The sequence below is a fragment of the Botrytis deweyae genome, assembly GCF_014898535.1.
Source record: "Botrytis deweyae strain B1 chromosome Unknown BDEW_033, whole genome shotgun sequence".
Lineage (NCBI taxonomy): Eukaryota > Fungi > Ascomycota > Leotiomycetes > Helotiales > Sclerotiniaceae > Botrytis > Botrytis deweyae.
The window spans coordinates 7426-145756 of record NW_024066240.1 but is presented as its reverse complement, the minus strand read 5'-3'; the positions used below and the strand labels follow the sequence as shown (position 1 = coordinate 145756).

Genomic DNA, 138331 nt, shown 5'->3' with positions numbered 1-138331 from the left:
GGAGTGAGAGGAAATGATAGGTGATATTCTATGGTGTTGATTTTCTTTCGTCTAGTTCAGATAACATTTCCCCTATTGTATCGATTTGAAAATAAAGTCATCCTCTTTCTAACTTCTCTACTATTTCCCCCTAACTTTTCACAAATTCATTCCATGAAGAAGAAGAAAATATATAATATCGTGGCTTAGGAATATAAATTAAGGTTATATCATCCCTCAACAAACCACATCTTCATCCCTCCAACCAATATCCCAAAAGATCATTGGGACATCGCCAAGACCATTCCTAGTCATTGTGCTACCGATGGGATGGAAACTTCAATTAGCCGAGCAGTAATGTTCGGATGGGGAACTGAACAATCCACCTGAGAAGAGTGAGGGACCAATGAGAACATCAATAAGAGAAACCCCAAATAGAATTCGTTCCAAGACCTCAAACCTGCATACATGTGTGTATATGCACATGCGTACATATGCATGCATGCTGTACACAACCATTTGATCTGTTGAAGAAGAAACTTCATTTCCTTCGGGACAAATGCCAAGATAAGCCAATGTAGCACCAAGGCGATGGGAAATTTCTAATCGTATTCCTTCACTTTGCCGGAATGGGCTATTGGATGAGAATCCGTGTTTGAGTATTGTGGCGGCGATGCTTGAAGAAGTCAAGATCTGAGATGTGTATGGTACGTCGGGTCTCATGGTACCTGGTATGGGATATTGGTGATACAAATGTGATGGGAGAAGACACCCAAGTCGATAACTTGATTGGATTTTCGGGGTACGGATTTGGTTGTGAGATGGTGGTTTGAGGTGGGGTTTAAATGTTCTATTTGTATTGATATATGTATATATATTGTTAATTCATGATTCTGATATGTGTTGTTTCAGACGCCTTTTGATTTGATGGTTGTCGGTTGTGTTTGCTTCGCTCTTACCCTTTTTCGTGAATATGATGTGGGTGAGGTTTCAATATTGCTGGTATTATATTGCTTTATATCTTTACCATCACTTTCTCTGGGTGAACAATGATGAAGATATATAGACGCCGAAGTTGAAGTGGTGTTCTTTGAGACGAGATATATTTCTGAGTGAATATGACTGAAGAAATGTCTTTTGTTTATTGACAATAACTTGGTGGTCAGGTAGAATCGTTGGTTGACCAACAATCGAGCGAAGAAAGTGAATACTGCAATTTCTATTCGACATTGCCAACTCATACGCCTCGGTTATATATACGTCTTCCTCGCTCAAGTTCAAAGTATGGACTCACTCTTCTCGGCAGTGAGGTTTCGTCCTTCTCAGATGACTTCAATTTTATATTGGGGGTGCCTCAATTTTCTCTTGAGGTTGGAGGATTTTACTGCCATGGCAACAGTAATAGGAAGTCCTTCATCTTTAAGTATATCAAGATCATCAACATCTTCAATACATACAACAGACACAGAGGTGAAGAGAACCTTATATCTTCAAACAATGAGAATTCTACAACCATTCATGGAGCATTCGCTCTTGATTCTCATCACGACTTTCCTAGTATGTCAGGTCACATTGGTGGTTTATCGACTTTACTTTAGTCCTCTGGCTAAGTTTCCAGGTCCTAAATTGGCGGCGGCAAGTCTCTGGTATGTTGATGTTTTTGATATCTCAAGACTGAAGATTCATAGAATGGAACTGGGAGTAGCAAGAGGAAGTTCCTCGAGGAAGAGAAAGATTGCCTCATTGTGGTGTCTTTGCAAGAGATGAGGTATGAGGGTTCGGGTCTTTGAAATTTACTAATACACGTGTTGATACAGGTATGAGTTCTACTATGATGTTTGGCGTGATGGACAATTTACTTTTAAGATCAGAGAGTTGCATAAGGTTTATGGTATGTGTTTTTGATTTTCTTATGGGGTTTTTCGTGTTTGATGAGCAGATTGTTTCTTTTTATATCTTCTGGGTGTTGTGTATTGCCTTTTCACACTTTTGGCGTTATGATGTTGGATTCTCCTTTTCTTCATTCTCACATCTTCATGTTACTTCTCTTTTGTTTCCACTTCCACTTCCACTATCTTTCAATGTGCTTTTATATTCTTATATCAATCACAGCCTCTACACTTCTCATAATCTCTCCTTTGACACCATCACTCTATCCCACATACTAACATCCCAGGTCCCATCATCCGCATCTCTCCTCATCAACTTCACGTCTACGACCCCGCTTTCTATGAAGAATTGTATTCTCAACACAAAGTCCGTCACAAGTATGCCTACTTCCTCGATCGTTTCCAACTTCCAGGTTCAGCTTTCGGAAGTGTCGATCATAAACTTCATCGAGAAAGACGCGCTGCTCTCAATAAATATCTCTCAAAGCAAACGATCAAGAAATTGGAACCTATGTTACTTGATATGCTTGATAAATTATGTAGAAGAATTGAAGAGTTTAAGGAAAAGGGTGAGAAGTTGGATATGAGAGTTGTTTATCAGTGTTTTATAACTGATGTTATTACTTTGGTTCGTTTACTTGCTTTCTATTGCTATACTGCCACAAATCTTCCTTTTGGTTCTGATTATGAACTTGACTATTCAAAAAAACACAAATTACCTCATGAAACTAACCGTCATACTCAGTACGCACTAAATCGTTCCTGGAATCATCTTGATTCTCCCAATTTCTCACCCCTCTGGGTCGAAACCATAGCCGAAACCGTCAAATTAGGCCATCTCCTAACACAATTTCCTATCCTCCTACCTATTTCTCTAGGACTTCCCAGATGGTTTTTAAAGATCACCAAACCTGGTTTTGCCATGCTCATGGATTTTCGCAAGGTTTGTATTCTTTGACACGTTCCCCTTTTCCGCTTCCACTTTTCTTTCACAACCGAGAATCGAGAGGAAATCCATATCTAATGCATCATGTTTTTCTAGGCAATTGAAGTAGACACCCAGAATATCCTTGATGGTAACTACAAATTTGATCCCGATAAAGGTAATGGAATTGAAGGAACAATCGTACATGCAATTCTGGAATCAGATGAAATCCCTCCTTCGGAAAAAGAGTTTCAAAGATTATTTGAAGAAGCATTTGTACTAATTGGAGCTGGGAGCGATACGGTGTCGAACATGTTGACTGTAAGTGATTTCACATTCTCCTAGATTTCGAGAAAAGGAAAGAAGGGAGTAGGGAAAGAAAGAAAAGAATCTATTGGACAGAATATAAATGTCCAATTTACTAACATGTCGAATTTCAGAACACACATTTCCATCTTCTCGATAATCCACAACATCTGAAAACGTTGAGAGATGAATTAAAATCAGTTATGCAGGATCGATACGCAAGAGCTTGTCTGAAAGATCTTGAAGGCCTTCCCTTTTTAAATGCTGTTACTAATGAAGGTTTGAGGTATATATTCACTTCCTTGTCCTTTTCCTCTTCCTCTTCTCTCAGCACATCCTCTATACTTTGGGGACTCGCTCTAACTGACATACTCGAATAGACTTTCTTATGGTGTATCAACTCGTCTTCCTCGTATATCTCCTTATGAAGTTATGATGTATAAAGATTGGGAGATTCCTGCTGGTGTACGTATTCTCGCAATTCCTCCCCTTCCACCCCTTTAGTTTCGAAGGGAAACCCTCTAGATTACATCATCATGCTTGAATTGAATTTCAGCCTCAAACGAAACAAAATAGAAAGCTAATATCACACAGACACCCGTCTCCATGACCTCCGTCCATATGCACCAAAACCCCGATATCTTCCCCGACCCACTGACATTCAACCCCTACCGCTGGCTCACCACTTCCTCTCCCACCAATAATTCTTCCACCACTGCACCCCTTCAAACCCTTACCCCTGACAAAACTCTCGAAAAATATCTCGTCGCTTTTGGCAAAGGATCGCGCTCCTGCGCAGGCATCAATCTGGCCAAAACCGAAATCTTACTCACGCTCGCGACCATCTTTAGAAGATATGAAGTACAGGAGTTGGTGGAGACGGATAGGAGAGATGTGGAGATGAAGAGGGATTTGTTTTTGCCGTTTCCGGAGGTGGGGAGGGGAGGTGTAAGGGTTAGGTATGGATAGAGATGGGAAAGGGGCAGGGAAGGAAAGGGGAAGAGGGAGAGGAAGGTGGTGGAATGGAGATGAGAAATGGAGGGAAATGTTTGGCATTACATTGGAATCTGTAAATGAATATACAGCATCCAAAGTTTCGACACGAACAAACAACAAGATAACTACCTACGCAAGGAACTTCTAGGAAAGCGATACAGGTGAGGTGAAGCGAGAAATACACATATATACATGAAGGCTACAAAACAAAGACCTCACTATCTTGAAAAGTCACTTGTGGGATTGTGTAGCATGGATGGATGGATAGATGAATAGATGTATGTATTCCGATACCAAGTTGGAAGTTTAGAGATTGAATGGAGTCTGAAGTCTCAGATTGAGTCTGGAGTCTAGGATTTTTGAGGATTATGGAAAGGGGAGGGGAAGAATATTTCAGAGTTGAGGGTTATATTATAGTTGTAGTTGTAGTTATAGCTTTGAGTTGGTAATCTTATGTACATCCAGGAAGATGTAATCAGATTGCTCATTCCTGAATACCTACCTACCTATCTACCTATCTACATATATACCATCCATCCACTGATGCATCAACATATATGCGAGTTATATCTTGAAATCCCACCTGAAACGAAGAAATATTATGATAGGATAATTAGGCAAAAATTCGAATCTGAGAGATATATAAATGAGGATGCAAATGTAAACTCCCTTCCCCCCAAAAACCAAACAACACTTAACCATAAAGGCATAAAGTTACATTTTCATCTTTTTATCAATTCTCTTCAGCATATGTCACCATATGAAATGAGAGTCGAAAGCTGATGATCTCATGAAGAATTAATTAAATTTATTTAATCAATAAATAAATAAATGTACATCTAAGTCATGAACTTAATTTCTCGTAACCCTCACTATCTTGCCTTTCCTTCTCCCTCTCTCTCTTCCTCTCTCCCCTCTTTTCCCTCTCTCTCCCTCTTTTCCCTCTCTCTCTCTCTCCCCTCTCTCCCCTCTCTCCCCTCTCTCCCCTCTCTCCCCTCTCTCCCCTCTCTCCCCTCTCTTCCCTCTCTCTCCCTTTCTCTCCCTCTCTCTCCCTCTCTCCCACTCTACTAATCACCTACCCGTGTAATCCCAGAACTATAATCATATATAACACATAACATATAACACATATGTGATATATCCAACTACATAGACATCCACTATCCACAGCCTATCCACAGCCTATCCATGGGCTATAAATTCAAAATCCCATCCTCACCACTCCCATTCACCCCCCATGAATCAGAGATGAGATAGGATACTAATATTACACCACATCACATCACATCACACCACATACCTAGATACACACTCTCTAGAAAAATAGAAAAATAGAAAAATAGAAAAATAGAAAAATAATTCGGAAAACATCTTCTTCAATCTCTTTTCTCAACTTTTAATTCCAAACAAGAACGAGAACGCAAACGCTTAGATGTAATCAAATGTAATCAATCAATCGAAGTAACAAACAAATTTAGTATATTTGATAAGTATTCGTATAGGCACATCTTGTCTCTCATACAAACAAACAACTAGATCTCATGCCAGATGCAAATCACTCAATAGCATCTATACAAATCTATCTAAATAATCTACAATTCTTCATGTTTAACCTCTTCTTCCTTCTTATCATCCTTCGCCTTTCTAACTGCCTCCAAAATTTGTTCTTCGCTAGGCATCTCATCATTCTCCCCCACCTTGAAGATAGGCTTTCCTTCGGTTCCTTCATCACCCTTTCCAGCCTTTCCATCTGGTCCTCCAAAGCCCAAATCAATTGTCGCATCTGCTTCATCAGCAGTTGAAGTTCCAGTCTTCTTACTCTTCTTCGTCTTGGACTTCGATTTTGTGGCCTTCTTCTTCTCAGGTTTGCTAGTTGGCTTCCGAGAAGTCTTGTATGGTTGTTTCATACTCTTCATGATAAGTTCTACACCAATATCTTGAAGTTGTTTGGTCTTTTCGGCGAGATCCTTGATAAGAAGAACAGGATCAGCTGTAGCAGCGAGTTTTTCTTGTTGGTCGACAAGCTCGGAGAGCCACTTGGAGATATCATCGTAAAGAGCTTGAGGAGCTGCGAGATCAGCTTCGTTGTAGACTGGTGGATCCATTGTTTCTTCTTCGGGAGGAGCAGTTACTGTTGATGAAGCGGAACCGGCATTCTCTTCATCTTCGAGATCGGCGAAATCATCAACAGTGGCTGTGGATGTTGTTTCGGAATTGGCTGAAGCGCTGGATTTAGATGCGCTGAAGGAAGAATGGGCCTCTGTTTCATTTTTGATTTGCTCTCTTACACCGGCAATGAATGATTTAGTTTGCTCCAGTGCTTCTTTAAGAGACTTCAAATGTTCAGGTCGGCCAGCGGCTTCTTCTCTTCGCTTTTGAATTGGGGCAACGATGTCTTTCATTTCCTTGAGTTTGGCTTTGAGTTCGTCACGAGATGCATCAGCACCCCCAGAATAAATCCATTCACTAGCTGCCTTAGATTTGCTCTCTAGATCTGAACGTTCTGTTTCGGTAGATGCGGCGATAAATTCTTCATTATCAAGGAAGTCTCTCGCCTTGTATGTAAATCCTTCCAATTGGTTCAAGGCTTCTTCGCGTAGACGACGGGATCGGTCGGAATCATCAAACGCAGCAATTCGATCTTTCATTCTAGTGATTTCGGAAGCTGGAACTTCTGGAAGACCTTTGAGTTCTAGTTCATATTTCAATGGAATGACAATCAAAGTTTTCTTGCTCTTGGCGGCTTCTTTGTCCTTGGCTGATGCGGAGGCGGATTTTGAGGCAGATTTAGAGCTGGACGATGAGGTGGCTTTTTTAGATGTAGTCGAACTTTCGGTGGTGCTAGAGCTGTCGGTGGATTCCTTACCATCCTCTAATGGTGCTTGATCTTTCTTTCCAAATCCGAAAAGTCCCTTGACACTATCGACCATACTCTCCTTCTCTATCTCTTCAACCTCACAGTCAACGACGAATTTTACGATATCCATTTCACCGTTGACAGGACTAACACGAGTGCTTAAATGGACTCTGATATCCTTGTTGTCGCAATTGTGTTTCTCTTTCAAAAGAGCTACAGACTCTGTCAAATTTTGTGTAGTGATGGCTTTCAATTCCTTTTCTGCGGATCCTGGCGATACTTTCTCGGATGATGCAACGTGTTGATAGAAATCAATAGTGAATTCCTCATGATTTTCAAAAGTAAATTGCTTCTCCGCGTTGACATTAGTGGTCGGTTCGTACAATCTCATGTGCCTTGGCTTCTTGTGAATATCAATGTATTTAATACCAGCGGCATAAGAAGCACCATCGTAACTTCGAATTTCCTTGACCCTGAACGAAGGACTGAGTCCGGCCCCTCTAAATCCAGCACCAAAAACGGCGGCTTCATCGGCATTGACATTGGTGCGGATCTTGTCGGAACCTCCAACAATCTTCTCAAGCTCCTTCTGAACGAATGGAGTTCTGATCGCACCTCCATGGAGAATGATAGAATCAAGATCCTTAATCTCAAGATTGGCAAGATCTAAAGCCTTCTCAATGACTGTACCAACTCGAGCAGCATGATCCTCGGCGAGTTTTTCGAACTCAGCTCGGCTAATCTTGTATTTGAAGTCAACATCTTCGTAAAGGCCTTCGAAACTAGCTTGAGTATTGGCATTGGCACTGAGAATTTGTCGTAAACGTTCGGCTTCCTTCCACAACTTCGCGGCAGCTCTTCCATGAGCCTGGACCTTCTCGGCAGTTGCTGATACCTTTTGTGCCTTGGGAGATTCGACAAATTGTGCAATCATATCATCGACGATGACAGCGTTGAGAGCATCACCTCCAAGTGTTCTATCCCATCCACTGCTGACGACTTTGACTTCTTGAATGGTCTTGTTAAACTTTCCAACGTCCTTTACGGTTCGTCCTTGGAACTTCAAGATTGAAGCCTTTGTGGATCCGGCGCCCATATCAAAAATCATGTGGTGTTCGGCTTTTCCTCCTTCGTTGATGCTTGGGAAAGTTCGGGAGGTAGCGTAATTGAGACCGACAGCCAATCCATCACTGATCAATTCCAAAACTCGAAGACCTGCCAAATCTGCCGCCAAAAGAACAGCTCTCTTCTCCTCCGTGGTGTAAAAGACTGGGACGGTAATGACTAAATCATTGACTTTGCTACCTGCTAGAGCCTCGGCGTTCTTTTGAATGCTCTGCAATTCCATGGCTAAGATTTCCTCAACAGACCATGGCTGCTCATCTGCAGCAAATGCACCGCTTCGGAAAGCTGCTGTGCCTCGTGTCTTGTCCGCCTCCAATTGTAAAGCCGGGTGTCGAATTCCATATTGTTTAATGAGATCATTCTCCGTCTTCAATCCCAGGAGGGGCTTGAGGTTAGGATAGACATCTCCAGGAAATCGTGCAGCCAAAGCGACCGCATCTGAACCGTAAACTCGTTCTGGGAACGATCCGCTGGCTGGGTTTTTCGAAGGCTTAAAAGCTACGGCGGATGTTTCCTTTCGACGAGAGTCTTTCGTGAGAACGATTTCGAGTGGAATACCGGGTTTTACCAAAGCTGCCTTGATATATTCTGTCCCAAGATCAACACCTAAAACTGCCGATGCAGCCAATGCTGTGGAAGTGAAGATGTAAAATAAACATAATATGGACAAGATTGGAGAAGAAAAGATCTTCCCCGAAGGATTCCTCGAAAGAGCCATTATATGTTGTGGTGTAGCAAGCTTAATTGCTAAAGAAATGAATGAGGTGAAATAATATTCAGGAGGGGGGAAGAGGGAGGAGAAGGTTAAAGAAATACTCTCACGAGTTTCAACTACTCGAGTATCAAAGTGCGCCCTGCCTCAAATATTCGACATAGAATCTGTCCACAAGAATTCCCAGTCAAATATTCTTGAGGACAACAATACAATTGTAAATATAACAACAAGACCTCTTCTATTTGATTTTTAATATAATCAATTTACTTATGGACAAGTATTCTTTTCTGGATACTTCTCCAAGGTGTTCCCCAAGATTGACGTTGATAATCCTTGTAAGGACCAAAGAGGACAGCTTTACAATTATCAGTCCTCTAAGGCTGAGGGTTCTCGGGGAAGGGGGAGCTCAGAGGTTTCAATCGATAAGATGTCTTATCTGAGGTCCGATAAGAGAAAGGTGGAACCCACGGAGCAAACGGTACCCGAATCTCCGACCTTCCGACCAACATTTGAGTGAGGCTCGAGTGAGGGAAGCAAGCTTGAGGCAAGGATTCCAACTTTTCCCCTCCATTCCTCTGCCCCTCCCTCCCCCCTCCTCTCTTCCCCTCCATTACTATTCCTTGACATTAATACAAATGCCGGCAAATGATCTCATCCATTCGTGTGGCAAAGAATTTACGAGGTATTTGAAACACAACTCTACAACTAATTACATCTTATGAAAGAAGTATTACTATCACATCTTCGCAAGCTATCACGTCTCGCCGTCGGTTCACGCGTTGATGCATTTAAACATTGTCGATCATTCAGCTAATCTACAGCTTCACAACAAAGCAACAATTCTACAAAATACGACAACAACTTGATGACGAAAGATCCTGCGGTTTCTCTACGTATACGACATCTACCGGTACCTTGGCTTCTCAACCTGTCCTCTCAGCCACCGGTCTACAAGTCAATCATCCATCTGTCTGTCTCCTTTCCTTCCATAGGTAACCTTATGACAGTCATATAAAGCCACAAGTCACGCTAGTCATCATTGTGCATAATTTTAGGCTTTTTATAAAAACGGCGCACTACAACCACAGAAATACGAGTAGATTTGATCGATAATCAGAGTCCTCTTAATCTTCTTTAAAATTATCATTTGCTACTCGTCCAAAAATTTCTAACACTCACAAAACTACACATTCACACAACCACCTACCAAAGAGACAATTACTCTTCCCGCATCACAATGTCTGCCACTCCTTTCATCCAATTCTTAGGTCCAACGAACCTAGATGGGTATGATCGCAAACTTCCCGCGTCAGAGCAACCCGATCATATCCCCAAAACCTTCCTAGACGCTATGGAAGTTCGAGAAGCTGTCTTTGTCCAAGAGCAAGGGGTTCCCCTCGAAAATGAATTCGACTCCGATGACCCTCGAGCTTGCCACTGGGTCATTTATGCTTCAGTCAACGAAACAACTGATCCTGAAGTCAAGGATGACGATGGCAATATATTACAGAGAAAGAAGAGTAGGACTACATCTCAACCTATTGGCACAATTCGCCTGGTACCATTTCCGCATCCACCACATCCTGAACCAGGTTCCAGCTATCATGCGGATGCGCTTGAAACGGCTCCGATTCCCGATGGCACAGTTCCACCTCCTTACATTGTCGATCGAGAAACTACATATCATGACGGAGTCGAGCCATATATAAAACTGGGTAGAATTGCAGTTATCAAAGATTGCAGGGGTGCTGGCGTCTCCAAATTACTGGCGGGCGCAGCTATGTCGTGGGCGCAGCAGAACCCTACATTCTTTAATCCATCTGTTGCCACAATGGGAATGGAAAATGTTGGAGCTTCGAGCACAGAAGAAATACCTGTGTGGAAAGGTCTGATGTGTGTTCACGCACAGGAACAGGTTGCGCCAGCTTGGGCTAAATGGGGATTCAAGATTGATGAGAAAATGGGAACGTGGGATGAAGAAGGAATCAAGCATGTTGGAATGTTCCAAAGAGTGAAGACGGTCAGCATTGCACCTACAATATAGGCAACTGTGCTGCGGTAGAAGCCTCTTTCCCTTCAGAATTATGGGAGAAATCTGGAAAATGGGATACTTTGGGAGATTTGTTACACGAGAGATACCCGGTTGATGGTTTGATAAAAGACGAAAATAATGATTTTAATGATAAATGAGGCCGGTAATTTGCAACAATGAAAATTATGATTCAATATAGCGATCGCTTCCAGGTCTTACAATCTTCTCTTTTTTATTCTTTAATATGAAGCTTTGATGTGCTATCATCGTCAGACATAGTTGTCTTCAAGTTTTCAATCTCAATTACTTTGCAGCAGCGTCGCTTGTCCCAAAAACATCTGACAAGTAATTGGGCCTGAAGGACACCCATTTTTTCTTCGTCATTTCTTCCTACTGCGAGTTCATCGTGCAGAGCCTGTCACGATGATATGTCGGGGTAATCAATATAACTATTCACCTGGTTTGAGATTGACTGACCTGCCGACTGGGTAAATTGACTTGATTACCTAGTCACAACACAGGTTTGAACCCAGGTTCTCTTCACTCAATTTTCTGCCTTCCTTTTTTCATTGATTTATGAGGTGAGGCGGTGTTTTCGATTTCGAAGGAGAATGTCGTGCTCTGTAAGCAGCCCTGCCCCTACCCCTACTCAATCGATTCAATCTGTATACTTCTTAATTTTACGATTCTGCTCCCAGTGCCTCGTCTGGAGCCGCATGATAGTTGTTTGATTACCTGTCAACTATCTTGCCGGTTTGATTGATATGAAACGCATAATGTCCAAGATGTAAGGAATTGGCAGATTTCTTCAGGAGATCTAATCCTAATCACAGTACCTAGTAAAAGAGATAACCTCGATTCAAACATGTCAATTACTTACGGACCGACCAGTTCCTAGGATTGGTAGTAATATCAGATTGAGAATTTCGCTTCCAAAAACTCGGCGCTCTTACTCTCGCACATGCATTCGATGTTACACTGTCTGCAGCTTAGAAAATAACGCACATATTCTATTGGTCACTGGATATGACGAGCATTGAAGGATGGTCCGATTAATGCACGTCAGACACAGTTTATTGAGACAGCATCCTGTTGTTGGAAACAAAACCCATAGGGTCTCGCAAGCCAAATTCTATCTGAAAGCAGCGCTATAACTGCATTGAATGACGCGCTCCTTTGAAGTTGTCTCGTTTGTCATTATCCTCACGCCTGGGACGCATGTTTTTACGTCTCCTCGTGCAGTTTCTCAAACACGGTGATGTAACTCGCATTATTTATCTGCATGGTCGCGGGGAAGTGCAGGTGTCTGGCAAGTTCATAGGCTGTGGGGATTGCTTACTGGTTTCTTGGAAATGTGTAGAAGTGCTGCCTTGCGTGAGGCAAAAAGTAACGTACTCGGCGGCGCAGCGTCGTGAGGGGAGATGGATATATAATTCTATGGGTTTCTTCATTTCTGGTATTCATCTTGAATTCTATGGACTGAAAAGGCTGCAACTCGATTTTCACATTCAAAATAATTCAGATACTTGAAAATGTAAGTCGGAGTGCTTTCCCCTTTGAAGATCGAAGTGAAGAGCATCAATGAACTAATCAGGAGTAGGGTCAGTTTTCACAGAGAAGTTTTTGACGGCTGGACAAGTCAGCATGCAGCTCATACTACATCCATTCCACTCAAGCTTTTCGAGCGTCTCAAGGAATACTATATATTTTCTCAAGTCGTACAAACTAGTTTTGACCAATGCGATCTCATAGGTTACGCTGATTCTGGCTTTGCTAAGCGCAACGATAAAGATGACGATGAATGAGGATCTTGAAGATTCCGCAGATGATGAAGACGCTAAATGGACCATCCGCAAATACCATGCATCCGGATCTCGTCTTGACAACAAGCCAAAGACGGTTGTCGAACAGGTCAAGTTCCGCAGGTGGTTTTACACGTGGGAGAATATGAAATACATTGTTTATCGAGCACAATACGACGATCCTAAGGGGTTCAGCACTTTGAAGTTGCAGTTTATCCTTTCAGATAAAGAAGATGACCCCTCTGCCCGGGGCATCGATGCTTTGATTCTAGCCGCCAGTGCCTGGACCATTGAACTCCACGAAGAAATATACGTCTTTGATAGTCAACAATGGGTCAAAGACAAGAATCTTTACGAATCTGTCCAAGGCTCCTCGTGGGACGAAGTCATTCTCAACAAAGCGTTGAAAGCCAATCTTATCGCTGACGTGGAGAGCTTCTTTGATAATCAGGCTTTGTATAAGAAGCTTACTGTGCCTTGGAAACGTGGGATCATTTTGCATGGTGTACCAGGTAAGAATTGCCAGGATCGTCTACTGAATCATGAACATGCACTCCACTAGGACTTGTATCGATTTATATCTCTCCGATCCAAATACTTCTTTTTATTCCTTATATCTAACTTTGAATTATTTCTCTTTCACATCCTAAACTTTTCCCTCCCATTTCCCTCCTTACTAAAACCTTCCATTAGGAAATGGCAAAACCATCTCCATCAAAGCCCTCATGTCAACTCTCTCCTCTCGTCCATCCCCGATCCCCTCCCTCTATGTCAAATCCTTTGACGGCGAATGCCACGGCCCAAAATGGGCCATCTCATCTATCTTCCAAAAAGCCCGCAAAATGGCTCCCTGTCTCATCTTTGAAGATCTCGATTCCCTCGTCACCGAGAAAACTCGTTCGTACTTTCTAAACGAAGTAGATGGACTAGAGTCCAATGATGGAATCCTAATGATCGGCAGCACGAATCATTTGGGAAAATTAGATTCGAGTATTAGCAAGAGACCAAGCAGATTTGATCGGAAGTACTGTTTTAGGGTTCCGAATGAAGAAGAGCGGAGAGCGTATGTGGAATTTTGGAGGGGAAAGTTGGGAGGGGATGGAGGGGATATGGTGGAATTTGGAGAGGAGTTATATTCGCTTGTTGTCAAGATGACGGAGGGAATCACTTTTGCTTATTTGAAAGAGCTGTTTATTGTTACGCTGTTGAGTATTGCGAGGAGTGCTACGGGAGCACATGATGATGGTGCTGAGGAGGAGGAAAGCGGGAGTTACACGACTGCTTCTACATCTACACCTACGAATGATAAGGTAGTAATTGAGAGAGACGATAGCATGGAAGGCGTTCTTCGCGATTCCCAACCCACTAGTAACACCGAGGAAACAGCTGAGCAGACCAAGCCTCAGAAGACTCTCCCAACAGTGGATATTCCTGCGCATCTCACAGATAACGTTTTTCTCAAAGCACTCATGGTGCAAGCGAAGATGCTCGTAGAGGAAATGGATAATACGGATGAGCTTATGGGGGCGGAGAAGGTTCCTGCTTCGAATGGGATGGCTGGTCCGATGTCCATAGGGATGGCAAGGGCGAGGATGGGGATGGGTATGTGTTGATTAGATTTTTGGGAGAGCAGTGAAGTAAGTGGTGGGGTTGGATAGTTGAATGGGGTCAGACTGTGTTTGTTCACTCTTGAATATGGAATGGGTAACTTGCGAGGAACTTTTCTTTTTGGCTTTTCAGATTACTGCATTACGTTCGCTTAGAAAATGGATGTCCAGAAGAAATATTTGGATATCGATTTGCGTATTTGTGCAGGTATCTTCTTAATTTGGTGTAGATAGCTGTGATTGCTTTTGATTTATTTGATAGTGGATGAGCTCATACAATGTAAGTAAGATTCTAGACTTATATCCTTTTTTCTCCAATTATACAGTCTCATTGTGTTCATGTAAATCGTTGAAAAGACCATTAGACTCATCTCCTCATGCTCTTTACTCCAGATGTTTCAACTGGTAGCAACGGACGGATTCATGAGAAATTGTCATGCTCGAACACTCTTTACTTTTTTCCCCAATACACACAGCCCCTCTCATCAATATCTCATACTATCGCAGCAGAAATTACTCGCAAAAAAATCATTTCCTGATTCAAAAAGTCGATGCATACCCGCAAATTGAATCCTCTTGAATACACCAATAAAGTTCCGTCAATACTCACCATCCTCACTTTCCTCACTTCATCTTCTTCAAATCATTCCCCTTTCTCCCCCTCGAGCGACCCGGTCCCCAAAACCTAAAATTGACATTCTAATCCATCGATCCCTTCTCCAAATTATCTTGAAATGCAGTAAAAAGTTTAACCGCTTGATGTCGAGCATATGGCGAGCCTTGAATGAAGACCAACGCGGTGTCTGAAACTCTTCCATCCTGAGCACGATATGGATCGAAAATGAGAATGCGAGCTTGGCACAGTTGTTCGAGGTTTCAGAGCTCATGGTAGCGGTTGCTTTTGAGAGTGTGTTGGGCGTGCGAAGATATTTGGAGTTTGGTGGTTGAGAAGCCGAGGAGTTGGGTGTCGGGAGCGGGTGCTAGAAGTACGGTTCCTAGTTCGGTATTCCATGTTGATCTTGCCTTGGGACGCGTGTATGGGACTGAAGTACCCTGTAAATGCGCAGGGAAGTTCTCTCGTGTATCCCAAGCTCCAGTGTCAATCTCATCTGTAGGATCTGCTCTTAGCCCTTCATACTTAAGTGGCGTTTCATTTCGGTCTTTGGATCTGCTATTTATTGTTTTAGTCGGAGAAGGAGACGATGGAGAGTCATGATTTCTATGAGATTCTATGTCGGATGAAGCTTGAACGGCCGAAGATAACGACTGAATATCTTGTTTTGAGAGCTGCATATGTCTCAAATCATAAGCAGTCGAGAAACCAGGATCGATAGGAGAACAATCCCTGATAAAGATCCAGTCTTCGAGGCAAAAATCTGGAAGTTCGTCATCATTTCTCACTGGGTGAAAACCCATGGGTGTTCTACAACGCAAGTCCAAGCCCTCAAGATGGGTGAAGTATACTTCGAAATCCTCCCAGCCACTTTCCTCACTAGCTATCTTGTCGACATGAGCATATGTTTCGAACCAACCGTATTTCTGTCCGAGCCGTTTTTGCGTCTCGTTGTTGCCCCAAATACCCACTCTTATTATCTCGCCATCTCCATCCAGCCCTACTGCAAGCTGTTCGAGTATCTCAATATCATGTCTGTCGAATCTCTCGAAATATAAGTCTTCCACCGCGAAAGCAATAAAGGATGGATCAAAGGCCCAATCATCAGGGGTCCACATGCAAATTGCTGGGCCAAATCCCTCGGCATATGGTTCTTCGCCTTTACGTGGTGGGATACCACCATTCCATGGCACACGATGTGTTTTTTCTACATGATGTTAGTAGAAACCATAGCTGAATAACGAATAAATGGGCTCTTACCGTGTTTATACCAGGACACATATTGTGCTAACCATTTCATAGCATTTAGTGATGCACCACTAGACTTATAAAAGAATGTGGCTACGAATTCGAGATATCGATAGGAGTTCCATGACTGACGATATGAATACCTCTCTTCTTAACTGGACAATAGCAACTTATCTCGATTGACAACTTAAGCAGCTCAGATTGTGCATGAGTTGATGGTGTGTTACTTGCAGTTTGAGGCTTCAAGGAGTCTCATCGAAGTTCATGCTCTGCCTAAGGTTACCAACAAAATGCACTTTCCTGATGGGGCTATGACCTCGAGGAGACTTCACCAACCCAAGCATATTCTATATATTTCACGATAAACAGGTTTCCCCTGAGCCTACGTATCTGCCTGAAAACTTCGTCGACGTTTCCTTTACATCCCACTTGTGCTGACATATAACCTACAGCAATCACATGATTAGTCCCGAACTCCAACTTCATGTCCAATCATGAGATGAGTAGCACCCACGACACCGTCGGCAAGATACTTGTTACTAGAGTGTAAAGCAGTGAGCAGAAACCAAATATCCCATCTTCGAATATAAAAATCATTGTGACTTGGGAAATTTTCCGGTCCATCCAAGTTTTCGGAGATCGGAGTTCGGTGTAAGCAATTTTGAACGTGTCAGTCATCCGGCGTGATGTATTGATTGCACTATATATATAGTTGCCTAGTAAGAATTTTCGAGTGCTTGAGTGAATATCAAAACTGCTAACAATCATCGTCCATCATTTCTACGCATCCCATAATCCAGTCGTTGTCATCTAGACTCACACATCCAAAATGCCCTCCCAACCCTTCATTCTTCGCCCCGCGACCCTGCTCGATATCCCTCAAATGACACACATTGTCATCGCAGCCTATGGTTCCAGCCCCGTAAGCGAATTCTTAGATCCTCACGCAAAACAGTATCCGCGCGATCAACAAATATCCGTTGGACAAGGCGTCACAAAATCCTACCTGAACCCTCAGACTCTGACTCTGGTAGTCTGTTCTCCCGAGTCGCCTGATGTTCTTTTGGCCTATGGGATGTATAGTCGTAAAGGTCTAGATTCCGGAGTCGAGAAATTTGTAAACGAGAGGAGCGGCATGGAAAGAATTGGGAGATGGATGTTAAGTTCCATCTTAATAGTTTTGTTCGGATTATATAATTACCTCCGGCCAGACCGTGCTACATCAAAACCCAACAGGGCCGTTTTCAATCACTCAATCAAAATGGATCAAGAGCGTTATTGGTCTCCGGAAGCTTTCCCAAGGAGGCAAAATCGCTGGCATGTAAACAGTATCGTTGTACTTCCTGAGTACCAAGGGAAAGGCATCGGCAGATTGTTAATGGGATATATTTTAGAGAGAGCGGGGAAAGAGAATGTTCCTGCAGGATTGACTGCTAGTATCGAAGGTGAGAAATTGTATAGAAAATTGGGCTTCAGAATGTTAGGAGATTTCTATACGAGAGTTGGGAGGCAGCATGCAGATGGAGGCGGGCATATGATTTGGTGGCCGGAGGGTGTCGAGAAGGATGGAGACTACTGAGCAATGCTGTCGAGGTACTAAATGCCATGATTACATAGATGGGAAAGCCTATTGAGATTGTAAAGCCATCGTAATCAATCGTATTCATCGTTGAAAGTATATTATAGAAAATGACATCCAAGTCCTTCCCGCCTAAATCGACCGTATTGCACACAAAACATCGTCCCCCACAATCTCAAACGATAGCTTCATAATTGACACTAAATCTCCTATTTCCCTCCAGTTCCGGCTCCAAAACCACTCTTTCCCACTTCATACTCAGACCACAAATTGCACACACCACACCCGCTACAACAACCAACCAATAGACATTCCCCACAGTCGCCACTACTGCATCTAATGCACTCTTCATAATATACCCATCAATAGTCCCCATATCTCCTAGCCCCTCCCCCTTCAAACCACCCAAGGCTTCCCTGATAATCTCCACCGGAACCTCATCCCCAAAAACTTCTTGAAGCTTCTTCACTCCCAAGTTTTGGTATATGCATCCCGCAATACTAAGTGCAATACCCGCACAGCCCACTTGTGCGACATTTATATACGCAATAAGTTTTTGTTCGTCGCCGCCTGATTCTTCGGTGGCTGTGGTATCCTGTGCACCCATCGATGCCACTTTGCTCATACCAATATCGTAGGCTATTTGGAAGATCATTCCTACTCCTATACCTATCAGGATAGAATAAAGATAAATTGTTCTATTGGACGTATTGATAGTGACTCGACTCATGAATATTCCACGACAATCATGAAAACTGAGGCGAGAATATAAATAGCTTTGTAATAACCAATTCGCGGGAGTAATGCACCTGTGCATAAAAGGATGATGAAAAAGGCCGCGATTGCAGGAATCAAATTGAGTGCTGATGCCATAGGAGAAGAGCCATGCGCAAATTGATAAAGAAGAGGAATATAGAAGATAGGTGTGACGAGTGCTGTCATGGTCGCAGCAGTAGCGATGAAGAGAAGAATGAGTGTTCGAGAACGGAGGAAATGAACTGGGAAAATGCGATGGCAGGAAGTGGTAAGAAGGCAAAGAGATTGTTGGATGATATAGCAGAAAAGAGATATTCCGAAGAGTGTCCAGACTGCGATGGAAGAAATGGATGACCAGGACCAAGTTGAGCCGCCCATTGTGACACCAACGAGAAAAGAAGCCCATACGATAACATGTAAGACGAAACCGAGGAAATCAATGAGTTTCAGCTTCTGTGATATTGAGATGGAAGGCATAGGGTTGTGTTTCGGCAAAAGAAGGAGGAACAGGGGAGTCATGATTGCGGCGAGAGGAAGGTTGATATAGAAAGACCAACGCCACCCGAGAGCCGGAGTGTTCGCGAAAGCACCGCCAATTACTGGACCAAGAATGTTGCCGAGTCCAAAGGAGATTCCAAGGATTGCGTTGTAGATGGGCCTGGTACGTGGAGGTGTGAATTTAGATAGGTAGTTAAGAGCTCTAACAATATGGTCAGTCCATACAGCATGACTGCCAATCACCTCAGCTCCCTCAATGTGTTTCAATATTCAATATTTCCAAGTGATTAGAGGAACTTTCCATACAACAAGCAAGGAACCCAAAGAGATAGAAGAGGCAACTTACCCTAGATCAATTCCCGCTCCTCCAATACCCACCATAACCCGTCCAACTATCATAACGTTCATTGAATTCGAAGCTCCACAAATTGCACTCCCTACCTCAAAAAGCAACATACTAAACATGTACATGTATTTGATCTGGAAGATCCCATAGCAAGAACCGATAAGTAGGATAGTAGCTCCAGATCCAAGTGGATCAGCCACACCGATCCAAGCAACCTTTTCAATTTCTCCCAGACTTTGGAGAATGGGTCCTTGAGCGTCGGCAACTATGGTAGCATCAAGCCCTAAATTTTGTCAACTAGGAACAAACAATGAATGCCCTTGAGCTTCAACAACGACATATGCGAATCTTACCTGCTAGAAATGCCCCTATAGATAATCCGCAGAAGACTAGAATCCATTTCCAAGTCGAGATGGTTTTACTTTCTGACACCAACGGTACCTGAAGATCGCTGAACTGTCTTTCATGTTGCAGGAGCCGTTCTCTCGAGCCTTTCTCATCTGGTACATATTTATCCAATGGAAATATAGAGTTTGGTCTTGGAAAAGTAATAACAGATGGAGGTGATTCAATGAAACCCAGGAAAGTTTCCGTCGACTCAGATGAGGATTTACTTGATTCATCAAATACTCTGCTTGAAAGTCTGGGATGTGTGTGTTTGAACTCCATGGTGTACATAATTGATAAATATGGTTTCCCGACGACTATAAAATTGGAAGGGACTTGAAGTGTCATTAAACCAGACACAGCCCTCCATCAATATATCGTCGATTCTACGTTGTAGAGCCTTCATGGCTATATGGATAATGTATTGATACCAAAAATACATCAACACCTTACTTATACGCAATGAAGTTGCATTTTAATTTTTATTAAGTTGTAGAAATGATATGGTGGGGTGGGGGCTGAATATTGAATATAGATGTATGTAATTATATCAATACGTGCGTCAGATCAGAAGATGTACCTGCCGATGGTTATATCGATTTTCTGCATCAAACGCGGAAGTTTGACTGCATACGGGTATGATGCGACATTTCGCCGAGCAAATATTATTGAGAACGCGATTCAGTGGTGTTAGTTTTGGCCCCCATTGTATACTGACTGCATAGATCACATAGTTGAAGATATCTGGAGGGGGCAGGTGAGATGCACAAAATCAATCATTTGGGCAAAGGATGATGTTGAAGCGGGGTAAAATGCCATTGACAGATCTCTTTTATCCATAGCTATGATTAGACGATGGAAGTGTGAACACCCAACTTGGGCTTACCCAATACCAACGCGTACCCATACTTTGGGATCAATCGTATGTGACGGAAAAGGAAGCTGGAATGGAGGGTACACATGGAGGACGCAATGGAAATGGTTCCTAGACCATACATCACCATACATGCAAAGAGATTTCCATGCAACTCCGAATAAACTCATGATATCAAAGATATTGATTTGCTAGACGTATTTAGATACCAACTTCGAAGAAGGTAAGAGTGGAAACATCGATCGAATCTAGTGACGACCTCCGAAATCACAATCCGAACACCGCGACGCATGTATATGTCGGGAGGGTGCTTTCATCAAAATAGAAATAGTAGATGACTACTTGAAATAATATAACTGTATCTTCCGATAGATGTACTTACGGAGTACTTTTAGAAGGTAGTTGAACACAAGCAGAAAAGACAAACGCAGAAGGGTGGCATGGTGGCTGACTAATATCCGGGATCAGAGCCCGCTTTGATGCCTGAGGCATCATCGAATATTTTATAATGTTTATCAACATCCAGTTAACCTGGTGACCTTAAGCAACTGAGACAACTCACATAATCACGACTCATTTTGTATCAAAAGTACCTTCGTTTTGTGCGTTCTTCTGCGCAACATTATATACAAGCTCTCTTGAACATAATGGCTGACCCTAAACTCCAATTTTATAACCTCCTGGCATCAATGTCTGGAAAAGTCTGGTTGGGTCATATTTTCTCGAAATAGACAAAAGCTTGGCTTCATTCGTTGCTCCATATCCAGGGAAAATGCTCTGAAACCCAGCTGCATCGCCCATGTAGTTGAATGGATCGTATAGCCCGGCCGCCTCCGTAGCATTGTTGATCGCATGAGTTGTTTTCTCGACCCAGGCGGCAACAATTTCATCATAAGATGATCCGATCCACTCTACAACTTCCGCCCAGCAAAGGTATGTGCCCTTCGAAGAATCAAGACCTAGCGTATTACCCCCATTTGCCTCAGAGGCACTCAACCAAAGTGAACCGATTGGCTGCCAGTCAAGCTCGATGATGGAAATGTTCTCTGCCGGTAGCTGAGCATACAGCTCAGGAAGTGCTGAATAAAATGTGTCGTTGATGATTTTTATTCCTTGAAGAAGCTCGGCATATGTTTTGCCCACGATCGTTCCCGCAACGAACACGTCATTAATATTAGGTGTTACAGCGGTATTTGTCTCGAGGGAAAATTCTGTGAGGGTCTTAAAGTCCAAAGTGTTACTAATACTCGGGATAGAAGTGAAAGGCTCAAAACAAGCAGGGTAGCTGATATCAGTGCTATCATAGAAGAGGATGACGGCGCCAACAGAGGTGGTTGAGTCAACAGGGATGACTGCAGGAACAATGTGAGAAAGTGGATCGACGATATTCGTGGAGTAGTTTGCAATGGCCTTTGATTCTTAGCATATCTCTGTCAAACGGTAAGAAAGAACATGCTTACCGCATAAAATTCCGGGATATACTCCTGTGCAACGGTGTATATACCAGCCCAAATTCCTTCCGATGGAACTGTTCTCAAATCAAATCTTGTAACAATACCAAAGTTGCTGCTGCCTCCCTTCAACGCCCAGAAGAGATCGGCGTAGGAGCTGGAGGTTGCGTATACAATCGTGCCATTTGCCAGGACCACCTCATACCCAATGACCATATCAGCAGAGAATCCATGCTGGTTGCCATAAAAGTTTACGCCACCAGCAAGAAGGAGCCCTGGTACACCGACTGAAGCTAAGCGACCCCCGAGAACAGCGCGATTGTAGGTCTGAAGATAACTATATACTTCCCCCCACCTATGAGATGGCCCTACAGAGAGAGTGCTATAATCATCAGATATCGACAGTGTCGTCAGGTTTGACATGACCATCAATACGCCGTTGTCAATATTGTTTGACCCCTTGATTGCCATATGGCCACCGCCTCTTACAGCAAACTTTCCTTCTGCCGTCCCCAAGAGTGCAACTGCGGCAGCAACATCTCTAGCAGTCGTAGGTCGGAAGACACATTCAGGGCTCAAATATTCCGTCTGAGACCAAAAATTCTTGTTTTCGTACTGGTAAATGGTACTATTGGAGTAAAAGACTTTGTCCGGGAAGATGGCTTCAACTGTAGCACACCCTACTACATCGCTCGCGACATCGCGGATGAAGTTGTCGGCTGAAACCCAGTTGCCGAAAAACAGCGGACTAAGAATGAGACCAAGGATAGCTCCCGCCATAATTTTTACTTGATTACCAGAATGGCAAGCAATCGACAACCGACCAACAATGATGATTGCACGGAAAGGTGTATTTACATACCTTCTTGAAGAAAACTAACCTTGGCGGTAAAATAAATTATCGAAACTTTTCTACACACGTTGTTACCGAAATCACCTAGGTGCGAGGGAGTTCATCCTCCATCTAATGGCTTATTGCCGCCATTCCAGATTAATATGTACACCCCTACTTTATCGTAGCATTGTATTTCGGATTTGCCTATCGGTACGTGAGGAAACGCGGGGATTAATTGCGGTGAAGACAATCTCGGTGCAGATTGCCGTTCACTACTTTTGCCACTGAACTATTGATAAGCTCCACATCGCGTCTTTCTGCTTTTCAAGCTACGAAAACCCACCACGCTACCGAAAACGTGGTGTGCGGGTTACCAGTCGCACATGATAAGTTTGGGCTAGCAGATACCGGGTCTGTTCTGTTTTCTTTACTTCGTACATACCAAGAGCTCCTAACTTTTCCTATCACTCCCTGGATTCGATTTTGATTATGACCGTCAATTGTCAATCTGCAAGGCTTACTGCTGCCGCTGGATTATGCTTGTGAATGGATGAATCCTGACCAGAGATATTATCGGAGCGCTATAACCTGCCCTCAAGTGAAGGGCCTGGTGGGCTTGTTTATTCATTTATTCAGCTCCAGCCGCCAACACGAATCCAATCAAGTAGCGGAGAGCTATCTGACGGCGGGATGTTATCCAATGATCGAGGCTATTAAGCCCTTCAGCAGAATCTCTTTCGAATATATCATCAATACACATAATTGATTGGGCCATGTCCTCGAATAGAAGCAACTCTGTGGTACATCTTTGGATATTCAGTATAAAAAAAATGGGAATGATTTTCGAGTGGGACAGCCCCCATGTGCTCCCACTATAAAACCCCTGTATTATAGTGGACAGACAATCCTCTTTGAGGAGTGATCTTTATACAGATGAACCTGGATATACGGGCACGGGCCATACGGGAATCCCCTTTATATGGGCATATTTTTCAACCTCAAAAAATTTTATATGGTGAAATCGATCTATACGGGTATACTCTTATATAAGAGTATACGGTTCTATTTATGGTGATGCCCTTATATAAAATTTTATTAATCTAAAATGGAATTTTTTGAAAGTGTTGAAAATATCCCTATAGTATTGTTATTGTTATTTAAAAAGTCTATAAAACGCTATGGTTATATTGTTTTTCGAATTTTTTATACGAATCAATAATACAAAGCTTTAAGAACTTAATAGTAGGATTCTAAATATGGTAAAAGGACTTATGGAGATGCTATCATATAATGGAGAGCTATGTATAGTAATAATCTTCTAAAACAAATCTTAAGCTGTATATTGAGCTTTGAATATATATAGTTTGATTTACAAGATCTTTCGAAATATCAATTAATCTCTTTAAAAAACTGAAAACCTCTTTATTCTACTCTCGAAGAAGCCCTACTTAAATAGCAGATATAATACAATTATTGTTTTGATGTAGAATCTATTATAGGCAATATATTATGAATAAAAGCTATAAAGCTCTAACAAAAGCTTTTTGAATATAAAGGGTTACCTTTGCCTTTTAAGGAAAATAAGATATAATCAAATGGGTTTTTATATAGCTTTAAAATGTATGCAAGTATGTAGGAAAAGCATTAATTCGAAGAAGCTTTATCAATTTAAATAAATGTGGAATTAGAGATTAGAATAAAAGAAATTCGATATATATATATACGATATTATATAAACGATATCTACAATTGCAACGAAATAGTTACTTTCTGGAAATCCAGGTTGGAATGTATTCTTATTATTTTCGATATACTAAGCAAAAAGCAGGATAAAGTTAGAATTATATTCAATTTTATTATAAATATTTCTGGAACTGATAAGCTCCTCTTTTGGATAATAAATATAACTAAAATGCTTAATATATTTAAAATGGCTAGGTTTACAAATCTTAATAATTTAGAAGTTAAATATCGATTTAATAAAAAGACTTAAATAAGAAATAAGATCTTTCTTGAATACTTTATATGGTTTGATAATTTAATGAGAGCTCAAAAAAAGAAAGTGCTCTTATTAATAAACAACTTCTCAGTTTATATACTAGTATTAAAGGAAATTAATATTATTTAATGTCTCATTAATATTAGAATCGAATTTCTATTATTTAATTTTATGGTAAAGCATTAATTTTTTGATTAAGGTATTATAGTTAATTGGAAGCTTTATTTGTGATATTACTCAGTATACTATATAGTTAAATATTTTGATTAAGATTTCAATTATTCTTAGGAGTTTAATATACTGAAATTCATTTGATAGGGAATACAAGTTTGGAATAATGTCAAAGCTAATATTATATCGAATTATTAGAATAAATCAGAGTATATCGATTTGGGCTTATACCCTAAAACGCTATATAATATATGGAAAGGATTAGAGGAAGGATTAAAGGTATTATAATCGACTTTAGTATGGCTATGTACACTGAATATTATTACTAGTGTACCCAACATCAAGGAGTATGTATTATTATATTCAGAGTGTGTAGTTGATAGAGAAAACGATTTGGATTTACTTGTTAATACGATTATAGCAGAAAGAAAAACAATAGAGTAGAACAAAAAGGATATAGGTGAAATTGTTTAAGAAAAGGTTATTAGTAATATTGAAGCTCTTAAAACTATTAGGATTTTAATCTCATTTTAGAAATAGCAAGGTATTGAAAATCTATATTTTAAAAGATCATTAGAGTAAAAAAAACAGGATTTAGTATTAAAAACAACTATAAATCAACAGCAGAATTTATTATTAGAATATTTTAATAAAAAAAATTGAAGCTATTCAGAGTTGATACCTTGTTGCCTAACCTTACTATACAGGAAACCCCTATATACGGGCATTTAGGCCTCGAAATTTTTAGGCCCGTATATCCAGGTTCATCTGTAGTGTGTTCCACCATATTTATGTGCCGAGATGGTTTATGAGGATCATTTCAGATGTGTGATGTTACACAGATTAATCAGCTTCTTTTTGTAGAGGGCAAATGCTTCAATTCTGATAATATCGCAAACTATTACGAGAGTTCTAATTTTTGGACATTCAGCCACTAGGTCTCGGCCTATTTCTTTCTCCATATTCCCTAGGCTACCGGTTTCTGGCTCGGCTCGCCCCGGTATTACGTACTGTTGTGCTAGGAAAGACGCCCGCTAAACTATTGGTACTGACTCGAACACTCCTCATGACCGTCTAGGGTGTCGATTGTACATGGTAAAGTGAAGAAGGATGTTGTAGTATCGCAATCTCAATTCTATACTCAATCAGAGAGCTGGGTTAAAATGCCAAATCTAAGGTAACGATAGCTCATTTTACCGAAGATGCGCCTAGAAACGAGGGGAGCCTATCGATCTTAGAAAAAATCGCGAATATCATCATCAAGTCAATTACAATCACCCCTAAAACAGACAATTTGTACTCTGACTTACTGTAATTATGGAAGAGCCTTCCGATATTTTGTCGTTCCATTCAACAATGTCGATGCAATATGACCCAGCTACACGACTATCATGAGTAAGAAGAAAAGACCAGTTTCGCGATCGTCAGAAACAGACGAACATCAAAATTATCTGTTCTGAATTGGAATTTGACATCAAAACGATAAAGCAGTGCCTATTCTCAGAAGTTTCAGTAATAATATTCAGTAAATCAATCTCATTGTTCCATTTGAGAGAATTTACAGTATAGAATAAATTTTGGATTCAATTTTGGTAAAGAATTATTTTCAAAGTTTCTCTAATTATTGTGGTTTATGTGTTCGTTTTTTGTCTGACAATCGCGAGCCAGCAAAGACCAAAAACTACTTGGAAAAAGAAGGATAGAAGATATTCTAGATATTAAATTAGCAATGAATATTCATCCAGTACATCAATGGAAACTGCTACCGGGTACCCCTCCAACACAAAGCAAAGATGGTTAGTAGTTCAGCATACCAACGCCCTTGTTACTCCGGGCGTTTTCAGGAGTTCCTGCGGAGGCATCACCACGTGTACTCGTAGTGCGATTCAACGTCAACATAATAGTTAATGTTCCTTGGCGGTACTTTCCCATTCAAATACGTTCGTAAAATCCAACATAAAATGCTACGTTCCATGCCACGATTTACCAGCATATCCTAGAACTTTAAGCCGTCATCAGCGTTGGAGACTAGTGATGCACCAGGGGTCTTGGTCTTAGAACATCCGAAATGACCGCCCTATTCTCCTACATCAAATTGGAGATGAAAGAGAAGAAAACAATGACGGAAGTTCATACTTGCTTTTAAGTTTGAAGAAATTTTCAACGTGGTTTTATAAGGCTTTTTTTTGAAAGTCCCACAGGACATGTGATTCAAGATATTTCACGAGCTATGAGGACCCAGGACAGAATCTTGACGCTGGGTTAGGGATGATAAGTATCCAGAATACTAGAGTGTGAGTCGAAAATATAGCAAAGATATGAAGCACTTGTGTAAAAGATGATTGGAGCCATTCAACTGTGTTCCTTCTAGATGTATAGATACGGCAGTGGCCATATCTTGAACGCAAATTGAGGAGTCCCGGCAACCTTCGTCATTTCAAATTACTTTAAGCCGATCTCTTGATACTCTTCTGTCCCTAGAAGTTGAGTTCGATATAGCAGTGGTTCTCGCAAAGTCTATGGCAACAGTCTAGCAAGGGAGATGGAGTTGCATCTTGGCTTCTCAATCTTTCGTATGAGATTCCAGAATCCAAACGTATGTTAACCCCTTGTCGCTCCAGGGGATGTTTTACATGAAGAAATAAGATCATCCTTGCATCAAGTAAGTCACGTAGATCCTATGCTTGTTTACTGGGGAACACGCTCCCCAATAAATTTGCACATGCATGTTGGAAGGTAATATCGTTCCTTAATCCGCACATCCAGCTTGAACTGAGTAAACGGCTACTATGACACCTCGCAAGTATTGATGGAGTGAAACTACTGTACGAAGATCATAGCGCAAAAAGAATCTTGGTACTCATCGCGAAATCTGCTTGATATGAATATGAATAAGAGCAAGCATACGGAGAACCAGTCTTTCATTCCAATTCACAAACTCAGCTTTTGCCATTATGTCTTCATACGATGGTATCGTCTACTCCGTTCCCCCGCCTCCAGGAATTACCCCAAATTCGCAGGCCCCATATCATGCAGCCGGGCTCGTAGCGGTTATATGCGTCTTCGTTCCTCTGGCTATAATGGCGGTCTCCGTTCGGACTTTCACTAGATCTAGAATCGTTCGAATCTTTGCCGCTGATGATTGTAAGTTCTCATGACCGCATTTTCGTACAAGAATAGTTCTAACCTAGTGTTTATGAGTAGATGTTATGATATTTGCTCTGGTACTTCCAATGCCTCCCCCAGAGATAGAAGTTGAAACTGACGATGTGCTCCTCCATGAAGTTGACTTCAATTGCCTTAACGGGATGTATTCTGAATTGTGAGATCTCTTCCCAAATGCCCATCTATGTCTTACTAATGTACCCAGTACTCGACTATGGACTCGGAAAACATCTGTATGATGTGCCACTTGACGATTTGTATCCCAATTTTTTAAAAGTATGGTAAGCACTCCATAAATGTTGCTACATTCGGGAGCTGACCGGTATGAAATTCTAGATCAACGTCATTGCTGCCATGCTTTTCTGTGCTGCAACTGGTATGGCAAAGACGTCCGTTCTTCTCTTCTACCGACGCATATTTCCGTCTCGGAAGTTTCATTGTGTTATCTGGTGTCTGGTTACATTCACATTTTGCTATTCGTCTGCAAGTGTTCTGGCGAACCTATTTAGCTGCCGTCCTATATCTGCGTCCTGGGATATTCAATATGCAGGAACAGCAAGATGTATCAATAGGCCTGTGTTTTATTTCGCACAGGCCGGTTTAGGTATTGCAACGGACTTTGCAACCGTTATTGCACCTCTTCCAATGATGTGGAACTTACAGATCCCTATCAGACAGAAAATTGGAGTTGGGGGTATATTGATAATGGGAAGCTTGTACGTCTCCGAACTTCCACATAAAGATGGTTCTATGCTGACTTCTTCACCAGCGTTTGTGTCGTTAGTATCATCCGCCTAAAGTCTTTATACGTATTGCTCAAGGGCACTGATCTCACCCGTATGTTCCTCTTCAGCTTTGAAGTCTTGATTTGCACCTGCTGATACGTTTTATAGTTGACACAGTCGATGCCCTGCTCTGGTGTGTTATCGAGCTTAACCTTAGTATCGTCGGTGGATGTGCCCCGACCCTAAGACCTTTTATGCGAAAATATTGTCCCAAAGTATTGGGAAGTTCGGGGCGCATGTACGGTAGTGGAGATGCGCAACACGGAAAAGGCCATTCATATCCTCTTAAAAGCCATGATAAATCAACTCCGGCAACGAAGGATAACAAGTCGCGACTAGGAATTCCGGGAGGTAGTACAGTTACGGGCGAGAACGAAAGCGAGGAATTCATCATTGGACAAAAGAGCAATTCGCGAGAAGATTCAGAGTATGGAGGAATAGTTAGGACCGTGGACTTTGGATACGAAGAGGGAGTTGAACCAAAAGAGAGATAAGCATCTGGAGACAGTGACGTCTTAGCTCGAAGATAGTGGTATAAGCACTGCTAGTACCAAATTGCCACCCTGGAAATCTTTAGGGAGACTGCGATGCTGCGGAACAGCGGCATTAAATAGAATGCTCCGAGCCACATAGCTCATAGTACAGCCTAGCTGTAACTATCGATGCAGATCTAACGCTCTGAGCTTGTAACTGAATTTGGATGCGAGTGCTGCCGCCTATGTCAAGAATTTATCAACAACATTACAGATGATTCTCTTGTGCATTCAATATCAGCAGCTTTCAGTCAGATCGGTGAAAATTGATCTGGAACACTTATCAAAGTTCGAAAGAGGAAGATTCTTAAGGGATGAACACGATCTTCTTGTACAATTATGATGGGGGGAACATTAACAGCTGAAAAATTCATGTATACTTATGAGGTTCTTAATTAATTAATCAAATGATAGATTGTTTTAAGCCGGAAAAGGCCTTAAAATGAACAAACAAATAATTGCAATTTTTGCTCTACTTCATTTCCATGTCATGGCACAGTCTATTGAAGTTTGCCTAATCCTCCGCACCTAAGCAGATTCCCCAGCCTCGACATAAGGCTTCTGAAGGAGTAACTTCATCTGTATCGTCTTGTAGGAAGAGGTAGGGCCACATAACGTCCCACTCTTTCCCCGCGTCAGATTCCGCACATGTTGGTCTTAGCAAATTGACAAGATGCAAGTACTGCTCCCTCGGTACTGAACGGATTGCGTCCCTCGAAACCGCAAATTCATTACACGGAGCTGAAAACTTGTTTGGAACTTCTTTTTCTGGAAAGCTCTTATGAAATAATGAGATGATGGAATCATTGGTTTCCATGCTTGATGCATCCTGGAAGCAGAAGGGAAGGAAGCCCCGAGACTGAACAGTGGCGAGGTCAAGACGATTGATTAGATCCGTTTCAGATGCTGGGCAGCTAAGCTCTGTCGCTTCCCATTTGTTGAGAAAGATGGAGACAGAAGGTAGATTATCGTAAGATTGGTAGAGGTAGTTTAAATAGATGAGGGCTTCAGAACCTTTGGATGTAGACGCTGGAGAATCGTATTGGATGATTGCTAAGTTATCTTTCTTCAAGCTCTTTGTCCATTCTGACGAATCACTTTTCGATGTGAAAGAAGCGATTATGAGGTTAATTGTTGGAGCAGAGGAATTTGTGACTGTTGGTAGAGCAGAGGAAGAGGAGGATGGGGCATTAAGATATTCACGAAGAGCGGTGGGACCGGCCCAAAGAAAAGATGTGATAAAAGCGATGCCCGTTATTGAGTAGAGAATGAATCGAATGTATGAGAAAACATCTGATGGAGTCGATGTTTCCCTAGATGCTGAATGAGGGTGGGTATCAGCTTGCTCTTGTTGTGGCAACCGTGAGTATTGTGGTAAGCTTTCGCTTGGCTTTTCTGACCAAATGTTGAAGCCCATATTGAATCGAGAGGTGTTATCAGTGAACTTTTCCAGTCAAAAAATATCAGAGAGAAAAAAAGTATGTGATAGAATATATGAATGGAGTTCCTTCAGTTATTTCAACCCTTTGTACACATCTATTGTGTAGGTCGGAATACGAGCCAATACCTACTAAAAGTAGGTGGGTCTTCACGTAAAATTGAATTGACCTCCATGCCGATTACAAAGTCCAAGGGCCAGTGATGGCAATTGAAACAGACGGCGGCCTGTAAAAAGCGCTTGTCGTTTATTTCAAAGGTGGATAGCCAAGCTCTGCGATCCGCAATCAGCAGTTAGGGCCAAGCACAACAATAGGTATAAAGGTCGATGTAGCCCATCTTTAAGCGCCCATCGAGAAGTTGTCGCGGTACCTATCTTCATCATGAAGTTCCTCGAGAAAAGGTTGTGAGTAAAGACTGCTGTATCGGTATACCAGATCAAACTCCGTCTCTTCATCATTACGCCCCTTCAACCGTCGATTTAGCTTTTTGGCGAAAACCAATCGAGTCTGCGTACCGGTGTTACTGCTGCAGTCAAACACTATCGGACACACAATGTCATTTGCATTTACACCATGTGTTCTTCACGTAAAGGACTACGGATGGTTAGGATTCGATAACAACAATCAGATGATATGTTGTGGCCATTCGCGCCAGCCATGGCCATCGAACCTTACTTTTGTACTGCACAGCCGTGGCAGGAGCTATTCTATAACATTGCCATCGCTATTCTATCTCTGGTTACTGGCGCCAATGGTTGATATTCTAGTGATTCCCCACTGTTATTCCACTAATGTGTGTCTTAAGCCATTATTGTTGGTCTATGCTGTACCGTAGGAGGGTTTTAGTTGGTCTCCTTTTAGGTTTTAGCTATTTGATACTTCAATTCTTCTTGCTTTTCCATCTTCTTTGTTTCCAACAAGAACAACAACAATAATAACAATATCTATCAATTCTCACGACAATATCAGCTTTATGGTGAGTTGCCATTTCTTTCTCTACAACAAAATTATCTTGCTGAGAGCCTCTGAATGCATGCTTGAGGTCAAAATCCTATCTTGCCCCGCTCTTTGGTTTTGGGTACATACACGTAGCCTCTGTGCTACACTACCTGCGGCTGAAGCTTCAGGTGATATACGCAGCCTGAGCCCGTATATGAGGCCGTACACCATCAAGGGAAAAAATTGCGGCCATGTAAAGTTACGTGCCTGTTAAAGACCGAGTGAAGCTAGAGGGATCTTCGGGAGGGATCATCAGCCAGCGCGTTGTCGTGTGGTCTTTCTTGTTCAACATCAGTCACATTCCATTGAGTGTGACTATGAGGAAGATAATAAACCATGAATATCATCTCATCTTTCCTTCAGATACCCAATCTCAGATCCTTCGGTTCTCGATATCATCAATATTCAACATGTCTCGCGGCTGATCCCGAAGCCTGAAGATCTAGGAATTGTTGGACAATAAAATATTTGTGCCAAATTGAAGTATTTTCTGTTCAATCTCGGGACGGGCTTTTGGCCGTATAATCCGATCTTGACTTACCATTCTCTTGCTTCATGCACGCAAGCAGTTATTCGTATTTGTTGACGATACAAAGCTTTTACTAAACTGCAAAATTTTAGACCTCACACGAATACGGTGCTGTCAATCAGTTTCTGTCTCACTTTTGCCAGCGCGCGAACTAGCAATAGACCAGACCATTTTCTCGAATTCGCCGTTGCTCCATCTATAAGAGATTCGTCCTTTGGAAGCTCGATACATTCGCCCGTGGCTAAAAATCCTCGCAAAACCAAGAGTTGCATATTTTTGGCGTGAAGCTGTTGTTAATCCAACGTGATACTTGCCAAACGTTCACAAATTCGAAGATAATCACAGTAGACAGCCAACTTCGGCCCTTTCGGACGAACAGCAAAGCCCCCAATTTTGTACCACACTCTTGTTCTGACTCAAGTGAAACACGCCAAAATGTCATCATTCCCACAATTCAGGAGACTCCCAGTCGAACTTCAACTCAAAATCTTTTATTTTTCTCTTCAACCAGACAGCATTGTACCTCGGATTATCAAAGTTGCCTTCGCTCCAGAATCCCATACATACAGATATCAATCTCAGCCACCGCCACTTACCCAGGCATGTCAAGCTTCTCGTGAAGTTGCTCTGAAGAGTTACTCGGTCCTCAACCCCTCCATGCTAAACAGACGGGGCGCTATATATTTCCATCACGCTGTTGACATCCTACACTACCATCCTCACTGCGAGCACCACTATGAAAATGACGCACTTGATAAGACTGCATTGGACCCAGATCTTCCAACTCATCTCATACGGCATATAATGATCACGCAAACATACCTGACCCTTAGAGCAAGTGATTCGTTCAGCTGTCCAATCTTTGAGTTAAGATATTTCGGGAATTTAGAGACGTTGTATATAGGGTTGCCAAGTCATGCGGAACTAGAAGAACATAGTACGCGTTGGTACGCAGAGCTCATGAGGCTCACTCCAGGTCACAAAGATGCGCCGCCTTCACTACCTCATCACCTGATAGCTTCATATACTCGCGAAAAACTTGAGGAGGCTTCTGGGCGCCGAGATATTGTACCAGGATACACACTATTATCGGCTGACAAGGGAAGTCTGCGCAAACATCAGCTGTTAAGTTGTTTTGGATGGCAAGAAGGTGGTATAAGTGGTGTGTGGATTTGTGGTGATGGATCAGGAAGGGGCGATGGAAGGATTAGGAGAGGAGAGGGATGGCAAAGTAGAGAGTTGCCGGCACTGAAGTATGTAAGAGCGTGCTAGTGAAGTAGATGTCTATCTTGAGGATGTGTGGGTAATGTCTATGACTGGATATGTAGGCTGGTTCGAGATTTTCATGGTCTGTTTGGAAACAGATTATATGGGGACATCACTGTCTGGTATTGAGTTTGACACACATTCCTTAATTAAGAAAACAATACTGAAGAATACTCTACTTGGATTTCTGTCACATGGCTTGCGACGATTTTATACGTCACTTTAGATCAAACAACAAACATTCAAAAATTCTACCAATTGTGAAAACAACCAATCACAGCCATGTCTCAACTCGTAAGCTACACAACGCCAAGTCTTCCCAGCGGAAATGAACATCTTTTCCAGAAAAGGACTCACACAGAGGTGGATCCCGCTGGATGAGCTAACCCCCTGTATGGTACAGCGAGGATTGCACAGTTCACCATATGCGCCAGACCCTCGAAACTTGAAACAATTTCATATCGCATACGATTCATTATTGGGCAAAAGATGTTTTCGGCGAAAATCATATTGGAAAATATTGAAAAAGAGGCAGAGAAGGAATGGACGAGATATCCTTGTGATTATCATGTGGTTGTTGAACGGAACAGGGGTATTAGATATATTGAGATGAATAATGTGCATGCAAAAAATGAGCTCTGAGCACCAACTACACGGAAATGCACAAAAATGCAAGATGTGTGTGAGGTTATTCGTATAAAAGTCGAATATCTATAGCTTATCAAATTTGGTAATCTGACTGTCTGCTCATTCGCCGTCTACTCTCGCTCGCAGCTGTTGTTTTATAGAGCCATATTAAGTACTTCTCGATCGTGATTTCGTACATATCCTTCATTCTACGCCTGCCATTACCACTTCCTGTATAGTTTCCCGATCTGACCCTATTGTATCCTTCGTTTCTTCTTTTCGCAACTCCATTATTCCCTTTCTCCCTTCTACCTCCTCCTTCGTTATCTCCTTCTCACATCCACCAGATTTCCATCACACCCTCTTCATGCTCCATAAGACATCATAATCACCTCTCCGTCTTCCAACACAGTCCTACTTGCTACCACAAAATCTTTCTTCTCTCCTCCGGGTACCGTATAGCTAACACTCGAGCTCTCTTTCCCAACAACAGTCGTGGCAACGGCATTCAAATCACTGCATGGCATCACAATCGCAACCGCACTACTGAGATATCCATCTGAATCTGCGATGAGGAGGGAAGAAGTATCGTCGTAAGTGATGGTGCAAGTAATGTTATTGGGCGTGTCGGTCAGAGTTGCGTCCCAACGGGCAGCGCCGAGATTATATGTTGATATGTAGTCGAGGGCGAGGATTGGGCTGAGGAGAGATAGGAATGTGAGAGGGGTTGTGAGTTGCATTTTGAGTAATGGTGTTGCTTTTTTTTGTTTTGTTTTGGTGAAGACGATTCAGTGACTATTGATATCGTGTAGATGGAGATAAATATCTAGGAGAACGTCTGATAATGAGCAATGAAGTCAGGGTATCAGGAATCAAATAGCGCCGGCAGTCCAAAGATTGGTAGCGGGCGGGATCGTAAGATATATATCTCATCATCGACTCTACATACTCCATTCCATTATTAACCTGAACCCAAAAAAATCACCACCAAGAAAAACAATCTCCCAAACCCAGCAAACGTCCGCCCCACAAAAGCATGGCAAATCGCCAAACCCAACTGTTTCCCTCTCCCTTTCTGTTACCTATTTCCATAATAAAAACATATCTCCTGTTGATCCAATCAAAAGGCCCCAGAAAAATCGGTTCTTCAAATTGTTTAAGCATAAAGAGTACACAAGTGGATCACAAAGAACAAAATTTCCAAATTCGGTTGAGATGGGAAATGAAGGGGTATGCACGGATGTTTGGTGTTAGGGGTTGCCAAGATGGTATTGCGTTGATGAGATGAATTGTGACCGAAGATACATCTTTTACTTTTTTGCTTTGAAAAATCGTCTGGTCGTGGTGTTTCGAGTGAGTTCTTGGAACTTGGCGCTTATGTCTTTTTCTCGCGTCGTGGGTGAGGAGGGAAGGGTGCTTGATGTCAGCATTCGTGGTGAGGTTAAAATATGACGTTCCTTATTGTATTTGTGTATCTCCTCCTGGAATTTCGAACTTGGATTGGAATAACATCAATGATCTCGAGAATTATAGTTTCGGAGTGGAATACTCTATCTGATCTTGAAGTTTTGAAGCTGCGCCCGGAACTTGGCGCCGATGTTTCTAGTACTATGCGATCTAGAACTGAGAGGAATTTCTCACCTCATCTACATAGATTACAGGGCATTGGCTCTTGGCTCATAGACTATCATCTTTCTATCTGAAGATAGAGATGGCAACCTTCTTATCATAGATTCAGGAACTTTAAGACAGATCTGGCAAAAGGAACCTGTGATATGTGGCGAAGTCATTTCGCTCTTGTTAGACAAGAGTGATAATATACGTTTGATGTCCTGCTTTATTAACCCCTGATACTCCTTTATATAACGATAGCTTGTTCTCAAATGAAAGCTCGCCCTTATTTCTCAAGTTCTCGAAGCCTTGCAAAGTTCCACCATACGCTGGAACTTGATAAATCCCCACGCGTGTGAAGACTCCCTTCTTGCTAGCGACAGGAGCTATTATAAGCCCCTCTTCACAGTCGTGAGCTCCAGGAATTGGAGGGGAAAAAGGTGGAGGTCTACATTGAATGTTTGAGCTGCCTTCGTGAAAAGGTTTCGGATTTCCCAGCTTATTCCTCGAGAATATCTTCTGCAAATATATTGTATGATGATCTCTCCAGTCATCAAAATAATAATTGATGCTGAACGATCCTGCCCAATATGCACGGTTTTGCTGGATCTGCGTGGATATACTCCGCCAGAAGTTTCGGTTCCATTCAGTAGATTGACACACTCGATACGCATTGTTCTACCAAGGCAATGACCGTCTAAATCAGGTGTAGTTGTCCGAACCTGAACATCCAGAACTTTAAAGCCATCCGCCTCCCAAGGGCTCGGGCGGTCATCATAAGGTGTTGTGACAAAAGAGTATATCCTATCATGTTTTATAGGTCCATTTCTACTCGCCCAAGACCAACTTGGTCCCCGAAGTGGAAGTGGCCCTGTTCCATCTTTGTCATCTACTGACCATACTAGAGCGTGAGGCAAATGCTCCTTCCATATTCCTGCAAGATATTCAACCTTATATTTGTTAGCGAAATGTTTAGCAACACCTGACAATGCCACAAGCTTGTCACTGCTTATTGTCAGCTGGCTTTTGGAAGAGTTTTCAACTATGATTGACCAAGCACGGCGAAAAGTGCAATATTGAGATTCCACAGTATCTCCCTCTTCGAAATTAGTTGGCCTAGTCTCTGGAAACGTTTCATAGTTTATGCGTGTATGGCATCTAAGTATCATCTGAGGTTTTCCAAAATGTAGAGTGCGAGGGCTTAAAAAACGTTCTTGAAAGATTCACGCTCGTTGATATAATGGTGACTCGCGACATGCTCGCCTATACATCGATCCATCCACACAGACCCATGCAAGCCTTAAGTTGTCTCTCTTAGAGTCATTGGCCCCAAAGCAGTTCTTCTGGTCTTCCACTTGCGTCATCAAATCCACAGTCCGTACCAAATTCAGATCCCTCTTGAAGAATAACCCATCGTTACCATTTCGTGCTCCAGTGGCAGCTATGTTAAGACTAAAGCCGCCATAGACATTGCCCATAAGAGCAGACTCTTTCAACCAATCATCACCATCATCTTGAATAATATATAGGGAATCTATCCACAGGTAGTGGAATCCAAATCTCAGAGCCAGCTTAAATGCATCCTGAAAGGTTCTAGTCAGGCTGGATATTGGTATGTCTTTCTGAAAAGACGCGAAGTTGCTTTGAGCAGTTTAACGAAATCTACATTCCCCCATACATGACTTAGTGTTGCATATTTGGAATTTGGTGGTATATTTGCAATGCAAAGTCAAACGCAGTAACGATGTCTCGTTTTCGAAATTTTAATTTCAAGCAATCGTGATGGCAAGCTTGAAGCTAATTCTGTTGAAGGCTTACATCTTTCATGGCTGTTGATGCAATTTTGAACCCATTTGTTTGCCAGCGTGATAGTTGCGGTAGAACCAGACCACTGAGCAATCTGATGAGTTTGAATGGGTACATTTGAACCACGAATACCAGCTTCCTGAATATTAGTCAATTTCAAGACATTGATAACCTAAACTTCTTTCCGAACAACAAAATTTGCACTGGTTCTTCTTGCATTCTGCTTCTCTCAATATCATTTGCACTTCCCTCATATGCAGCAGCTCGCCCAAAAATAACAAAAAATTGTTTTGAACCTACCTAGTTCGGGCCGAAGAATGGTAATATCCGCATATTGATTCTCTGACCACGGGAATCTCTGTACATTTGATACCGCGCCGCCTCCTGAGCTGTTATTATTCATTGCCGAATAGCTGGGACTTTGGAATATTGCAAGTACGAGCTTGCCTTGCATAATGCTTAACCTCGCCTAGCAGAGTACTCGATAGCGCTATACGATCCGGAAGAAGCAAACCGTCGAAAACTGGGAAAATCCTTTGGCTTTGGTACTGCGACATCGATGATATCCTCGCAATCTGCACATATTGGAAACTTCAAAGTTTCGCCTACGGGATTTTTCGCTAGAGAGTAATATGGCATTTCGACGAAAAATAGTGGCCGAGGAGAAAAATTACAGAGACTCTGGACGAGTTTTTAAAGAAGGGTGTCGTCAAGCTGCCATGCACTGTCAGCATGCTTATCCACATTGATGCCCATCTCAGACCAATGATTGGTCAGATTTACACATCAACTGCAAATCAGACATTTATCATAACGTCGAAGATAATTCTTGATTTGCTTATACAAGATATAAAAACTATTTACAAAGAAGGCCCACGGCTGAACTATTCCTACTCAAATATCAATCCACATAAATCCATCGTCACATGACATTATTAATCATCCATCATAGTTAATAAGCCCCCTTCGCACCAGGGAACTGGGCAAATTGCGAAGTATCAATACTCTTCAACTGAGGACAACTGAGCCCACTCAATGCTGCAGAAACCGCCGCATTCAGCTGACTCAGAGCAGAGGCAGTATTAGACAATAGACCCTTAAGGATATCAGGAGCAGCCTGCTGAGCAACTTGGAATGCAAAGCAAATGGCGTTATTTCCTTCGGCCAACGTGGTAACATCAAATACGCCACCGGTCAAATTCTTAAGGTCGACGCCTGTGAATGAGTTAACCGTGCCGGTGTTTCCTCCAACGGAAAGGAACTCGGGGTGTTCAAGAGCTGCGATGTTGAGATCTAGTGCGAAAGGTACAAGACCGTATTCGTCACCAAGAGCACGTTTATACCAATTGTCAGGGATTTTCTCATGTCCTTCTGTCCATACAAAGCTACCTGGTTCTCCAGTAACAGAATAAAATGACTTCAAGACATCACCATTCAAGTAGCCCTCGGGATATTCAGAGGATTTGTTGGCCATGTATCGATAAATGAAAGTGTATGCTGCAGGCTGGACAGCGATTCCTGAAAAGGGTCCGTTAAAGAAATATGGATTATTGTCAATGGATTGTTGGAAACGAGTTGCTCGGAAGGGAGTCAGAACTGATAAATCGTACCCATTCGGACCCAGCGGCAAAGCGTACATCTCTTCAAATTGAGGCAAGATCACTTTGTAATTATTGCCACTAGTCACTGTTAATATCTTTATCCCTCCGACCCTAAGATATGGATGGTATAACTTACTATTCATAAAGATCCGGACGTGCAGGTGATACATCAGACTCATATTTATTATGTGATCCAATTAATCCTTGAGGTTTACCGAGAAGCCCAATTGAGCTCAGCAGGCCTGAAGATGGAGGTCCCCCGATAGACCAACTTGTCAAATCCCCGTCGAAGATAGCACCATATATAGAGAGGAATGCTCCAAGATCAGCACCCATGCCAAAAACTGTTTCTTACGTCAGTACGAGACATTCAGAATCACGACGATATATGACTCACCGTCATAGGTTCCTTGAACGAATTGTGAAATTGTCGCTACTCCATTGCGAGGAATGTAGTTGTGATTGGCCATGGCATTTAACCCTATATAGACGAGCATTAGCATTGGCCTATGAAGTCATTTTTCGAATCATTCATTTCAGACGAAGCGATCGATTCGAGGGGTTCCTTACCAGGACAGGGACCACGTAAATCATTGGGACCTGGAGCAACAAATGCATGATTGCCTGTGTTGGATACATACTGGTCGGATGCAGAGAATCCAACAGAGCGAGGACTTGATACACGCTTTTCAATTCCAGCTTCGATCTGGGCAGTAATTTTTTCAAGGGAACGCCTCTCTTCTGCGCTCATGGAGTGAGCATTATCAAACATACGGGAAGGGAAGGCGAGGGTCTTGGTGAAGCAGAGGGCGAGGCCTGTTATTGCAAAACTGTACTTCATCTTGAGAACCTTCTGAAAAATGGAGGGAAGAAGACAAAGTTGGAGTGAATGAGAGCTGTGAATGGTAGAAAATTCTGGGGAGATCACTCATGGTCATGGTCTACAGTTATATCGCCCAGAGTCTTGAGATCTGGAGCAAGCTTTTCTGGGATGCTTTCGGAGATTTCTTCTACTTCTTGGCAGGTTCGCCGCAACTTCGCTACCAGCCATGTCAACCGCGCGTGATTTGATTCCTTTTGTCCACGCTTGCCTTCCTCGTCCCATAACCCGGGACTTGGACAATGCAGGTGGTAATCTTCAGAATTTCTGTCTCGGTGGACCCGACTCTCAAGGGTCAGGGCTACCCACAATAAGAGGGAGGCATTTTTCCTACCCAATCATCAGACCGTCATTTCAAAAGCATGTATCTAAGATACTAGCGGCCTTAACTTTTCGAGCTGAAATCAGCGCAAAAGAACAGCGTGGTGACATCCGAGCCACTGAAAAGGCATCAAAATTGTTGATTATAGAATTCTCAGCTTAGTATTAACCCAGCCCACAACCTTAGTGGCACCGAAAGGGTCATAGCAAGCTGAGATGGGATATTATGTGGCTTATCAATAGGATGCCACTGGCGTCATTGGAATGCGCGCAGGACCGGTAGTTGACGCAACAGGAGGAATCTCCGACGATATTGAAGATTGAATTCGATCCACAGATCCTGAAACTTGGGATGGAAACCCTGAATGGCATTGTACATGGTGCGAGGTACAATCGCAGCCACTCTTATAGGCATAGTCGCAACACGGGTCATCAAGGCACGAGATGGCGTTTTGACCATTCAGGAGAGAAACCGATATCCCTGCTACGTGCACGCCCCTACTACATGCACGTTTTCTTTAATCAAAATAAAAATCAATTTAAAATTCAAAAATCATTAAAATAAAATAAAATTTAGTTCTAGAATTAAATAATATTATTCATTTTGATCCTTCAGAATTTCAAATTATTGAAATAAAAATCGATTGAATAATAAAATAAAATAAATATATAGTTTTAAGATATAAATTTTCAATAAAGAATATATTAAGGTCTATTTATAGAATTAGAAAATATTTAAATAGATTTTTTGTTATTAATATTTTTATAAAGAAATCAAAAAAATCAAAAAAGTAATAAGAATTGGTTTTAATATAGATTATTAGATTTTCTAATTATTTTTATTATCTTAAAATAAATTAAAAATGAATTTTAAAATGAATTGAAATTTTATATTAAATGTTAAAGTTTTGAATGTTATAATTTTTTTGAAATAAGTTATATTGAATATTAAAATATATTAATTTTAGGTTAATCGAAAGAAATTCTTTATATAAATCTTTTATTTTTAAAATTCTATTTTTGAAATTATTTAAATCTTGATTTTGCAATATATAATGAAATTCTAATTATAAAATTATTATATAATATAAAAAGTTTCAAGAAAAAGGTTTTCTTAATTCAAAATATTATTAAATCAATTTTTAAAAAAAGAAAATCTAAATAGATATCATTTTAATATTAATAAATCCTGAAAATTCAAATATTTAAATTGTTTATTAAATTAAAAATCGATTGATATAACTTTTTTCCTTAATATTAAAACGAAATATATAGAATTAAAGATTAAAAAAATCAAATTTTCAATAATAATCAATAAAAGCTTATATTATTATTAATATTGTATCAAATTAAATTCTTAGTATTTATTTTTAAATCTTTAATTAAATATAATATCAATAAATCATAAATTTTAATATATTTATATATATTTTAAAGATTGTTATTATTATATAACTCAAAATGAAAATTAAATATTATAAATTCATTATTTTATTAATAATTAATTCTTATAAATTTTCTTTTCAAAAACTATTAGAATTTAATACTGATATAATTTCAGAATTTCAAAGAAAAAGTTGAATTTTTTTAATTAATTTATATTGTAATATAAAAAATTTCATAATTTCCTTAAATAAAATTCATATTTTTAATTCTATTATAAAATATATCAATAAATAAATAATTTCTTATATGAAAATTTAATATCTTATTTATTAATATTATTATTATAAACTTTCAGAATTTTAGATTTTTATTTTGAAATATTATATTAGTTTATTCAAATTATCTTAGTTTTAAATTTCAAATAATTTCATTGCTTTTTTAATTTTTAATTTAATTTAATACAATGTTTTATATGAATAATGAGAGCGTGCACATAGTAGGGCCGTGCACATAGTAGGGATATCGGTAAAAGGTTGCTTATATTATGGATCTCGGGTAGATCTTGGGCACGTCCTCCCACGACTGTACGTAGAATAAAAAAGCGGCAAGGTTTGATCACGTTTTAATCTCGCAATCACCCAATTTCTTTCCTTTACGATTGAAGCAAAGTATGTCCTGTGATAGGATATAAGATAATAAGAAGGTCGACATCATCTCGATATTTTCAGATTCACTTGTTTTATTTGTGGTTGAATTATAGTTCAATTGATTGGAAGATTCTAATAAAGATCAAAATGGATAAATCCGGTCTCTTTTTCATCCTGCTATATAGAGTAGAGCACGTGCCATGCCGATTCGCGGGGCAAAGAGATCTAAGGTTTTTCTTTTTTTGGTTACGCACCTCGGCACTTCTGGGATGTCTGAGGTGACATGTTTACTTGGGACTTATTGGCTATTCACAAAATGCCCAACCACCCCAGGTGACAAGTACACATTGTCATCCTGCCCTGGACTGGGGTGCATTTGGAAAAGATAAAACCTTATTTGAAGCTTGAGTTGGCGTGGGTGGCTGGGTTTTCGTTGGGTTCACATCCAATCTTGTTTAGTGGGAGAAACTCACTCACAGCGGGAGTAGACCTACAGATGCAGAGTGTGGTTCGCGCCTGGGGACCCAAAAAAAAGAAGAGGTCATTACATGCCCTTGAAGCTGCAAATTATAAATGTGCGTAGAGTGCTGGCTCATTGCATCCTCCGCGTGTATTGCTGAGAAGCCATCAAAATCTTTGCCTGAGCAGGGTCTAATAGCTCTATGCAATCAATCCATACACCCCGCGATAATACTCGCTCCTATGAAGAAGCCAGTATCTGAACATCCAGGAACCGAAAGTCCAAGATTTAGCATCTCGAATGCTTTCAAAACGTACTCAATAGTGGAAGTTCGAAATGCTGATCTGAACTTCTTTCATGCTGGAATATTTTGCACAACGAGTGCCAAATGTCGATCACCTACTGACGCCTTACTCTTGCCCTCCAAGGGCGACTCTATCAGAGGTCATAGCGGCTGGCCTCCGGGCAACTGAGGTGGCTCATTACATAGAGCCGATACCAGTAATCACATCGCACACAAGGTTAATAAAGCTCGAGATGTTGATAGGTCGAGGAAAATTTGGTCTTTGGAGGGGTGCACCCTTACTTCATTTCCATTTGCGCACATCCAGACCAGACCTTACTCAATCCAAGCATCATCAACCACCACAGCTGATCATTCATCCGAAATTTGCTTAAATTATTAAACAGGCTCATATCGTAGTAAGCACTGTAATTAAGGACAATGTCTTTGCTGTGTTTGAATAGTATCGTGAAACCCCGAAGTCTAGATTGATCTTGGATCATATAGAGCTAGTGTCTAGGTATATGTTGATCATTGGTTTCTCAATGCTCCAATACCTCTATGGACAGTCCCCATGGGACAAAATCTGCTACCAACAAGAACATCCCAGGGCAGGAGTAAAAGTTGCCAATGTCGACGTGATTCGGATTTCATGGGCAAGCTGACGAGAGCTACCCAAACCCTTGGCTCATTGTAGGGTGTGATAGAATTGTAGATTCCTAACTTTTCATGATCAAACCTCCACAACGCATGGATGGAAGCGTCAATATTCAACTCTCTTTTTACTCATCAAACCGGCCTTGACTAGAAACATAGAGGGTGATGGCCTTTTGTCAGAAATGTACCTCGCAGGCCCATAATCAATCACGCGATGCTCTCCTACTTTCGCGATCTCTCCTTGAAGAATCTTGTGGTATCTTCTTCGGCCAACTCCTCGAAATGTCAATTTTATCTCTAGGGGCGACAACTTCGAGCAGCAAAAAAAGCAGATAATCGATGATCACACAGAGGCAAAAGAGTTTGCCTGCCCATATTCCACAACCATAGTATCTCTTTAGACGATCGATTAAAGCAAAGCTTTGTACGCCAGCTCTTCCTCTCGTGGCGCTCCAGCTAGCTGCATCAGCTGCGTCATATCCATAGAATTCCGCTTCGCTCAGAACACCAAAGATTCCATCATAAATCCTTTCTGTTCTCTCTGCCACATCTGTCCATGAATACATCAGCTTTACTTGATCATGAAACTTTTCGGTACGAACTTTGTTAGCTCTTAAAGACGCAATTGCTCGGCCGGTAGCAGCAACTAGATCATCTTCGTCTGGCTTGGCAAAAACTGTCATATGTGATGGAAGCACTTCTGGAATCCCTCCAACCTGCGTGCATACAACATATAACCCACAGCTAGCAGCTTCAACGATCACGGTTCCAAAAGCTTCGGTCAAACTCGGATGTAGATATATGTGCCCCCTAACCATAACATCTCGGACCTCTTCATGCCTGACAGGCCCTAGCATCTCAACTTTATCTTGTAACACGTTCTTTTCCAGCATTTGTTCAAGGTCTATGGCCTTTGGACCAGATCCTGCAATTATAAAATGTACATTGGGATGGTGGGCGAGAATTCGGGGAATTGCTGCAATCAATAGGTCGGTCCCTTTATTGTAAAAAAGTCTCGAAACCACGACAATTGTGATCACATCGTGCGGACCAAGTGGATACGGGGCTGGTGGAGGATGCTTTCCTGGGGGATCGGATGGATATGAAGGGTGTGATAGAGGTCGAAAGTTCTCTGCGACGACTGCGTTTGGAATGACAGAGACCATAAGAGGATCAAGGGAAGCGCGTAGGACCGTGTTTTCTTTACTATAATGTGTTAGGGAATTAGGGTCTTCCAAAAAATGAAATTGGACAATCCTACCATGTATGGCTGACACACACTACATGATCAACATCACTCAATGTAAATTTGAGAAGCTTGTTGATCAATATATTGCCGGCATCTGCGAACCCAAATAATGAGTGATCTGTAAATACAGTCCGCAGTCCCATCGTCCTTGCATGTAATATGGCTTCATGACACATGCTACTCATGCTTGCATGGCCATGAACGATCTCAATTTGTTCTCGTAGGACGATATTGCGGAAGATTGGGAAGAACGAGAAGACCGTGGGAAAGGTACAAGAACGAAACATAACGAGGAATGGGACATGGTAGACTTTGAGACCGTTTGTAAGATATCTGACACCGGTTCTATCCTCATATGCATGTGTAATGATTATGACTTTGTGTCCTCGGTCGATGAGCTTTGTAGAGAGTTGGTAGATGTGACTTTCGACACCTCCTGGTTGTGGAAAGAAGAAGTCGCTGACCATAGCTATATTGTACGGCATCTTGACAACAAATACAACAACTGTTGCTAGGTTGCTAGGATGAACCGATCAAGGGGAGAAAGTCAATTTGAGTTCAGGGAGGAATCACTTGTAGTTTTTGGTGCAAATTCATCATGATAATGACAATCAATATCATCAGTAGGAAGCTTCAAGAGCTTTGGCAGCTTTGGGGCCTAGACTTTCGGGAATTTCATCGCGCTCAATTAACTGCCACTTTGGTAGCTGAGGTCTCCGTAAATTTTTATTTTCCCTTTCTCAATTCTTTCTTATTCAACTGGGGAAAGTTTTGAAAATCGTCAATTGACATTGACAATCGTTGAATTATCAATTAAAAAACTCACAGATGTATTCAAGATATGTCCCCCCTTCTAAAAAGAAGGTAGCGACACAAGAGAAATCTATTGAGGCCCCTCCATCTCCCCCCAAATCATCCTCTCCTCCTCCTCCTCTCGCCCCACCTGCTACACGACCAGATGCCTCCTCAACTTATGCGCGTTATATACCACCTTCTAAATCTAAATCAAAACCAAATACGCAACTAGACGCCCCAATAACTGCACCCGAATCACCATCTCCAGCCTCCAAACGAAAGCACGAAGATGTCGTTCAGCCCACGCCAGAGCCCATTTCCAAGAAGGCAAGAAAAGAGAAGAAAGAGAAGTCTGTGACAGCACTCATGTCATCGGTTTCTGAGGAGTCGCATGAAGATACTATCTCGTCAGAAGAAGCGCAAGAAGTGACAAAGAAGGACAAGAAATCAAAAAAGTCGAAGTCGAAGGTCGAAACCATTCCGTCTCGGGATACTGCAGGAAGTAATGAGGATATAGATGATACAAGGCATAAAAGGGTATTAGAGAAGCGCGAGAAGTCTATCAAGAAGGCTGAGAGACGTGCGCGCAAAGCTGCTGAGGAGGGTGTAGCTGTTGAGAACGCCCAAGAGCCAGAGGAACCTGCGGAAATCCACGATTTAGTCCCACTGCCGCAACCAGAACCGATTCCCGAACTTCCGCCCCCATCGCTCGAATCTACTCTCCCTTCATGGCTTGCATCGCCTATTCTAGTCTCGCCCACGACTACTGCCGAATTTTCCGATTTAGGGGTCGAGGTTGAAGCTGCCAACGTTCTTCGGTCCAAAAGCTTTAACGAAGCATTCGCCGTTCAAGCCGCAGTACTCCCTCTCCTACTTCCTGGCTCTCAGCAAAAGCCTGGAGATGTATTGGTGTCAGCGGCAACCGGATCCGGAAAGACTCTATCATACGTTTTGCCCATGACCCAAGATATCAGTCGCAATACAGTCACTCGTCTACGTGGATTGATCGTTATGCCAACTCGAGAACTTGTATCTCAAGCGCGTGAAGTCTGTGAGGTATGTTCGAGTGCATTCTCTGCTGGTAGTAGAAAACGTGTAAAGATAGGCACAGCAGTAGGAAATGAAGCTTTCAAGGTAGAACAAGCAAACCTTATGGAAAATACGCATCGATATGATCCGATACTATACCACGAGCAAGAACAACGAAAAAATTCTCGATGGGAGAGTTCCGATGCTGGGACAGATGATGAAGGTGAACCGTTCTTCGATGATGAAATCGTTTCTCCTTTGCCTGACCATGTCATTGAGCCAGTATCAAAGGTTGATATTCTAATCTGCACGCCGGGAAGATTGGTGGAGCATCTGAAGTCTACCCCAGGGTTTACTCTACAGCACGTCAAATGGCTTGTTATAGACGAAGCAGATAAGCTTCTGGATCAAAGTTTCCAGCAGTGGTTGGATATTGTAATGAATTCCTTAGCGGCAGGGCAGAAATCACTTCCAAGTAATAAGGACAGAGTGAGGAAAATTGTTCTTAGTGCTACGATGACTAGAGATATTGGTCAGTTGACTAGTTTGAAGCTCTATCGACCAAAACTGGTAGTCCTAGAGGGTTCATCAGCTGGCGATGATGGCAAGGGGTCACAGGCGCATGTTCTTCCATCTGGACTTGCTGAATTTGCTGTCAAGGTAGATGACGAGAATCTGAAGCCATTGTATTTGATTGAAATATTGAAGGGAAATAACATGATAGACGAGAGCGAGATTAAATCTGACACAGACACGGATTCGGATTCGGATTCTTCTTCTGATTCCAGTTCAGACGAAGATAGCTCAGAAGACAGTTCGTCCTCGGATGACAGCTCAGAATCAGACAAAGATTCAGATTCAAAGCCGGATTCAAGACCATCGTCCAAGTCGAAATCAAAAATCAAAACTAATCCACTACCGATCAATCACGAACCTCATGGTGTACTCATATTCACCAAATCTAACGAATCCGCCATCCGTCTCGGTCGTTTACTTTCCTTGATCAACGATTCCTACACTAATATCATTGGAACCCTCACCTCCACCACCCGTTCCTCCGAGCGCAGGGCCTCGATTGCCTCATTCTCTCGAGGTAAACTCCAAATCCTCGTCGCTTCTGATCTCGTCTCTCGTGGTCTCGATCTTCCTGATCTTGCACATGTCATAAATTATGATGTTCCAACAAGCATTACAAATTATGTACATAGAGTAGGTAGAACGGCGAGAGCAGGGAGACAAGGTTCTGCATGGACGTTGGTTGGGAACACTGAGGCGAGATGGTTCTTCAACGAGGTTGCAAAGAGCGAAGAAATCAGGAGGAGAGACGGAGAGAAGGTCAAGAGGGTAGTCGTTGATGCAAGAAAATTTGGCGAGTACAAGAAGGAAACTTATGAGGATGCCTTGGAGGAGCTGGGTCAAGAAGCTATGGCTATCAGGAAAAAGAAGTCTAGCTAGAGGGTGTACTAGAGTATATGAATTGCTACATAAATATTAAAATTTAATGATCTGATGTTGAATGATATTTTACGTTTCATTCGCCCCGAACAAATCCTACGATTGAGATTTTTCAGACGATGCCTCAAAGTCATAAACGTTATCGGATCGAAACTTCTGGATTCCAATGAACACTGTCGGGGTAACAATCACACAAGTAACCTGTGGTAGTCGTTATTTAATTTTCTATCTCTTCTCACAATTGAAGAGACAAACAAACCTTTTCAATGTTAAGCTATGGTGTACACCTTTACAATGCAAATCAGGGATGAAATACGATCATATGCTGAATGTATTCTATTAGATCATTAGACACTCGGCCAGTAAACTGGTGGTTTTATCTAGACTTTTTACATTCCCCATTATTCCCCCTTTTCCTCAAAAGTTCTTCCCAAGATAAGGACTCTGCACACTCGCAAACCCTTGCGGACAAGCCCTCCCGATCGGCGCACTTCCACTCCTCATATAACACACCTTTGCCTGCGCACAAGCATCACTTGTACAATTCGGGCTCTTGATAGAACTTTTTCCTTGAAACGTATTAAACACCTCTACCAACGTTCTATTTTTCTCCATCGCTTCCGTAACACCATGCCAAAATGTTGCATTGAGCGGCGCATCTTCTGGCCAAGAAATCGAAGGTCCGTACGTAGTCCTTGTGGAGTATTCAAATTGGTAAGTAGGGCCAGTACCGTTAAGGGAAGAATAGGTGTTAACGTCAGAGTAGAATGTATATGCGTCCATGATTTCAAATGATCCGGAGTCTATTTCATACATGCGATAGCCGGAGTTCATGTTGGTCAATGGAGTTACGCTGGGTCCGATCCATCCGGTTGTTAAAGCGGTTGAGGAGTTCTGCATAGTTCCGTTGTTAGAGTAGTAAATAAGCACTTGATCTTCATGCGTATGGCCCCAAAAGACGTTGGCGATGACATGGGGTGAAAAGCGGTCGACGATTTGATAGAAAAGATTTGTTGGGTTTGGTAGTGGATTGGTTCCATCCCACCCTGACAACACGTGGCCAAGAATCCAGACCCTCTCGCCAGCATCTTCCGCCATCTGAAGCTCGTCTATCATGAATTTAAATGAGCCGGAAACATCAGGGTCTGTCGTGTTGATGAAGTTAAGATAATTAGATCTGTACCAAAAGTCGGTATTCAATGTGATAATCCGAAGTCCGAGATGCGTTTTCACGGAATAAGCAGCGTAGTGAATAGCAGCTTCCTCGGCATCTGCTTTGCTCAACCACCCTTCGTGCTGCCACAAGGAAGAAACATGATCGTAGTTCCAGCTAAACTGTTTACCCAGAGGACCAGGTAAGCTGTGGGGACTATCAATATTTTCCGGGGTTGAATCATGGTTTCCTAGTACGGGGAAGATAGGGTTCTTGATGTATGATTTCAGAATTGAGTAGATACTGGTCTCGGTGTACTCAACATATTCTCGTGACATTTGGTTTTGAGCATCATGGGAAACGAGATCACCTAGTGGGAAGTTAGTGAGAATGTATGGAAGAAGTTTTGATCAATCACCTGTATAGATTGTGAAAGCGGGTTCCGATCCATAGCCGTTGGTACCGGTCATAGCCCCGATGGATTGAAGAGCTGCTAGCGCAAGGAAATATGGGGTATCGCATCTACGAAATCAATTCTTTGATTATTCCAATTAAATAGGAGCATGAAACCTACTTGTAAGACCCATATAATGGTGCCGGAAATATTGCTTGGGAAGTGGGCGCATCTGTGTATCTACAACACAGACCGGAAGAGCAATTTGCCTCAGAAGCAACTTGATATCTAGGGTCAAGGTGAAAATCCGAAAGATGGAGGACTTTCTTTCGTTGTCCACTTGGTTTTGGAGCCGTTGCGTTAGCCGGCTTTGGCTTCCATAATCCGGTGGTATTTAATGGCGCTGCGCTGGGGAGTGGACAATAAGTAGTGCTCAAAGAACTACATATATATTGACCGTCTGATCCAGTAACATCGGCCAATGCTAGCACTTGTGTCCATATTGCGCCCCAACTTCCTGGTGCGTAGTTATTTCTGCACGTGGTGTTTGATGCAAAGCCCGTGACTTGACATAACAAAACCAAAGCATCAGGTACATATTCTGGAGCTTGCTGGGCGAGAGTTTTCCCTACGCTCAATGCAGCAATACATTTTGAACAATTGCTTGAGAGCCCAGTTTCATTATAAATGATATCCTTAACCTCGTTTAGCGCATTTTGGAGCAATGTTTCAGGCGGTGTATTGCTCGGGTTGCCGACAGCCTCTGGATAGTATACTGGATCATCAGTACCAGTTGGTATGGTTGTAGGGTCAGTAAGATTAAGAGGAAAGGTGATGTTTAGTATCGGATCGTACAAAGCTGGTTGGGGCTCGGCAGTTGCAGCAGGTTTGAGATAATAACTCGAAAACACTGAGGTTGGGAATGCCGACGGGACAACGAAGGATGGTGCCCCTGGCAATTGAGATCCTTCTCCTACTTCGGCTCCAGCCTGGGTAAGAGATACGAAGTATCCCGCTGAAATCAAGGTGACGAGGAAATGCTTGGCCATGTCTCCCTAATGCCACCGATACATGAACGTGAAAATCCCGTAAAATGACACCTATACTTGACAAGAAGCCGGTGATTGATAACGGAATCACACAAACTGAGAGAACTAGACCTTGGCCGAAGTTCCAGCTTTCTCACTTGGAGATTGAATGTGGACGAGGGACTTTTATACAGAAATACAACCAACTGCCTTCGCTGCCAGCCACACAATGTATATTTTGTTAAAATAAGAAAGACAGCGAATAGGAAAAGATTGAAAGCACTCGGTGGGATTTACTACCTAAAAGCTAAAATGTACCGGTACCGGTAACTACCTAGTGACGATGCGGAGTTACACTTCCAACGTGCTCGTGGGCTAACGATTGGCAACTGATGAAGGTGCCTGCATAATCTAAGGTAGGTGATTCCCCATCCTTATCAGATAGAGATAAAATGGGGTATAGCTCGCCCATCCTATTGGATTGATGCAGAGAAGCTTCCAAGAATCAATCCGCATTTCTTTTACTAGAAAGTTGTAAGATCTTACATAATGTCAGTCAATTTGATGTAAAACAGAAGTGCTCGCTCGAACAAAAATATGCGTAAGAAATTCTTTCGGTATCACTAGGTAGCTAGCGTTCAGATCAGCTGATCCTGCCAGTCTGAGTCTACGGCAGCCACTCGAGACACCGAACGCAACGGGAACAAGAACTTCGGATATGAACACAGAAATCCTTAGTTGTTTGAATTTATCATTCTCTGTCACTGGTAGCAATATTCACGCATTATTTACAAGTGAATCTTGTTAGTTCAAATGCGTTTTGGGCATTCGAGCTTTCTTGCACCTTTCAATAGCCTTTTCAAGTGAGAAGTGCTTCTGGACAACTTGTCAAATGCAACGACGAAAGGATGCGCCATCTTCCATCCATGTGGCCTGGTGGGCTGCATCTTGAACTGTGCGTTTGACCACATCGTTCACTTGTAGATAATGAACGATTGAATATATCTCGTGCTCACTTGCCCACCTGGGCAGGCATGTGCAGCATCAACATGAAAATCATGCTCTCATCCGGAGACAATCAGGTTTTCAATGGACCAACTACTAGCAGCGACTACCGCTAGGCATCAGGAATCATATTCACGATTCAGACAATTTCAGGATCATATTCTGCACATTTTAGATGCAAGTCTTTTATATACATATCCTCTACATGACAGACAACATGATTCACATTAGGCAATAGGACGAGATTCGGGTTTCCATCAACGCTGGTAGGATCAATGATGATATATAACTTGTCTGACATCCAGATCTCGGTTTGCAGCTTTCATAGCTGGATTTTTCTGTGTGTTATCGCATCAAACAAGAGCACGATATGCATAGTTATTGAAAGGTGGCTCCGGTTCTACCTCAGAAACAGTGTTTGGCGAACAGTCGAGTTGTCTCCATCTGATCCAATTACAAGATCGATTAGAGTATTAGAGTGTCCGATAGTTCGGACTGCAATTCCACAGTGCAGGTGAAGATTATCAAATCCCCAAATCATTTAGAATATTAAAACCATTAGAATCATGGAATTTGATTGGAACGTTGAACTCTTCTCAAATTTCTGATTGTTTTTAGACATTCAAAACTATATTGTTGGACCACGATCCGGACTATTAAATGCCCTGAGGTCGATGTCATACTACCCGCCACTCAAAAATGTGGCATCTACACGCTTGTCATTCTGCTTGTTGATCCTCACCGTTCCCAAGTTCACCATCAATTTAACGTCATGGCTTCCGATTGCTGTGTCCAGAGAAGCGTCGGCAGGACCTTTTCAATCATTCAAATCAAATAAGGACATCACCGAGTTAATGTCCGACTCGATTCAAGGTATAAATTATTTATAGTTTCAATAAATTGGCACATCGACGAGTCGTTGCTCTGATCTACATACTTGATGTCTTATTTCTGAATTCTAGCTAAATCACTACTGTACTGAAATTTTTGTGCAGGGATATACTGGTATACCAATTGTACTTCCCGCCATCCTTCATCGTCTGCTTAGGTGTACGATTTGCTTGGAAGAAAAGAGGGGGAGGTCTGTAGGGGCCCCTTACCCCTTATTGACCTGCAAATAAGACGAACAAATTTTGAATTGGGAACGCTGTTCCAAAGTTTTCCATCTTCAATGCTGGTTGGTTAAAATGTTCCATGTTAGAGGGGACTCACATCTTCAAAGAATCAAGAGGCATCAATGGCCTTTTTTTCAGACCCTGAGTGGAATACTCAGGTTTGGGCCAACTTTGGTAATCCAGGCCGGGATGAGAAAGCCATCTCTAGTTCTGTGGAATGATTTGTTCTAGCCACATTCACATCGGCCAAGAATTCACCAGAAGCCCTCTCCGCAGTTTCAAAAGAAAATAATGAATGACTGCGTGTATAGAGATGGAAGGGATACTTGCTGAGCTTAGATTTGCAGTTATGTAGGATATATCTTTTTCTGGCAGTATTCTTAGGAGCTTGATGGGAGGAGAAACGATTGTTATTGACAAGGAGAGAAGCTGTAGGGCTAAGGCGTGTTTGGAAGATACAGACCATTCAAGAAATGATCTTACAATTTGAACAAATGCTTTTTGGAAAATCCATTGCTATTTTTCTGTTAGAGTTGGCGATACTATCCACAACAATGAGACTAAGATTTTTAAGTTTATATCGGTAAACAAAGAAGCTATTCTGAGTGGCGGAGCGATGAATTTTCTATGTTTATTTGAGCTGTCAAGCGTCAATAATCTGTAAAATTCAGTTTTAATCGGTATACAGAAGGTCGACTTCATCTCACTTTGAAAATCTACACCACGTTGAATACAATTATTGGGCCGCTGTTCTATGAGTTATTTCAAGATCTCAAGGAGTTTCAAAAGTTTAAGTGAATAGTCATACTTCCCTAGGTATCGAATGTACGGCATTCGTTTCTAATACTGCCCATTGAGGCCACTTATTCAAAAATGCCACTTGCTATTCTTATAGATATACGGAATGATCTAATACTATTTGAGATTAGGGAGCTTACCAAGTCAAGCATATTTGTTCGAACTGATGGGATAGTGTTACTTCCATTGCCCTCGCAAAGTGTATGCAAGGTGTTGCGCAATCGAACAGATGTCGAACCCTCTTTCCAACTTTGATAGGTGGGAGAGGAGGAGAGAGTCTCCTTATTCTTGTAAGATTACAGGAAGTGGTTCATGACTGGCATTTAAAGTCAGGGAAAGACTTACACTAAAATGATATAGCACAACCACGTTACCTTGGATTTCTAATTACTCAAAGGATCACAAATGAACTTACAAGAGAAATACAATCGTTGCATCACTCGGAAGTTTTGATCCAAATCAAACAGCGATGTTTTCGATTATGGGGTCCAGCTCCGGAGTATTGGGTACGGTGTACAGTTATTCTCGTATTTTGTCAAGACTATAATATAAACTGAGGAATTAAACTGATACATCAATATAATACATATTGCAGGTTTCCTACATTTAATTTCATTCGACTCAAGCTTTGAAAAGGCTAGTCGTCGCATTCTAAACTGCTCACATGTTCATTGATGGCACTCTAATAGGTCTGATGCTGTCTTCTACTGGATAACTCGCCTGGGTCATCACAACTTGAACGCACATCACAAGATAGATCTCTTAGAAGTTTGTATCTTACTTTGAAAGCCAAACCCTCTTAGTTGCATCTAATCTTATCAGAGTTTGGAAAACCTTTCGACATTCAAAGTACTCGAGTATAGATTGTAGTTTGGACCGAGGAATTTGCAAACTTTCCGAAGGCTTATTTGCTCGAAGCTTGCCTACTTCTGCCCCTGGTGGAAATCTGCCAAGTCAAGAGATTCGTCACAACATGCGGAATGCTACGTGCAAGCCATTACCCGAAAGCTTACACTTGCCAAAGATTGTGAAATTTAAAACCTCGCTGGGCGGCGTGTAACGCCAAGAGCTACGGAATTCTGACATTCTTTTAAACTTCCTGAGCTGCCGGCTTCGGGTCATAAGCGGCCATAAGTATTACTCCAACGAGCAGAGTGGGATGATTATAATGCCGGGGTTACCAAGCCCAACCTTGACGGCTCAGCTACGGGTGATCGCATTCGCATATCATTGATATGAGCCGCAGGCTGACTTACGTTGTTTGGACGACGAATTCCAATTTTCCGGTGGTCGTGAAGATTGTGCCAATTTCCCTCGAATAAACTTCAACAACGACAAGAATTGCGCCTAAGTAAGCGCATCAAGAGCCTGCTTGAGACTATCCTTGCTGAACTATTGCATGTAGCAAATTACTAGCTACATGGTACTTTGTATCACTTGATGTATACTTTCGTACTCGCACAAGGATTTGATCATTCGGATAGTGGAAACTTGACCACATTCAACAATTCGCTTGGTAGAGTTGTGCGCATTCTCATCTACCTGCAAGCCCAGGCTTTGAGCCTCCCTCATCATCTTGACCCCTTTTTAGACCGACGGACATCCCTCATATCTTGCATGAATGCCACTCAGTTGTCCCTCTTATCTTGGTCCATGCGTCGGTCTATAGCCCATAATCAATTTCTGATGCCCACCAGCCCCATTCAAAATAACTCCACCAGCATCAAAGGTGTGGATAGAAATCAGGGCTGAAATGAAGCCACCAATTGAGGCTTTGCTTGAGTCTGGGGGCGTCTCCGACGCATTTTAGTGGCTATACCAGATCTGTTCGATTGCCGGTGGGATCAGACGTTATCGAGTCTGGCTCTGGGTAAAAGGCACCATCCTTCCGATGTCAGCGACGGGAGTGACGGATCTTCATATGGAGTGGCTCTCAATGTATCTGATTCGAGGAAGAGTAGTTGCAGCGTGTATTTCGTTTTGGTGCTTTGGGATTCTGATCTACACAGGACCATCTGCACCTGGTAATTACTCCAGACAAAATCCCCGAAATCCCCGAAATGTCACAGTCACCAGACGTTCCTCAAAAAGACCTTCCAGAAGGAGTTCATTGATCAACCAGCACCATTTCGTTTTGTCTACGTACCAGAGGAAGTGAAGGGGGGTGATTGCATTATTCCCGAGCAGTCCTATGGCGCGTCATGCGGACATTTTTGCTCAGAACGATTTCTTTTATTTAATATAATATTATCTGATTCTAAAATCAATTTTGTATATATTATTTAATAAGATTTTCAATCTAATAGATTTTATATTTTTATCTAATCTTTTAAATCTTTTAAATCTTTTAAATCTTTTAAATCTTTTAAATCTTTTAAATCTTTTAAATCTTTTAAATCTTTTAAATCTTTTAAATCTTTTAAATCTTTTAAATCTTTTAAATCTTTTAAATCTTTTAAATCTTTTAAATCTTTTAAATCTTTTAAATCTTTTAAATCTTTTAAATCTTTTAAATCTTTTAAATCTTTTAAATCTTTTAAATCTTTTAAATCTATTTTAAAATAATATATTTGAAAATTCATTAAATGAAAGTATAAATTAAATATATTAAGAAATCTAATTATTATTATCTGATATCGTTCTAAGCAAAAATGTCCGTATGACGCGCCATACAGTCCATTATACTTCCGAGATGTATGTTAGCTATTAGTTTACGGCAAAACTTTCCGTAAGTCACTCAGCCACTTAACAAATATATCCGTCACATGGATTGCCTTGGCGTTCGCACTTGGCATACCCACTCCTCGCACCACGTTTGACGGTTAGCCTGGGGGGCTACTCCGGCTAATTACAAAAAGACGAAATCTGAATGATAACACCTTCAATCATATAGAGTACAGCTCTATAAGGATCCCCCCTATAAGGATAACCTCTTTATAAGGATATATTTTTCGGTTCCAAAAAAATTTAGGCCTAAAAAGAGTCTATATCCTTAAAACCCTTCTATTAGGATATCCTTATATTTTTCGGTCCCAGGATCACATATATCCTTATTGGACCAGTAAGATTATCAGAATTTGAGCTATTATATGGAGAATTTAGTTATCTTTTATTGAAACCCTAAAAATGTCACGGAATATGACCCGATCGGGACTAATCGGAAGAAAATTACTACTATATCGGGATTAAGCGGAACCTCTCTATAAGAATACCTCTATATATCCTTAAAAAAGACTACAAAAACCGATATCCTTATAGAGAGGTTTTACTGTAATTATTTGAGTGGGAGATTGATAGGAGAGTAGAGTATGAGAATAGTTTTTTTTATTTAATTAATAGATTCATTCCCAAACTGAGTTCAAGACCCAGTGAAAATCAGTTCATGAATATGGTTCGGTTTCTCGGCGACGTAATGGATACAGCCGAAAGTAGGAGTCGTGACTCGTGGCACTCTTCTCCTGCTTTCTCTGTAATTTTGTGATATTGTGTAACCTCAGTCAGTATCTTGCCTCCTTTATAAGCGGAAAGCGGTTAACCAAATCAAGGGATCCGCCAACTTTATTGTGATAAAAATCATGAAACAAGGCCAAGCGTCTAAGCTCATCCCCTGAATTTACCACAAACTCCATAAACAACGACGGAAACAAAAAAAGAACAAAAATGTGTAATATTTCGAATATCGTTGCTGCTATTCCAGTGCTTTAGCAACAGCAATTGGCGACGACAGCGGGTACGCGCGTTGCCTAAGTTCTTGTGACCTTGGCTGATCAGGATTCCATCTAGGGCTGCATCTCTCTCTGCCGGCAATTGTTTGAACGGTATTTGGCGGAATATTAATGATACTATATTCCATCTTGGCATTGAACACGGAAAATTCTTGAAATGAAATTTGGGAGGGTTCAACATTTGGTACCGTCATACTATCGTGCCATCAACGACGTCCCGGTGTGTCGTCAATAACTCATCGACCCACCGTCCCAATCAAGATACCTGGCCTCGTGCGGATTCAGGGATAGAAAATGGAGATTGCATCCCAACTCATCCTATTCACCGCGATGAAACCCCCACAATTGGCACACGAACCTCCTCGATGCATGATTACAATCAGTTGTAATATATTTTCCAAATTTGAAGAATGTTCTTTGGAACTCTTCAGAGAACGGGATGCACAATGCTTGAAAATGTCATAGCAATTGCAGGAATTTCGTGTTACCATGACACAATGTAAATTCAACGGTAAACATAATTTCCCTCCAAACACGGCAGCGGACCATTTGGCCTTCTTAGAGCCATCGATAGAAGCAGGGTGCCTGGAAGAATCTAGAGGCCTTTTTTTCCTTATTCGGGAATTTGCTAACGTACAAGGTAAGACGTTAGCAAATTGACACCAGAAACGCTCTTTCTTTTTGTTAACTAGATGACCAAGGCTGACGTACATGGTTCGATACGTAGCCTTTGTTCCATTTCAGAATAGCTCTACACTGCGAGTGTACGGAGGCGATTTGAGCTTCAAAAGCGGGAGGCGGCAACAAACCCTTAGCTAATGTGCATTACAACCTTGCGCCTGTCTATACTTCGTAGACCAAAATTGTTCAGAATATTAAAACCTATTTGATATATCATGGGTTCAAATGAAGCATGACCACCTTGCGTGTGTACTGCACTTGACAACAAGTTCTTCCGCTGATGCGTACCACGTTGGATTGATTCCGAGAAGTATCCACCTATCTCCTGGAGAGTTTGGATCAAAGAACTTCCTCCTTCAAAAGGTGGGCATGTCACTCAATGTTCAATCCGTCATCCATGTTCAATCAGTAACAGGGGTCTTTTGTGATTAACCTCAACCCAGCATCCTCAGAGGTCCCATCAAATTCCCACCCTAGGTTCTTGGCTTACTATATTCTCTAATTGAGGGGGGCAACAGTCATTGTTAGTACAGTAAATGGCAAGTTGCCAAAAATTATATAAACAGAATGTAGATCCTGTGTCAAGTTTCTTTTCTCCTCATCCCGACGATCTCTCTTCACTTCTCAATACATATTACACATTCTTTGACTTCATTATGAAGTCGTTCACTCTTTTCAGCGCCGCGCTTGCCGCAGTCGCACAAATTGTTTCTGCTGCTGTCACAGTCAACGGAGCTGCAGAAGGTTTTGCTAAGGGCGTTACTGGTGGTGGTTCCGTAGCTGCTGTCTACCCAAAAACAACCGCCGAACTCGTTTCCTACTTGGGAGACTCCTCCCCTCGTGTCATCGTCCTCACCAAGACCTTCGATTTCAGAGGAACCGAGGGTACCACCAGTGCCACTGGATGTGCACCATGGGGTACCGCGGCCAAGTGCCAACTTGCTATCAATGGCGCCAATGGATGGTGTCAGAACTATGAGCCAGATGCTCCATCTGCCAGCGTCACCTACGACAACGCTGGTGTTCTCGGTATCTCGGTTGCTTCCGACAAGACTTTGATCGGTGAGGGTTCCACTGGTATCATCCAAGGAAAGGGTCTCCGTATGGTTTCCGGTGCTAGCAACATCATCATCCAGTAAGTAAAGCACGAGGTCAACCTAGCTAAATTCACACTAACCCTGGATTCAGAAACATCAAGATCGAAGAGATCAACCCTAAGTACGTCTGGGGAGGTGACGCTATTACTATTAACGATGCTGATATGATCTGGATTGATCACGTCACCACTTACCACATCGCCCGTCAACACATCGTTCTTGGTACGCTCGCTTCCAACCGTGTTACTCTCTCCAACAACTACATCAACGGTGTCTCTGATTACTCTGCCACTTGTGACGGATACCACTACTGGGGTATCTACCTCGATGGTTCCAACGATATGGTCACCATGAAGGGTAACTACATCTACCACACCTCTGGACGTTCCCCCAAGGTTCAAGGAAACACCATCCTCCATGCCGTTAACAACTACTGGTACGACAACTCCGGACACGCGTTCGAGATCGGTGCCGGTGCCTACGTCGTCGCTGAGGGCAACGTTTTCCAGAACATTCCAGTCGTCGCTGAATCTCCAATCGCTGGTGAGCTCTTCACTGCTCCATCTACCACCGCCAACGCAGCCTGTTCCGCCTACCTTGGACACACTTGCCAAGTCAACGGTTTCGGTTCTTCTGGCACTTTCAGCTCCTCCACCACCAGCTTCTTCTCCGATTTCTCCGGAAAGAACATCGCTTCCGCTTCCGCATACGGCACCGTTGTCGCCAGTGTCACTGCCAACGCTGGTTTCGGAAAAGTTACCTACTAAATTATTTAGTGGAAGATCGGTTGCCAGGTTGCAATGGAATTAAATTCGGGGGAGATTCATTCGTCGACTTTTGATGGGTGATGTTTTGGGGTTGAGTTCTTCGAGATGTATATACTTTTGATTACTTGTAAATATTCAATTCAAGATTGCTGCGCACAACAATTTCTCTCCTATGACTATAAAACTTGATTAGTGTGAGAATTTCATGTTGCTTCCAATTTCTGCTTGACTACACCCAAAATCGCTCATTTCATGTTAAACATTCCAGACTTCTCTTTGCAAGCTTTTGTTAGATTTATGTTTTCATAGTCTGGACTGTAGTATGCCAACTATGAGGATTTAACAGCTCAAGACCACTCAATCTTCGCAGGATATTCAATCTTTGGGACTATCCAAATGATTTGATTACATTCAGATATTGAAAGTTCCAAAGCGTTGGATTGCATGTTCAATCTCTGAGACTGTTTGAATGATTTAATCATATTCAGACATTTAAAGTTCTAAATTGCTGCGCTACGTTATGATGATTGAATAACTAATATCCCTACTATGTGCACGGCCCTACTATGTGCGCGCTCTCATTATTTATATGAAATATTATATTGAATTGAATTAAAAATTAAAAAAGCGATGAAATTATTTGAAATTTAGAATTAAGATAATTTGAATGAATTAATGTAATATTTTCAAATCAAAAAATCTGAAATTCTGAAAGTTTTTAATAATAATATTAATAAATAAGATATTGAATTTTTATATAAGAAATTATTTATTTATTAATATATTTTATAATAGAATCAAAAATATAAGTTTTATTTAAAGAAATTATAAAGTTTTTTATATTATAATAAAAATTGATTGAAAAAATTCAACTTTTTCTTTGAAATTCTTATCATACAAGACAATAGCATATCACGATAGAGTATGAGTGATTGGATAATAATAGTATAAGATAGAAAAGAGTATATATATTGAATTATACTAAACTAGAATTCTGATCTTTTTTTTATGAAAGGAGAAAGGATTATATATTGTGTAATTATTGAATATTGATTATAAAAGTAGTAATCGGATTGCAATTTAATCTGGTTAACACTATTCCGCTCCGGAGTATTTCATATATTGTATTTCTGATTATTATATAATCTAATTTATATAGTCTATAATATGATTTCTGTTATATATCTCCCAGATCGAGATGATTTGTATAAACAAATAAAGGAAATTAATGCAATTATACCTTGTTGGAATCTCAATATGGTCTAGATTATATAATGAAACCATTTTATCCTTATTATTACAAGGCTTAACATTCATCATTTATATAATCAATATAAAAAGATAATATAAAGAAAAATTTGATATACCTTTAATTATCAGGAAATTGTATATTCCAAATAAATTAATAAAAAAAGGAATGATATTACCCTATTATATTTGAAAAGTTTTCAAAAAATTGCAGGTAGATGTTTTTCTTACAACCTCACTTTGCTATATATGCCTGCTGATTTGTTATTACAAATAGAAATTATAGGTTTTGATTCTAATATCCACAGATATACTGCAAGATTAATATTATTATTCAAATCGAATAATCGAATTAATGATTATAACAATAATAGCATTAGATTACCAGAGATATTTAGAAGATTTAAGTGATTATTAATTCAATAATTTTGCTTATATATAGAATGAATATAATCTATAAGATATATCTTTTTCTTCGAATTCTTTTCTTTTTAGATATTAATATTATTATATTTTATTTTCTTTTGAATAAATTACTTGTTTTCTAATAAGTATAGTTCTAATTGATTCAAAAACCCTAAAAGAATAGAGTATTGTAATTAATTAAAAAAATATTTCTTTACTGTTTTTTTTTCTTTTACTACTTGTAATAAGCTTTTTTTTGAATCTGTAATTAAATATAATTTATATTTATTCCTAAGATTCTTTACTTTAATAATAATTAATCCTCCAGCAATACCATTAATTATATATAAAAATAATTCTGATATTATTAATCCTATCCCTACTTCTATAAGATTTATTACTAATTGATTATTATTTCAATAACCATTTCTTTCTGAAAATCTTTTTAGAAGTTCTTTATTCGGTTTTTTTTAATTACTTTTTTTTATTTTGTTACTGAATAATAATTGTTATAATTTCAACTATATTGCTTTCCTTATTTGAATGTAATATACTTATTAACAACTTCCTTTAGAAAATATTATTAACCCGATTATTCAACTTATTCTTATCGCTATTGTTCCTCTTATGCCTGTTTTTACTATTATACTATTAGAAATAGATATTATTTTCTGTCTCTGGATTGATTATATATTAATTAGAGACTAGTTTTGGTTTGTTTGATAATATATTTTATATAATACTGTCTCAAGCGTTTATTACAATAATCCTAAATTGTATTCCTTTTATAAACTGAGTAATATAATTATTTCTAATTCTTAGAAGGCTATTGTAATTCCTGTAAACATAAAGAAAGATTATAAATTAGTTAAAATCAAATATAAAGAACTAAATAATTTCAGAATTCTATATTTTCTTAATAATTGATTTGAATTGATTATTTCTATTTTTATTAAATTTTATCTTTCTTATAATCCAAATAGGTATTTTTGTATAATTTCTCTTTTGTTTAATTATTCTAATAAATATGAATTCTATGATTTTTGTATTTCTAATAGTGATTTCAATAATGATTTACCTCTTATTGATTTTTAGTATATAAAAGCTGAAATTGATTAGTTAAGGGTTTTTGTTAAAACTTGATTTTTATAATCTGATAAGTTTATTAAAGAATCAATAAATAATTATTCATATTTTAATTATATAAAATCCTTAATATTTGAACAAATAAAGACTTTAGATAATTGTTATAAGGATTTTAGTTGAATTAAGAATATTTATTACTGGAGTTACAAGATATATATATATAAGATTGCTTTAGATACTATAATATTTATAAAAAAACTTTATACTAATACTTATAAAATATAGGATAAAAAGGTATATATTTATTTTTATTCTTGATTGATTATAATATTAATAATAAAATTAGAGATTAGAAAAACTTTGTAAAACTCTTTAAGAGCTTTTAATAGATTTTGATATATATAAATCTGTTTATTATAAAACTATTATAATCGATTTTATAAAAAAGGATTTTCTTATTAAGAAATATATTTATAAGGAATTATTTTCAAAGGTTTCTATAAAGAAAAATAAATCTCTTGAATTTATTTGATATTTTGAGAATAAGATTTGTAAAGCAAAAAGGTTTATAAAAAATAAGTAATGTAAACTTAATATATTCTTGAAAAAAGAAAAGATTAGGAAGTATATTAAATCGAATAAAAGAATTGATTTTTTAATTAAAAGAAAGTAATAAATATAGTTTAATTAGTTTTTAATCTAATTTTTTGATTTGTATATTAATATTCTATAAATTGAATAGTAATCGAAAGTATTTGAATTTCTGTTATAATAGATTTTTTATTAATCTATTTATTATTATATTAGTAATAGATAAATAAATGATATAAAAACTTCTTTTTATATATTCTTGATATAACCATATATTCTATATATTAATATATTTAAGTTTAATAATAATCTATTTATTTTCATCTACTATTAGACATATTAACTATACATTATTACAAAAAATAATTACCAGTTTTTAAACCATAAAATCAATTTTTTTTAATAAATATAAAATAGCCATTATTTCTTTTACTATTCTTTTTACCCCTAACAATTCTATTTCAATAATAGAGATAATAATAATAGATTAATATAATACTTTTTAGAAAACTACTCCTCCAAAGAATAACATAATATACCCTTAAAATAATCTTCTGATTTTCTTATCATTTATAAACAATATATTTGAAAATACAAAAAGTTATGAAATTAATAGAAAACTGTATTCTATAAATAAAAAACAAATATTCCATAAATATATAATATAATAATCAATAGTTTTTATATAATCAGGAAATAAATTAATAAGAAAATGATTTAGTTGAAAAGCTATAAATACAATATCAATATATATTGTAATTATAATATATAATACTGATTCTATCTTCTCTTAATATTTCTTAATAACTGATATAATAGTTATTCTATTAAACTTAACAAATTCAATAATTAGCAGTGGAATATATATACTACCCTTATTGAGCTTGAATTTCTTAATAATCTTTTTAATATAAATATTATATACTAGCCAAAGTTTCTTTACAGATCTGTTTTTCAGAACTCTGATTCCCAGAAATCACTTAATATTACCTAAATCCTTAAGCTTATAAACTAATTTGATTTAATCAATAATCCTCTTAATAATAGGTTTATTGTTTTTATAATATATAATCTAAAAGTTATTAATAAAGAAAAGAATAAATATAATATGCTCTTTATTGAAATAAATATATAATTTCTATATATATCTGATTATTTTAATTAATCTCAAGATTAATATGAAATCCTTAAATTATATAAAAAGTAAATTACAGAGCCTATATAAGATTCTATCAATAATCACATCCTTTCTTAATTTCTTGAATTTATTAGATAGTAAGTATATTATAAGAATACCAATTGGATTACATTGAATATTTACAAAAACATTAACTATATTGTATTACTTAATCTCAAGATTATATTTAGTAATTAGGAATATTATAATTTGAAAAGATTGATTTATAAATATAACTATATATATACTCTCAATTATAATTTTCTTCTATAAATCTTCTCTTATTATAAAATATAATTAACATCAAATAATAAAACCCTAATTATCATTTTTATAATTAAATACTCAAATTAAAGAAATAGATTTAATAAACTCTAATCCAGAATCTATTTCATATTATATTTCTCTTAAATATAGATTATCGATTTCTTTTTAATAATCCACCTTAAACTATAATCCTAAAATATACTTATCAAATTATTAATATTAATTAAAGTATTTAAATACTTAAGAAATATAAATATATAAAACATCTTCTAAAGTTAGAATCATTAAATCGAATAACTAAACGTTTTTTATTATAATTATAACTATAATTATATTATATATAATTATAAAGAAATATTTCTTTTTTTAATCCTTGATTTTCTTGAAATTAAATTAAAAAATAAAATGGAAATTATATAGAGATTTATATATTTTATTATAATTCTTATAATTGATTTTTAAACAAACAAACTCTGAAATATTAATATAAAATATATTATTCTATTTATATCTCTTCCAAAAAGAATTTAATTATATTTAGTTTAGCTAATTATCTAAGAATAACTAATATTGAAATAGATTTAGATTAACTTTCGGAATTTTTATTATTATATTACAAGCTTTTTTTCGGAAATAATTATTCTAAAAAATTGAAATTTCTTTTAATTATTTAATTACTTTCTGACTAAATAATTATTTTAGTAACCCAAACTCTTTTATTATATATTCTAGATCTAAATTTCAGTTTATTACCTTACAAAAAGGCTTTGTATAATATTGATATAATAATGAATAATTAATTAATAAAGATCTAAAATTATTTTTATACTTCACTCTAAATACTACAATCAGAATCTCTATATATTCTATATTTATTACCTCCAAACTATTATTACCCTTATTGATATAGCTTTTAGAATTAGATTTTATTATCTCCTATTCCTGATTAGCTAGATTTATAGGTTTATTATATTCTATCCACACTTAGATATTATAATCTATAAAAATAACCAAAACCAATTTTCCACCCACATCTTCTAGTATTAGAATATATATATATAAATTCCTATTATTTCTTAATATTGGAAAAAAAAGAAATGGTTTATAAAATAATTAGATAAACTCTTAATTACTTAATATTTTGTTTACTGCCTTTTTACCCCCTAGATAATTACCTTCTCCAGAATTCTTTTATTATAAAAAAGATAATTGATTATCTAAAGTATATACAGTAAAGGAATTAAGTAATAATAACTAGTCTGCTATAATAATAAAAGTGTTTATATTATTATTTTCGTTTTTAATAAAGGTTTTATTTATATCTATATAATTAGTAATATCCAATAGCCAAGCTAATTACTATAATTGATTTATAGACATAATATTAACCTATTAATTAAAATAATTCTATTTATAGATAAATATTTTATTAAAAATAATATTTCGAAAAATAATAATCCAATCAAATATTGATATTTATATATAATAAATCCATATACCCAGAATATATTTAACTAGATATTCAATATATATTCGAGGATTTGTTTTATATTATTTTATTTATACTCCAATCTTACATTCCTTATTCAAAAAATATGCTTAGTATTTATATCTATAGATTGAATTTTAATTAGATTAAAGATTATCAGTAATTTTAATAATAAATACCGGATTACCTTCCTTAAAATATAATTAAAATTATTTATCTAATACTTAATTAAATAATTTGAATAATCTTGTTTTCAAAGGATTAATATTATAAAGATAAATAGTAGTTATTATAGCTTCTATTTAAAGCTTAATTGATAATTTTGTAAAAAGATGTATTTTGATTTGTTTAATTATTAATTCTTACCCTGCTTGCTTAGCTCCTCCATTAATTTCATAAATATAATTAGAAAAAAGTTTAAGCTCAATTCTTTTAATATTAATTTATTTTTCAAATATTATATAACTTATAATTCTAATAATAAAGATATCATTGTTTTGCTTAATTATTATAATCGAAAGTTTATATTTCCTATAAATCCAGATAAAAAAACTTTGAATAATCAAGAATACCTTATTATAAATCCTTTTTATTAAGAAATAACTAAATAGCTTTCTGCTATATATTTTTTTAATAATCAATAGCCATATTATTTTATTGAATATATAAGGGAAATTAAATAAATCCCATTATATCTTATAGAAAGATTTAAATAATTAATAATTACTAAAAGCTCAGGAAATCATTTATTTTATATATATATATATGTAATTAGAGTATTCTTATCTTAAAGAATCTTTAATCTTTATTTTTTTCATAATAAATATTAAGTGTTTGAATACTTTTTTTTTAAGATATTTAATTTTTTTATATTACAATTCTATTTGATTTTTTCTTAAAATTAAAATATTCCTTAAATATTTAAAGAATTTATTAATTTTATAAAAAATAATAGAATATATAAGATTATAGTTAAAGATTAGAATAAAAAAATAAAAGAAAAAAGGCTTTAATTCTAAAAATACAAAATTATTATATCTAATATATTAAATATATATCTCATTCTTCATTATATCTTCAAAATGAAAAGTTATATTAAAATTATTAAATTATAAACCTAATTTATACAATTATATTTCGGAAACAATATTTATATAAAAATTAGAAATTAAAGTGATATCTATAAAGATTAGATCTTTTTTGTTAAAAATATCTTTCATTATTTTCTAACCTTTTCTAATTATTTAATAAAAGATTAATTCTAAATTTATTTAATTATTCTTGAAGGATTAATAATAAGATTAGTTATTTAGTAAAAAGATATTATTAATAATATACAATACTCTATAATTATCAAAAAAAATAGAATAATAAAATTTGAATTCTGATTTTGAAATCGAGTTAATTACAAACACTTTTAACATTATAACATCTAGGAATTTGTTTAGTATCTTTGCAATAGATAAAATAATATCCAAAAATAATCCTTTTATCCAATTCTTACTCCTAAAAGTATTATATAAATACTTGAATTTGTTTATAATCCTTTATCTGATCTTTCTGATTTGTTTTATTATAAATATTAGACCTAAACGATTATTATATTTCTTAATCAAAACAATTTTCATTTTATTACAATCTTCAGGATTCTATTTATAAGAATATTAACTTAGTTTATTTTTTTTTAGATATATAAGGATACTTTACTTTTTTAATATTTTTATTAAAATAGGAAACCTTGAATTGATTATAATTAATTATTTTAATTAGAATAATTAGCTTGAACTATTTAATAGTATAGATTCCTTTTGTTTTCAGTAATATAGCATTATAACTGATAATACCCCCAAATATTATAGTTATTTGTTGAAGTATTTAATATTTCTAGCCTAAATGAATCTTTTTATCAATTTTATTAATCTTATATTAAATTCAAAAAGATATTATTTTAATCCCAATAGTATTAAGGAAAATACAAATAGCTAATAGTTTATCAATATCTAGAAGCTTGTATATAAATACTTTTAAATAAACAATATTCTAATCCTAATATTATTTTATCAAATCAATTTATTTATTTGATATCTAAGCAATTAATATATAATATTTAAATTGAATTGTTATTTTGATAATTTGGTTGGATAGTATTAATTTGTTATAGAGTGAGAGTATTATCTTGTAAAGTAGTTGAGCCTTTGATTTTTTATTCGATAAGAATAATTCTATAAAATAAGTTGGATTAATAATTAATTAGATTTATTTATAAACTTATTGATAGGATTTATACTTATTATTATATATCATTTTCTTATTACAATATGATTTGTTATAAATAATAAACAAAATAATTATATTAAGTTTAAATATAAATACAAACTTCATTAATAATAAAGAAATAGATAAGTAATCAATTGATTTCTTTATTTCTATATCTTTATTTTTGCTTTTTTGTTTTGAGTATTTGGTATAGTATTTAGATAGCTTTGTTTTATAAGTGTAGTATTTGATTCTATTTTGTTTTTAATGAATATTTTTAAGAATTGAAGGAATAGGAGGAGATGTGGTTAGTTAATTGATTATTTTGAATAATGATTTCAAGAAGAGAGAGGATAAAGAGTAAGTTATAGGTAGAAGTTCAGAATCAATTTTATTCTAAATATTTTTTAATTGATATTTAATTCTTAAAGTATTATATTAGGCTGATTAATTAGATTAAATGGTAAGGTATATTGAAGGATATATATATTGTATAAATATAATTGATTCAGATATTTGAATAGTGAAAATTTGGATTTTCCGATATAGATTGTGATATACCCACTTTTGATTATAAGAATAATCTATAATAAAATAGCAATAATTAAATGTATATTGGGCTTATAATTATTATACAAGATAATAGTATATTATAATAGAGTATAAGTAATTGGATAATAATAATATAAAATGAAAAAGGGTGTATATATTGAATTATATTAAACTAAAATTCTGATTTTTTTTTTATAAAAGAAAAAAGGATTACATATTATATAACTATTGAATATCAATCACAGGAATGGTAATCAGATTGCAATCCGATCTGGTTAACACTATTCCGTTTCAGAGTATTCTATATATTGTATCTCTGATTATTATATGATCTGATCCATGTAGTCTAGATACCAGAGTGAATACTACAGCCCCCTCTAGCGTGGTTTTTAGCTTTCTAGCACCTTAAATAGCTTCAATCTTTCATAGGAAATACAATCAAGCTTTTCACCCCCTTCAATACGTATTTAGCCTCTTTTCTAGTCTACAACACGGTTTCCGTCACAATTCTGAAATTATATCAATATTAAATTCTAATAGTATAAAAGAGTAGAAGGTGGTAAGGTTATAAAGTAGTTCTTCGTAAATACTATAAATAAGTCACTAAGATATAGCGCCTCCAGTAAAAAAAAAGAGGAGTAGATACTATATAGCGTATTACAAAGTATACGAAAAAGTGGATAGGAATTGATTACTTTTCTCTAAACTATACAAAGAAGACCTATAAATACTAGCTACAGAAAGAGGTCACGTGACCAGTACCAAGTTTCGCCCACAATAGTTTTTAAAACAAAGGTTTATAAGAATTAATTATTAATAAAATAATGAATTTATAATATTTAATTTTATTTTTAAATTGCATAATAATAGTAATCTTTAAAATATATATAAATATATTAAAATTTATGATTTATTAATATTATATTTAATTAAAGATTTAAAAATAAATATTAAGAATTTAATTTGATATAATATTAATTATAATATGAGCTTTTATTAATTATTATTAAAAATTTGATTTCTATAATCTTCAATTATATATATTTCATTTAATATTAAAGAAAAAAGTTATATCAATTGATTTTTGATTTAATAAGAAATTTAAATATCTGAATTTTCAGGATTTATTGATATTAAAATGATTTCTATTTAGATTTTCTTTTTTTAAAAATTAATTTAATAATATTTTGAATTAGGGAAAACCTTTTTTTTTGAGATTTTTTATATTAAAATAATAATTTTATAATTAGAATTTCGTTATATATTACAAAATCAAGATTTAAATAATTTCAAAAATAGAATTTTAAAAATAAAAGATTTATTTAAATAATTTCTTTTGATTAATCTAAAATTTATATATTTTAATATTCAATATAACTTATTTCAAAAAAATTATAATATCAAAAATTTTAATATTTAATATAAAAATTTAAATTTGTTTTAAAATTCATTTTTAAAAAAATTTCAAAATAATAAAAACAATTAGAAAATCTAATAATCTTTATTAAAACTAATTTTATTACTTTTTGGATTTTTTTGATTTCCCTATAAATAATTAATATCAAAAAATTTATTTAAATATTTTCTAACTCTATAAATAGATTTTAATATATTTTTTATTGAAAATTTATATATTAGAATTATATTTTTCTTTTATTTTATTACTCAATCGATTTTTATTTCAACAATTTGAAATTCTAAAAAATCAAAATAAATAATATCATTTAATTCTAGAACTAAATTTTATTTTATTTTAATAATTTTTGAATTTTAAATTGATTTTTATTTTGATTGAAGAAAACGTACACATAGTAGGGGCGTGCACGTAGCAGGGATATCGGTTACTCTGTTCCGAGTAAATGGTAATATGAAGGCGATGGATATTTCTGGTACTTATCTACTGGAAATCCAAATGAGAGCAGAGAGGGTGCTATTCATTCACCGATATTGTTGGCCAAGTCTTGCTTCGTGATGATGGTTTAGTAACCAAAAGCATGATTGTGGTCCAAAAGACTCGAATCATCTATTCCATCAACCATTTCTTCATGCGTTCTTTTGCTGACAATATTCATATCCGAGGGGAACAGACTGTCCAAATGCTTCTTGTACTTCTTAAACACTGCACATCAGGATATTGACTCTCTGCAATCAAAGACCATGCTTTCATTTCATGGCAACCTGTCCGTCCATCCTTTAACCCCCCGGCTTCCTCACCAACAAACTCCAAGCACCAGATCCAATCCCCTCCCTACCCCAAATGCAACCACAAACACATATCCCAGTACCCCTATCTCAATAAATCCATCACTAGCGACAATCTTCTTCATCCATTTCGAGCAGGTATCATCCGAATCCTTGACAATCGTATATAGACTTGATTTCACGGCGATAAAAGCATATGCAACTGCGCACATAAATACACACACAGCAAAGAACAGAGCAAATGTAAGAAGAATTGGACGTATGAGGTGTGGAATCGCGAGGAGGATCTCTTGCGTACCTGGAGCCTTAATAAGTAAGGGATCAAATTGGAATTAAATGACGGAAAAAACATACCAAGAAGCAGATGGTCTATTCCGACTATTGTTGATGTCATGGTTGGTAGATCGTTACGTTGCTGAGCTAACTCGTGCTTTTCCTAGAAACTTCTCAAAGAATCCCCCTCCCTACTGACCACAATGTCCAAGATTTCGAGGGAGTTTGTCGTTGAAGCAACTTCGAGGTCGTAAGCTTCTGATATTTTGTTCGCAGAACTCGGCTTCGATGACGTTTAGACTTAGAGGTTACAAGGGAACCCCGTACAAAAATGGGAAGTTTCTGTTTTCTCGTGGATTCCGATATCAGAAGCGCAAGGACAGACTGAGGGAAGAATAATCTGAAAATTTCAACAGCTACCTTCGTTATTATGAATCTCCAAAATATGGTTTATCGGAGCCTCTGTGCGTTTTTTTTTTAGCTATCAACTAACTAGTAGCTGTCGGCCAGGAACTTCCCACACAGAGGAATGTTTCACACACATCATGCACCGGAATCAGATGAAGTAAAGTCGCCGTCTTTCGATTTTCACATTGTACTACAAACGTAGATAGCACGCACTATCGTCCATTTAGTAAGCTCGAAACTGACAATTGGGTAGGAAGGAGCGACATGTCAGTGATGATCTCAATTGGAGATGGCTTCTGCGTGAGACACGACAGATATCCAGATAACTCTTGTTGCACACCGACAATCCCAATAAACAAATAAAGTATATCGAAATTGAATTCCATCTAAATTTCTGCTAGTGATAGGAGGATGAGTGACTATTCCAGTTGCATCCATTCAACAAACACAATCTACCTAGGTACCGATAGATTGCTATGCACGGACTTTACATTTCTCCCTAGCCCCTTCATTATCAGCCTCCGATAATACAGTTGTAAGCTGCAACATGATTAAAAGTCGATTTGAACTAACAAGGAGTCGGTAAATATCATCGTGATAGCTAGCGGATCTGGAGACGGATTTTGTGTTGCAAATATTCTGGGTCCCAGGAATCTATGCTTAAAATTTTTGTCTCATGTATCTTACAATGTCAGCATGGCACAGGCCTAGCGGGAGGGGTTGTCGGATCACTGCCGAATCCACGGCATGAAATCGGGGAACTCGATCATCACAATTGAAATGAATGGAAGAGCATTTCAAAATCGGAGAGAGTATGAGATGAAGAAGATATCATGAGCGAAGTATGAGAATTGATTGAGGTTCATCCATAACACATGGCTGGTACTCCCAACATATTCTTGGAAGAGAAACGCTAATCAATTGCAAACACCACCTCATATGTTGTCAGTAAACCATTGATCCATTGATCCAACCCAACCCAACCCTTAGCTTTAATACATGTGTTCATATCCTATATATAAGCTGCATATTCCGGTCTGTTCCTGACTCCAGCTCCTCTCAAGCATTCCAGTCCGCCTTTTAGCACCTGTTCTTCTCCATTCATCCCTTAACATCATCATCCACAAGCCATTCAACCAAGTTGTCCCCCCCTTCATGATTCCTTTCTGTCAGTAGAAGCTTCAAGCTTGATAATAGCAAAGTGGAATAGAAATAGCTAGCTTAAATGCCCTGTCGTAGTAGACCTAGCTCTCAAACAATTTATAGGGCTCGAAATCAACCCTAGATGACTGATCACATTTGTGTTCGTCTCTCTATGCTTCCTTTTTTCGATGAAGAACATTGTGCTGATGGAACAGATCTACAGGAATCCCCCTCCTTTCCATTACCCCGAAATCGTCGTCGCCAACTTTTCGCAGGTTGTTTTTGTTCAAATTAAGTACCTGATCTTGGTCAAAGTTGCACCGTGTCATTACCTCTTCATCGTTGGTTGATGCAGAGAGAAGATTTCTCCCAGGCTTCTCTCCGTTCTCCCTACCCCTCTTCGTGCTCATCTCTTGCGTTTCATTAAGTGCAATTTCAATATCGTTCACTCGTTCCTTGTGATTTTCGATTATTAGGGTACCTCTCCTGATTAATTGAAGCATTTACGTTCTCACGCTCTTCTCTCCTTGCCCCTTCTGTACTTTCTGTCTCAGTGTACGTTAGGTCATCACTCAAATAATCCAAATTATCACTTGACCGCGTAACATGCGGATCTACGAGATCGTAGTAGAGTCCGGAGAATTTTGTTGCGTTGGCCATCTGCAATATTTCTCGCGATCGCTCAAATTTACAAACACTACTAATCTCGCGTGGCATGACATGATGCATGGTGATAGCTGGCTGAAACCAGTGCTTTTGTGAGCCATAAGGAAGTGTAGGAGGTTGGTAATCGTTGGTAAAGGGACAGACCCGGTAAGATTAACACAGTACTCACAAAGTGCCTTTGCTAAGGCAACATCTCTACAGCCTGAATTTGTTAGTATCGTTGGTAAATATGAAGATATCTATGCTTGTTTAATCTTGAATTCATGAAATACTACAAGATGAATGCGCATGCATATAGAAATCGGAAGACTCCCACATTCACTATCAATATTATTGTTCCGGTTTGTAGCCAGACCCTTTTGTTGTCCTGGCCTCAGCAACATGTTCACGGCAGCGTTTGAATTAACGTACCCATTTTCGCCATGAGCGAAATGTTTCCTCATGCATAAACCCGACACCAAGATAGAGAACTCTGGAAGAGTCGAGTTTCTTAAGTCACTGAGGTAGAAAGTTTCCGGGCAATTCATTCAATGATAAGTGAAGGGAAGGCTGTTGAGTAATCGAGAGTAATCGAATTCGACCAGATGGCATAACTATCCGTCTTACTGAAAAGACATCATTTTGCAACCAGTCTCGAATGGGCCCTTTTAATACATGAATAAACTTGTACTTGGATAGTCTCAATCTCCATGTACCCTCCCTCTTTTTCCTTTCTTTCAACTCCGCGTTCTCTTATCCAAGTAGTTCGATGTCGTTGATTGCCGCGGTGGATCTCGCGAATATCCCGACCAATTGCTTTGCTATTTACGCATCATAAATTACAAATGCCCCGATGCTTCTGTGTGAACCAAAGAAGAACAATATACATCTCTTGGAAATGTCTGAGCATAGTTCCTAGATGGATGGCCAATTGTGGAACTTCCTAAGCACTTGTTCTAAATACTACCACGATTCCTTGTTCGCACAGCTCATCCATAGCCTCTTGACCAAGAGACTCAAAGTCCTTGGTAAACGGAGCATCTTCCGCAAAAGAAACGGGAGACTAAAGCGCCGGTTGTTCGAATTTTCGGTAGGCCAGCGACTTGTTCTGGACGTGAAAATCCCGGTGGTTTTTGGGCAATTTTGCGTGGACGTGTTCCCAGTGGAAGATTTGTTCTTCAATAAAACAGCTGGTTCCTGACTTGGAAGTATAATTTTGATTATTACGCGGCGATTGAAGGTAAAATATGCATGATACGAGAACAATTAGATTGCGCCGCGGCATCCCTCGAAGTAAGGATTTAGTGACGGTAAAAAGTGGATGAGTGGCAGAATTGCAGAATTGAAATAGGAGTTATAAGTAGAAGTTAATGAGCACGAGGCGCATTGATGCATGAAATGTTGTCCCCAGCAAGGAGGGGGCTTCTTGGTGAAGATGCTGTCAAGAAAGGAGATATTGTATTCCAACCAGTCCCCGGCCTTTCATGATATTTTGATTTTGAGGTTTTAGTGAATTTCAGAAGGCAAGTGACCATCTTGAAATACAAACGAAGTATATGACGTGCGCAAAGTCCCCCCAAAAATAATATCGAAATGGAGTGGAAATGGAGAGAACATCATATGGCAGGATGTTTAGCCCAGAGTTGGACGAATCTATTCCCCAGGGATGCCAATTACTTCAAAAATTTGTTTAATTTGAACCTTGCTCTACTTACAACATGCAATTTAGCTAATGTGAGAGATTGACAATTGTTGAAAACATCATAAGCCGCGAAAACTTATGAACTTTCAAGTTTTTCCATGGCACTAGTGGCAAAATTCCAGGACTGCCATTCCCCTTCAGGTAATTTGCCCCTCAAGGGCAATCTTCCACCTTCCAAATTTCCTATACCTAAAGTTCGATAAACCCCTTCCTTGATCCCGATTATTCCCCATCTCACAACAAATTCCTCTGCGCGGCTCACGGAGAACTGAAGCGACAGCAACTCTTGCAACTCTGCAGATTCAACAGGACGCCTTTTCGCAAGTTCAAAAAGGCGTGCAACTGTTCGAGGATAAATTGCGGCAAGCCCATCAATCACACCGGCCGCGCCGAATTGTACAATAGGGCCAAGCTGTTGGCCGAACCCGCTGAATACGCGGAAGTTTTCGTGATTGATATCTGGCGTCAAGGAGACTTGCAGGTGATGTGAAACATTTCCATGGGACATTTTGCACCCAACGATATTGGGATGAGCAGCGAGCTCCGTATAAGTCTCGAGACTTATTGTGACGTTGTTTGTGACTCCAGGATAATGATAGCTGCAGAGGTAGCGAATTAGATTTGTATGACGACACGAGAGAGACATGGACATTACATTAATATTGGAATAGGACTAGCATCTGCCACGATCTTGTACCATTCTTTAATGTTCTCTTGGTTCGCAGCAGGACCGAAATATCCAGGTGCAAGAACAAGACCCCATTGTGCTCCAGCTTCCTTTGCATCGGCCAACCACTCTAATGCTTCATTTAAAGAATTAGTTAGCACGCCTGCCATAATTGGGTATTCTGAGAAGCCTGCGGAGGTAAGTCCATTTCGAACACCAGCTATCAATTCGGATCGTTCGGCGCGTGAAAGATGAATGGCTTCTCCTGTGCTCCCAAGAAGCACCAGTCCACGTATTCCATTCTTCGCAAGGTGAACACTATGTTGAACCTGAGTTGAAACATCTACTGCTGCTTGGTTTGTAGAGAGAGGTGTTGTTGATGGCTTAAAAAAGGTCGGGACGGGAACAAAAACTCCCTCGGGAGGTACTTCACGGTGATTAGTCATCACTACTTGATTGCAAGAAATTCCTCAACAAACTCGACTTGAATGTATGAGGATTTGCGCCTCCCTTTTATCAGAGGTTCAATGTCAGACTGATTTATCTTATTAATCGTATCATTCGATTATGATCAGGTACGGAACTGCAGATGTTCTTTATCCACCAATGCCCACGGAAAAGTATACCCAGGCTACCTGGCTACGGATAAGTCGAAAAGACATCATTGATGCAAAGGTTATTGATGTATCCACAGTAACTCTGATTTGCCTTTAAAACCCCGAGTACCCGCCAATGTTCCAATAAACAGTACCAGCAGATATTCTCGCGATTTAATTTCACCATGGCCCTCAATCGCTCCGTCAAGTTGAACTCAGGATACAGCATTCCAGTGGTTGGTTTAGGGACGTGGCAATCAAAACCAAATGAAGTCAAGGAGGCTGTTGCGCATGCACTGAAAACAGGATACCGCCATATCGATGCAGCAGCTGTATACGGGAACGAGACGGAAGTGGGAGAAGGAATCAAAGCATCAGGGGTAGACAGGAAAGACATATTTGTGAGTGCTGACACCTTACTTCTTTACTGATTGTGTGCTGATTGAAAAATATTTAGGTTACGGGCAAATTGTGGAATACAGATCACAAGCCTGAAGATGTTGAAGCCGCGCTCGATTCATCTTTACGAGACCTTCAGACTGATTATCTTGACCTTTATCTGATCCACTGGCCAGTTGCTTTTCCGCAGTCCAAGGAACGATTTCCGGTTGACCCCAAAACAGAGGAAATCATCGTAATCGATGTTCCAATTAAAGACACGTGGGCAGCCTTGGAAGACCTTGTCGAAAAAGGAAAGATTAGAAGTATCGGAGTTAGCAACTTCACCAGAGAGAAGGTCGAAGCGTTGTTAGAAACTGCAAAAATTCCGCCGGCAGTCAATCAGATTGAGGCACACCCTTATTTGCAACAACCGGACTTGTTGAATTGGCACAAGTCCCAGAATATCGCAGTGGCCGCCTACAGTCCTCTTGGAAACAATATTTACAACTTGCCAAGAGGCGTAGATGACCCCACGGTGATCTCCCTCGCGAAAAGTTTGGGAAAGCAGCCAGCGCAACTACTTATCAGCTGGGCTGTTCAGAGAGGCACTATTGTTCTTCCAAAATCCGTTACACCAGAGCGTATAAACGATAATTTCCAAGGTTAGTGACACCTCCATGCTCAGTATCTATAAGTTTGCTAAGCTAATTCCACTGTTAGACTTTGAATTGCCAGATGATGCGTTCCAGAAGATATGTTCTTTGGACCGAAACCATCGATATAATTTCCCAGCACGGCTCGGAGTGGATATCTTTGGCGAGGTCAGCCCAGAAAGTTTGAGAAAGAGTGTCGAAGATTGGAAAGAATCTCAACGGAAGTTGCGCGCCGCATGAACACTATGCTAGTTATTGTTGAATAGTAAAATAAGACATCTTAATTTGCCATATCTTGCAATAAAACTACCCGCTGATGACCGGATGTCAAATTTGTGGATGCAATACTTACCCGGGATCATCAGATCTACTGCATCTTTACCCCACCCTATTTCCGGCCTTCGGGTCTTCGGAATTGGACAGTTATTCATCTGAGACCACATATAGTTCTGACTTGCACGCCCAAAGTTACACATTGATCACAGATTTCATAATGCCGGAAATAGCATCTATCGAATACTTTCGTGTACCACCTCGATGGCTCTTTGTAAAAATCACAGACAAAGGTGGCAATGTAGGTTGGGGCGAAGCCTCTCTTGAGGGTCATACCCAAGCCGTTGAAGGTTGTTTAGACGCTTATATCGCAAGATACACGGGAATGGAAGCTGAGTATGTGGACTTAAGATGTCGTATTAGTACATCTAATAAATAGTTGTAGTGATATCGAACATATATGGCAAATGTCTTGGAGAAGTGGATTCTATCGTGGAGGCCCGGTTCTCATGAGCGCATTATCCGGAATCGATATTGCTTTGTGGGATTTGAAAGGTATGCTTCACCAATCCATCCAGGTACTCGAACTGATTGTTTCTCCAGCTAGAAGGTTAAATGTACCCATCTATCAGTTACTGGGTGGAAAAGTCAGGGACAAGATAAAGGTATACGCATGGATTGGTGGAGATAGACCTTCTGATATTGCCAGCCAAGCGTATGTTATCCCAAGCCTCTACGGACAGAAATTAACAAGAGTAGTCAGGCTAGAAAAGACCAAGGATTTACAGCAGTCAAAATGAATGGTACAGAGGATCTCGGATGGTTTGATTCGCCATCTGCCCTGGATGGCTGTATAGAACGAGTGAAAGCTGTCAAAGAGCTTGGAATGGATGTTGGAGTTGACTTTCATGGTAGAGTTCACAAGCCAATGGCCAAGCAGCTAGCAAAGGCTCTGGAACCACATCGACCAATGTTCCTGGAAGAGCCACTGCTTTCAGAACACATTGGGGGCATCAAAGATCTTTCGCAACTAACAAGCACCCCAATTGCCCTGGGTGAACGTCTCCATAGTCGATGGGATATTCGACCATTCCTTGAAGCTGGTGCTATAGATATTTTACAGCCAGACATTAGTCATTGTGGTGGGATCAGTGAGATGAAACGCATCGCCTCTATGGCCGAGACTTATGACGTCGCTCTCGCGCCGCACTGCCCTTTAGGACCCATTGCTCTCGCAGCCAATATTCAGATCGCGGCGGCTTGCTCAAATCATGTCATTCAAGAAATGAGCTTGGGTATCCATTACAATGTTGGCGGGCAAGATCTTACGAGTTACACAACCAATCCAGAGGTCTGGAAGGTAACCGGTGGTTATATTGATTTGATGAAGGGTCCAGGACTTGGCATAGATATTGACGAGGAGCAAGTACGTAGACTTTCTCAAGGAGCAGAGCCTTGGGTGAGCCCGGGGTTCATTGGCCCAGGCGGTGAGATTAGAGAATGGTAAAATACCTAGCTCACAATATGATATTTCAATTCCTCCAACCAATAATTATTCATTGTTCTGGAAATATCGAAAGAATGGGCATTTCCGTATGTAAGCTCGGGAAAGGTAAGAGTAGAATACTGTAGCCATCCGAGCCAGGATTGTTCTGGATATGGATCTGCTAGCAGCCTAGCAAGTAATAGGTAATTTCGAAATTGCCGCTTCGGCCCAAAAGTGGGGATCCGACACCCCCTGTCATTTGCTTTAGCCGGAAAGCTCAACTTCCCCGCACCACCAGCTTTCAAATATCCGGACCAAAGACAATTCTATGAACCATTATCCTGCAGACCCCCTTCGGAAGTATTCTTCTATGTTTCGGATCTGAGAAAGTTTGCACTACGCAAATCATAATGACGGAAGCTCGACAATCACACACTTCGTTGAACTCTCCGCCAACAGCTGAGGTAGCTCATCCAAGGGATGAGAGCACAGAGACTCAACCGGCGCCCGCAGCAAAAAGACGGAAAAGGGATGAGACTGAGAGAATACGTGTAAGTCGAGCTTGCGATCGTTGTAAAAGGTAAGATGCTTTAACCCCACATTTTGCGGAAAAGACATCTCACAAATGCATTTCAAAGAAAAAAGACAAGATGCAGCGGAAATCAACCTTGCAATCTCTGTACAACTGCTGGCTTGATCTGTGAGTTCACAGCAGCCTATAGGCGTGGGAGAATACCTCCAATAACGACAGAGAAAGAACACCTTGAACATCTCGCAGGTATTTCTGAAAATGCCGAAAGTTCTACCAGTGTTGAACATGAACACGTGATTGAAGCTGCCAAACCTTTCCCAAATCATCACAATGCGTTCCATAGCCAATTGAGCGGAGATTTTGCCAGTATCCCACATGATGTAGCGATAGCTGCATCAACATTGGCCCGGCTCCAGCCTACTATCGCTGAGAACTCGAACCCAATTTCGAGAATGCAATCATCTCGGAACTCACCAGAGCCTCCGCAAACTGACCTCCAGGGACACTACGTGGGTCCTTCCTCTGGGGCCTCTTTTCTATTGAGAGTGCAGAAGAAGTTACACCGAGAGATCACACTCTCCCAGGATTCATCAATATTCACATTTGGGGATGCTCCCCTACCAGAATTTGACCCTTCCTTTTTCGTACTTCCCCCAAAATCCGACGCCGAGAATCTTGTTGCAAGATACTTTGATTTTGCAGTTCCGACCCATCGCTTTCTACATCGCCCAACTATTGAACTCTGGGTACATGAATTTTACGATAATCTGGGAACTTTTCAACGGAAAAGCGGTGCCAAAGGACGAACGGCTCTTTTATTTATGGTTTTTGCTCAAGCAAGAGACTACATGCCTGGCGTTGGCAAACAGAATGATGTTGATACGAGGTAAATACTGCGAGATGCTTAATGATTAAGAGTTAAATTTTTTCATGAGAGGCTTTCGGCTCTTTAATTGGCCAAATCACTCTCAATCGCACTCAAATATTGGATTTTTCTGGTCATTGAATTATGGTGGAGCATAGACAGCTTTCATATCCAGCCTGGAACTCCGAGGACTTGTATACTTTAAAAACGAATCAATCATCATTATGTTATTTTGTTCAAGCTAACAATACTTTAGTTCCCGATACTTCCACGCCGCTGATCGTCAACTGACATCTGAAACTGGAGGAGTGCTTTTAACTAGTGTTCAAGCTCGTCTGTGTCAATGCTTCTATCTCTTATCACAATCAAGGGTCAACCATTGTTGGAGCTTATTCGGAACAACGGCTCATCTGATCCTCGCTCTCGGTATCCATCGCAAGAGACGTTTAGAGTCTCACAATAATGTGGATATGATCGAACTAGAATGCAGAAAGCGAGTTTTTTGGTGTGCATACACACTGGATAATTATCTAAGCGCAGCTCTCGGAAGACCTCGAACTTTTCACGATGATGATATAGATCAAGTGAGCTATCCCTATATCAGGCTGACAATCGCGATTACCCCATAAGATTCTAAGACCTCAATTTAGGAACTCCCGAGTTGTGTAAATGACTCTGATCTTACTTCAAGACACGTTCACGTCAATAAGTCTAGAGCCCAATCTATCATGATGGCACCTATTGCTCATGGAATGTAAGCGTGAGAATCTCAATTTTGTATTTGCAAGCTCACTTCTCTACAGGCTGTCCCAGATAATCAGTCATATTCTTCGCGATCTGTATTCCATTCGTCCACCATCTTCCACTATCCGTCTTTCTTTAGCAGACCAGTATTGCAAAAATCTTCAAGAGTGGCGCACGAAGTTCACTGGGTTTTTAGATGCTAAGGGTGTAGATACGTCTTTATTGATACCTCTATTCCAACGTCAAAGAAATGTCCTGAATCTCTCATATTGGCATGCACTAATTTTAGTTCATCGACCCTTCTTATTGCGAGATTTTGCCAGTCTTCATAAAAGAAACTCGTACCATTCTAGAGAAACTTCAACCGGCAACTCCGTGGACAAAAATGTCTTCAATTGTTTACAGGCAGCAATGGAAATCACTAACATCGTTAATCATTTGACGGAGGCCGGCCAACTGTACCAAGCATTTTGGGTAAGTGCCATTCCTAATAACTCTATAGCAATATCCTGACTCGAATAGTTCACTCATTATTTCGCATTCTGTGCGGTGGTTGTGCTATACGTATACACGATACAACACCGCTATCATCCTCGAGAGCAATATATCAAATACTTTGAGGCTGCTGTTCGCTGTCATTCCCAGATTTCGTCTAAAGCCAAAAATGAATCATTGGCACAGAGATATAGTGTAGTGCTGGAAGAACTTAGACTAGAGGCTATCACATACCCCCAAGGACAAGGTGTAAACCACGGATCTCATGCTACCCAGACCGAGCGCGGTTCCCATTCAAGCCGTGAAAGTCTTGTCACTGTACCGAATGCGGTCCACGAATATGGGAATGGCGGAATTGCAGTAGCACGTTCAATTGACGGAGCCGATGGCGATTATATCGAGTCAAGTCCTTCTGTGACTATGGATCCTCTCACTGGCTGGGGCCAATTTGATTCTTTGGTACGTTCTTACATAGAATCTCAATGGAAACTATGCTTACTTCATAGGTTACTGGCGGCGTGGGTGGCTTCGACTTCATGTTTCCAGGAGATCAAAATGATCAATGGGACACGGGAATGGGTAATAATTCCGGATATTAGTTTATCATCACGCTTCTCATACGCGTCCCCACTCCAAGAATAACCCGTGATTCGTTGTTTTCCTAGTTCCGGATCTCGGATATGCACCTGGGGCACGGATAATTGTGTAGGCTATGCAGTGCAGCTCAATACCCCTCCAAGGAAAAATATTCCTCCAGTCATATATAGCGCTATGATGCATCCGGGCAGGAAGCCTCATCAAACAGAGAACACACACGGCTGCATGCCATTCTTCTTGTCCCTTTATAATTCAGACAATTAAGAACCATGTCGGCCATAGTCGAGACTAGAGCGTTTACAGCACCACATGAGAGGTTAGAAAATTCGTCTCAACCCGCGAAGACTATACCTAGCCGGCTTCTATACACTGTCGACGACTTGATTTACAACCGAAGTCAGACTATTCCAGATGTCCCTCTATTAGCATATCCCGGTAGCCTGAAGGGTCGATCGGACTATGTTCATTACACGGCGAGGGATCTCGATCGATTCGCTGACCATGGTGCAAATGCGTACTCATCACTTGGTCTCATTCCCAGTGTTAGTATGCAAATCAACTGTTAGGGATTTATTCTAATAGGAACGCAGTCATCAAAAAGTCCTGTTGCAGAAGTCGTTGCGCTTTTAGCACCGTCAAATCTTGATTATGTCGCTACCATCTTTTCCTTATCACGCCTGGGTTTCGCAGTTCTGTTGCTTTCTAATCGACTAGCACCAGAAGCATACATCTCTCTTCTGCAAAAGACAAAATGTAAGCGAGTTGTCAGTTCAGATAATCACCACGACGTTATCAAATTGATTCAAGTTGAGCTGGAAGTATCTCAGTATCCCTTGCTGAGACAGTCTCAATATGATATCAAAGCTCCGTTGACCCCACGATTTCCTCGATCTGTGGGAACTGCCTTGGATTCAACGCGTAATTCATTCATAATCCATTCATCGGGTTCAACAGGGCTTCCAAAACCAATCTTTCAAACACATGCGGCTTGTCTATCCAACTACTCCAACAGTTTCGGTTACCGGGCATTTTTGACATTGCCTCTGTATCATAACCACGGATTATCATCATTCTTTAGAGCGATCCACTCAGAAAAGGAGATTTCTATGTTCAATGCCAACCTGCCATTGACGGGAAAGAATTTGATCGAAGGAATGGCTGCAGTAAGACCTGAAAGTTTTCATGGTGTACCTTACGCTTTGAAGCTACTCGCGGAGTCCGAAAGTGGAATCGAAGCTCTGAGAAGATGCAAATTAGTCTTGTTTGGGGGAAGTAGCTGCCCGGATGATCTTGGAGACCGCTTGACACAAGCTGGAGTTTACTTAGTTGGTCATTACGGCGCGTAAGTTTTAGGAGCTTCATCTAGAACGACAAATTCTAACCAAGCATACAGTACCGAGATAGGGCAGCTCATGACTTCTTTTCGTCCACGAGAAGATACAGCATGGAACTATGTCAGACCTTTACCATCATGTGTACCATACATTCAAATGGTGCAACAATCAGAGAACACATTCGAATGTGTGGTATTAGATGGTTTACCGTCAAAAGTCACCTCAAATTCTCAAAGTCCTCCAAATTCGTTCAAAACGAGTGATTTGTTTACCCCTCATCCTTCAATACCAAATGCATGGAAATATCTTGGACGGTTAGATGATCGTGTTACGCTTGTCAATGGCGAAAAAGTCCTCCCGATCACATACGAGCATCAGATTAGAGAGCATGAATTGGTAAGAGAAGCGTGCGTGTTTGGCGTTGGCCGAGCATTTCCTGGGTTGATCATCGTTCCAAGCGAGAAAGCAACCACCATAGGTAAAAAAGCATTGCTAGAAAGGCTCTGGCCAGTGGTAGTTGCCGCAAACTCAAGAGTGGAGAAATTCAGTCAGATTTCTAAGGAAATGGTTCATATTCTAAACGCTGGTGTTGATTATCCCTGCACAGATAAAGGAACCATGATTCGACCTGCTTTCTACAAAAAGTTCGAAGATCTCATAGATTCTATGTACCAGAGCTTTGAGACACCACTAGATTCTTTGAAAGGTACTCTCCAATTGGGCAGAGAACAGTTAGAAGACTTCCTACTTGGTGTCTTCGCAGAACGAGTTGGGATCCAGCATCTCGAAAGAGATACTGATTTCTTCGAGGCAGGCGTTGATAGTTTGCAAGCGATTGCAGTTCGAGGTATTATTTTGCGCGAGTTGGATCTGGCCTCTGCAGTACCGAGTCAGAATGTGGTTTTTGAGTTTCCGAGTGTGCAAGACTTAGCTGAACACTTAGATTCTCTTCGAAAAGGCGAGGCATTAGAGCAGAAGGATGAGATCAAAATAATGGAGGAATTGATTCAAAAATACTCCCATTTTGAAAAACACGTTCCAGGTTCCAGGATCGTGGACGGGGAAACTATTGTAAGTACTGAGTTCAAGAGTTTATTGTTGCCTACTAACCTTTTGCCGAAGATCTTGACTGGTGCTACCGGCTCACTTGGGGCACATGTTCTTTCTCAGCTCGTAGAGAAAAACTTCGTCAAAGCAGTATATTGTCTTGTCCGAGCTAGGGATCGAAAACAAGCAGAGGAAAGAGTCAGAAATACTCTTTCCGCCAAGAAATTATCGCCAAAATCATTCTCAAAGATTCATTGTCTTCCATCAGATCTCAGCAACACAAATCTTGGCCTCGACACCAACTTAATTCAAACCTTGCGAGACAACCTTACAACAGTGATTCATTGTGCCTGGGCTGTAAACTTCAATCTGGGCGTCCAAAGCTTCGAGTCGCATCACATCAAAGGAACTGTGAACCTCTTGAATTTGTGCCTCGCTGTCCGCATGCCCTTTCCCGCAAAGTTATTCTTCTGTTCTTCCATATCAGCGGCAGCAGGTACTCCTTTGCCTGCGACGATTGAGGAAACGTACATTACAAATCTGAATTATGCTCAAAATATGGGATACGCTCGGTCAAAGTTAGTCACTGAAACGGTGATCGGAGAAGCTGCGAGACAGACTGGAATGCTGGCAAAGGTTTTGAGAGTTGGTCAGATTGTTGGAGATACAATGGAAGGTCTGTGGAACAGTACAGAGGCCATCTCACTGATGATAAGAAGTGCTACAACACTTCATGCTCTACCGGCCCTAGATGAGGTGAGAATCACCATAGTGTACACTCTTGATGCCAATACTAACGATGATATATAGACACCTTCCTGGTTACCTGTTGATATTGTTGCAAAATCTGTTCTAGAGATCGCTGGCCTCGAGAAATATTCACAAGATGTATCCATGCATGAATCGGACTTAAGAGACATTGTCTACCATGTACAAAACTCACACACTTTCTCCTGGACCAATGACCTTCTTCCTGCTTTACATGCAGCGGGATTAGAGTTTGATATTGTCAATCAAAGAGAATGGATTAAGCTACTCAGGGAGAGCGAACAAGATCCGGATAAGAACCCAACGATAAAACTTTTGGATTTCTTCACTGAAAAATATGATAATGACAAACCTGGTCGACAGGGACTTGTCTTCAGAACGGAGAAGACGGGTTCAAAGTCCGTGGCTATTAAGAATGGATGCGACATTGTGGGGAGTGGGCTGGTCAAGAAATTTATCGATAGTTGGAAAAAGGAGTGGTGATCACTTCGATGTACGCTTGTTGTATTCATCATTTTGAAGTTTATTCTATTTAGTGCAATATTCTCAATATCTTTGATTATAAGCCACTCGTATTAGTCGTTCTTATTCGTGCTCTATGTGACGCTGTTATCTCTCAACACACCCATTTTACTATTCTCGTGCTGTGACCCTGCCATTGAAATGAGAGGAGCTTATCAAGTCAGATAGCATCAAAGGGCCAAACGCAATCTGGTAAGTGTCAGGGTAGAATTGCGTTGTTCACGTCACAGTGCCAGCCATTCTAAAGCCTCATCTGATATCCGGAAATATCACCAACAGTAGTTGTTTCACATCTCCGCATTATGCCGTTGACATTTCCGGCTGTGCACTCGCCACACACTTTTCTCATCCTCAGCTTCATCCGTTTATACGGAACCAAGATACCAGCTCAGGGTACCACTATTCCGGACTACAGTCCAATAATATAAGGGTTCTAATATCTAAAAGCAGTTAGAAGTTCGAAAAGAGTTTAGTGTCTTAATCAAATTCAATATCTTAGATGACTTGAAATATTCTCATTGGTTTACGGATTCAACAATCTTTATTGTTGGACTGCAGTCCGGACTATTGGAAACTCTGCAGCAGCCGACCGGATATGTATAATATGATTCATGTTTGAACAGCTGCATACCCGTATGCAAATCTTTAGCAATACCACGTGCCTTTCGGGCGTTTTTGCTATCGCAGGTCTAAGAGCATAAGTGATGGCAAGGTTGCAATGTCCTTTTCCGTGAGCCGTGGGGTAACGCGGGGGAAGTGAGGGGCCCCGCATACCGCATATTGAGCTGTATGTCCCCATGTATCATTTCTTTATAGCTGTGATAGCTTTCATCAAAATTGTGAGTTCTCAAGCTATCTTTTATTTAGATCTTACCTTGGTATATCCAGTAAGAGTTACTTTCTATCCCCAATATAATTTTAGAAGCTTGTGCCAATTCTAGATCAACAATATCATTTCCTATCAATCGCGAATACCGCAAGAATTGCATCATATGAGCTATGGCACCCATTGGAGCTTCCCCAACGGATACCGAAACCGATACTAAGATCAACTCTAACGAAGTAGAGTTCGTAGAATATGCCTCCTCAACACCCGCGAAATCTGGTCGTGCTCCAGCCTACGTACGCAATCTTACACCAGAAGATCGTAAGAGAATTGAAACTTCACTGAGGCGAAAAGTCGATACGAGATTACTTCCTATGATTGTTCTTATTTATGTCATGAACTACCTGGACCGTAACAATATCGCTGCTGCAAAATTAGCTGGACTAGAAAGAGATTTACAGTTGACTGGAGATCAGTTTCAGACTTCTGTTAGTATTCTGTTTGTGGGATATTTGCTGATGCAAGGTAATTACCCGAGCCCAGAAGCAAGCAAGATCACGGAGTATTGCTGACGAGGACCCTATTAGTGCCATCTAATCTTCTTCTTAACAAGCTTGGCAAACCCTCCCTTTATCTTCCTGGATGTATGGTAGTTTGGGGGGTTATCTCGGGGGCTACAGCTGGGTGTCAAACTTATGGTGGTCTACTCGCCTGTCGATTCATTCTTGGATTTGTTGAGGCGGCTTACTTTGTAAGTCATATATTTCACTACACCTCACACTACATCATCTTCTAATCATAATTTAGCCCGGCTGCCTGTATTACCTTTCTGCTTGGTACACACGTAAAGAACTTGTCAAAAGAACGGCTCTTTTATACTCAGGATCTCTACTTTCGGGTGCGTTCTCAGGGTTGATCACGGCAGGTATAACAAATGGGTTGGATGGCGCCAGAGGTCTTAGTGCTTGGAGGTGGCTTTTTATCGTCGAGGGCGCGATTACAGTTCGTCCTCATAAATTGACTCCTCAATTTTTCGAAGTTCCAATTCACTAACAAATACAGGTTTTCATAGCGCTGTTTGCGTTTTTCATCCTGCCCGATCTTCCACGTACAACAAGTTGGCTATCTGAAGACGAGAAAGAACTCGCAGCCTGGAGATTAGAAGAAGATATAGGACAAGACGACTGGGTTGATAGCAAGCAACAAACATTCTTACACGGCGCCAAACTCGCTGCGAAAGATCCGAAAGCATGGCTTCTTCTCGCCACTATCTATGGATTTACATCCGCGGGCACCGTCACCACTCTGTTCCCATCAGTTGTTAAAGGGCTTGGCAGGGGCAATATTGAAACACTTCTCTTGACGACGCCCCCATATCTAATTGCTGTTGTTGCCATTCTTTGTAATGCATGGCATGCAGATGCAAGTGGTGAAAGATATCTACACATTGCTGGACCACCGGTTTTGGCTTTTATCAGTTTTGCCATTGCAGCTGGCACGACTAAGTTTGCACCGAGATACTTGGCCATGTGCCTCATGGTGGGAGCAAACTATTCGGGATACGTTGTTGCACTTAGTTGGATATCAAATGGTATGTTGAATAATGGCTCCAGGTTGGTTGCAGAGACTAATGTGATGGTACATAGTACTTCCTCGACCTCCATCTAAGCGTGCAGCTGCTCTCGCCGGTATCAATGCGTTGAGTAACGTGGCTCAAATTTATTCACCATACCTTTATCCTAGTAAGCTCTCATTACCCCTGGTGCTGCATTTATATTGGCAAATTATCGTTCTAACCTCTCATAGGCAGCGATGCACCTCGTTATGCGAAAGCAATGTATGTTAATCTTTCAATGTCAGTGGTATCGATTGTTTTTGCAACGATACTCCGATTTCATTTGATTGGGTTGAATAAGAAGTTAGATAGAGGGGAGATTGTAGAGGGAGTTAACAGTAGAGCTGCCCCAGGAAGGAGCGTTGAAGAGGGCGAGGGAGAAGAAGTTGCTGTTGATAGAGGATTTAGATTCTTATACTAGTTATCTTACTGGATATGATTTAAGGAACAGAGTGTTCAATAGTCCGGATTGCAGTTCAGAAATGAAGATTATTATATCCCTAAACTGGCTTGAATACTCGAATCGTTTGAGATGTTGAATTCGATTGGAATGTTGAATTCTGGTGGAATTTTTGATTGCTTTTAGATATTCAAAGCCCTGTATTGTTGAACTACAGTTTGGACTATTGAGTATCTTTTGAGGGAATAGATGTTTGAGGAATTTGTTGTTCATAGCCAATGATCTTGACGAGACAGTTCCAAGTACAGACTTGTCGTTCCTTCCCAAGCTACAATACCTACCTTCCACCAAACTTCGGCTAAGTTCCACAATGACCCACTGCAATTCACTCAATCCTTCCCAGATTCTCAAGTTTATGATTAACTATTCGAAAAACCGTACCGATTCCATCAAACATGCCAAACATGAAAACCCCGGTGACGCGTAAGTTAATGCGACTGCTACCTATAAAGAAAATAAAGATTCCAAACTGACATTATCATACAGAATGGTTAGCGTGTCGATCTTATATCCTTCTGAGAAATCAGATTATTATGACCGTCGAAAGTTGTGGGTTCAAGTCCCACCCGGAGTAATATATTTTTGCAGTTCTGTTTATTTGTTTCTCATTTTCTCTTTCAAATTTGATAATCTAGGAAGGTGAGGTAGTGGTGGTGGTAGAAATACCGGTCAACGTATGGATATCGCGGAACATAATGGCTCGCAAACACGAGATTTGCACCTTAGCCCAGTCATTTTGTAACTCATACCAGAGGAGAAATAGTGAAACCGCAGTATCTATTTAGAATCCTTGCATGTACTTGTCCTACAAGGAGTGGTGTTCTTGAATGTTCTCATGCTATGTTGTGAAGAGCCCCAGAGGGAGCTTTCAGCTCAATTGGAGTGATTATAAAATTGTGAAGGAATGTTCTGACTAGGTATGAGGTAAAAACTTATAAAATTTTGGTTTGTGATAATCTAGAATTGTGAAACGTCCAGAAACATTGCCGATTCCCACCTAGCCTGTCATTCCATTCCATTAAAATCCATCAATTTTGAAACGCTTACAAGCACGACTGTCGATGACATAACTTTATCTTGAACATCTCTTAATGATGACTAATTATGGAATAATTGGTAATTTCCACGGTCCAACAGTTACTTGACTTCTGTAAAATGAAATAAACTCATTCGTGTCAAGAGCAAACCCCCTGATCTTGGGCTGACGGAAAACGATGAACTGGGAATCAATTACAGCAACTAGATTCGCTGCTGTCCGAGTCATAAGTCAGCCTTAAGCAAAGTTAGTTTACATCTTCAGTCAAGGTAATTCTCCTCCAACTTACTTTTTCCTTGTAAATACACCTTTCATTTTTTGCCACAATCCCCGAGTTCCTTTGCCCTGGGCACTCAAATCACTAGAATAACTGGTTGGTTGATGCGACCGAAAGCAATTTGGAGCGGGCCCAAGCACTCTATCCACGATAACATGTACCGGCGCATTCGGTGTTAGTGTTGGGAATCTTGGCTTGGGAGGGCCGGGAATTGGCCACATTGACATGGAGATCTCCCATCCAGGCTGGACATGATCTTGCCAGAGTTGAGGGAGGATGACTTCCCCAGCCGGATTCATAATATCGTAATGTCCTTCGTTAACATGTGGGCCGATGATTTCGACATGAAGAAATGCTGCTTTAATGAGTTCTGAGATTCCCTGAGAGTGTTAATTAATTTGACAAAAAAAAAACTGAAGGAGCTTGATTCAACTTACTGCCCAGGTCTCACATCGGTGATAAGGGAAGCTGAAGCGTCTCCCGACTGCATCTTTAAGCTTGATTGGTTTTCTGGTGTCTGTCTTCTCACTTAACAAACTGGAATTTGCCTCTGCCTGGCGTGATAGAACATTTTCAAGCCGTGTAATAAGTCGTTCTTCCTGGGATGACTCCAGCTGCTGAACAACATTCTCAAGTTTCGAAAGCAATCCATCGGGGTAATTTTTGTCACTTTCTGCTGTATTAAAGCCTGCCATAAATACTGAATTCTCAGGTGCTGTTATCGTGAAACTTGGTGCATCGATTTGCTGAATCGTCGCAGCTGAATCTACTATTTCATGAGAAATCGAGGTAGTTGGCTGATTTACCGGCGCCCTTGGCAGTGTCTCATTACTTGCTACAGATACATCACCATGATTAGTGTAGGCAGGTGGGGGTGGCGATGATTGGTTTGAATTTGGCATTGTGAAGTGTGTAGAATGTTTGATGTATATGGACCTTTTATATTGGTATGCAAGAATGAATGAGTTGGATGGGTTTTCACAATGTTCTTTGATAACTTCTTATACTTATTTGACTTGAAAAGGGAAAATGTCGAAACGATATCGTGATAGTAAAAAAGTGGAACAGGGCATTTGGGGCATTTGTACTCGGCGACCAATGAATGTTTTCGAAATGCTTGAGGCTTTATTTTTCAAGTGACGCATGTCAGACTGACAAGGCTGTAGGCAAGCATTTCGAAATTGGTTGAACTCGCCCACTTCGACCGATGACTGCGTTTTTGTGACGAAAATGGGAAAAAGTGACTGCAGATCTGCTGACTACAAAGTTGCCCCGTTTGTTTGATCTACTGGATAGTAAACGTTGCACCTTTTGATTCAGGGCATTCTTTCCCAAGGGGTCAAGCAAGAGAATAACCGCACTTCCCAGGGTACAATTATGTAAGGATGACGCCTCGATGATTAGGAAACAATCAAAAGCTACATGCATACATTCGTTGCTCATATATGTGTAATTGTCCTTTTGCGGGATCTAGGGCTGTGACCAAGTCAATTGTGAACAAATATGGCGGCAGACAAGGGCACTGCAGACGGGAAAAGGCCAAGAAGAGAAATTAAAATTTATCTGCGACTTATATTGGAAGCTGACTGACCGACTAGAAGACATGATCTCAACGAGCTGGTGGAAACGACAGAAAAGACATTGCTCTAGATACACTCAGCTTCCGTACCTCTTTATTCTGCCAAAGTGGCTTCAATTGTAGGATAACACGATGATCTGTCACAAAACTTGATAATTCATGTTTAGGTAAAAATGTTGTCAACTAGGTCAACATATGGGCTGAGATTCCTCTTGAAGGTCATTGATCTTTGTCACAGCAGCCGACTCTTGACCCAAGTCTACCACGAAAAAAGAAATATCAATGCAATTACAACCAAACCAGGTTTCTTCCTCTCCAAGATTCCGAAATTCCTCGCATTAAACTCATCAAATACCATCATCAGTAAGTAATCTCGAGGTGTTTGCAAGTCTCGATGAAGAAATGGTAGTTTGCTAGGAAGGATGATAGGAACCACGAAATCGAACTTCAAAGGGAAATTCTACAGGAGAACCGAGAAATAAATAAATAGGTAAATAAAGCCATAGCATTGAGAGAATGGATGAAACCTAGCATCATAACAACTCTGAGCACGTGCTGAGGGCCCAGAGGTTCAAATGAATAGGAAATTTGACATTCAAGGTGGTCGCAAAGGCAAGATCTCTACCGCCCCTGAAGTGTAAGCACACCATTTTTTTACAAATTTCCTGAATCGTTCAAGCCACAAGGCCTATCACTCGATGTTATAATAATGGCTCGTGAAGATGTTGAAAGGCAGAGCCGCAATGCAGATACAGAGGAAACTACCTGGCGCGGGCGATCAATCTGTTTAAACCAGTGTTGTCAACGCCAGAAATTGGTATCTGAAAGCGACATAGCCGCAACGCCCCGAAGTTTGAGCCTCATGAAAAATGCCTAGACTTTTAAATGGCCCCCATGCTTATATAGTGTGCCATGATGGATACACTGATCTCATTAGATGATTGCGAGACTTCTCGAATAACTACGCCTGCGAAAGGCATGCCTTCAATACACAAATTGCTTCGAACAATTGAATGGCATGGGACAGCAGAAAGCTTTTTGCAGGGCGAGTGCTGATATTGTTCAATCTTACTCAAAATGCGTTGGCGGTCAGCTGTGGCTAGCATGCCAGCATCTGGAGATATTTGTACATATATAGTACAACTGCGGTAAGAGAAGAAAGCTTGTAAGAAGGGCGAAGAACTAGAATTGACACCGAACAGGAAAGCAAGATGATGATTGATATACAAAATTGATGCCCTCCACTAGAAATGTCTAACTCCTGTCGCTCTCTCGATTGTGGTCCGCCAATAATTATCAGTATTGCAATGCCTATAAATATGAAAATTCGCTCCTTCACAGCCCCTCAGATGATGACCAAGGCTCTTGGTCATACTGCCGCATAACCTCCTCTACTTCCACCACCTTGTACGGTACTCAAAACTCTTCTGGACCAGTCCTTCAATAAATATGGAACGTCACGGATCGTATCTCCGTGGGGGAGAAGGTCCCATCCACGAGCGCCATATCTATTGTAGTTGAGCCAAGATCCAAAAATCAAGTATGCGGCCGTTGAAAGGAATGCACTGTCAAAAAGTTGTTAGCTACATTCACTACTTTTATGCCTGAGATGTAAAACAAAGCGACTATGGACGGAAAAACATACACAATAATGAACCAAGTAAAGAACCCCCAATGTGAACTTTTGCTGTCATCACCATCGTCCTTTGGTCCATCCTCACAAGCATACTTTGTGCGCCAAGTCAACCTTAGGATATCTGCATCGTCTTTATCTTTGTCTAACCTAACAAATTGAAGACTCGAATCGTTGCCTGGCGCTCCAATCACTTCATCATCATTCCCTTCTTCCTCCCTCTTATTGTGCTTCTCCTCATCCTTCTGCTTGTTTTTCGGCTCTGGTGGTACCCACAAATTTTCCAGCCCAGTTCTGTTCGCATCGCAAATAAACTCCACGATGGCTTTTTGTGGTCTCTTATTCTTCCCTCGTCCGATAAAGCCACCGTTTAGCTCTACACGCAATCCTTCTTTGTCGGCGTCTGAATGAGATTTAGAGTTGCTAAGTCGTTCCACTTTAGCGTCGAGAGGACCTCCGCCGTAATTTTGTAATTCGCCTGCAAATGGAACAATTTGTTGTGTTGCGTCTGATCCTTCCTCTTCATTGATAACATGTGTTATGCCACAAACTGTTCCATCAAGGATGTTAGTGAACCAAGACCCTCTGAGTAACACACGATGAATTGGCTCGTGGCTAAAGTTTAACAAGACCTAGAATAAGGAGAGACATTACCTCTTGTCCCACCTGGACACTCATAGAAACCCTTCTTGACTATAGGATTGCAAAGGTCGATTGTGTATGTTGTATTTGTCCATCCTTTTGCTGCTTCTCCAACATAATCTTCAACACTGTGTAATGCCGACCGTGGTCCACCTAATGCTTCCAAATTGAACGCCTTTTTGTCGACAACTATGTTCGTACAATCTAAATTTCCAAGCGCGGAAGAAAGGAGTGGAAAGAGGAGGGTTGATAGAAATGCGGTTTCCGTTGGGAGGTTGTGAAGACGCATGGTGGTTTGTCAGAATGCCGTGGAATACACAGATAGACGGACAATGGTCTCAAGTATTTTCTTTTAACAAACACGCCTGAGATATATGTCCGATGGAAAGATACTGATTCTTTATATTGAGATGTATCGGAGGCGAGATGCCAATAAGTAAGACAGTAGGGATTCGTTGTGAGATGGCTTTGCTTGCGAATTCTGTGATGCAATTATTGCACAGAGTAATTATCCAGACACGCCGGAAACTGAGAAGATGACGGTGATTACCTAAGCTCTTGTTTTCTCAAACAAATCACATGATGTTTGCGGCAAGATTTGGTTTCGAGGTCGCTTTCAACTCAACTCGTGTTCATTGATTTCTGTAATTTTGATTATATTCATGCTTCATTTCACTCACCTGATACCCCTCTCCACCGTCTCGACCTTCAAAGTCTATGGTCACTTTGAGATCAGATAGAACTAATTAATACACTCCTTCGTATTGGCTGCGAATCGCTCAAAATATTGACTGAAGATATGTTTCTTTCACAATTATTCTGCCTCCATGGCAGCAGTCTTCGGAAAGCCAGCGAAGTGTCAAATATTGATGAAGCGGTATCGTAGGTTCATAACCAAATTCCACCTGTTTGCTCCGGTAAGATCAGTCTGGCAAATATGGTAGGCCTACCAGATTTCGGGACTTTTGCAGACTATCGTAGGTCAATCAATGTTCCCATATACTACCTCATAGTCAACAGTGCCATCTTCGATCCCACCACCGAACACTTCAAACGGGACAGTTTTCACTATCAAGCTACCTATGTTACTGGGACAGAGCAACAATTTCAATATACACACTTTTACCGTAGGGCCCATACCCAGGGCAAAAGATAAAAGCATTTTGCTTTTCTTTTTTTGATTGAAGATTTCTGGACATGTTGTCCCTGAAAGATAACTTCAACGGAGATTGAAGAATCGAGAGAAAATAGCGTCCTATGCCAACGATAACACGTCCTTCATCACGGTATCATCAATCCTCCAATCAGAAAAGTTTTTGGTTGACAGAATTGAGCATGTCAATGTCGAATCAAGATTCCAATGCTCAAATATGTCAATGTTGGCGGCCTCCTTCCATTTGATCAAGTCACATACTCAGTACTCTGTACATCACGAACCTAGCCAGCCACGTTTCTGCATGCAAACCAGTAGGAATGTTTCTTGGTAAGGATTTGAAACGCCAGCACAACTTTTCGACATCACTCAGATTTTCTCGATGTGGTAAGAAAACGTCTTGCTGGAGACAACATACCTTAGTATGTAAAAGCATGTGGTAAATCACTTATCTATCAAGAGGGGTTTTGCATGCATATATGAGCACGGCAATCTTCACAGTATTACTTAGCCACCTTGCACTGTTATCTTGCTCGTTGGTCGGTGACCTAAATTGTTCTAAGCCGACAAGAAGCGAATTTACGAATTGAAGATCACGGTGGTCCAGACCTCTGCCACGAATCAGAAAAGAACAGGATGGTTGAAAAAGCATGACTTTGTCGTGTTTGACTATCAGCGTGGAGCGAGTTGCGGCTTCGGTCGAATTATGGATCACATCTTTTCGGGTCCAATCCCGTTGAGAACCGCCCCAAAAATACCGCCCAGAGGTAGAGTGGAGCCAAAGAACAATTGTTGGTATTCTAGGTTGGACCTACCGAATGTGATGCGACTAGTGTCAGCCCTTTTTCTCCACTTTGTTTTAGGCTTGTTGGAGCGTGGTTGAAATTGTGAATCGTCCTCCTTTCTCCCCTGCATAACTGCATAACTGCTTCGTTGGTGAAATTGAGCGGTTTAAGATGAATCTCGGTAGGGCAGATAGCTTCTGTGGAGTAGATGGCCGGTAGTGACCTGTGGAGGTAGTATTTATGCATCCTTTGTCCCTACACTTCCATTCCTTTCGTTTCTTTCCTTTGTATCTTTCAATTCCATAGTTTTGTCTGCATACTTAATCGTTGGCAGAGTAACTTACTCATCCGGAGCGCGCTGCGCTGTCTTGCTTTTCTTGGTCTACTCTGTCCATCTCGTCATCGACAAATCAACCAAACCCCTCTCGCAACCAACCATATCCATTAAGACGTCAAGAAACAGATGAAGCCATGGTTGTACATGCTTTCACTCCGCATATCGCGAAGTTTGCCAGGTTCTCTCTTGGGAGGTTCACAAATCGCTGGGCTAATGAGGAAGAATTGAAGTGAGTATCATACTCCCCAATGTCCCTCTGGTTCCTTATACTCGAATATGAATTGAGCTAGAGATGGAGAGAGTAGCGAGCAAGAGAAGACTGTGAATGTTAAAGAAATAGTTAAACTGACCAGGCAAATTTTACAGTAAACCTGCGATTTTGAAAGAGAACAAGATACCCAAGAATGTACCAGCCCAATGGAACGTTCTTAGATGGCAATATCAGAGCGAGTTGTTGATCGAGATTAAGAATAAAGACATGGAAAAGACAAGACAACAGCAAGCACAAGACGACGTGGCGTTGGGGATGGCGGACACAACCGCCAAGATGAAGGGATTAATGGGCGACAACCACCTCTGGATGTGTGCAGTTTGAAGTGCTAGAATTCTTCTGGGAGAAAATCGGCTGGATTGTTATCGACATATATTACACAGATAAAAGGGTCTGTTTTACATTTGACGATCGAAATGCATTATATGGCGTTTTATTTCGGATTGGAGGCTTTGTATGATACCAATGGCTTGAGGAAATCTCGAGTACTCGTCGGATAGCATTGGGAGAGGAAAGGAGAAGAGGCATAAACATAGGCTGCTGGCAGCTTACTTGGGTTTGAAAGATGATTTTTCGATAACGATATAATATACAAGTTGTCCTACACACAGAGAAAGTTATGAACTGCACTTTGTCAAAATTCCTCCTGCTCCGGCCACCAATTGCTGCAAGGATAACCGTAAACTCCAAATCCAACACCAAGGGAGTGACAATGCTGTATAAATGCCCATCGTATCACCTTGACGAAACCATAAATATTTCAAATTCGACTCGACCACTTCACAAACGAGGGAACTGGGATTCTCCTACTTCGTCTAACGATCCGTGGCCCCCAGTCCAGAGATATTCCTTTCTCTTGAAATTGATTCGGTGATTCTATGAGAAATGAGTCTTATTTGAAGCACACGAGACCATCACGACTATATTGCGATTCCGTTTTCTTCATGGGCGTGCCGATGAGTCGCTTGAAGGCCTTATTTCTATTTCCCGTGGTATCGTAGCACGCAGGTCTTGCAATTTATCTGCATCTCCATTCGTATGTGTAAATTGGTCCACATGATACGTCTGGGGTTTGTTATATCGATCGTCCACGGCTTTCATATCTTGATAGCATCTGTGCAACTCATTCGATTGACCTCGAAGCTCTTTGGCGTGAGCTCGACGTTCTTTGAGTCTGAGAGTTAGATTAGTATGCTATTCCCATACGTGGAATCATTGACTGAATGAAAAAAAAACTCTTCTAGATGGGCTACGATAAAAGAACATTCATGTACTTACTTTTTGAGGCCAGGTAAAATAGTAGGCATTACCAATTGATTAACAGTTCAATATTCCGAGATTGGAAAGAATAGCTCTTCGTATGTTAAGGTTGGGAAGTCCTCACAATGGTGTGGGGTTTTGTGGATATGGAAATGAGGGGAAGTTATTAACGTGAAGAGGAGAAAATTGCCATCTGATTTTTGTGAACCACACGAACGAGTACTTTACCTGGGTATAAATATTTACTCGAGTACCGCATCTTTCAATACAAGTCAACGTCATTTTGAAAAGATTCCAGGTCCCCGATTTCGCGGCAGTCGAAACTTTACTTGCCATATTTCCACTTCTCCATCCAATGACCATTTGACAAAATGAATAAATTGTCGGGGTTTGTTCGGATACTATGATCACTGCCTCTTTGATCTATCAAACTTGGCTAGATCGATATGAGTAACGTCGAGGCAGTGAAGGATCGTTTGAGTGTTGCAATCTGGAACCCGGTGGACGGAGGCAACAAACAATCTGGACTAAACTTTTGGCTCCGGCACTTGAATGGAGATTATGTATCTCCGGGTGCACACAGGTTATTATGATTCTCAAGCCGTGCAATAAGCTTGGGAGGTATAATAGCATACTATAAGTGGCTCTGTTGTAACACTAGTTCGTGTTCTCTGGAGTAAGACGTTATTTTTGGTATGAGATGGGACGAGAGGACTATCGGTAGATATGGGTATTTGACATCTGAAGTAACGGAAGAGGTGTCCATTGAAAAGTCATCACATATTTCAGATGCATGAGGATTGACTAGACGTTTTATGCTAGTATTCAACATTCCGAACCTAATCCCAACGCACAAACTAAACCGTGAAACCCATTCAACATGCGTTCCTGAACTCGGTTAACCTTATGTCGGAATCGTCGGTTCGGTTCGGTTGGGGAGCAGTGGACAAGCTAACAATTCTTGGGATGAATAGAGATTTGTGGCAATGCGAGATGATCAGAAGGATCCATGGAGGAGAAAATGGAAAACGACACGTGATACATTCAAACTACTAGTGGACCCCGCCTCCTAGGTGATAAACATTCGTGTGGCTTGACAGGAACGAGGGCGGTGTCCATAAGTAGTAAGCGGTGTAGAGATAAATCATGCAAAATATGTGTGCAATTGTCCCCTTGTTTGCTAGCTTGAGAGCCTCGAGAGAGCCTCGCTTTGAATCAATGTCTTCGTAATTCAACATCGATGACAACCTTGCCAATTTGTTAATAATGCCTCCATCACATACCCCTACTGTCAATTATCAAGAGCACTTTGGAATTGATAACAATACTAGGAGAAGACGTACAACCAATCCGTTTGATCAAAATAATGTTACCCCCATTCAGAGTATGTTATCATTAGCTGGAGATACACAGGATGATTTCGATTCAACCACAGGCACAGAAGATTTAAGTGAAGGAGAAGGAGAAGAAGAAGGAGAAGACGAATCCGAAGGTGATCCTGTCATTGAAGATTTAGAAAACCTGGACGAGGATATAGGTTTGGACGATGTTGCAGTTGAAGGTTCGTTTTGATAATTTTATTTTTCCCGCTTCCCCCTTCCTTCCGCACACATCACCAACACAATGAGAGGAAAGAGTAAACGCAATCGAAACCAGAACCCCTTGCACTTGAAGATGTCTACTCTCACTCCGCACTCTCCAACCGGTCAACCTGCATCAGTACATCTTACAGCATAGCACTTCGATTGTATTCTGATTCCCGTTCCCAATATCAATGCACAACCTCACCACCCATTATGTATAATCGATCTAACTTTTCATCTCATCTAGCTACCATGGATAATACACCATTATTCGACCCTGCCGCTCTCGGGCTGAAAGAAATCGGAAACTTGGCTAGCTGGACTGTTTCTAGTAGTAAACCTGGTTGTGGAGTTCTTGCACTCCGGGACGATGACACAAATTTGTTCTGGCAGTAAGGAATTATATACTTTCTCGTCTCTACTTCTCGTCCCTCATTCTCATCTCTACTCGGTAATAGACTTGCACATTCACTGACATATCTCACCTGCAGATCCGATGGACCCCAGCCTCATTACCTTAACATTCATTTTGCCAAATTTGCAAAGATTCGAGCCATTCGAATATTCCTTGATTTCGAAGCCGATGAATCTTATACTCCAACACGTATCCAGTTGCTTGGAGGCACAGGCTACCACGATCTAATTCCGTTTTCTGAACTATCGTTTGTTCAACCGAAAGGTTGGATTGATGTCAACCTTGATCACGTAGGAGGAGGCTCAGATGGAAAAACACTACGCGCATTTATTATACAAGTCAAGGTGTTGGAGAATCACCAGAATGGCAAGGATACACATGTTCGTGGACTGAAGATATATTCTCACGACGAACGTCATGAATCTCCTCCGCCATCATATCTCGATGATGAGGAGGATGATACGTGTTCTTCGATCGATCCGAAAGAATTTGGAGGGCCTGATGATGATTTGAAGCGCGGAGATGTAGGTAATGATGATCAATTCTGGAAGGATTTTACGCAGGCAAAAATGGGTGGACACAAGATGCCGGACCTGAGTGGTTTGAGTGAGCCTGGGTTCATGTCCGAGCCAGAACTACGTTGATTATACTGTGATCACTTGGTTAATACTATATTACGATTGGCGGTAGTCGCATTGGGAGTTGTTAGGAGTCATTAAGATACCCTGGGCTTGTATAACAATATTGAATACGTAGCTTCATGATAAGAAGAGTACAGCTCCTTTCCTTATATTCTCAGTCCTGCCCAAAAATAAGATGAACACTTCTCCAAAGGCAAAGGGTTTCCATGTAGCTCAGAGGCAAGTGCCACCTGCGAAACTGCACCGTATCTTTTCAAAGGCAATTCCGTATCTCTTTTTGGAGTTCCTCATGATTGTTAAATTTTGAAAGTAACATTTTGTCGTATTACTTTTGATTTGATGGAGAAAAACTGTTAACTAGACCACATCGATCAAAATTCTACTGTTCTGGCTTCCTCATGCTTTCATTCGACTGAAGGTTTGTCCCGTCTGTCCCACACATATCCAAGTATCTCGAACTTTTATCTATACCACTCAATAGGTGCACTATTCAAGATGCATTCCATTGGAACCTAGCAATCATTGTTAAACCGCCAGATCTGCATGATTGGTTCAACAGTAAGAAACGTCAGGAGCGCAAGGAAATTTATCACCGTCTTCTGACCATATTCAATATTCTCTCGGGATTTGTCTCGGGTCGGGCAATGATATTTTCTAACACTTGCCGTCATTTGCTAGCAGTGATCAGAGCGGCAAGTCCCCCAAGGATGCAGAACTTCCAAGCCACGGCAGCCATCACAATTCTACTGCACCTTGGCATGTGAGTTTCCCAGAAATGACTTTGTTTTCTTTTGACAACAACAAACCCATGAAGATTCTTTGATTAATTTCTTACATCTATATCTACGATTTTTTACATTAGTTATGCAATGATGTTAATAGATATGGAAGAACATTTGCACAAGTGCGTACATTCTGCGACTTGGATGGATTTGTAGCTTTGTTCTTGCTGCTTTCACGGCGGACAGCCATCTTGGGTTTGGTGCGACTGACTAAACGTCATTTCATGCTCGTTCGTGTAGATTGAAAAAGCAAGCGTTGTACCAATTTCGTCTTTGACAATCCCGATAGGGAACGGCAAAAGCTAGCCAGTAAGATTAAGTGAAGGCGCGTGGCCATCAAAGAGATTAGCGAATTACAGAAGAATGATGATCGATCAAATTCAACCCAGCAGTAGAATAAACTTAGAACTTAGGAACGATCGTACCTGAAATTTCATCGTATTGTCGAGTTCAGCCATATTTTTGAACAATGTGTCTAGCTTTGTTATGCCCAACATTTACCGTTAGCAATGTTTTCCAAGTCATGGATTACAGTCTGATGTAAGATTTCTTGTCCAAGATTCTGACAACGGTACTATCGGCTTCAAATTTTCAGTTCAAATTAATCCAGCAGCCTTGTCTTTTTTTTACCTGAAAAGAGAATGAATATTCCAGACTCTTTCATTGTTGGATTACCAAGAAGCTATCGAACACCCCTGATCATGAAAGAGACTCGAGAAAGATCTATCCCAGAGAAAAACGCTTCCACGCGAAATAGACTTGGCAGGTTCATGGTGGGAATGATATCTCTGTCAAAGGAACTCCTCATAAAGTAACATTTTGATCAGAAGCTGTGACTCAAGCATGACAGCCACCAATGGTTAACTTCGCCAAAAACTGATTGTAAGCTTGTTGCAACAGCGATACACCTGTGTAATCACTATTTCATTGGGATTCAATATAAGAGTTTTTTATTTCCTTCCTTGAAGCATAGATGAAAGGGAAGAATATTTTCTTTATTACTTGAGGAAAAGCACAAAAAAATTCGAGGCTATAGGAACTGAGTTATATATCTCGCAAATATAACTTCCCGTTCTTAAAGAGCTTGCCAAGGAAAAGAATATTGAAAGGATGCTATTGGTATATATATCTAATATTTAAACCCCTACTCCTCGCTTCGCTGCTTGAATTCACATCATCTCATGTTAGTTGCTTCGAAATGCCTACTCCTACCTACTTTGCCAAATACCCCCCTTTTCCCTCCAATATCCCAGTGGCAGATATGCCCATTTTCTCCTTCGCTAAACTTGCAGTCAACGACGGACACGAGTCCTGCGCTCTTTTCGAAGCCTGTCGTCATATAGGTTTGTGAGTAACGGCAAATCATTCTCTCCAATCCTTTGAATATCTTTCGATCTGTCCCCACGCAAAATCTTTGCAATTGAATGCACTATATTATTTAATAAGAAATGCAAATTACATTGTTTGATTTCACTCAAGTTCATTGCACGCATTGATGATGTTGTCTATTTATTTATCTTTCATTGACTCTTCTCCGACAACATTTGTGCTTTTTCTAAAAAGAGTTATTCGCGGCAAATTGCTAATTATCAATACCGTAGCTTCCAGCTTGATTTTACTGGGTGTTTGTTTGGTGATCAATTTCTCAAGAATACCCAAAAAATGTTCGACTTGAATGCAGAATTATATGCACTCCCTAAACTGGAGCTTAATGAATACTCCTACAATCCCCCAATTTCTCTCTTCCGGTACCTCTGCCTTCATAATTCATCATTTCTTATTCCAAATTTACACGGTCTTTCAGGACTACAGAAGTCTCGACTAATTTGGTCTCTTATCATGTTTAGCTACAAGCCCTTAGGCTATCACAAGATTGGCAAAGTCGGAGATCGAGTCGAGCTCTACGGAATCAGTCGCGATGACATAACTGGGGCTTCCGAACCCCTTGCTAACCCGGCCTGTATCGAGCGTTGTCGACCGCAATTGAAGACATATATTGAACAGGCCAACGAAATTGTAAATATCATTCTCGGGCATTTGGAAAAGCATCTGAAGCTTCCACTGGGTACTTTCGCACAGTTGCAACCGATGACGGAGCCAAGCGGCAGTGTTTTGCGAATGCTGAAGTATGAGCCTCAGGTGAGCTCGAAATCTCCTGCATCTCCCATCATTCCAAGCGTGTCATCGTGGAATCGCATCTCGAAACTATGCTAATTATTGATAGCCAGCCGATGATCGCCGTACTGCCATGATGGGGCATACCGATATCACTGCACTAACCCTTCTTTTTAGTGCAACTGGAGGTCTCCAAATTCTCAAAGATGACGCGGGTACGTAACTCCAATTCAAAATTTCAAAGTTTCGCCATAATTAAATTTCATCATTCAGATCCTCATCTCGAGTCTTCTTGGACTTATATTAAACCTCGGCCATCCACATGTATAGTCAACCTTGGCGACGCAATGGTTGAATGGACTGGTGGGATCCTTCGCTCAGCTATGCATCGTGTAACCTCTCCCCCCGGCGATCAGTCTTCTATGACCCGCTATGTAGTTGGTTATTTTGCCCGCCCTGCTGGTAATTCCCTCATGAAACGACTAGCACCTCCCGAGTATCCTTCTTCCCTCATACCACCAGTCGAAGGAGGACAGAACTCTGAAAATGATATGAATGCGAGAGATTGGGAGTGGCACAAACTTTCCTCAGTTAAGGCAGGTAATATAGGGGGAAGCTTAGGTGGTAAACCATTTGAGCCGAAGAGAGATCTGAATGAGTTGTTCCCGGCTATTGTTAATGCGGTTTGAAGTATTGGTTTCTGTATTTGAGATTCGAAGGTTTTGTATTGTATCCAATTTTGAAATCGTCAGTGCGCACACAGGGTTTTTTCGTCCATTACTTGTCTTCGTTTCCATTTTACCGCTCAGCACCCAAAAAGTTTGTGTACGTATCTTAGTTTCTGGATTGATCAGAAGTAGCTGAACTAATCCCTATTATTGCTGACGTGAGCACACTTTTCGACTCAGTCTTACGTGAAAGATGAGGAAACTGTATTCGCGAAATGGGTGAGCAACACCACTCTTTCAGTAAAGCCCAATGCTCTTAACAATGTTGAATCGTTGACCTTCTAAGTCTTAATGGCACATTTGTGATTGATCAAACCAAAAGTAAGCCACTCAAAACTTCCGGATCAAAATTGCACCATTCCATTCACAAGCCATCTCCTTACCTGATAACAATTATCCCATTATAAATAAAATTCACGATATCTTCCCTGCTCAGCTCAGCAAGCTACCTATCTTTGATTTCCAAAACCATTCAGATTTCCTGTCTCTTCTCTTCTCTCTGTCGAATTTTCGGTCTCGCTTTTTCGCTGTGCCCAGGAGATTTCGACACCAGTCATCCAAAGACTAGAATCAGTATCAGAATTGGGCCTTCGTACCCCGTCCCGCCTTGGTTCTTGAATTCTTCGGAGCATTAAACCTATTTTATCCAATAAAGTAGTGTATTAAATCAACAGACGATATCGTGGACGACTCTGGGTTGAACCTCAGATAGTACTTCATCGTTCCAAATGACTTTAAAAAGCACTTCCTACTACTGACTACGCATTCTAGATGATTATGAAGCACTTTTGTGGAGAGGGTTTTCTTGAAAGCAATTGAAAACATTCGGCGGAATTAAATTCCCTCTCTGTTGAACATTTTATGCAGTCCAATTGGTCTCAGATGCGATGGGGTATCATAGATGAGCATTGATTTCAATGAGCTGCTTTGGCTAGCCTGTGATTTTTACACGTACTAGCATACTATTGTCGTTATACTGCCAATCAACACAGGCCACACAGTATGTGTGGGTTCCTACTTCCGTTTATCATATAGGGTTGATGTAATTCCAAATCGATACTTTTGAATCTGGAATGAATAATCAATAGCTCAGGTCACAAGGATCTACAAATCTGAAGTTGGGAAGAAATGTTTAGACAAGAATTGCAAAGGAAAATCACTCCAGGACTCCCTATGCTTATCTATGTGCAACATTGGACATTTTAGGGCAACTATTAACTTATGGAAAAGCTTCCCGGATGCTAAATGTCGTGTCGGAGTTTATAAACAGAAGATGTGATCAAAGGGAGTACTTTTGAGCTTCTGGAAATGAACTCAAGTCGAATATTCGTTTCTTGTGCCAATAAGAGACAATTCTCCTTTCTGAGTCTGCAGATCCGGTACCATAGTTGTAATTTGATGCTTATACGCTTCTACCACTGGTCAAATCCTCGACAAAAATAATTGGAGAGAACAGAGACTACTCACTATTGAGGATGTCAAGCAAATCTAAACATATGAGAGCGAGCAAACCAAGTGGCAGAATTTGCCCAAACCCCCAAGTGTCCTCATCTCCTATTATCAAACTTCGATTAGACAATTTTGTGTCGATAACGTCGAAAGTATTCCATGCTGCTAGTCCAATATATCCAATAACTATTAGTACCGACCCGTTGTCTCCCCAAGCCCACAGTGCCAAAATCCGCCAAAGTACATGCCAGACCATGTAGCTTACGGTTTCTACAAGTTGTAATAAAATACGCAAGAAAATTGGCCAGCGACAGGTGCTCGATTTCACCGCCGACCAAAAATCTAAAGCGCGTTGCTGACTTCCATTGAATACATCGTTCAAGGTTTCTGCGATGAAGTTCACTGAGCCTTTCAACCATCGCCGTTTGTGAGATAAGGACTGTACAAGTTGTTGCATGGAATACAATAACATATAAACAACTTCAAAGGAGATTCCCACAATCCAGAAATATTGGGCATTGGTTGGTGATGGTTCGTGGGAAAGATAACATTGACCACTTTCTTCAGAGTCCCAGTGGTTTTCGGCCTCCAGTGTGGTAACGATCTGGTAGTAAATTGAGAGAAGATCACTAATAAGTATGAAGACCCAACGCGTCCAGAAATAAAAGCTCCTGTCATGACCATAGTGTTCCGAGTTGAGGTATCCAGCTCTAGCAGCCCAAAACGAATTTAGTGTGAGCAGCCAATAGCTTGTAATGAGAGATTGGTGATAGAAAGACATGTGATGAAATTCAGCTATACCTGCGATGATTATGGCAGTTCCTGTAACAAGCTGAAGATCACACAACCGATCCAAAGCCATTTGAGAAAATAATTGTAGTCGCGGTTGGGAATTGCGGAAGAGACTTAGAAACATAGCTAACGAACATCGGATGACATAGTGGCCGAGATGAACGCCTTTAATTATGAGTCTTGGGATCTTTCGTTCGATAGATGATGGGATGGAAATATTCGTTAGCTTGACTGTGTATTTGCCAATATGCTCAGCTGTGGTTCCTGACACAGAAGAAAGAAGTTTGAGACGGAATCGAGATGACACGACACAATATAATTGGATACATGCCACAAAACATGTGACCCACGCGGTAACCAGAAAACTTGTCATAACCTTTAAAATTCGTTAGGAAGGAAAAATTTCATGGAAATGCATTGATCTACTTACCCCAGGACCTGCGATGTCCGGATCCGCATCGAAAGGGGCGACACATACCCATTGATCACGAAGTTTGCTCGCCATGATGCTTTAGATTGAGAAAGATCGAGAAGTGAATGTCGAGTGTCTTTTGAATGAGCATTGAGGCTAGTGGGTCAATAACAACACCCCATTGGAATGTACCAAGCCACACAACGGATTAAGATGAAAGAGAGGTAAGATTCTACTTTTATGAAAGAGCTGTGCCATGCGTAGCTGAAGTATCATTTAAAAAATTATTCTGGTCAACTTTAGTATTGTTGTATTTCCTGGCTTGCGCATCTTGAACCAAAAATTCGATCCTGGAGACGCTCCAAGAGACATGTAGAAAAGACCGAAAATGTGAGTAGAATTGCGCCGCATGTAGTTGGGGATATGAGCCGAGCGGGAATCATCGGCAAATAACGTGTTCCATCCCGCAGCAGAAAAGTCCAACTCTGAATCGTTGATCAGATATTATGTCAAGGTTCTTGAGCTCGAGCGTAGTACACAAGATTTGTTTCGAGTGGTTTGTGCGTGCTTTCAATCGCGAAGATATTCCACGGTATCAACAATTGGTAGTATCGTAGATCAATAGATGGTCCACTCAGCCGGAGGTATACTATTCGTGAAACGTGTTCTTGATATGGCAGAAGTGAGGATGGAGAACAGGGACGGTTGGATCTACCAACTTACTGAAAAAATTATCTGTGAAGTGACTAATAACATTGAAAATAAAAGAAATGAACAAGTCATTGAAAAAGCGCCCAATGATGGTGTCCAGAAAGAAATCAAACCATAGCGTGGTAATGCCGTACGCTAAACATTTGTTTTTTCACATTCAAGTTCAAATTAGCTGTCATATGTACTCATTATGATCGTCCATTAAGCCATTTCCCATAGAAAAAACTCCCCAGAAAGGATATCAGCTTTTTTACTCTTAAAGTTTCTCCGTGACCTCCGCATTTTGGCGATGCTCTTTCACCAATCTGTCTCTTTGCAAGTTCTCCAACTCTTTCATTTTTCGTTCTTTAAGCTCCTGACAGAATACGCTCCCTTCCCTAATACGATCGCCCTTCCATGTAAATAATACCGGAATACCGCACATTAATAGGCTCAGGAATGCAAGCAGGCTACTTGCCCATGGCACACCCAGTTTTGTATACATGGGCTTCGCTGCAAACGGCAACACCGCCCCAGCTAAGCTTCTACAACAGCTCGATGCAGCCATGGCGCTCGCGGCGAAGACCTCATAAGCATCCGTCAAGTAGTTGAGCAGAGCAATGAAGATTAATATAAAACCCATTCCAAATGGTATGCCGGCCAACATGGGAACATAAAAAGGAATAGAGGCACGGGATGTCCAGCCTAACCAGAAAAGCGAAATAACGTAGAGTGGTCCCCCCAAAATGGCAAGTGGCAGCCGCCGAGATTCTTCTTTCTGCGCCCAGGCTTTCTTGGATGCTTGAGATTTGCGCAAAAACGTATCCCACCAGAGGAATACGCACCACCACCAATGGGCAGGAACATAAGCCCAGAAACGCCAGACGATTGACCATATATTCCTTCGAATATAATCGGATAAGCTTCAAAGTACATATAGAATATCCCATAGGCGAGGGCGAGGTAGGTGCAAGCGGCCAAGACGATGAGCTCGAAGAAAAGCATGCGGATAGGTCGAGTGAGTGTCACAGTCACCATTTGTTTTAGGTCTTGCTTTTCCAATTCGATCGGCGCGATTATTTCGGAATCGCCTGTTTCTTTTCGCAACTGTTTTGCGCGTTTGAGAAGTAGAACTGGACCGTAGGTTTCTGGAAGAAATACAAGAGGGACCCAAGATGCACCAGCAAAGATTAAGCCAATCCAGAAAGTCCAACGCCAGCCAAGAACAGGAGATATAAAGCCCGAAATTATTGGAGCCACTAGAGGACCTACGCAAGTGCCTGCAGTGAAAACCGCCATGGCTCTCCCTCTTGTTACTGGATCCTTGTATATATCTGCATAGATACCTCCACTGACGGATATAGGACTACTCGCGTTAACACCTGCCAGAATTCGAAATGCTAAGAGTCCACCCCACGTTGGTGTCAAGGCACAACCTAATGTAAAGGCGGTATAGCAGAAAAAGGTTGCCAGCATGATTGTCCTTCGTCCGAATTGTTCTGATAGTGGACAAAATACTAAAGGTCCAAGCACATATCCAAGGAGATACATCGACATTGGTAAAATTTCCGCAGATTCTGATGTTATGTGGAAATCCGGAGCGATGAATGGAATCGCGTTCGAAGGTAGAGAAGAACCCATGGTGCTGTTGATCACCACAAGCATTCCAACGAGAACAATGTAACATTTCCACCCCTATGATTCTAAATTAGACCTATCCTTCGTTACGAGCAAATGAATACCCATCTAAAAATTTCCCAGGGGAAGAGGTATGACGTACGGAAGACCAATTATATGGATTTTCTGGATCGTCCTCCTCCCAATGTATTACGTTTTTCCGTGTGCCCAAGACGCTGGATGCAGACGAATCCGGAAGAGATACATGATTGTCTCTCGCCTCAAGATCATATCGTCTTTTCGCATCGTCGTGATCAATTCCTGACCATTCGAGAAAGTCTACTTTGATGCCTTTCTATATTCCCATTAGTATATTTGCAGCTCTACCCATGGCATACTGCACGTACCAATTGATGTAGAGCCTGCTTCTAAGTTACGCTCATCTATCACGTTGTCGCCGACTCCCGGTGAGGCGATTGCATGTCCATGATCTGCGCTGGGCATGTTTGTTTGCTCGGCTACCCTTACAAACAATTGACTCTTCCTCACTCCTCCCTGTGATGTCATAGGTAATCTGGATGAAATTGAAACCCATAAATAGATTCGGATTTTGTATAGAGCTGGGGCAAAAGGGATATAGGATTACAATGAAAAAGAATTGTAGTGAAATGAATATACGCAGTAAAAGAAATAAACTTAGCCTGTGATATACTTACCTGGAGACAAGACTTCATTGGGCAAGGAAATTTCTGTATGCCCATAATTACATGGTCCTTTTGAAAAACGAAGGATCATTGCTAGTTTGTAAATGGTAAATTCTACATCGTAGTGTGAAGCTCTCTCCACTGTCGAACTTCGGTGCGGGTCCACTGCATGCCATCAAGTCCGATTTATTGGTTGCAAGGAACGATGGTGCCGACTCAACCGTAAGGATGGCTACTTTTTCAGCAATCTCATCGGTAATAAGCAAGCGGCAGATCTCCAAGGGAATTCGTCAAGTTGGTGTGTGTGGTGTAAATGCCCCAAGTCATATGCTTCCAAAATTCGGGACGAAGACCGAATAAGTATGTATTCGATGCCTGCCTTAGGAGATGAAACCAACCTCAAAATATGTCATTTAATTTAAATTGACCGATTAACCAGGTTCATTTGATGGATAAAGGTGGCCCTGAGAGAATAAAAAATGTGGAAGTTGGTTCCTGTCGGTAGATGTTGTCGGATGATGGACTGTACGATGTACTCAAGAGGAGTGCATATGGCATGACATATGCCGTTCAACTCTCCCGAGCCATTTGTTGTGATTGGGTCACCGCGAGGAATATGATATGGAGCTTTGATGGGTCCTTTGGGTGTTCCTATGAAATTATTTCGATATTCTACGTTTCCAGATTAATACTTCGACCAAATCTGGCATACAATTCCACCTTCAGTTGTGTCATCTCCTCCCTAATTGTACTAAGCTTTTCTTCCACCAATATCACTTCCTCCTCGATGTTCTCGGTCGATTTCGTAAGTAATTCTTGTACCTCTGGTAGTGGTAAGGATATGAATGAATCTCCGATTTTGTAACTTCAACAATCAAGTTAGTATGATTCGACGGATGACAATTATACAGTGAAGGAAGGCGATGGTAGGTCGTACGGTATCATGTCATCTTCGTCTGCCAACTCAAGTTCCCCCGAAACATCGTCGAGGTCCTCCTTTTCTTTCTGTATAACAAGAGGATTAGAAACGTATTCGTTGCAGATTGACAGTAGAATTGTTTTGGTCGCGCAGCACTCGACTCGACTGTACTGACATGTTTTAACTTTAACTCGTCCTCCAAACCGATTTCTCGTTGATGCAAACGACTGAATCGATTAATTTTGTCCTGATCTTCTCTTCGTACTTCGACCTCGTCTGCGCCGACTGCTGCCTCGTCTTCTTTTGATAGCTAAATGTGAAGTTAGAAGATGTGCTACCCGGAACAATACATTGAACGGGGTATACTACCATACGGCGCTGCATATTCGCGATTGTAATGTCGTGAAAGCTATTCTGGGAGATTTTGGTTTGCGAATCGTAGATATGTAGGAGGAGTGCTAGCTATTACAAGGTAGGCAGGGGTCTTTCTTTAGGCGGGCTCGGCGGGGTGGACGGACGGGACTTTCGAAAGCTTTCTCGCTTTCCAACTTTTAACCTTAGGCATCAACGTCGACATTCGCACATGACGAATATTTCAACAGCAATACCGCCATTGGCAGTCACTTCTTTTCTTGTCTAATAGCAGCTATGCCATCCATCTCTTCTCCCACACCATTTACTCCTTTCCATATACCATTCAATGCCAATTATAATCCAATGAACAACATCCATTGACAGTCAATCCGTATTCAGTATCATGGATTGACTTCCCTTTCCTTGTATCTAGGATGTGCTATCGTTGCCTTTGTCTGGTTGTTCCTACTGCGACCTTTACGTTCTTCCTTCTCGTTGCTGTAGGGGCTACTTTAGGTTGGGGTACACTAATGTTCATTGGGTGTTCTGGGTTCCTGGTCCATTGTGCATTGGCAATGTTATCGTATTTTCAGTTTATGTGTTGTGCGAGCCATGTTGCTTGGTGGAGGACCCAAGCATCGATTGTCATAACGTAAACTAGATGGCGGTATGGGAGTGATAGTATGCTCCAAAATATAGGGACAATTCAACGAAAATCCACATTCAGTTTGGCCTTTCAAACATGGGGGTGGTGAGAGGAGGACAACAATTCTCGGACAAGTTTTATTCGTTACACTTGCTCTGTTGACCAGCTCCACCTTAGAACTCCATCAGTTCTGCTTAGGCACTTGCTGTTTCATCAGGCGGGAGATGCTACAAGCGACATCTTTGGCCGTGAATCTTTGCCTCACGTGAGTATGGTACATCACCATACCACCCACCTAATCTCAGGAAATAGTTTACAAGTGTTGATATTTGCAAACTCGACGGCATTTCCTGCAACGCGAAAACTCAATGACATATCTGACTGAAAGTTTTAACAAGTGATGATGTTCTTGTGCGCACCTCTTCAAACACTGTCTCGGGTATATTCACTCTGAACAAGCATCTATCCTCGTGAAAGAAGTGCCTCAAGCTGAAGGTATCTTTGTAGCTGGGTGTTTGAATGTAATTTGTACTTCGTGTGGATATTAATGGTTCATTCAAAATGTAACAAAACACTGACCTAGAATTACTCCTCTTCCAGAGCTGTATTATCTTCCACCGTTCTCTTGATAATATCTATTTTGCTCGCCGTTTTGGATTATTAGTCTTTTCAACCCTGGAAATAGCTGTCGTCTGATTGAGATCATACGGCCCTATAATATACTTCATTCTTTTCCCTTTTCCTGATCATTTTATTGTACACTTTTTGAAATGAAAAAGGCAACCTCTCAATTGTTTCAGCAGGTACACATCAGGCCAAGAGCCGAGTGTTATCAACCTGTCCAAGAGTACCGAGTCGAAGAGGGCACTTACATTCGAGAGCAAGAAAAGTTCGAAGACAGCTTACTGCAACGATGTCCTGCTCATCTTTGGCCTGGAAAATCCTACCAGACAGGGTGTCCGCGGCCCATTTTAATCACAAAAAAGCACCAAAAACAGCTAGAAGACTTGCATGGGGCATTGACTCTAGCAATAACGGATATTGTTGAGAGATGGTGGATTGACAAAGACGCACACTTTTCTGATCGTATGCCACTCGAACCACGAGAAGAACAGCTTTTACGCGTGAGTCTTCAGGCTTTTCATTGCTAGTCAATGACGATTTCAGTTCCCTCTACTATTCTGATGGCTGATTGCTCTTCGATTAGTGGCTCGAAGCTCAAATTATCAACAATAAAATCCCGATGTATCGCGAGTGTCGGGGCTCGTGGCGACCAGACTTTCTTGTTGAAGACGCACTTGATGCGAATGGTATGACAGTAGAAAACTATCGCATTACTGAGATTAATGCACGCTTCTCATTCAATGCTTTTCTTCATTCAATCCTTGCATATGAAGGTCTGGAAGAGACGGGGGCTGGGAGAAGTGGATTAAGATGTGCAGCAAATCCAAGAAAGGTAAAATCTCCCCCCGAAAGATGCAAAGGGGCAGTCCAAAATATCAACTAAATTTCTTTCTAACATTGAGTAGCTCCTTGACGGAATCATCAATCTTTTTCAGACGGGAGTTCCATTGCACCTTCTTAAGGGCAAAGAACCGGGCATGGATATCCATATGCTCCTTCATATTGTTCAACAGCGGTTCGGCTTCAGACCCAAAATCATCACTCCAGCACAGCTCAGGCTTCTCCCTTTTGATGATGGCAGTGGATATAAACTTTGCTGTTTAGTGGGACGAAATGAGGAAACCTCCCCTTTAGCCTGGCGGACCAATGATAACGAAGTTGTTGAGGAAATCTACCAGGTCGGTCTTGAGCTACACCAATCAGAGCTACTTGCCCTAGAGCCGGAGATGCTGCGGCAAATTAGTCTCCGTTGTTTCAATGACTTACGTTCAATCTTTTTGACACATGACAAGCGAATGCTTGGTATATTGAAGCAGGAGTTGAATTCACTGGTCACGCGGTGCGTGATTACTGGTGCACAGGCAAAAATTCTTGATCAAGGAATTGCGGATACATACCTTCCTGGATCAAAAGAACTGGAGAGACTCTTTTGTCTTGCACAACAGTTTCCGGATTTACGGAAAGAGTTTATCTTGAAACCCATTCGCAGTGGCAAAGGAGCAGGAATTGTATTTGGTGACGAATTCACAGCTGAAGACTGGATCTCCGCCTTACAACTTCAACGGAGCACTCAGATAATCTCAGGAGTTACCTGTGTAGTACAGCGCCGCATCACTCCAAGACTTTATGACCTTGTTCTGAACTCTTCCGGTGTTCGTGTTCAATACCCCCTCATCGGAACATATTTTGTCGTACACGGGAGATTGCTCGGCCTTGGCGCATGGCGTAGTAGTCCTGACAAGATCTGTGCTGTTAGTCATGGAGGAGCCTGGGTATGCTCAGTCATTCCTGGAGATGTAGTCTAGTACTTATGTACGCTTTGATGTTTTTATTGGTTCAATAATTGAATTTCAACACTTCTTCGAGTCGTTTCGAATCCTGTCGACTACAAGCTTGATTCTCACCTCTTCAAAACTAAACAAAATCTCGTGATCTAAATGTGGATGTTTGAAATAATTTGAAGAACAGATTGACGTTCGATCTAGTCTCTGCCGTGTAGAATAGTGTACGAATCTCCATTCCCAGTCTTGACATAGTTCAGCGATCCACTCTTCATGTCTGATTTAGTGTCTCGCTCGTCTTGCTTCCATGACTATGGTGGCAATAAGTAATAAGATGAGATCATACAGACTCCTCATCTTGAGTAGCTACTAGCTACATCGTTTTATGCGTAACGTGCTGGGGATAGCGGGTCGGCGCATCATTGTACGACACTGTAAGATCTCAAAGTCTCAAAGATTAATGGTGTATTGTGTCCTAAGATGCTATAACAAACGTAAGTAAAACATGTCGCAAAACACAAAGTCTCATTGAATGGCCAAATTCGAATAGGAAAAGACTGACAGTTTTGATCAAAATTAATTGCTACATAGTAAAGGATATGTAATCTTACCATGTTGATTTGTAATCATTATCTCACGCGATACGCAAATTACATAGCAAGAACTGAATCCAGCTACAAATTGCTGGCGTGGGCACAAATCTTTCGGATCTGTATATTATTTATGACCAAAAGCTTCCGTAAGCGATCAACCACATGGAACAAAGAGAATAATGGATCTTAAAGCTTATTTATCACTTTAGAAAGAGGAATCAATTCCAAGCGGTGAGCAAATAATCTATTATTGACTTCAACAACTCTGATTTGGGATTATATAGCACGTTAAGAACACACCAAGAAACCTTTATTGGCTCAAAGATCAGAACGGCCTTGCATCCCACCGAACTCGCCGAAGATGACGGTTAGGATCCTTGACCTCATTTCGTGAATGCAGCCATCGTCGGTTATCCATCATAATGATTGATCCCTGGGGAAGACTCTCAGGTCCCAAGTTGATAGTCCATTTCTGGGCTCCATGATCATACAAAATTGTTTTCAACTCATTCAAAGCCAAGGCAGCCTCTGGAGTTAAGGGAGTGGTGATATCTTCCCGGAATCGCAATTGATTTCCACTGGCACCTTCCGGTCTCATCTTAAGTAGATTTCCCACAATGCACTGTTCATCCTGATTCTTGTTGAATTCTGGAGGAACAGTGATCTTGTAATTAGGGCTTGAAAGCCACGTTTGTGCCTGAGGTGAAAGCAAGGTGAGGAGACGATCGACACTCAGTAGCGATAGTGTCCCACCACCGCAGCGATCTGGCTGAAGTACTTGAAGAGCAAAATATCGAGGTGGATGATTCTCATAGCTGCAATCCGTGTGCCAATCAAAGCAAGACATTGTCTCTGAGCGAGCTCGGTGCCCATGAATTTTGACATTGCTGGGATAGGGCCGAACATCCCAAAACCATCCGCGCTCGGCACTATGGGCTATTGGAAGACCGTGGTTATGGCTCTTGCTGAGATTGTGGATTAGATTCTGGAGGTAAGAACTTTTCTCATCTTCAAATCCTAACTGCAATTGTAGTACCCCTTCTGTTTTCAGACCATCGTGTACGGCTCTCAAGTGAGATGGTTGAAAGGCTAAATTAGGTTTGGGAACTTGAATCAAATGGATGAGGCTAGAAACTTCATGATCTGCTTACACCAGTTAGTATTCTGAGATCATAAAGTCAACCAAAAGGAAAAGACAAGTCTTACTAATGGGTAAGGTTTTGGTGAAATTGCCGGCTGTTGCTCTTGTTGCTGTATGAATAGCACGCTGAAGTCGCTGCATGGTGTGTTTTTAATCTCTATGCATTGAAAGTTCAAAAGTGTGAGAAAGGCATGGTAAGAACAGTTTCCCTTGCTCTGAATAATTTTCAAATCGGGATGGGTTCATGATCTTTAATGCTCAAGATTTTCTGAATCAATTCTTCCCATGAATTAAAATTTACAGAATGTTTCACGGCAAAACTTGAGAGAGAGAGGTTCCACACCACCAGCTTTGATTGTCAGACTTCATTTCGGACTCACAGCTCGATGATCAAATACAGCCAGCCATCAGTAAGGGGATCCTGTCACATGACGCCCTTTTTCTGATTATTGAAAGTCACTTGTTCTGGAAAAGATACATGATTTCTACAAATTAGAAAGACATTCTGCTTATTCCAATCGATCAAGATACGTCTTCAAGGAGTTTCACCCGTGGAAATGATGTATTACTATTTGAGACTCGTACAAACTCCCAGACCAAGCTTTGTATTGAGCTGAGATGGTTTCAACAAAGAGATTTATGTGAGTCAGGTAGGTAATGGTATGTACACCAATGTGGTAGCTAGAAACAGCGGGACTATCCAAATCGAGTGTCAACTTTACATTAATAGGCAGTGGTGAGTACATACATCGTCAGTGCTGTGTCACTCAATACTTGATCTTCGCCATAAGATTTATCCCCGTGTGAGCCAAATGATAATGTACTCGCCTGAAAATCAATTTATCTCGATTTTGCGCAAACTTTGTTTCAACCATAACGATTCTTTTGAAACCTCCTCGGAGGTATTATCTGTGAAATGGGACATCTAGAACGCCATCAATTAAAGAGCCGTGTTCACATGTAATATCACGACAATGATAGTAGACAAATCTAGTACATTTATTTGGGGTTTTATCAAAATATTGATCTCTGTTGATTCCTACACGGCATCAATTCAGCTGTTCTGAATTGAAATCGATTTCTCACCATGAACGACTATTCCGAAAAGTCTTTACCCATAGGTTATAAATGGCGCGCATCCAAATGGTTCACCCTGTCAACTATTGCAATCGCATTATTTGCTGGTCTGTCTATTTGACCCCCTCTAGTCATATTCAAGAACAAACTAATGCTGAACAGAAACTTTTCTATATGGATTTCTCGTTCCAATTCTTGGGTATATGCTTCAAGAGCGTCTCCATATAAATCAATCTCAAATTCAGATATTCACATCTGCCGTACTTGCTCTCCATGGTGCGCTCGCCATGTTATCTAGTCCTATAATCGGGCATTTTGCCGATAAGAGCTCGAACCGCAAGCTTTGGTTACTGTTTTCTCTTGCATGGTGCATCATTGGCACTGGTATGGTAGCCATCACTCATTCAGTCCCTATATTATTCATAGGGCGCGCAATGCAAGGAGTCGCTGGCTCCGCTGTATGGATAATTGGCTTTGCAACAGTCGCAAGCATCTACGAAGAGAACGAGCGAGGCTTTGGATTGGGTATGATGTCATCTTTTGCTAACACCGGGACAATTGGTGGACCTGCTGTATCTGGTTTGCTTTTAGAGGTTGCAGGTTACTGGGTGACGTGGTCCGTTCCGCTTGTCATATTAATAATTGACCTTCTGGCACGTGTCATTATGATAGAGGCTCCGGATACAACCGCTCGTTTGACTCCGGATAGTAATTCGGAGAGAACGAACTTACTTCTCGAAAGAGAGGGCGATCAAATTGTATCTGGCGCCGGGAGATTCTGGAGAATTATGTTGACTGATGGTCGTGTCGTTACCTGTTTATTGATGACGATTACGAGTACGACTGTGAGCACCAGCTTTAATGCCACTCTGCCTCTACAAGTTCAAGAGATGTATGGATGGGGCCCTACTATCGTTGGACTCCTCTTTGTCGGTCTTGTAGTCCCTGGACTTCTTATTGGCCCCATAGCCGGCTGGGTTCGCGACCGATTTGGAGCAAGAATTCCTGCTGTCGTTTGTTCTATCATCCAGGCAGTATTCCTGGGACTTTTAGGTATTTCTGGTAGCCAGGCTGGAAGTGGTACGCTCTACATAGCATCTATCATTATCATAGGTGGCCTGCGACCATTTGTGTCTGGTAATGCACCCGCTGAGTTGGTTGGTAAGTCAGCTTCATATTTCTATGATGTAACTATAATGACTGTTATGATAACAAGACCTTTTAGCTGCTGGAAAAGCACTTCAAAAAAAGACTCCCCATGCTTTTGGGTCTCAAGGTTGTTTGTCGCGCGTATTCTCGATGCTCGATGCTGGTGCATCTCTTGGGATGATGTTGGGTCCTATCATAGGCGGTTCTTTTAAGGAGCTAATCGGGTACCGATATATGAACTGGATTTGGAGTAAGATGTCTATGCTCACTATATTGAGTCGCTAATGAACAACGATAGGCTTTTTATATCTCATGATTGCCGTTCTTGCCCTGTCTTTTCTTGAACATAAAGAGAAAGATGAAAAGCTTGGCTTTGAGGAGAGTATCTAAAAAAGGTCTATACTAGAATAAGACGCGGGATATTATGTTATAAAATGATACTTTGAATATTGATATTTTCTTTTATGTTATAAAAGAGCTTTACATAAAGAAACATTTGTTTTTATAAAGTAAATAAGTAAATAAGTAATTATTTATATAAAAAAAACAGAGAGAAGACTTTGAAAAGTTCTTATCAAGTATATAGAGAAACGATTGAATGATTCGTCTAATTTAGAGTCGAAGCAGTAAAAGCTACTTTGAATTTAGCTCCAGGGCCGCCCCACCCATCATGATGTGGCCTAGTAGAAAACATGAACTATCAATCAAGATCCAGTCCTAACCCTCCTAATAATTTATTTATTTCTATCACGTCTACTCTATTGACCCATGTTTAAGCTTACTGTCAATCCAGGACGAATGAATACTTTATTTATTTGGAGCAATTGAAACTGAAACACAGCGAAACTATCAACCAACCTCAACATCATTAATTGTTGTAACCAAAATAATCATCGAGCAGACATCAACCGGTAACAGCATCAATCTTGAATGTATTTGCTCTATCATATCTTGAATGCTAGTTTCACCAGCGATTTGCAACTTCGCAACGTTAAAAATTCAATACATTCATTAATATTCTAGCAATCAAACGGAACTCAATGCCAATGGTCCACAAATTTAATTACTTTTCCCGCAGTAATGCTTCGCTCGAACCCATTCAGATTATTCAGGAACACAATTCGTGCCAGATGTTTATTTTCCGGTATAATGAGAAAAAAGCTCTCTAATCGTTCCGTCAAAGTTTGAACGGACAGAATGTCATCTCTTGGAGGCGATCGAAGTAAACGGATTTCCAAGCTCGCTTGTGGTGTATCATCCAATCGGCCCAAGATGATTTGCCATTGCAAGACACCATATTCTTTTTCTCGCATGAAGGCTTCAATTCTCTGAAACTCAAAATAAGCAGCATGCCACTTAAAGCTGAACCGATGATCACGCCCTTGCATACGTAGAATACGTAGAAACTTCCGGTCAAAATCAGGGTCTACAGCAGAAGCAGTATCTGGAAGTAGATGAATAGAGCCAATGTCGCCGGTAATATAGCGTACTAGTGGGTTGCGCAATCTTTGGAGCGAAGTTTGCACTATGATACCCTTCTCTCCTTGTGGAAGGCATTTGGGGATGAGTGGCGCTATATCATCACTGACGGAAGGGGGAAAGATCTCGAGTAACATACTTCGCGTGTCAAAGATGAAGTCGGTGGCAATTTCTGTAATACTTCGCTCCCCAGTCAGCTTTGGACTGCTGATTGCCCAGGGACCTGCTTCAGCACTACCCATTATGGAGAAAATCTTGACATCCCCCAGCACAGATTTGATAAAAACGCGTTGAGGACCGGTCAATGGCTCTGAGGTGTAGATGATCTTGTTCAGAACGATACGCTCACGATCCTCTTTTGCCATCACGGATATGTATTGGACAGTCTGAACAATTTGGCTACCGTCGCCAGTAAGAGCGTTGACATGGTAGTTGGCTAGAGATTGTGCAACTTCGGCGGGTGGCATGTAAGCACCGGCGCTAAGCACAGTTCCTCCTGCATTTTCTATTATTTCTGTTGTTAGATCTAGTGATCTTGTAAATGTTAGTTTCTCTGGGATAAGGACAACAAAAGTTATTCATGGATTGTGATGAAGTACCTGTAAAATCCTCCAGCCAAGTGAGTAGACAACACCATGTCTTTCGGTTCGATTACACCACAGATTCTGAGTAAATCACCCATCCGAGCCCGCTGTCGACGATTCTCATGCACGTCTACGGCGAACATCATGGGAATTGCGCCAGATCCACCGCCAGTAATGCTCATGTATGAGCCATGGCGATAGGTATTTCTGGGATCCACATCATGAGTGAGTCTTTCAATTGATTTGTACCTGATCCAGGTTAGTTCCCAGATGCAACCAAGTTTAATATGGGCATAAAAATGACGCACAGTATTTTTTTGTTAAGCAATGGCTGCTGTTGAAAATCCAATTCCTTCCCATTTCTGCGAGCAAAATCCCGAAACTTCGTGACTGTTTGTGGATCGGATGGGTACAAAATATTCTTATTATAGAAAGGGTGACTTTCCGCAACAGCCATCACTTCTGCCAATGAGTACGTTCCTACAGCCATGACTGCGAGAATATTGAACTTTGAAAATTGAGAGACTTTACAATCAATCGTGCCAAAGCACAAGCTATATACCACAAAAAAATGACAGGATACCTTGCTCACATATGAAGACGAAGACGTACAAAATTAATTGAACGACAATTGACAACTCGATTGATCGCATTTCTTCCCTGACTCAATCTTCCTGGGGAGACATTCACCTTGAATCATATTAATTTGAAAATTAAGCCGTGGTAACATTACATTGCACGAGATTCAATAGTAATCTTTGTTATTTATGAAAACGTATGACAAGGTAGTCAGCTCTGTTTTAAGTAATAGCATTATATATTGATTGATTCATATGAGCACAACAGAAATGAAGTAAGTATACGAGGCGCTATACTTCAATTGGTTGTTTTAATGTCTTCATATCTTGAATAGTTATCAAAGATTATCACTTTCCCATGCTGTGAAAGTACAATGAGTTTCATATAAGTCCCGGATTCTGATTACGTAGGATTAAAGTTAGAGTACAACCGTAAAGCTACTGATAGTTTTATGAGGCTCAAAACGTGCAATTAGTATTAGGTATCACAGAAATCTTATTCCTGACAGTTGTAATCGTATGCTTCGTTCCTACATTGTATTTCACAGGTTTCTCGCTTTACAAAGCTATCTGCAATCTTAGAAAGCCTTGTCTCAAAGTATCGGATATTTAAGCTGGCTTTAACATGCCCCACACCGTGTTTGCCGAGCGTGAGCTTCTCTTGTACGGAGTACAAAAAGAGAGACGTCGATTGCTTCATCCATTTTTTCTCGTAAGCTGGCATCGTCAAGGTGGAATGTATGATAATCGACAAAGTAAATCGTCTGTGAAGAAAATTAGAGATCTTGAGTGCACCTGGTAAAGATTATCCTATTTAAGCCCGGTTCTGCTTCATGCTGCCTCACCGTTGACTCGATCATCGGGAGCAGGATGCTCAGGGATAAGAGTGATGATAATTTTAAAACACCAATCCTAGTGGCCCCTCGATGTTGCTGCTCTGGGACTGCGGGACTTGATTTACCAGCTAATCATGTGCAGATTTGAGGAGCGCACTCCAAAGGTTGTGGTCGTCACAATGAGTAAAGAGCTTACAGCTCTATGGTCATATACGAGGTCAAGGCAAAAAATCAGACTCTAACAAAGGCCGAGAAACGCGAGCTACTAGTTGTATTTGACGACTTGAAGGCCGTGTTGGACGATAGACCAATTATTGCTGAGGCAATGGACATTCTCATTGCCGATTCGGAGATTATCGCTTTCACATTGACTTTCGGCATTTTGCAAATCACATCGCATATAAGGTTAATCTCCGCGTGAAGCGGACTTAAGGACGATATAGCGCAAGCCTTGTGAGATCCTGATGCAATGTTAGGCTTGGTTCAGCTAGAATCGATCCCCTATCAATCAGCCTCCGTTCACGAGGCTCTTCGAGTGGCTATGCTAGTACCCAATAGATTTCCGCGCATCGCTTCAAGTGAAGGTCATAATCGGTTAATCGTGGATAGCAAAGTCAATTCCCCGGGCACTATCTCCGGTATGTCGATCTATACTATGCACAGGAGTGAAGATGTCCGGGCTCACGGTGTAAGGTTAATAATTACGGAGGGGAGGGTAGCCCGAGTGGGGGCGGCCGCTAGTTCTGTCTTTATGACCAGCACAATCAAGGTAGCAATAGAACTTGTTCATGATGCTTGGCTTGATATGATTATTCTAGCGTTCTAAAAAATTGACTGAGCACTAAAAAATCAAGCTTCGGAGAGTGATCCCAGAAGCTCCGTAGATTTATATCCATTTTCCAGAGCAGAGCATATCATTTAGAGAAAGCCGAAATCAGGGCCGTCCTGGCAATCATTCGTCTATGCTTTATAAAAACGGGTTCTCCACTTCCAGTCAATCTCATGCACTCCCCTCAATCTCGGCCTGCCAAAAAATAATGTCCGCATTCCGGGTACAGATTATATATGTCAGACTTCGATTAGAAGAAAAAGAGTTTCATTGAACCATAATCTTCTCGCTGTTAAAAACACTCTCTTCACTTGACTCAAAACCCTTGTCTCATTAATTATCTACATTCCTTCCATCTGTACGTATCCTATTGCGTTTCATCTAAAACAAGATCGCTTCTTCTCAGCATGGCAATGCGACTTTTATGGCGCGATCCATTCTGGAACGGCAAGAGGAAGCCGTTTGGCATAGGCATTCTTATGTCTGGGATTATGATTATCCTCCTTTTTCTCTCAACGATGTCGTACCTATACGGCATCCTCTTCAAAAGCGGATATCGGGCCCATAACTTGAATATTTTGGCTGTTGACTATGACGGAGGTATCATTGGCGAAGCATTATCAGTGGCATACGAACAGTTCCAGGGAGATGAATTTCCCAAGCTTCAATTCCATACTAAAGCCAAATATCCCTCCATAATTGAGGTTCAAAAAGCTGTATGCCGTGGTGATTATTGGGGAGCTGTCGTTGCTCAACCGGGAGCATCGAATCGTTTGTCTCAGGCTCTGGGTGGTGGCTCTGCGGCGAGTACTTATAACTCGAGTGACTCCTTGACCTATATCAACAATGGCGCTCGATATCCGGCTGTACAGCTAGGCGATATCTCTGGAAATCTGGAAACTCTTATTGGTGCTGTATCTTCAGTTTACCATGCTCTCAACGGATCACAAGCTCTTTCTTCACTCAACGCAAGCAATGAAAACGCAGTTCTTGCCTTCTTGAACCCTATAAAAGCATCCAACATCAACATCAAACCAACTGAACAAGGCACCCGTGTTTTGTATAATACTGTGAGCGTAGTCTTACCTATTATTCAACAGTTCTTCTTCCTCATGGCATTTAATGGAATCAACAACAAGTTTGATATTTATGGTCGTCTCAACTCTAAACGAATTGGCTTGATGAGGTTGGTTATCTCGATAGTGTACACGTTAATCGCATCTCTTACAACGACCGGTTATGTTTGGGCTTTCCGAGAGTCCTGGGATGTCAGTGGGAGTCAATTCGCACTTGTATGGATGTCATATTGGATATATATGCATATCAATTTCCTTGTTCTGGATGCGGCTACTGGTTTTATTCCTGTATCCTTTCTTCCATTTTTTGTCCTCCCGTGGGCGATAATAAATGTAGCAGCAAGCATTTATCCATTCGAGCTGAGTCCAGGGTTCTACCGCTGGGCTTATGCTCTACCTGCTCACGAATTCTACTCATTGATTATTCGAGTCGAGAGTGGATGTGGAGATGTCTTGTACAGAGCGCTTCCCATTCTTTTTTCCTGGGAGGTAGTAGGATTAGCCTTAGCAATCTCGGGAACATCTTACAGAAACCGACATGCGGAAGCAGAGCTGATTGCAGTAGGACAGATAAAACAAGATGCAAGTAAGACTGACAACAATACAATGCGTGACGAAGAGCAGGAGTTGATTGTAATAAAGCGATCATCGCGGGTTCAATAGCGTAGTTATTTGAATATTTCAGAAATTTGCATTCTATCTAGTTAATATCCCTTTCGTTACTCTACAAGAATACAATTTGGTTTTATAAAAGATACTCGATTTTCATTATTAAAATAAGACTTGTAGATTAACTAATAATTTAGTTTATTTTTTTATAAATCTAGTTTTATATATATAGATCTATAAAATATAAAGTAATAATATGATAAATAACACTAATCGAAGCTTTGTTATAGAATTAACAAGTTTTTGTATAAATCTTTAATATTTATAAATTTAAATTCAAAGCTCTTTATAGTATAATATAACATTTAAAAAATCAATTTTATCATCAGCAAAATATAAAACAATTTTATAGATTATATTAGTATTTAATAATATTACAAAAATCGTCATTTTTTATAATATAATATAAGTAAGTATAGTACTACTTCGAAGTGTTTACTTTTATAATTAGAAAAACGCTTTTTTATTATCTATATTAACAAATACTAATATTGAATTAAACAATTCCATTACTCGTTTCAAACATATAAGATTGATATAATTCTTATAATTATATTTCAATCTAATTTATTATTATCATATATCACTGTCTCCTAATCAAGGTAATTAATCGATATAGCTATTTCTTCGTAATAAATAAATATTTATTTGAATTCATATTAATAATAAATATAGCTCTATATTATCTAAAAAACCAATTCGAATAGACTCTAATATCGGCTTTACTTATATTTAATATTCAACTAATTTATAATCTTAATAACCTTCTATTACGATTATAGAATCTATTACGATTATATTCTATAGTATATCATAGAGGTTAAATAATTAGAATAAGAAAGCTAAGAAGAAAAGAGATCCTTAAGAGATCTCTTTATCTCTTATATAGTAACGATCGCTCAGTTCAAGCTAGTCTTAAACTTAACGTTATATTGAGTCATTACTATATTAATTAATACTCGTTATAATTATAGAATTTATAAAGATTTTTCGTTGATTAATAATCTTTTTTTTTACTACTATTTAAATTTGTTACTGTTTATTTATCTCTCCGATTACTCATTGAGAATCATTCTTTATATCAGTAGAGAATAAATTATAATCTTATAATATACCATCCTATATTCTTGATGTAACAAGGTGAATAGGCTTGAATGACGTAATCAGATTTAGCTATAATTTTCTAGAAGTTCTACGAGTTCTAGCTTCCTTAGTCCTCCTTCGAATGAGGAAACTACTACTATTTTTATAAGCTACCAAGGGGGTGCGATGCCGGAGCCCTTGTCAATCACTTTTCTAATTCAAATGCGAGTTGGCCATCTTGACCTTCCTCAAAGTCCGAATACCACCCTCTTATCTCTCTAATTCAGGTGATATAAACTCACCGTTACACGCGACATAGCATCGATATGACACTTAGATAGACTCTTGATCTGGCTGTTGATCGGCGTCAATGGTCAAGCTGTCGCGAATCCACCTGAGCTTCTTCTATCTAGAAGGTTACTCGGGAGTTACAGTTGATTCGTTCAATAAAGATCTTATATACATAGTTAACGAAGATAAATTCTTTCGTCTGAGATGTATTAGTAAGTATAAGTGAATCCGTATGTTAGAGTCGCGTAGAGTGCTTCTTGTATTGCTCTCATATATACTGTCTTCATAAATGAAACCTTTGATTGAATATCTTATTCGGATGTATTGTCCTCCTTATAGCTTCAGTATTAGGCTCAACAGGTTGAAGATATCAGTGAACAAGCGTAACAAAATATCTTGAGTTTCCAATATTGATAGCGTCACTAATGTACAAGCAGGACGATGGGTAGGTACATGAAGATTGTATATATGGTTTTTGAGGCTCTTCAATTTACTGTCAACTTTTTATTTATTGTTTATTTTCCAGCATGAACAGTCGGTAGTTCAGATGATCCATTGAGCCATTACAAAAATAGCTACTCGACTCCTGCACTTGATCTATATTCTCCGTCCCTACAATTATTTTCACTTTGAATTTGATCCTGGGTTGAAGTCTTGAAGAAGGAGTTATTTCAATCGGATTGTGGCTGTATACCATCTAGTAAATGATTCATAAATGGTAGGGCACACTCACATGGGCCCATAACTACAATGTATAGGCAGCAGCTGTGAAAGGTATTGTATGATGTCGTAAAACAATAAACGATTGGGTATGAGTCATCAGTTTATTTGGATCACCAATATGTAAATGTGGGGCAGTACATCGTAGGATACGGCTGGTGGGCGAATTTTCTGCTTACCACACCAAGGGGGGAGGGGATGCATGGGTTATATTCACTGCGCCTCAAGCTGATTCTCGAAGTATATACTCGGCTTCGTATTATTTTGGACAATTGATACTGAAAAGTTTTCTTGATTTTACTTTATTTACTATCAACATCTTCGTAATTAATCACCTCTTCAAGAATCGATACAACAAGATCAAAATGTCACTTGGAGGTTTGGGAGTTGGAGATATCATCACTTTGACGACTTTAGCATGGAATGCTTTTCAAAACTCAAGAAAAGCAAGTTCTGCTCATCATGAGATCTCTCAAGAATTAGAAAGCCTATACATGATTCTGCACAATTTGGAAAAGGAAGCCCATCTTCCAAATACACTTCTAAGCGATAAAAACAACCGAGCGTGGAAAGATCTGAAAACTGTTCTCTCTGGATGCGATGATATGCTGGAAGGAATCGACGAATCTTTGTCCAAATACAATGGATTGTCAAAAGAAACAACTTCGGGATCCAAAAAGTTCATGATGAAAGTTAAATATGGCAATGGCGACATGAAGGACATCCCGGAAACCAGACAGAAGATAACATCATACACATCGAGTATCACAGCACTTCTCAATGTGCTTTCAGTAAGCTCTCTTGGAGATGTTCGGAATGACACAAAAGATATTCTAAAAGAACTTCGAGCTTATGCAGCCTTACACCCGCAAGAGCATGTTAGGGACGACAAATCAGCGTTGACGAGTTACGGCGATGACGACAAAGCCATTTGGAAAGAATTTCGAAGGAAGGCTATCAAAAATGGTTACTCGAGTGGTACTTTGGATAAAAATATGCCAGCACTTTTAGCTTTCATGGAAAAATCGGACCGGAAAAATGCTACGAAAGTGCGTAAGCCTCATGAAGATAGGAATTTGGTTTCTACGGGTCAGGCAAGAAGAAAAGCCTCCAAAAATACGGCGTATGATGGCAAATATACTCGTTTCTCTACAGGGTCTAGCGATTCGGATTCGGAGCAGAGTCTTAAACAGTCCAGCCCTCCAATCAAAGAGCGTGGCAGACGTACTGCTACCAGCTCACCAAAACCCCAGATTCACGACAATATTATTAATTACGGATACCACCCATCTCGTTCGAGAACTCCTAGGTCCCCCAGACCAGCACCAACTTCTAGTGATAACGATAGCACCCTTACTGTCGCTAACGGAAGATTTGGCGTAGAATCCAACTTCAACTCCGGATTTCGCGATGTTGGTGGCTGGCTATCCGATTGTCAGCAAAAGACCCAACCGAGCTCACTTCCAGCCTCCAAAAAAACTACTCACAAAATGAAAGAATGGGAGGAATTCTCAAGAGTAAATGAAGCTAGAAAGATTAAATCAAGTGCTGAATCAAAACGCCGAAATATGCAACGAGAAGAGAGTTCGAGTCCGCCTCAGTGTTCACGTCATGAAAGTTACGATCATCCGGACCACGCTAAGCACGAATCACGGGGGAAGAGTAGTCACAAGGGAACTGCTATTGATCATGATAGCTCCCCATATAATCCTTACAAAGGTAAAGACTCGGAATATGGGAGTTCGGATAAAGATACAACAGATACAGATTTGGATACAAGTTTAGATGATTCAGAAGATGACTCGGATGATTCTTCGGACTACGATTCTGATGACGAACGAAGATTTTCAATTATTTTCAAGCCATTTAAGAAGTGCAAAGAGAATGTTTCCCGTAGGGTGAGACGTCGAAAATGGGAGAAGTACGGTGCACGTGATGCTTTTGGGATGGGTATGATTTAGAGGTGGTCTTGGAATATACGGTTTTTGTCACGATCAAGCTATATAGAGCTTCAGGAGACATATGGATTCGTTTTATAGATCTATTTTAGGCTGATATTAATCCATATATAGTTATAAAGTATAGAAAACACATGCATAGCTTAGAGCAAGTGAAGAATTCAATTCAAGAGCAATTCAGCATAATAGACAAAAGCAAAGTATAAGATATTGATATTCTGTGCTCGCAAACAAATCGCAACCCTCGATCACAAAAAACGTAGCACATCAGGTCGGCCCAAGCGCTCGAATTCTTGATCAGTTTCTTCCCAAATGCGCTCACGGTCTTGGTCCCATGCTAGCTGTTGAAAGTTACTAGGCCAACCGTAGGTTCCTTCAAGAGTGTGTTTAATTTTGCGTCGCTAGACAGACTGTCAGTACTTCTGCTATGCTTTATTTTAAAACCATTGTCAAATCAAATGCACATTAAAATACTGCTTACCATCCATTCATATTCAAAATCCAGATAGCTGAGGGAATATTCCTGCATTCCAGGAGGAATTGTATCGAGAGACTTGATCTTTTGTAAATGAACACGAAGCCAGGTTGGAGCATGCCGAGGCCAGTAGTTTCGATAGTGGTAAGGATCCTGAGGCCTCTCTAAGATAGCCGAAGGTGGGTTCATAACCTCTGGACCTTGGGCGAGGGACACTACTCTAATCGTATCTATGCAACAGATGTTAAGAATTCAAGCCGATAGGATGAGAAAAAATGAAGTATGACCTACTTTCGTTTGTGTCAAGTAAAATAGCGCTAGATTCACTATCTCCAATAGCTAGCTGCACTTCATGAGGTAGTATGTAATCCTGGGCCGAGTCTGGACGTGGCGGAGCTTCACGGCTGCTTTTGAGGCCAGAGCTAGTGGTAACATCTCTTAGAGAACTAGATTCAAATAGATTTATTTGGTTGATTTGATTTGGTCCGGGAACTGGTAGACGCCGTATCAAAGATTTTGCTGTTTCGGAGATGCCAAGTAAGTTGCATAACGATTCGTCGAGATGGTGTCCACCTGTTGGTGCCCAAACTACCTCATTTTCCGAGACTCCTGAAAGTCGGACATAGTCCTGGACAATTTCATGAATCAGATTTACAATTTCATCCTCCTGATATGCAGTTCGTAGGTTGTAGAGAGGTAACCAAGTAGTCGATGGAGAGCTGCCATCAGGTATGGTTACAATATTCGTATTAAAACTTCTTCCTTGTGACAGGGTTTGATTGAAAGGTGATGCACCACCATACGGAGACCAAGGAAATGCCATCATATGGCTGTTGCTCGAAAGTTTGGATTAAAAAAGATAAATTTACGTTGGTATAGATTGCATTAAAAAGTACAGTCTCGTATTTCAGAGCAAATGAAAATCGCAATTGAAGAAATGAAGATTGATGGGTTCCGGATAATTTTAACGAATACCATTTGAATCAAAACGCTAGTCAAGATGGGGTAACTATCATCCGTCATGTCGAATTTTATTTTCACCCTTGTCAGCTCCATGAAATGCCAGCAACTTGTAATCTGTAATATACTAGGTGCAGTGTAAGGCTCTCGCAGCTCTTCCATTAGTAGTAAGAGCCATTTTCAGTAGTTTAATTGAATCAGATATAGAAAACAGGCTAAACGCATTAGGCGTATTACGTAATCATCTTGATTAATATAGTCAACTAGATTGTATATAGCTTTCAATATAATATATACTATACTTAATATTAAAACTTTATTTATTCTATATATTTTTTCTAGTGATTTATATAGGGATTCAAGATATGTTTAATATTTTATCTTTATTCTCTTTGCAATTAAGCTTTTTAATTAAGAATATTCAGAAACCCTTTTTATTTTTAAGTTTATTGTATAGTAGTGTTTGTATAACGATTATTATACTGGCATCAAAAAAGCTTTTAAAAGAGTTATAGATATTATATAATCTTATTGATTTAAAGGACTATTATATAATTACAGAAATCCAGTATTTGAAGAATTCCTTCTGATCCTTTTTTTTATTTCTCAAATATTCCTTTTTTCAGAAATACTTTATATATTTATTTGTATAGCATTTTCTGTAAGAATTTAATATTATTTTATTATTAAAATATAAATTCCTTTTGATTTTTAAGATATCTTTTTAATATAACTTTTGATTCTAGAAATTTATTATATAGATTTTCAATCTCACTTTAAATAATATCAATACTAACAATACCATCCCCTTCAAGTAAATCCAAACTATTATTCGATTTTTTCGATATTACCCTTATTTTAGTTCCGAAAAATAAAACCTTTATCTCCTACTCACTTAGCAATTACTAGAGGATATATAAAACCCCTTTAAAAACCTAATCCTACTATTTATTAAACTACAACTTCGACTTTTTATTCTTCAAATTCAAGAAATCCTTTCGAAATATTATTCACCAAATCCTTTTATAATATCAAATAACTTTATTGTTTTAATAGTTTATATTAAATAAACTAAAATCAAGATTAATAATATATTATCTTTTTCAAAAAAAAAGAATATTATTAAATTATAAATTCGAAAAACCAAATAAGCTATATACCTTGCTATTAACAATAATACTTATAAATTGTATATTTTCTTTAATCTTATTCTGTTTAAATTCTTTAATAGAATTAATGAATAATTAAACAAAAATAGAAAGTTTTCTAAAATTATAAATAATATTAATTTAATAAATAAGGCTTTATAAGATAAATTTATTAATATTCTTGTTAATTGTTTTTCAAATAATAAAAATAAAGATTCTATATAAATGGTTTTCAATATTATAAGTTCTTTAGTTTAAAAAAAAAGTAAATCTATTTAAAAATATTATCAATATATTAAGAATCTATAATTAAAAATAAACTATAAAAATATACCTTCCTCCAAATATAATATTAATATTCTTTAAATCAATATTCAAAAAACCTTGATTAAAATATTTATTACCGATTTTATTAATTCTAATTTTCATTTAAGATTTATTAAATTAAACACTATCTATAAATCCCTAAATAAAAGCTATTCTATAATATATAATATTCAAAAGAATATAGAAATAAAAAAGATATTTATTTAAAATAATATTATTAATTATATTATTAATACTTTAAAGAAATAAAATCTTAAGGATTTATTTAAAAAAAAGATTAAATCTTTTTTAAAATAAATATCTTAATTTCAATTCTCTAATTAACAAAATCGAAATAATCTCAATAATAATTATAATTTTAATAATAAAAGAAATAATAATTCGAGTTTAAGATTATCAAATTCACTACCCTAACTATTATTCTAAGGATTTTTTTGGTGGTCAGTACCGGTGGTGACCATTACCCTAAGGGGGGTGGTGACCCTCCCAAAAACTCTCCAATTGATCACCACCCTTCCTGGCTTCAATTTTAGACTTTTTAAAAATCTAAAAAAAGGAATCAATAGAGATTCAATTGAATTATATATATATAAAATTACTTTTTCGATATCTCTTTAATTAATGGTTTAATACTGAATTGAAATAACCCTAAATTTAATGAGATCGAACCCTAAGCTATAATAATCTTCGAAAGCAAAAAAAAGTAATAACCAGCAAAATGATTCAATTTGGCTACTACTATAAATCCAATTTATAATAAGAAATTTATAATTATTTTATAATAAACTAAGGCTTATTTTCATTTATTTATTTAATTCTGAAAATAGATTTAAATTATCTCTTGAATTGATCGATTTATATTAATTTTATAAAAAATTGAATTTGTAGAGGTAGGGGGAATAATAATTAGCCGAAAAGAGGTATAAAATAGCTGAATTATATATAATCGATTTTAATAATAAAAATAAGAATAATAATTAGAATTATAATAATAAAATTAAAAAAACTATATTTCAGAATCCTACTATTAAAAGGACTTTTTAAGTGATTTTAAATTTGAATAATATAAACTTTTAAATTCTAATATAATATATATATATTATAATAAGATTATCTAATTATTCAATAAAACAATATAGAATTTTATCATATTAATACCTAAACAATTGATGATTGCTAGTATTAATTAATATATAATATAAGTAAAGCTACCCTGTATATAGTATAACATAGCAAACTATACTATCAGATCACAGTTCAGGGTTTGTCCTATTAATCTAATATAATATTAGCTAGTAGTAATGCTCTGTATAATATTTGATTTATAGTATTTTGTAATTGGATATAGAATATGAATTGATGTCTTCAACATATTAATCTTCTACCATCCTCCTCTCATTCAATCAATTAATCAATATCTTTTTGCTTTTTTTTATATTTTATATCTTGAATATATATAATTCGTATAGCATATTCCTATTTGAAAAGTAATCTATTCGTAATAAAAATTAAATATACAATCAAGGTTAGGAAAAAAAATTGAAAGTTAAATAATATATTCGATATGCCTTGATTTGCTAAGTTTAATAATATTATTATTATTATTATAAAAGTATTATGGAAACTAGTAAAATAGAATAAAGCTAATAATATAAGGAATATTTATGTTGCTGGTTTTTCTAATTGAGGTTTTTTTTATACATTGCCTTTTTTAATCAAGGTTTTTTTTGTATATCATTTTTTTTAATTGAGGTTTTTTTTATATATTACTTATACTATTAATTCTAAAAGCTTTATATATAATATTATATACTTTCTAATCCCATTTTGAATAAAGATTTTAAATATCTTTTTAAAATTCAAATATCTTTTAAATTGAAGAATTTGTACTGATTTTATTATTAATATTATATTGAAGAAAGTAATTGATGCTTGGATAACTTTATTAATATAGGGTATAATTAATATTACCGATTTATTTATTCTTTTTCTAATTAAGGATTTTTTTTATAGATTGCTTTTTTTAATCGAATGTTTATCAATTTATTATTATTTTAATAAATTAACAATTTTTAGGTTTTTTAATAATAATAAAATCTATTAATGATTTAATTTGAAAATTGATTTATCTTAAGGATTATTGTAAAATCCTTTTTAAATTAAAATTGAAATTTTGAGGCCCTTTTTTTTATTGTATTAATAATATCTATTAAAAAAGAACTGTAGAATTTATTAAATTAAATATTTAAAAAAAAAGCTTCAACATTTCTTTTCTTTTATAAATTGAAACACATTTTTTCCCTTCTTCTTTTTTTTTTTTTTAAATCCTTGTTTTTATTATCTATCTTTTTGTGTCTATTAGCTTGTTATTACTTTATTACTACTCTTATTAAATAACTAAATAATCTCTCTGACTTTCAAGATTATTACTTTCATTAACTTATTTCCCTTTCCTTCAATAATATCCTTATCAAGAAAATCAATCCCCTTTTATTACATTTCCTTTCCCTTTCCTATTTTATTAATTTTTTTTATTATTAAATCATTTTGAAATTCCTCATTTAATATATTGATATTCAAATAATCCTTTATATTTAAATAATTAATAATATTCAATTTATTATCCTTAATATTAATTAAATTGAAAGTATATTCTAATTTTCGAAATATTCTTTTTAAAATATTATAATGATTGTTATAAAAATTTTGATATATAATCGATTATTATTTAATTAAAAGTATATATCGTTTGTTAGAAATATATTTATTATAATAGAATTTGTGGGTATTCGAATCTATAATAAGCTATTTTTGTTTATAACTATAAAGGTTCATTTTTAGTATAATGTAAGGCTAAATATTATCAATTTGAAAAAAAGAAATAATAAAAGCAGAAATTAAAGTATTAATATGATTTGTTTTATAAAATTATTTTTTAATAAAAATAATATTGTAAATAGAACTAATATTCGATATATATATATACAATATTATACTATCGGAATTTACTGTAATTATAGAGTTTCAATAAGTATTTAACCAATTTTCAAAAATCTTTTTATTAATAAAATAATTAATTTACTAATAAATAATATAATCAGGATTATATTATATTTTCTTAATATATCAATCTTTCTTAATTATATTAGAATCTAATTTAAAGATAAGAATAGATTTAAAATATTAAACTCTATCCCTATACCAAAAATAAATAATAGAATATTTGAAATTATATATAAAATTCAAAATATAAAGGATTTTTTTTATATTCTTAATTATATATATTTTTGAATTTAATATATAATCTATATTTAGAATCTTATTAATAATTATAAAATTACTAAAATTCAAAACCCTTCTAACCTTTTTCAATACTTGTTTTTGAATATATCGAAATAGATTTATTATTATTTTTAATAGCTTTTTTATCTTTTTTTATAACTGTTTTTTGATAAAACTGTAAAAGGAAATATTTTGATATTTTTTCAAATATATAAAATATCTATTTATTAATTTTCAGTTTTTGATATTAATTTTGGGATTTGTATATTTTAAAAGAATTTTTGCTATAACTTTAAATCAATTTTTATTTATTTATTCTCTTTTTTTATTTATAGATATTATCTTTTTATATAAGATTAGTTCTATTTAATAGAATACTAACTATATCTCTTATTCATTTGCTGTAATATATTTGATATTTTTTAATAGATTATTTAATTTTTTGTTTTTTAATTGTTTAATTTATTTTTAAATCTATTTTTTTATTATATTTTACTGTAACTCTAACTATTATTCTAAGGATTTTTTTGGTGGTCAGCACCGGTGGTGACCACTACCCTAAGGGGGGTGGTGACCCTCCCAAAAAGTCACCATTTGGTCACCACTCCTCCACGCTCCAATTTTGGGCTTTTCGAAAATCTAAAAAAAGGGTTCGATAGAGATTCAATTGAATTATTCATATCTGATCTTACTTTTTCGATATTCCTTATATTGATCGATCTGTACAGTTAACCCTAAAGCTTAGGGTTGGAGAGGTCGAATGGAAGCTATGGTAATTTTCGAAAACAGGGTAGTGGTGACCCGCGAAATAAGGGAATTTGGTCACCACTTCAAATTCAATATATAATAGGAAATTGATAAATATTTTATAGAAAGCTAGGGTTTATTTTAATGAATTTATCGAATTCTGAAAACAGATTTTAATTATCTTTTAAATTGATCGATCTGTACTAATTCGAAAAAGGTTTCAATATATAGGTGGTGAGAGCGGTAGTGACCACCAAAAAGTGATGTGGGGTAACTGAATCACATGATCACAACGTCGATAATACTAAAATACTAATAAGAATACTACCTAATACTAATTTACTATTAATCTAAATACTAAGAAGAATAGTAATTAAAATACTAATTCGAAGAAAAATGTAAATACCAAAATACTAACAAGAATACCAATTAGAATACTAACTTAAATACTAACTTAAATACTAATAGAAATACTAATAGAAATACTAAGAAGAATACTAAGAAGAATACTAAGAAGAATACTAAAATACTAATTAGAATACTAATTTAAATACCCATCTGAATACTAATCTAAATTCTAAACACTAAAAAGAATACTAAAAAGAATACTAAAAAGAATACTAAAAAGAATACTAAAAAGAATACTAAAAAGAATACTAAAAAGAATACTAAAAAGAATACTAAAAAGAATACTAAAAAGAATACTAAAAAGAAAACTAAAAAGAAGATTAAAAAGAATACTAAAATACTAATTAGAATATTAATCTAAATACTCATCTAATATTAATTTACTATTAATCTAAATACTAATAAGAATAGTAATTAAAATCCTAATTCAAAGAAAAATCTAAATACTAAAATACAAATAAGGATATCAATTAGAATACTAATCTGAATACTAATCTGAATACTAATCTGAATACTAATAAGAATATTCAATAAAAGACTAAAAAGAATACTAATTAGAATACTAATAAATACAATATTAAAAGACTATTATTTATAAGATTTTATATTATAAGATTATATATTATAAGATATATATACGAAAAGACCAATCCTGATAACCTTAATACCGGTGAGCTTATTCCCGGTGATCTCCCCATATAGGCCCCTTATAGGCTGAAAGTCCTAGTAAGTTCCCTTATAGGCTCTGTTATAGGCCTTTAAGCCTATATACGACTCCCGGTGATTGAAATCCGGTGAGCTTATTCCCGGTGAACTTATTCCCGGTGAGCTTAGATTCAATAGTTATAGGCTATATAAGCCTAAGTTATAGGTACTATATGCCTATATACGACTCCCGGTGATTGAAATCCGGTGAGCTTATTCCCGGTGAACTTATTCCCGGTGAGCTTAGATTCAATGGTTATAGGCTATACAAGCCTAATTTATAGGTACTATATGCCTATAAGTGGATCACCGGGAGCTAGTATTATTAGTATTGATTGCACGTAAACGAATTTGTCGGAAATTATTTTTTTCGTAGAAATCAATTGTATATGGAATTTCGACTAATAAGGACCCTATGGGTATATGAAAGGGGTGAGCTTGAAACCATTCAATATATGGTGATTCTAATATTAGTGGTTTTTAGGCTTACTCCTTTCGATTTAGGCCTTGGATATCATTATATTTAGGGTTCCAATAGCCTATAGACCCTATTATTGAAAGCTAGAATCCTTTTATGTATGGGTGAGCATATATAGAATTAGTATAGCTGATATATATAGGGCACTAAGGCTATATTATATAGGGGCTTTTGGGTACTATAATATAAGAATTAACCCTATAACTTTTTGATTGGAATTCTAATATTATATTTTAATATTAGGAGTCTATAGGCTAAAAGGGCGCTATTCAATCCTAATGATATAGTGCTATAGTCTAATATTTAGGGGTTTCTTATATAGTAGTATTTAGGGGCTTTTAGTTCTATAATAGGGGGATTTCAGGACTATATCTGGGGGCTCTTTTTTTTGACATTGGGGGCTTTTAGTTCTATAATAGGGGGATTTCAGGACTATATCTGGGGGCTCTTTTTTTCGATATTGGGGGCTTTAAAGTTCTATATTTTGAGGGCTCTTATTTTTGACATTGGGGGCTTTTGGTTCTATATTAAGGGGACCTTATTTTTTGATATTAGGGGCTTTTATTTTTGATATTGGGGGCTCTAAGTTCTATATTTGGGGGCTCTTATTTTTGGTATTAGGGGGTCTAGTTCTATATCTTGGGGGCTTTAAGTTCTATATTCGGGGGATTTTACTATTATATTAGAGGGCTTTTATTTTTGATTTTAGGGGCTCTAAGTTCTATATCTGGGGGCTTTTAGTATTATATCTGGGGGCTTTTAATATTATGTCTGAGGGCTTTTATTTTTGATTTTAGGGGCTTTAAAGTTCTATATTTGGGGGCTCTTATATTTGATATTGGGGGCTTTTAGTTCTATATTAGGGGAATCCTATTTTTGATATTGGGGGCTTTAAAATTCTATATTTGGGGGCTCTTATTTTTGATCTTAGG

General features: G+C 39.2%; 45 protein-coding genes across 45 annotated transcripts; 23 read left to right on the top strand and 22 right to left on the bottom strand.

Annotated features, from left to right (window-relative positions):
* Positions 1-1476: 1476 nt before the first annotated feature.
* On the top strand, positions 1477-4068 carry EAE98_010078 (uncharacterized protein; the record flags this gene model as incomplete). Its single annotated transcript, XM_038957699.1, has 9 exons — positions 1477-1625; positions 1685-1747; positions 1797-1870; positions 2156-2496; positions 2614-2811; positions 2911-3114; positions 3234-3385; positions 3480-3564; positions 3694-4068. The coding sequence occupies 9 exons, from the start codon at positions 1477-1479 to the stop codon at positions 4066-4068; spliced, it is 1641 nt and encodes a 546-aa protein (XP_038805925.1).
* A 1619-nt stretch (positions 4069-5687) lies between these two features.
* On the bottom strand, positions 5688-8795 carry EAE98_010077 (uncharacterized protein; the record flags this gene model as incomplete). The annotated part of the gene is made up of 1 exon (XM_038957698.1): positions 5688-8795. One exon carries the CDS (start codon positions 8793-8795, stop codon positions 5688-5690), a length of 3108 nt encoding a protein of 1035 aa, XP_038805924.1.
* Positions 8796-9219: 424 nt separating this feature from the next.
* On the top strand, positions 9220-9788 carry EAE98_010076 (uncharacterized protein; the record flags this gene model as incomplete). The annotated part of the gene is made up of 2 exons (XM_038957697.1): positions 9220-9305; positions 9614-9788. 2 exons carry the CDS (start codon positions 9220-9222, stop codon positions 9786-9788), a joined length of 261 nt encoding a protein of 86 aa, XP_038805923.1.
* A 241-nt stretch (positions 9789-10029) lies between these two features.
* EAE98_010075 (uncharacterized protein) lies at positions 10030-10836 on the top strand (the record flags this gene model as incomplete). The annotated part of the gene is made up of 1 exon (XM_038957696.1): positions 10030-10836. The coding sequence occupies one exon, from the start codon at positions 10030-10032 to the stop codon at positions 10834-10836; it is 807 nt and encodes a 268-aa protein (XP_038805922.1).
* A 1779-nt stretch (positions 10837-12615) lies between these two features.
* EAE98_010074 (uncharacterized protein) lies at positions 12616-14239 on the top strand (the record flags this gene model as incomplete). Its single annotated transcript, XM_038957695.1, has 2 exons — positions 12616-13138; positions 13320-14239. The coding sequence occupies 2 exons, from the start codon at positions 12616-12618 to the stop codon at positions 14237-14239; spliced, it is 1443 nt and encodes a 480-aa protein (XP_038805921.1).
* An 870-nt stretch (positions 14240-15109) lies between these two features.
* EAE98_010073 (uncharacterized protein) lies at positions 15110-16146 on the bottom strand (the record flags this gene model as incomplete). The annotated part of the gene is made up of 2 exons (XM_038957694.1): positions 15110-16053; positions 16107-16146. 2 exons carry the CDS (start codon positions 16144-16146, stop codon positions 15110-15112), a joined length of 984 nt encoding a protein of 327 aa, XP_038805920.1.
* Positions 16147-16923: 777 nt separating this feature from the next.
* On the top strand, positions 16924-17673 carry EAE98_010072 (uncharacterized protein; the record flags this gene model as incomplete). Its single annotated transcript, XM_038957693.1, has 1 exon — positions 16924-17673. The coding sequence occupies one exon, from the start codon at positions 16924-16926 to the stop codon at positions 17671-17673; it is 750 nt and encodes a 249-aa protein (XP_038805919.1).
* A 175-nt stretch (positions 17674-17848) lies between these two features.
* On the bottom strand, positions 17849-19951 carry EAE98_010071 (uncharacterized protein; the record flags this gene model as incomplete). Its single annotated transcript, XM_038957692.1, has 4 exons — positions 17849-18342; positions 18462-19129; positions 19274-19556; positions 19627-19951. 4 exons carry the CDS (start codon positions 19949-19951, stop codon positions 17849-17851), a joined length of 1770 nt encoding a protein of 589 aa, XP_038805918.1.
* A 903-nt stretch (positions 19952-20854) lies between these two features.
* EAE98_010070 (uncharacterized protein) lies at positions 20855-23030 on the bottom strand. The gene is made up of 2 exons (XM_038957691.1): positions 21995-23030; positions 20855-21944 (listed from the first exon to the last, which is right to left on the bottom strand). Exons 1-2 carry the CDS (start codon positions 22763-22765, stop codon positions 21192-21194), a joined length of 1524 nt encoding a protein of 507 aa, XP_038805917.1. The 5' UTR covers positions 22766-23030; the 3' UTR covers positions 20855-21191.
* A 4914-nt stretch (positions 23031-27944) lies between these two features.
* Positions 27945-29434, top strand: EAE98_010069 (uncharacterized protein; the record flags this gene model as incomplete). The annotated part of the gene is made up of 7 exons (XM_038957690.1): positions 27945-28134; positions 28195-28214; positions 28276-28312; positions 28361-28431; positions 28492-28871; positions 28925-28992; positions 29049-29434. 7 exons carry the CDS (start codon positions 27945-27947, stop codon positions 29432-29434), a joined length of 1152 nt encoding a protein of 383 aa, XP_038805916.1.
* A 553-nt stretch (positions 29435-29987) lies between these two features.
* EAE98_010068 (uncharacterized protein) lies at positions 29988-30890 on the bottom strand (the record flags this gene model as incomplete). The annotated part of the gene is made up of 1 exon (XM_038957689.1): positions 29988-30890. The coding sequence occupies one exon, from the start codon at positions 30888-30890 to the stop codon at positions 29988-29990; it is 903 nt and encodes a 300-aa protein (XP_038805915.1).
* Positions 30891-32875: 1985 nt separating this feature from the next.
* On the top strand, positions 32876-33712 carry EAE98_010067 (uncharacterized protein; the record flags this gene model as incomplete). The annotated part of the gene is made up of 1 exon (XM_038957688.1): positions 32876-33712. One exon carries the CDS (start codon positions 32876-32878, stop codon positions 33710-33712), a length of 837 nt encoding a protein of 278 aa, XP_038805914.1.
* A 986-nt stretch (positions 33713-34698) lies between these two features.
* On the bottom strand, positions 34699-35073 carry EAE98_010066 (uncharacterized protein; the record flags this gene model as incomplete). Its single annotated transcript, XM_038957687.1, has 1 exon — positions 34699-35073. The coding sequence occupies one exon, from the start codon at positions 35071-35073 to the stop codon at positions 34699-34701; it is 375 nt and encodes a 124-aa protein (XP_038805913.1).
* Positions 35074-36133: 1060 nt separating this feature from the next.
* Positions 36134-38153, bottom strand: EAE98_010065 (uncharacterized protein; the record flags this gene model as incomplete). The annotated part of the gene is made up of 5 exons (XM_038957686.1): positions 36134-36463; positions 36568-36894; positions 37234-37478; positions 37763-37885; positions 38051-38153. 5 exons carry the CDS (start codon positions 38151-38153, stop codon positions 36134-36136), a joined length of 1128 nt encoding a protein of 375 aa, XP_038805912.1.
* A 549-nt stretch (positions 38154-38702) lies between these two features.
* EAE98_010064 (uncharacterized protein) lies at positions 38703-40192 on the bottom strand (the record flags this gene model as incomplete). Its single annotated transcript, XM_038957685.1, has 4 exons — positions 38703-39429; positions 39488-39695; positions 39749-39832; positions 39922-40192. 4 exons carry the CDS (start codon positions 40190-40192, stop codon positions 38703-38705), a joined length of 1290 nt encoding a protein of 429 aa, XP_038805911.1.
* Positions 40193-43158: 2966 nt separating this feature from the next.
* On the top strand, positions 43159-43518 carry EAE98_010063 (uncharacterized protein; the record flags this gene model as incomplete). Its single annotated transcript, XM_038957684.1, has 1 exon — positions 43159-43518. One exon carries the CDS (start codon positions 43159-43161, stop codon positions 43516-43518), a length of 360 nt encoding a protein of 119 aa, XP_038805910.1.
* Positions 43519-43902: 384 nt separating this feature from the next.
* On the bottom strand, positions 43903-45834 carry EAE98_010062 (uncharacterized protein). Its single transcript, XM_038957683.1, has 2 exons — positions 45247-45834; positions 43903-45191 (listed from the first exon to the last, which is right to left on the bottom strand). The coding sequence occupies exons 1-2, from the start codon at positions 45717-45719 to the stop codon at positions 44189-44191; spliced, it is 1476 nt and encodes a 491-aa protein (XP_038805909.1). The 5' UTR covers positions 45720-45834; the 3' UTR covers positions 43903-44188.
* Positions 45835-46062: 228 nt separating this feature from the next.
* Positions 46063-48513, top strand: EAE98_010061 (uncharacterized protein; the record flags this gene model as incomplete). The annotated part of the gene is made up of 1 exon (XM_038957682.1): positions 46063-48513. One exon carries the CDS (start codon positions 46063-46065, stop codon positions 48511-48513), a length of 2451 nt encoding a protein of 816 aa, XP_038805908.1.
* A 318-nt stretch (positions 48514-48831) lies between these two features.
* On the bottom strand, positions 48832-51310 carry EAE98_010060 (uncharacterized protein). The gene is made up of 3 exons (XM_038957681.1): positions 50241-51310; positions 50085-50188; positions 48832-50036 (listed from the first exon to the last, which is right to left on the bottom strand). The coding sequence occupies exons 1-3, from the start codon at positions 51107-51109 to the stop codon at positions 48931-48933; spliced, it is 2079 nt and encodes a 692-aa protein (XP_038805907.1). The 5' UTR covers positions 51110-51310; the 3' UTR covers positions 48832-48930.
* A 7758-nt stretch (positions 51311-59068) lies between these two features.
* EAE98_010059 (uncharacterized protein) lies at positions 59069-60276 on the top strand (the record flags this gene model as incomplete). Its single annotated transcript, XM_038957680.1, has 2 exons — positions 59069-59547; positions 59601-60276. The coding sequence occupies 2 exons, from the start codon at positions 59069-59071 to the stop codon at positions 60274-60276; spliced, it is 1155 nt and encodes a 384-aa protein (XP_038805906.1).
* Positions 60277-71557: 11281 nt separating this feature from the next.
* Positions 71558-71943, bottom strand: EAE98_010058 (uncharacterized protein; the record flags this gene model as incomplete). The annotated part of the gene is made up of 2 exons (XM_038957679.1): positions 71558-71847; positions 71904-71943. The coding sequence occupies 2 exons, from the start codon at positions 71941-71943 to the stop codon at positions 71558-71560; spliced, it is 330 nt and encodes a 109-aa protein (XP_038805905.1).
* Positions 71944-73987: 2044 nt separating this feature from the next.
* On the bottom strand, positions 73988-74566 carry EAE98_010057 (uncharacterized protein; the record flags this gene model as incomplete). Its single annotated transcript, XM_038957678.1, has 2 exons — positions 73988-74278; positions 74312-74566. 2 exons carry the CDS (start codon positions 74564-74566, stop codon positions 73988-73990), a joined length of 546 nt encoding a protein of 181 aa, XP_038805904.1.
* A 1230-nt stretch (positions 74567-75796) lies between these two features.
* On the bottom strand, positions 75797-76833 carry EAE98_010056 (uncharacterized protein; the record flags this gene model as incomplete). Its single annotated transcript, XM_038957677.1, has 2 exons — positions 75797-76319; positions 76376-76833. The coding sequence occupies 2 exons, from the start codon at positions 76831-76833 to the stop codon at positions 75797-75799; spliced, it is 981 nt and encodes a 326-aa protein (XP_038805903.1).
* A 335-nt stretch (positions 76834-77168) lies between these two features.
* On the top strand, positions 77169-78257 carry EAE98_010055 (uncharacterized protein; the record flags this gene model as incomplete). Its single annotated transcript, XM_038957676.1, has 3 exons — positions 77169-77384; positions 77441-78026; positions 78085-78257. The coding sequence occupies 3 exons, from the start codon at positions 77169-77171 to the stop codon at positions 78255-78257; spliced, it is 975 nt and encodes a 324-aa protein (XP_038805902.1).
* Positions 78258-78510: 253 nt separating this feature from the next.
* On the top strand, positions 78511-79797 carry EAE98_010054 (uncharacterized protein; the record flags this gene model as incomplete). The annotated part of the gene is made up of 4 exons (XM_038957675.1): positions 78511-78686; positions 78736-78845; positions 78894-79005; positions 79050-79797. The coding sequence occupies 4 exons, from the start codon at positions 78511-78513 to the stop codon at positions 79795-79797; spliced, it is 1146 nt and encodes a 381-aa protein (XP_038805901.1).
* A 389-nt stretch (positions 79798-80186) lies between these two features.
* EAE98_010053 (uncharacterized protein) lies at positions 80187-83011 on the top strand (the record flags this gene model as incomplete). Its single annotated transcript, XM_038957674.1, has 7 exons — positions 80187-80356; positions 80415-81194; positions 81430-81757; positions 81824-81927; positions 81977-82391; positions 82440-82871; positions 82919-83011. The coding sequence occupies 7 exons, from the start codon at positions 80187-80189 to the stop codon at positions 83009-83011; spliced, it is 2322 nt and encodes a 773-aa protein (XP_038805900.1).
* Positions 83012-83278: 267 nt separating this feature from the next.
* EAE98_010052 (uncharacterized protein) lies at positions 83279-86641 on the top strand (the record flags this gene model as incomplete). The annotated part of the gene is made up of 5 exons (XM_038957673.1): positions 83279-83551; positions 83600-84351; positions 84403-85414; positions 85466-86146; positions 86201-86641. The coding sequence occupies 5 exons, from the start codon at positions 83279-83281 to the stop codon at positions 86639-86641; spliced, it is 3159 nt and encodes a 1052-aa protein (XP_038805899.1).
* A 1038-nt stretch (positions 86642-87679) lies between these two features.
* On the top strand, positions 87680-90008 carry EAE98_010051 (uncharacterized protein; the record flags this gene model as incomplete). Its single annotated transcript, XM_038957672.1, has 7 exons — positions 87680-88031; positions 88094-88257; positions 88314-88508; positions 88569-89097; positions 89153-89248; positions 89313-89512; positions 89925-90008. The coding sequence occupies 7 exons, from the start codon at positions 87680-87682 to the stop codon at positions 90006-90008; spliced, it is 1620 nt and encodes a 539-aa protein (XP_038805898.1).
* A 799-nt stretch (positions 90009-90807) lies between these two features.
* Positions 90808-91796, bottom strand: EAE98_010050 (uncharacterized protein; the record flags this gene model as incomplete). Its single annotated transcript, XM_038957671.1, has 3 exons — positions 90808-90853; positions 90907-91274; positions 91332-91796. The coding sequence occupies 3 exons, from the start codon at positions 91794-91796 to the stop codon at positions 90808-90810; spliced, it is 879 nt and encodes a 292-aa protein (XP_038805897.1).
* A 2046-nt stretch (positions 91797-93842) lies between these two features.
* EAE98_010049 (uncharacterized protein) lies at positions 93843-95037 on the bottom strand (the record flags this gene model as incomplete). Its single annotated transcript, XM_038957670.1, has 3 exons — positions 93843-94038; positions 94119-94656; positions 94761-95037. 3 exons carry the CDS (start codon positions 95035-95037, stop codon positions 93843-93845), a joined length of 1011 nt encoding a protein of 336 aa, XP_038805896.1.
* Positions 95038-97157: 2120 nt separating this feature from the next.
* Positions 97158-97618, top strand: EAE98_010048 (uncharacterized protein; the record flags this gene model as incomplete). Its single annotated transcript, XM_038957669.1, has 2 exons — positions 97158-97252; positions 97390-97618. The coding sequence occupies 2 exons, from the start codon at positions 97158-97160 to the stop codon at positions 97616-97618; spliced, it is 324 nt and encodes a 107-aa protein (XP_038805895.1).
* A 231-nt stretch (positions 97619-97849) lies between these two features.
* On the bottom strand, positions 97850-98792 carry EAE98_010047 (uncharacterized protein). The gene is made up of 2 exons (XM_038957668.1): positions 98573-98792; positions 97850-98468 (listed from the first exon to the last, which is right to left on the bottom strand). The coding sequence occupies exons 1-2, from the start codon at positions 98599-98601 to the stop codon at positions 98237-98239; spliced, it is 261 nt and encodes an 86-aa protein (XP_038805894.1). The 5' UTR covers positions 98602-98792; the 3' UTR covers positions 97850-98236.
* Positions 98793-99716: 924 nt separating this feature from the next.
* On the top strand, positions 99717-101439 carry EAE98_010046 (uncharacterized protein). Its single transcript, XM_038957667.1, has 3 exons — positions 99717-100115; positions 100385-100529; positions 100629-101439. Exons 1-3 carry the CDS (start codon positions 99821-99823, stop codon positions 101194-101196), a joined length of 1008 nt encoding a protein of 335 aa, XP_038805893.1. The 5' UTR covers positions 99717-99820; the 3' UTR covers positions 101197-101439.
* A 1734-nt stretch (positions 101440-103173) lies between these two features.
* On the top strand, positions 103174-104971 carry EAE98_010045 (uncharacterized protein; the record flags this gene model as incomplete). Its single annotated transcript, XM_038957666.1, has 5 exons — positions 103174-103322; positions 103577-103723; positions 103823-104114; positions 104200-104305; positions 104364-104971. 5 exons carry the CDS (start codon positions 103174-103176, stop codon positions 104777-104779), a joined length of 1110 nt encoding a protein of 369 aa, XP_038805892.1. The 3' UTR covers positions 104780-104971.
* A 1161-nt stretch (positions 104972-106132) lies between these two features.
* On the bottom strand, positions 106133-107564 carry EAE98_010044 (uncharacterized protein; the record flags this gene model as incomplete). The annotated part of the gene is made up of 3 exons (XM_038957665.1): positions 106133-106230; positions 106286-107435; positions 107490-107564. The coding sequence occupies 3 exons, from the start codon at positions 107562-107564 to the stop codon at positions 106133-106135; spliced, it is 1323 nt and encodes a 440-aa protein (XP_038805891.1).
* Positions 107565-108438: 874 nt separating this feature from the next.
* On the bottom strand, positions 108439-110282 carry EAE98_010043 (uncharacterized protein; the record flags this gene model as incomplete). Its single annotated transcript, XM_038957664.1, has 4 exons — positions 108439-108962; positions 109007-109856; positions 109942-110129; positions 110186-110282. The coding sequence occupies 4 exons, from the start codon at positions 110280-110282 to the stop codon at positions 108439-108441; spliced, it is 1659 nt and encodes a 552-aa protein (XP_038805890.1).
* An 820-nt stretch (positions 110283-111102) lies between these two features.
* EAE98_010042 (uncharacterized protein) lies at positions 111103-111896 on the bottom strand. The gene is made up of 4 exons (XM_038957663.1): positions 111771-111896; positions 111577-111711; positions 111420-111487; positions 111103-111347 (listed from the first exon to the last, which is right to left on the bottom strand). Exons 1-4 carry the CDS (start codon positions 111783-111785, stop codon positions 111155-111157), a joined length of 411 nt encoding a protein of 136 aa, XP_038805889.1. The 5' UTR covers positions 111786-111896; the 3' UTR covers positions 111103-111154.
* Positions 111897-113171: 1275 nt separating this feature from the next.
* On the top strand, positions 113172-114830 carry EAE98_010041 (uncharacterized protein; the record flags this gene model as incomplete). The annotated part of the gene is made up of 3 exons (XM_038957662.1): positions 113172-113525; positions 113609-113857; positions 113931-114830. The coding sequence occupies 3 exons, from the start codon at positions 113172-113174 to the stop codon at positions 114828-114830; spliced, it is 1503 nt and encodes a 500-aa protein (XP_038805888.1).
* An 894-nt stretch (positions 114831-115724) lies between these two features.
* On the bottom strand, positions 115725-116681 carry EAE98_010040 (uncharacterized protein; the record flags this gene model as incomplete). The annotated part of the gene is made up of 2 exons (XM_038957661.1): positions 115725-116542; positions 116606-116681. The coding sequence occupies 2 exons, from the start codon at positions 116679-116681 to the stop codon at positions 115725-115727; spliced, it is 894 nt and encodes a 297-aa protein (XP_038805887.1).
* A 946-nt stretch (positions 116682-117627) lies between these two features.
* On the top strand, positions 117628-119156 carry EAE98_010039 (uncharacterized protein; the record flags this gene model as incomplete). The annotated part of the gene is made up of 4 exons (XM_038957660.1): positions 117628-117724; positions 117780-118778; positions 118834-119016; positions 119065-119156. The coding sequence occupies 4 exons, from the start codon at positions 117628-117630 to the stop codon at positions 119154-119156; spliced, it is 1371 nt and encodes a 456-aa protein (XP_038805886.1).
* A 606-nt stretch (positions 119157-119762) lies between these two features.
* EAE98_010038 (uncharacterized protein) lies at positions 119763-121319 on the bottom strand (the record flags this gene model as incomplete). The annotated part of the gene is made up of 3 exons (XM_038957659.1): positions 119763-120779; positions 120845-121078; positions 121138-121319. 3 exons carry the CDS (start codon positions 121317-121319, stop codon positions 119804-119806), a joined length of 1392 nt encoding a protein of 463 aa, XP_038805885.1. The 3' UTR covers positions 119763-119803.
* Positions 121320-122445: 1126 nt separating this feature from the next.
* On the top strand, positions 122446-122664 carry EAE98_010037 (uncharacterized protein; the record flags this gene model as incomplete). Its single annotated transcript, XM_038957658.1, has 1 exon — positions 122446-122664. The coding sequence occupies one exon, from the start codon at positions 122446-122448 to the stop codon at positions 122662-122664; it is 219 nt and encodes a 72-aa protein (XP_038805884.1).
* Positions 122665-123479: 815 nt separating this feature from the next.
* Positions 123480-124811, top strand: EAE98_010036 (uncharacterized protein; the record flags this gene model as incomplete). Its single annotated transcript, XM_038957657.1, has 1 exon — positions 123480-124811. The coding sequence occupies one exon, from the start codon at positions 123480-123482 to the stop codon at positions 124809-124811; it is 1332 nt and encodes a 443-aa protein (XP_038805883.1).
* Positions 124812-127276: 2465 nt separating this feature from the next.
* Positions 127277-128872, top strand: EAE98_010035 (uncharacterized protein; the record flags this gene model as incomplete). The annotated part of the gene is made up of 1 exon (XM_038957656.1): positions 127277-128872. One exon carries the CDS (start codon positions 127277-127279, stop codon positions 128870-128872), a length of 1596 nt encoding a protein of 531 aa, XP_038805882.1.
* A 245-nt stretch (positions 128873-129117) lies between these two features.
* Positions 129118-130170, bottom strand: EAE98_010034 (uncharacterized protein; the record flags this gene model as incomplete). The annotated part of the gene is made up of 3 exons (XM_038957655.1): positions 129118-129270; positions 129351-129574; positions 129636-130170. 3 exons carry the CDS (start codon positions 130168-130170, stop codon positions 129118-129120), a joined length of 912 nt encoding a protein of 303 aa, XP_038805881.1.
* Positions 130171-138331: the final 8161 nt, after the last annotated feature.

Bases quoted from the DNA above. Each gene is read 5' to 3' on its own strand.
- EAE98_010060 (XM_038957681.1), bottom strand. From the start codon at position 51,109: ATGGCCAAGCATTTCCTCGTCACCTTGATTTCAGCGGGATACTTCGTA. The intron at 50,189-50,240 runs GTAGGTTTCATG...TTGATTTCGTAG, and splicing joins CCATTATATGGGTCTTACAA to ATGCGATACCCCATATTTCC. The intron at 50,037-50,084 runs GTGATTGATCAA...ACTTCCCACTAG, and splicing joins CGCTTTCACAATCTATACAG to GTGATCTCGTTTCCCATGAT.
- EAE98_010047 (XM_038957668.1), bottom strand. From the start codon at position 98,601: ATGCCTACTATTTTACCTGGCCTCAAAAA. The intron at 98,469-98,572 runs GTAAGTACATGA...TCTAACTCTCAG, and splicing joins ATTTTACCTGGCCTCAAAAA to ACTCAAAGAACGTCGAGCTC.
- EAE98_010046 (XM_038957667.1), top strand. From the start codon at position 99,821: ATGCCTCCATCACATACCCCTACTGTCAATTATCAAGAGCACTTTGGA. The intron at 100,116-100,384 runs GTTCGTTTTGAT...CATCTCATCTAG, and splicing joins GGACGATGTTGCAGTTGAAG to CTACCATGGATAATACACCA. The intron at 100,530-100,628 runs GTAAGGAATTAT...TCTCACCTGCAG, and splicing joins GACACAAATTTGTTCTGGCA to ATCCGATGGACCCCAGCCTC.
- EAE98_010062 (XM_038957683.1), bottom strand. From the start codon at position 45,719: ATGCCGTACAATATAGCTATGGTCAGCGACTTCTTCTTTCCACAACCA. The intron at 45,192-45,246 runs GTAGGATTGTCC...AACACATTATAG, and splicing joins GTGTGTGTCAGCCATACATG to TAAAGAAAACACGGTCCTAC.
- EAE98_010042 (XM_038957663.1), bottom strand. The intron at 111,488-111,576 runs GTCAGTACAGTC...CTTGTTATACAG, and splicing joins ACGAGTTAAAGTTAAAACAT to AAAGAAAAGGAGGACCTCGA. The intron at 111,348-111,419 runs GTACGACCTACC...TGATTGTTGAAG, and splicing joins GACGAAGATGACATGATACC to TTACAAAATCGGAGATTCAT.
- EAE98_010070 (XM_038957691.1), bottom strand. From the start codon at position 22,765: ATGGCGGGAGCTATCCTTGGTCTCATTCTTAGTCCGCTGTTTTTCGGC. The intron at 21,945-21,994 runs GTAAGCATGTTC...TAAGAATCAAAG, and splicing joins ATATCCCGGAATTTTATGCG to GCCATTGCAAACTACTCCAC.